The 144,179-nt window shown below is 41.7% G+C and overlaps 2 protein-coding genes, 1 long non-coding RNA gene and 1 pseudogene across 3 annotated transcripts; 1 reads left to right on the top strand and 3 right to left on the bottom strand.

The window, feature by feature from the left end:
• The first annotated feature begins 17,204 nt into the window (after positions 1 to 17,204).
• LOC106676612 (uncharacterized) lies at positions 17,205 to 18,344 on the top strand. The gene is made up of 3 exons (XR_013094527.1): positions 17,205 to 17,464; positions 17,581 to 17,648; positions 17,742 to 18,344. It is a non-coding gene; the product is annotated as an uncharacterized LOC106676612 (long non-coding RNA).
• An 18,676-nt stretch (positions 18,345 to 37,020) lies between these two features.
• bsdc1 (BSD domain containing 1) lies at positions 37,021 to 47,671 on the bottom strand. Its single transcript, XM_004566591.4, has 11 exons — positions 47,591 to 47,671; positions 47,013 to 47,067; positions 43,499 to 43,615; positions 43,235 to 43,402; positions 42,084 to 42,138; positions 41,185 to 41,300; positions 41,029 to 41,097; positions 39,475 to 39,559; positions 38,912 to 39,391; positions 38,646 to 38,749; positions 37,021 to 38,542 (listed from the first exon to the last, which is right to left on the bottom strand). The coding sequence occupies exons 1-11, from the start codon at positions 47,599 to 47,601 to the stop codon at positions 38,513 to 38,515; spliced, it is 1,290 nt and encodes a 429-aa protein (XP_004566648.3). The 5' UTR covers positions 47,602 to 47,671; the 3' UTR covers positions 37,021 to 38,512.
• A 5,867-nt stretch (positions 47,672 to 53,538) lies between these two features.
• On the bottom strand, positions 53,539 to 54,782 carry olig4 (oligodendrocyte transcription factor 4). Its single transcript, XM_004566590.2, has one exon. The coding sequence runs from the start codon at positions 54,581 to 54,583 to the stop codon at positions 53,807 to 53,809; it is 777 nt and encodes a 258-aa protein (XP_004566647.1). The 5' UTR covers positions 54,584 to 54,782; the 3' UTR covers positions 53,539 to 53,806.
• Positions 54,783 to 67,225: 12,443 nt separating this feature from the next.
• LOC101485503 (plasma membrane calcium-transporting ATPase 1-like) lies at positions 67,226 to 111,064 on the bottom strand (annotated as a pseudogene).
• Between the last annotated feature and the right edge of the window lie 33,115 nt (positions 111,065 to 144,179).

Below are 144,179 nucleotides of genomic sequence, written 5' to 3'. Positions count from 1 at the left end.
AGCCTGCAATGCACGATACACTGGCTACAGCAGCAACAATGGATGCTCTGCTTCAGTGTGTTTAGATGGAGAACAAAGCTGCTTTCAATACAAAATAGACCAGCAGAGACCAGAAAGTAACCATCCTATTAAAATATCAATAATTACACTATGTAATTAATGATAATTTACTTGTGCTTACCTAAGGAAGAATGTTTTGTTCTCAAAAGTCACCATGAAAACTGAAAATGTTTAGGCTGACTTATTAAAATGCCTTAATTTATCTGCAAATAACCACTAAATGCAACATTTATCCGAAGAACGTTTGAATTCCAAAAACATTTCCTAATCAGCTTAAACTAATTAAGGCAATCAGCAGCCTTTTTTTAAATAATTGCATTTTTTGTTTATTATAGTTAGCTAAAAATGAAGTGAAACGAGATTTTTGCCAATAATGAGAGAAGATAATGGACTGAAGTAAAAATGAATTATATTTATATAACTATACATAAAATGTCCACAGTTTTAGTGTTCATCAGTGTTGCCATATTATACTAATAAAAAAAAAAAAGAAAAAAAAAAGCTTACATTGAAACTATTGAACACTAAACTGAAACTTTATTTTTATTTAACCACAAAGATCCCAATGAGATTGAAAACCTATCTTTCACGGCAAACCTGGCCAAAATAGGCAGCAGCAAGTATCTCACAGTTACAACAACTACACAATTAAACACAGGCAACAACAACAACACACACAAAAACAACTAAAATGAAACTTCAATTAAAATGACAAGAAATCTAACAGTTGCATGTTGTGGAATTAGTCTCAAGAAGCACTTAATAAAATGAATTCTGTCATTTTCCAGTAGTTCTGCAGTCCGTTCCAAGCCAGCGGTGCTACACAGACAAAAGCACTTTTGCAAAGTTCAGTTTGTGGAAATGGAACAGAAAGCAACAGGTAACCTTGCAGATGAAGAGAATAACCACCAGCATGTTTCACTGCAAGCAGGAAACATATCTAGTAAGGCAGCAATCCGAGTATTGCCTTATATATAAAACTGTATAAATGAGAGTTCCTCTGACTGGCCAAAGCAGGCCATCCTCACAGTGGTGCGTCTGAAATTTATAGTCAGTGAGAATAATCCAGCACAGGACACTTAGCTGACACTACTGGACTCATAGGACACTGACACAAACTGGAGACTTAGCTGAAACTAAATTGTGTTTAAAACAAAAATTTAAAGCAAAAGGTTTACAGGCTAACTTCTAGGTGATGACTCCAAACATTCTTGCTATTAACTGGACATATATTCTGTCTGACATTATGGAAAAAATCATTTATAATCCACATTTCCATCTTACTCAATGTGTCATTACTTATCAGGGTCACCTATTTTTTCCCTGTCGGTCACAGACAGTAAAAAGAATGGTCATAGCTACCAGGGATTTGACAGTCACCATTTCGTGTTTTCAAACCGGGAAGTGAACGTGAGGGGAAACTGACAGTGGAACCACACTCTCATTCGCTAACGACATCAGTTATGTTATCAGCCAGCAAACATATCCTGGATTATCCCTCCTTCTTACTTAGACCAAAAACTGCAAACTGGATTTAGTGCTTTATTTAGTTGGACTTGAAGTGAGTGACTGAGCCCATACAGTCATCAGTGAAGCTTTTAGAGAGGTTACGTCGAAGGTGGTTTTCTCATAGACATCTATAGGGTCGAAAGACTTCTTGTATCACATCTATCGCCCTCTAGTGGGCATTTAAAAAATACAAGTAAAAAGTGAAGGTTTCCTCCATCTTTTATACAGAGTGTGATATCAGCCAGCACTCTTCTCAAATCAGATTTTAAGAATAATCTCTACCAAGGGCATCAACACCTTGTAGGTGTTTATCACTCCTGGATTAAGCCACCAAGTAAAAAGGAACATTTTCATAAATGCCTTTGAAATGATGAGTAGTCCGATGATAAGAATCTCAAATAAGCATCTGTATGTTGAACTTTCTCATCTACTGCTTATGAGGCGGACATGGTATTAACCTGTGATGGCATAAGGCTTATTTTAAATGGTTCATTGCTTTGTGTTCTCAGTCTGGGGTGTCAGACTGACAGATGTGTCACACAGATACACACAATCTTAAAGAGCTCCAAAGTGTGCATCAGGAGGTTAGATGGATGGCTGTGTGGCAGGTCACATGCCTGTCTGCACTTTCTGTGTGATAGGATGTCGATAAGGCGCCACAAATCTGCAGGATTTTGGTGTTTTAAATAAAAAAAGCCACTCTTGTATATACTAGCATAATATATGCATGAAACAGAGTTACAGATAATAATGATGATCCAACTCAAGACTGGATTATTTTTTGAGGAACAGTAAAAAATTCCTTCATTTTAATTTTGCATCCCTCTCTTCCCGATGTTCCTGGTGGCATCTGTTCTGTCTTCACTGACACTGTGGACACGCTCACAAGGTCACTCTCTGCTAATGTGGTGCTCAGAGCACCACAGTTGGCTTGGAGATGGTTGTAAAAGGCACTGACAGCATGACCTTCTCCTTGACTGATGATGGTCAAGGGGGGCATTAGTAGCTTATCTACTGGCTAAGGTATGTACAGCTGTGGTTAAACATGACTGCAGGTGTGTTTTTAGTCACATGTAAAAATAATCAGAATCACGAGTTGTAAAATGTGGGACAAGAAAAGGGGAAAAAATATGGTTCTAAGATTGGGAAAGATGCAGACAGAGAGGAGATGTGGAGAGATGAGAAAGCAGAAGATGTAAGGAGAAAGGGAGTAGAGGAATACAAATGAGAGGCGAGGAGGGGGGCGAAGAGGAGCGAGAATAGTGGAGGAAAGAGGGGAAGGAAAGCTAGCTGAGAAGACAAAGAGGAGAGAGAAAAAGAGACTCGGTGAAGCCGCCGTCTCAGAGACTCTGTGACCTAGATTCTCCATCTCTCCCTAGATCCCTCTCTCTCATGAATGTTTGATTACGCCTCCAACAATAGCAGTATTTACACCAAACACTTTTTAAATTACAATTCAGCTCTGGTGGAGGAGGAGAAGAAAAAAAATCAAATCCGTTCGAGGTGGAGGGAGAGGAAAAAGAGAAATTGATTTGAAAATTCTCATTTCAGTCGAGAGGCAAGATTTTTGTCCCTTAAGACCAGACAGTGCTGATTGGTGCCCAGTCAATGCTGTTTCACACATGCTGTAGAAAAAGGATTTGGGAGGCTATTAAATACAACTGATTTAAATTAATCTATCAGTCAGAAAATGAAATATAAAAAAGTTATAACTTCACAGCCACCTGATCAACCTTGGTTGGTTTAATTACCTGTATTGATTTTCTCTCCTGGACACGCTTTTTATCCCATCTCTCTTTAATCTGCTTGATAAGTGATGATGCACTGGCTCTGGTTTCATTTTCAGAACACCTTTAAGCTAGGGTATAGGCACTGAAAGCCAGAATGGAGTTAAACAACTGCACATTGTCATGGAAGATACATGAAAGGTTCGTTTTACCATGCAGAGGTTGTGATGAACCTCGTTTTTGACAGTTGTAGTCATCTCTGGCTTTGCACGTTTCTCTTATTTGTACAGCAGCTTCTAATCTTACCGCAAAATAAAAAGAGAGAAGCCCATTCAGAAATGCCTTAAAACTGCATTCTATTTAATGGCCACCAGGGGTGATACCTGTGGTTACAAAAAGATTTGCAATCCTATAGAAGTCAATGGAGAAATGGCCGTGTTATAAATTATGGTCTCAGTCACTCCTTTAAAGTCATAGTGAAAACAAAGTTGCAATTAGCTCACTGGCTAACAACTTGTGATTACTGATGCTTCTAAGTGCTTTATTGTCACCATCTAGCAGTAAAGCAGGGATTATATTTCTGCGTTTGTGACTCCAGTATGGTCCACTCTAGTCCACGCGGATGTCTCCTCGCCCCCTTTTTTTTTAATGACCACGTGGAATCATTGGTGGAGAGTTTACATCACGTGTTCCAAGCCAGTGGACTTGAAGAGCGTAAGAACAGCTGAACAGTCATTGGGTCTTACGCTGTCCATGTTCGCAATGAGTATAACCTACGCTTCAGATGTGCAGCTGATGATAAAAGATGGAAGAGCATATAATTAGACACAGGTTTTAAAAACTGATTATGTATGTTTAGCCGTTGTCTTCCTTGCAATGTTTATTTCAAACAAACATGTAAACAATATACAGGTACATTTAGTAATTTTCGGTTGTGAACAAGTCCTCTGCTACGGTCGCTGGGTTTTTTGTTTTTGAAGTTTGGCTTTGAAGTTCGGGTCCTTGTTTTGTCTTTATTTCGTGGTTCTTTTAGGTTATTATCATTCTTGCCTCTTCAGCGTGAGTTTTTTTTTTTTTTTTTTTGGTTATTTCTGTCTTCATTTGCTGTTTTTCTTACTAATAGATTGTCCTTACTTAGAGTTTTGTCTTGATTATGTTCAGCTGTGTCTTCTTCTCTTCCTGTGTCCAACCTCTGAACAAGTTTTGGAGGCTGGACACAGGTTGTTTCTCTTAAATATGAGTAACATGGTTAACTGTCACAAATCAGATGTATTTTATTCTGTTCTTTGGCCTGTCTTCACTGACTAGTGTTTTAGAAATGGTCTAAGTTTTTGTTTATTGGCCAAGTTTTTGTTTTTGTTTTTGGCCTAGCTTAGCGCTGTCACAGTCAGCGGATGCAGGCTGCGTGGAGTGGAGAATAGAGGATCCCAATGCAGACAAAACACAGTGTGGAAACAAACTTAATATTTACTCAAAGCGAGCTGTTTATTAGAGGCTGCTTTTAATTTTATAAAACAAGGGGCAAAGGTAAAACTAAACACTAACCTAAACTGGTTGAACTAAGGCTAAACACAAAAACAAAAACCCTGAATGTGAACACGAACACCTGAACGGTGAAGACTTGGCATAAGTACAGATGATTGAACAAGGAAGGAACGAAAACACAGACTAAAAGCACACAGGAGGTGATCAGGGGAAGTGGAAACACATGGGGAAACAGCTGATTAGAATGAACAGTGAACATGGGACACCAGACCTCTTCAAAATAAAACAGGAAACAACGGGACGCATGACTTGAGCAGGACAGGTTAAGACACGCAGACTCAACATGACGAACCGACAAGGGAGACTTAATTATAGGTGGTGATAACACAAAGAAGTATAACTGAGAAACGTAGGAGCTTAAGATGTCTAAATAAACTTAAACATAAACATCAAACTATATTATAATTCAAAGCGCTGGGTCAAACGGCCCAGGATTGTGACAAGCACCAGCTTGTCGCTAGTGTTGTAAAACCTCCTTTCCATGGATGTCTGAAGACTCTGCATCATTGTAACAGCTCACTGTTTGTTTCCTTTTGGGAACTTTGCACCCAGAGATAGCTAAAGCGTACTCACTGTTTACTAAAAGGGGAGAAAAATAATAATAATTAAAAAGCTGTTAAGGGAAATTCAATCCCAGCTCAGTGACTCACTGCTATATTTATTTCTAATATAAAAATTATTGCTGGGTATGTGCAGAGAGACATGGCTAACAAATTCTGCACCCTCGCAGTCGAGAGTTAATATTAGTCTCTATTTATATGTACTTGCACAGTGAATTCAGAGATGTTCCTTTGGAGATTTATTGCTGTTAAATTTAAGCACTCTTTACTCAAATTGTGATGAAATAAAAATTAAAATGTAAACATTAAAATGTATGAGGTCCTATAGGTTTGATTTTAACAGGGCAGGATTAATGTGTTTGTCAGGCACCCGGCCAGAAAAGGACAAAATAAACCACCTCCACTCACGCATGCATGTCCCTGCTGATGCTTAGAAATAAACCACACAGACCACCTTAAAACTGAGCTTTCAGTGTTTGTCCATCTTCTTCACCAAGGTGTGGCTGCCCCCCGCCTCAGCCGTTTGCTCTGACTCCACCGACTCCACCTCATCCCCTAACCACAGCAAGCCACCTCACAGTGCATCAGCCGTCGCCATGGCCACTGATAAACCTCTGTCAGTGTTGCCATGGTTACCATGCTGGGCAGTTAAGCCCGTCGCTACACGTATGACTGCCATGAGAGAGAGATGGAGGGAAGAGCCATAGACGGCACCAAACAACAAAATGGCGGCAAGATTAAACAGACGATTCTGGGCTAAGCCACATTTATCAGGCCAGACAACAAAGGATGCTGGGAAAGCACAAACACACACATGGCTGGCCTCTCTCCATGTCTCCCTTTTCTTTTTTTCACTTGCTCTCCAGCTTTGTCACACATGCACATATGTGCATGCTTGCATAAACATACAAACCTAAGGCACACACACACACACACACACACAGCAGCAGCAGCAGCAGTTAATCCCGTTCCAGTAACCAGAGAGAACTGGTTCAGAGTCAGTAATCTCCAAAAAGCCTGGTTTTTGGAAGCTGCATGACATCCGGCTCCAAGTAGAACAATCCAGACAGCCAGCTCGTTCGCCATCGCTGCCCTGTTTTTATTCGATTTGTTCAAAAAGAACGAGATTAATTTTACAGTAGCGCCAACACTTTCTGATGGCGGTACTGAAAAATGCACTTTTACTACATTGGTAGTTTCTCCTATTTAACTTCTTACAGCTGGTGTACCGGGTCCAGGCCTAGAAAAATGTCACCAGTGGAGACTTTTAGGAGAGATATGCACCACTCAAGGAATTCTGAATTTAAAATCTGTGGTTGAAATATAACTACAGCTTTTTGTAAAAACTTTAGATTTGATGGGTAATTCTGTACATGCAGTTTTTCTGTGCTGGTGACCAGTGAAAACCATTTAAGGTTATTTTGATAATGCATGAAAAAATACCCCAAAAGGTTTTTTCTGATTGATCAAAGTGGCAACACTTGCTTCTAGATGAACTGTGCAATCACTACATGACTCGAAATAGCTCTACAGTTATTTAATAGAGCCCCAGTTTAGTGAATATACTTGCTGTTTTTTGCCAGTTTTCAAGTTCTCCTAAATGTCTCTTATCCTTCGAGCCCATTTTGGCCTCACACTTTAATTTTTAATTTGGAGGTTTTTCAGCTGCATGTGTCGAACAGTAGTCTAGAGTTTAACAGGTCAGTTCTGATTTAAAATGCCCTTTGAGATTGAGATCCTCATTTTGGAAACTGCGAGTCGACAGAAATGAATTAAGTCGGTGTTGTGTATGTATTCTAACATTTAAACTGACCCCAAATCATTCCCTTATTAAACTCCTCGTCTCTATTTTTTCTCTATCATGAACCAGTAGCGCCACCCCCACCACCACAGAGGTGGTGGAGGCCTCGTCCCCTCATCACCACAGTCTGGCTCGCTCCATAGACCGAATCATTCTGTCTACCCCCTGCACCACAGTTTCCACGGAAACCGTATGTGTGTGTGTGTGAGTGTGTATGTGTGAGTGTGTGTGTTGCTGCTGGGGGATTGGTTGCTGGGGGCTAGATGCTTTCCAATCAAACCTGTTACTGGGGTGTGCCAACCCCCCTCTATGAAAAACACAGAGACAGAGAGAGTGAAGGAGGGATGGTGCCGCCTGTTGGGGCAGACTGTTATCATGATACAGTGATGTTTGGACGGCGTAGCACACAGCATGCAGGCAGACATCACATCACCTTTACTTATATTGAATATGGATATTTGGCTTTCTGTGTGTGTCTGTGTTTGTTTTGGCCACATCAGCGTGCAGCATTGAACCAGCTTGGATATTATGACACCAGTCAGGACAAAACACAGTTACAGCATTATATTTAAGGGTGTATGAGTATACCAAAATGTAAGACTCCCATGCAGATGAAACCATCACGTTTTTTCCGAGGTTTTGTCTTCTCATGTTTCACATGTTTCTTCTCTTGTTTTGTCTGCTTGGTTTTGTCAGTGTACCAAACCCTGATTTTACAGTGAACTCTTACCCGATCTCCCAAGTTGTGGATTTGAGTCCACACGAATGGTGCAAACCAATTTAAAGTTCTGCTTGTGCAGGTTAAAATAACCTAGCTCAAATTCATTTCTTACTTTCCTTTTTATTTGCTCATGTTCTGCTTTTTTAGGGATCTGCTGTAAGCCCCCTTTCCTTAGTAGAACCTTGTTGAGCCTCCAGTCATCTGTCTTCATGCCCTCAGTTGGATAAGTGGTTAAGAAAACAGATACTATAGAACTGCAGATTAACCTTCAATTCAGTGTGAAGTCTCATATTTGTTGCAGATGTTGCTGAGGCGCTAACGTCTTCCAGGTTGCATGAGAGTTTGCGCTGATTTGAAATTCAGTTGAGTTGTACTTCCACTGTTTATAAGGACTGCTTTCGGCAGTGCGTCTTGTAGCTGCTTTGATTAAACCACCAGGTGTGTTATTGTTTTGCACTGTATTTATGGTTCTCACTTAGTGCTGAAATGTTTGTTCATTTGCAGTCGGCTCTCATGTCACGTTCTTCTGTCATAAACGTCCTTTTTTCAATTCCACACAAATTAAAAAGATACGTTTTCATCTTTTTAGATTAATTAGGCACAGTACCAATTTATTTTCTACTTTATTTTAACACTGAGACCAAATGCAGACCTGCCTAAGGTAGCAGCAAACAATATAAAAAATGCTAAATATTGTAAAATACTGGATCTATAACATGGGGGCCCTCAAGAAAAACGTCCACACGCCTCCTTCACCACATTCCTTATGGTGCTTTTAATTTTAATAATACGTATAAGCACACTTAGGTCTTTCAGGAAGGTAAACCCATGTCCAGCTCCATCAGACCCACCAAAACACTTAAAAGCAATGATCTGGAAGACCATAGCTGGTAATTATTGGGATAGAAAAGGGTAGGAAGGTAAACTGGAAGTTTATCCAGTAACATTTTACAGATGAAAACATCACAGGTGTTTTCTGCAAGTGGTAAAACTCTGTGAAACTGAGGAGGTGAGGATGACCGAGCAAAAAGTTGTGTTGTGTTATTGGTGCTGTATAGTTTAACAGCCCAACTGTGTCTCAGGATGATGAAGATTCTCTGTGAGCCAGAAGGACTGTGCTGCACTGCGACTCGGTTCTCTACCTGTCCCTGTTGTCAAAGACGCACAGAACTGCGACAGAGTGACGGACGGACCCTGCAGGACGCCATGCTTCACGGGCCAGCTGGAGACAAGCTGCTCCAAACTGTGCAGGTTGAAGTATTGTGGTTTTCTAGTTTGGCTGCAGGTGGAGGAGAGAAGTCATGCTGGGAAAACTACTGCACCTGAACAAACCCAATGAGTGCTTTGTGCTGATTTGACAGCCATGTCATTCCTAACTGTAACTCATTATTTAGTCTGACAAGCATGTCACTGTAACCAGTCATTAACCAGCTGAATAAAAACAGTGATTTAAGCCGAGATGTTATTTGTATAGACTAAACCACAAACTGAGTTATGTACTGGGCTTGTTCAAGATCCTGCATTAGTGTGGTTGCATTTTAATTAGAAAATTTTCAATGAAGGCTGGAGGTTACTTTACTCAATATTTTTAAGACAACTTTACTGAAAACTGATAAGAAGTAATAACTTTACACCAACTCCAGGACTCAAGCGTCGATGTACTTGATCCAACACAGCTGATTCAAATGGCTAAATTACCTCCTCAACGTGTGTTGAAGTTCTCCAGAGGTCTGGTAAAGAACTAATCATTTGATTCAGGTGTGCTGACCCAGGGTGATATCTTAAACCTGCAGGACACAAATAACACTAATATAGGTGGGACAGGCCATCACAAACAAAGAAGAAAGTAAAAAAAAAAAAAAAAAGGCAAAGAAAAGCAAAGGAAATCGCAAACAATTCAGAAATCAAGGATGCAATTGAGACCATGACACATACCTTGAGTAGATGTAACCATTTTCTCTTTATTTTAGATGAAATGCTAACCAAGTATGGTGGATGATATAAAAGACTATTTTAACCTGATAACAACCCGTTAACCTGGATTAGTTAATCCACATCCGTGGTGGGATCCAGGATCTCATGCACCCTGACAAAAGGTGCTTCGTTCCCAAAAGTCAGATCAGATATTAAACAAATCCACAGCAACCATTTGGGGTCAGGTTTTCAGCTTTCTGCACTCTCTAAACAAGCAGCACCTTCCTCTAATCCAAACAGACTATTTCCAGAAGTCAGAACGCTCCTGAAATTATTTCCTGATGTGTTCTGCACGTGAGACCGGACAACGGCAAACTCATTGTCCTGATGTTTCCTGGAGTTCTGTTCCAAATTATTATTTTTTCCACAGTTTGTGTTTAATGGCACATTTTTCTCAATGTGTAATAAGATAAACTTGGGAAAAACAAAAAGGCTTCCAACCAGACGAAAGTAACTGATCCCCGCATGCGTTTTGTCTTTTCATATTAGCCTGCTTGATCCATACTCACTGTTGCCATCAGATTTAGTAAATTGGTGAATTAATTGCTAACTAACCAAAGATATTAGTTTGATGCTGTCATCATGAGGTCTTTCCAATCCATTTGAGACTGTAGAGTCTTTAATTTTCCGATCACCAGAGTGTCTTTAAGACTAAGAGGTCTGAATTGAGTTGCTCTGGTCTAACTTTGCTCCTGTGGTCCAACTACAAAGACCGTCTGTTTGAATCTATCGATGTGGGTGCCTGTCTCGTTTTTCGTGTCCTTCTTTCTTCTTTATCTGATCCACTTTTGCTTACTATACTAGGAGTTCTGCAGCCATCAATCTCTGCTGCTCTCTGTTTCTGTCTTTGTCCCTCATTCTCTTCTTTGTCTCTCAAGTGCTGTCTCTCCCAGGCCTGCTGCCTTTAGATACCCTATATCTTCTCTTAATCCACTTCTGAATTACAGCATAGCCAGCATCCCAAAGGAGTGTTTTAGACTGCTTGCAGAGCAGAATGGGATAAAGAGAGAAACTGAGAGAATGAGTATCAGATAAAGGGAGGAGATGCCATTTGCAACAAAAGATTTCTTAATGGGATGATTTATGTCGTACAGGAGAACAAAAAGACTATTGATTCTCCAGTTCAGTGGAGGAAAGCACACGGAATTATTAAACGACCCAAGAGCGAGAGAAGAAGAACGACAGAGGCGGGTAAATGAAATAACAGAACCGACTTTCCATTCATTCCCTTTAGAGAAGCAGCCATTGTCAAACTGATGGATGCATGATACGCAACATATGACTTACAGAGATGACGCACTGTAGGTAATTGCATTGTTTTTAGGCATGCAGTTTGTTCGCGCCGTCATAATGAGACACCCAGCGCCATCTCTCACTCTCCTGACATTCAGGAAAATTCTGTTGCTAGGAGCCACCGCAGGAGGATGGTGGGAGGTACGTGTCGTAGTGATGGTCTGACGTATCTCTGTAGCACCAAGACTTGCTATCACAGCCTGAAACATGTCTATATTTATAATACTCACCCTGGCACTCCTCTGAGTGATGATAGAATCAACAACTACTCACTGGATCGTCGTAGTAAAAACTGAGTCCAGCCCGTCCAACAGCTACTTACAGCCCAGCAGTAGCGCTTGAAATGCTTTAACAGCGAAATCTTTTTGCAGTCTCAGTGTAATGCATACAGTATACGTCTCAGAGTGGACTTTTCCCTCCAGCCCTGGGGTCAGGTGTAAAATATTCACTATGCGTGAGTCACAGTGTGTTAAACAGACACAACACTTGTTGTAGCAGGGCGCCCACGCAGATGACTGCAGCTATGGATAGCCTCAAATATTCGACAAAGTGAGAGCGGCGATAACTACAGCAGGTTTGTCACAGTGGAAGTGGCAGCGCTGATCGGCGTCAATCAAAAATGTCCCAGCGTGGCAGCAGAAGTGATCGCTGCAACCCTCAGAGAGTTGCAAAGTGTCACTATTGCTTTTCATTGTGTACTGCTGTGCCACCAAACAGATCTGATCCCGGGTGTTAACAGCACCCATCACGCTCTGCCTCACCTTTGCTTCTAAGTTGTGTCTTCTATGATTGGTCATTGTGCACAATGACCAGCTGGGCCATATGGCCCTGTGCTCTGGGCCAGGGAGTCAAGGAACAGCAAATTAATTCTACGTACTGAAGGATTAAACTGCTCAGGCTCCAAAGCCAGCGAAACTGTGTCGCTGTGTGACAGTTTCACAGGCGCACACAGCTGCCTCTGCACTACAAACACATGGACACTTCAGATACTGTGCGTACTGTACATGCAAGCAAATGCACAAATCGTTATTAAGGAAATAGATTATTGTCATCTCATTATGTTTAAAATGGTTTTGAATTTGCCACAAATAAAAACACGATTTAAACTGCTACCAATAAGTTTACAGTTACTCTGTCAAGTATGTTGATCAACTGCTGCTAAACAAAAGTGTCTCTATTAGCAACGGAAACCAGTGACTTCAGTTTTTGGCTGCAGGTTCTGGAGAAGACGAGACAAAAACCTGTTTGTACACAATATACGTGACTTACGTCATCAGAGCAGCTTCATCCTCAGGCAGTGTACACAGCAAGAGTGAAACCAGAGGTGTCTGTAAACAAAAAGGGAGGCCATGAGTGTTCACAAGAGGATCCAGTAATTGCCCTGGCTGCAGGCTTCACAATCACTCTTCTGATGGAATTAGGAGATCAAATAATGGGTTTAATATACACCAGGGACACAGTTCAACAGATTTATTGACAACAGAGGTTTTTGTACAGGAATGAATGTAAACAAACTGAACTCTTGCAGGAGACGTCCAAGCTCAGAGGTCAGTGTTTCTGAAAGAGAGAAGAGGTTGAGTGTAATGGTTGGATGACAAAAAAAAAGTCTCAAAGATGTGGGATAGTTTACTTGGAGCAGGAGACGATGGAGCTTGGATCACTGGTTTGTTCTCCAAAAGAAGTCTGAAAGTTAAAGGAGGATGGGCAGACAGGCAGGGCGAAGTGGTACATCTCCTTGAAAGAATCCTCAGCAATAAAGATTGAGAAGAAGCAACTGTCTAGCAGAAAGGTGCTAGAACATGCACAGGAGCATAGTGATAAGTACATGGGATTACAGTGAATGGCCAAGAACAAGCCTGATTACACGCTGAGATAGAAAACAATCTGGCAGAGACGTGATGTTAAATACCAGCTGTGGATGAGACCAAAGAGTCACAGGTGCCAAAGAAGAAAGAATTCAGGCTCCTCCGGCTCCCCAACCCATCTTAGACGAAATAATATAAACAATATAAATACAATTCAGTTTAATTTAACAGAAATCTGAACACCTTAAACCAGATCGTACTACGACAAGGTCAGATGTCACTGTTTTTAACATGACTTTAGGTATGGCAAGAAGTTAATCACCTAAATCTCATTCCATACTGGCAGCTTTCATAATATAATACAGAGCACAGGAATAATTTCTCTTATATGTTGAACCCATTGGTGATATAACCCACCAATAATTCTATGACTAAAACCCAGATCTACAAATAAGTAATTTACATTTGAAAAGTTAAAAATTCTCAAATCATTTACAGACTCTTTTGCCTGACAAAAAAACAAACAGAAATTGAAGAATATTTTCTTTGATACACAACAGCAGTCAGTTATCCCGAGAAAAATAGCAGTCTGGCACAGAAGGCTTTCATTGTCAGTGTCAAACATGTTGAACACTCTGGTTTAGACGCTGTTGAAGGAATGTGTCGTTTTGGCAGCAACGACTTAGTCGCTGACACAAAAACTTCATTGACACAAATTTTTATCTGAATTACAGCACTTTGCAGGTTAAATGTGGTGTTTAGTGTATTCGAGGATCCATTCATCTACCCAAACTTCATCCCTGAATAGATCTTTGTGGCTCTCCTACTGCACTTCACTTCCTTTTACTCTCAAAATTATAGTAACAGGAAGATGTTGTCAAAATGAAACTTAATAGGTGTAGTAAGGTGCTTACCATAACACCTTATATTTTCTTTTGCAATACATTTAGAAAGCAGCGAGATCCATCCTGTCCCTCTGTCCAAGAGGGACAGTGTGGATTATAAGGTCATAAACCTTTGATGTCCATTAAGAAAATAAGTCCTTTATAAGCCTCATGAACAGAGAGTAAGGTGAGATGGACTGCAAACCACTCTTGTGTGATTGGATTATGACCTTAAAGTGCCTCTTTCTGCTCATTTCCAGCTCAATGTTTGTATTCCTGGTCTCTTAGTAGAGTAACTTTGAATGATTAATAGTTCAGGATGCTCATTATCTACTTTATACTGTCCTTCATGCAACCATTGAGTTCATCCACTGATGGAAATGGGTTGTTTTTACCTTCTGTCCCTTTGAAGGGACAGAAGGTGTCTGGTCAATTCTTTCACTTCTTCACTTCTCATTAGTACACAGGGATCTGAGAGTCCCCATCAAGGCTTTCCCCAAACCGCAGCTCTGATTAAGTCATTCACTGTAAAACAGTGTAAAACACTGCCAAACCTAAAAAGAGGATGTGGGCCCAGCCATAGCTGGACTGGCCATCGGGCATACCGGGCAGTTGCCCGGTGGGCCGCTGGCGATTTTTTGTTTTTATGGGCCGATGGATTTTTTTTTTTTTTTTTAGGAAGGGTGTATATAATGAAAGGTGTTGGATTGGCCAATTGGTCATGATCGACTCTGGGCTGGACCAATTACAGCCGAGGAGGCCGAATGCACCCGCCCCCTTGTTTAGCAATCACGTGATTTTTCGCGCATTGCATGCCAGGAACTCGTGGCGAAACAATCCAAGTACCGCATCAAATGCAAGCATTTGCAGCACCACAAAACGTTCATTCTCTGGTTCCAATACCTTCTTGTTTTTTCTTTGCCGCACAAAAAAGGAATGTACAAAACAAAAGGAGAACAATGCCGGTCCGTACAAAGACAGACTCGACGAAAAGACAAAGAAAAGATACGAGGAAAAAATCAAAGGTGTGAAAGGGTCAGACCCTTACGAGCACAAAGAGTGGACAAAGGACGTTAGCATGCTGCCCAACTTTCACCACGCTCAGATTTATAATTACACGGTTCTTGGAGTGAGTGCATGCACTCATGAAGTTTAGTAACTTCAGGTCACTGCAACAAGCCCAGGTACAGTTTACCGCCGGATGGGTACAGGACCTTGAAATGCACCGAGTAGAACGAAAGACCATCGTACGAACAAAGGTAAGTTTACCAGTCTCACAAATCGTCGTCATAAATACACATTCGTTAACCGTTTATTAATAGGACCTTTGAGCTCAACGGTAATTAATTAGTAGTAGAAATAATTTCTGGTTCATTACAGAAATGTAGCAGTGACAATAATATTGTATGCTGTAATCGTACTGGACAATTAGTGATACAAAACAACTGTTTTATCCTGTGAATAAAAGTATGTTTTTGTCAATGTACCATGGTAATAACAGAAGCGAAACACAATATTGTGTCAGGACAATTTACTATTTATGCACAATAAATAAAGGGGCATAGTGCGACAATTTCTGTTCAGCGCCAGACTTGCTTGTAACCTATATCACCAATTATGTTAAGAAAAATGACGTATTAACTACAACAGAAGACTGACCTTTGTGGGAATGCTTGGAGCAGACTAACATGTGAGCTGGAGTGTTCTGGGACGTTATATTTGGTATATCCAGACCATCCGTCGGCTCTTACTTCGGAAACATGGCTTAAAAAATTTCTCTTCAACGACGTAATCCGATAAAATAAAAAAAACGATCGGCTTCCCGTGGCTGTCATGCGACCGGCTATTGCAGTTAATAATGCAACAGCTTCTTGCCATTTTTTGTGTTTCTTTTTATCGCTGTATAACTGAGTTCAATTGAAAGCCTGCGTGCGCTAGTACCTCTTGCCACAAGTTCCCAGAATCCTTTGCGGTTTTACCCCTGAATGACATCACATTTTCAATCTTTATCCTGGTGGGCCGGTCTCTAGTCAAAATGCCCCGGCCGATTTTTTGTCCCAGTCCAGCCTTGGGCCCAGCTAGTGAAAGTCTCCACTGTGTTTTACAGATGACAATTGACACTTGCTGTTGTACCTTTGTCCTGACAACTTTGTACATGCTTTTTGAAACACAAATCTCAACTTTGGATTCATCCATAAGGCCTGTTTCACTGATTTTCAGTCCAGTTCTTGCGTAATTTGGCATAAATCAGCCTTTCCCCCCTCGTTCCCTTGCTTAAGAATGGCTTCTTGGCAGCCAAACTTCCACTGAGACCATTTCTGATGATTCTTCAGTGAACAGTAGATGGATCAACTGTAGGGCCATATCTATATTTCAGGTCCTGTCAGGTCTTTGCTAGATTTCTTTCCTATTTCTTGAGGACATGACTTTCAGATACTGCTTATCTGCTGTAGATAGTTTTTTTTTTTTTTTTTTTTTTTTTTAGGCCTGAAACGTCTTCCTTTGTCCAATTTCCTGGACAACCACAGCGTGCACACCATCCCAAGATATAATCCAAGATTTTGGCTGGTAGCTCATTGAGAATCACCTTTTTGGTGATCATTTAACCTGTCAGTTTGTGTTTTTTCAGGCATGTTTTCATAACTTTAACTAAAGAAATTTAATAAATGATGTGTTTGCTAGAGGCTGCTGGTAACAAAGTGCCCAAAGATACAAGTCTGGCTCCTTGGAAGAAAAAACACGCAGCAACGAGGGGTGGCTCAAGACTTTTGCACAGCACAGTATGACAGAAAATAAGGAAAAGCATAACAGATCCATTTAAATAATATAATTTTTTACCATGTTTGAGAAGAAGAGTGTTTGCACTGCACTGGGCTTCGTAAGAATATCCAATATGGAATTAGCTCCTTTTCATCACAACCCCGATGATACCAATGTCAAAGGACGCCAGCGTTTTACAATCCAATCAGGCCCGAGCAGCTCCAGTTTGTGTAATTTGATTGAGGGAAAAAGGGCAGCTCCAAATGGCTACCTCACAGCTGTTTGAGGCTCTAAAAACATAACACGGCTCATGTGAGTCCCTCGTTTCCAGCTCAGACAGTAATTCACAGCTTGAGCCCAACATCAGAGCCCGATCACAGGGGAAGCTCTCCAGAAGGTGCAGATGGTATTTCTTCTCCTCTGGCAGCCAGAACAGGTCAAACATTTAATAACAAATTCTCAAAAATTTGGCCCTGGAGCACACACACCAGCCAATCAGTGTAATCCAAACCAGCAGACGGCTATAAGCAAGTGTTATTTGTTTCTCATTGCGTCACATATGTAGCCAAGTGAACTAATACTACGCATGGAAAGGGTTTAAAAAGAGGGAATTGTGTTTTTGACTGGTTGCCTGTCTACCGGAGGTCTGTTGTAGGGTTGTCATGGTGATGACTAGACCTCGCGTTTTGGGGGTATACTGTCCCTTTAAGAGCCGCCGTAAGCCAGAGCACGCATGCACTCAAGTTTGTGTCACACTGAGCGCTGTGAGCGGGAGCACTGGAGAGTTAGAGACTGCAAAAGATTCTGTGGCTAGCTACACACGAGGTAAATGTGCTAAAAAGTGTAGCATACTGCAAAATATTGTCACCAGTGTTGTAGTAGACTGTAATTAGCTAAGTTTCTTTAGCAATGACTCCATGTTTGTGACCATTTCTGTACAGTTCTTAACGCGCGACGGGTGCATGTTTAATGGTCACGTGCTGTGAAAGGGACTGAAGAGCGGGTTGGCGTGAGTAGTTACAGTGTCCTAACAGATTTCAAAGTTGTTAAGTTTGTACTTTTACTCACTTTGCATAACTCTGTATGTTTCTGTTTGATTCAGAGGGGAGATTACTTGCTGTGTGATTCCTGCATGTGTACTTGTCCTAGCACAGTAGCTGTGTGGAGAAACCGAAGTGAGTTCATGATGTTCTCCCATAGAAATGTATGTTTAAAAGAGAGTTTACAGTGCACTTTATTGCCAGTTGACCTGCGAAGTTGTGGGATGTAAACAATGTGTTTATTTGTTTTGTTTTCTCTTTTTTTTGTTGTATTTGTTTCTTGACAGGTCACTACTGTTGTCTATACTGTTTGGATTTAACATGTACATATGATAGTTACTGTTGTCTCAGACCCTGAAAGGCAGTTTAGGCTGAGCCAGTGGAATAGTTAAATTTTGCCGTTTCACTCAAAACTACAGAATTAAAACTGTGCTCCTCCGAGTACAGTCGGAGAATAAAAAAGCCCACAAAAGAGTATTTCCTGTGTCCTGTCTCATTCCCCATGACCGGGCCACACATAATTACCCACCTCCTCCCCAAAGAGAGCTGGAGCCAAGGCAGCTGCGAATGGGAGGATGAGAGGTAAAGATAGAGATAGATAGATGGACAGATGTTCACTTTACATTCAGTGTTTAGAGATCAGGAACCGAGGGAGCTGGGGAAAAGGACGAGGAGGAATTACTCACGGTTGATAAAGCCATCCAAGTCACCTTACGCACTCCCCATCCAACACGTTCTCACTCCCAAAGCGTAACATTTTACGCTAGGTGAGGTCAACATATTACGTTTTCGGCTACCCACCACGTTCCTAAATGACGACCTCGGAAAAAAGAGGGAATATGAGAACCGTCTGGACTCCATCTACACATGTTTGCTCTTTCTCTTCAAATCGCTTAGAAACACGCTATTTAACATCATTAAAGTCCTGGCTAAGATCAGGAATAAGGTTAGGTTTAGGGCTGGAATACAGGGCTGGAACGTCTATTACCGCAGGAGCGTCATTGCACTGGATTCCAGGCATCACCCGCCGCGTACCATAAGAACGCCGAAGGTCTCCTTTCGCGTTCCTCAGGAACGCCGCGGGACGTGACAAAACGTCGACATGTTACGCCTCGGGAGTGAGAACGGGCCCCATCCCACCCATTCGTCTCAACCATGTACAAGAGCCCACGAGCCAAGACAGAGCCGGGGTGCGGTGGGCCTTTTGAGAATACACTAATACTAACAGGATGAGGCAGTTTGGCTTATCTCTCTGACACGTTTGTTTTTTCTGTCTCACTAAAACAGTCCTGAGTAAAATCATGTTAAATAAATGCATTTAGTCTGGTGTGGGTGGATGAGCAGGGTCACTCTCATCATCTGGTTTGTAGAGCAAAAATCATGCATGCAGAGTGTTGTGGAGCCATGAATATGACTTGAGGATATCACTCAGTGCTGCTCTGCATTACTGGAAAACAAACTAAAGGTCAGTTGGAGCTAATCAGGCGCTGTATTCCAGCCATTTCGGTTCAGTAATGAGATCTTGGAGATTCCCTGCAGTTGAGGAGGAGGAGATAAAGAAGATGAAGAAGCACAGGGTCAAAGCAAGAAATACATGAACTGCTGGATAATTTCATTCAGGGAGAGGGTTATCAAGAAAGCAAAAGCGGATAAATTTCTCATGCTCTTCATCACGGTGGATCTGGATGAACAGGTGGTGACCAAAGAAACCAAGAAAGACAGAAATTAAGTCAGTGGTTGTAATGCCAAAGATGGGATTACAGGGAATTTGGTCTTTACAGTTATCCCATCATTTTTTGGTGCGGGTGTGAAAAAAATAATTTTTTCACCCCCGTCCCACATTCGATCCTGTGGCCTCGAGTGGCTCAAACCCCCAAACAGTTTTTCCCTGGATGTAAACACTTCCATATGTGTGTATGGAATGTTAAGGAGTGGACTTAATACGCAACCACAATTCTCTAAAGTGTGGACGTCCAACAAAACATCTGTGATGATTCATGATACAAGTCCTCATCATGCATGCATTGCTGTACACATGGGGATGGATAGTTTGTAAGTGAGGAGATGAGGGGTGCAGTAAAAAAAAGGGGGGGAGGGGGGAGTACTGGAATGAAAAGTGTCTTGTCAACAAAAGTGAAATATCTGAGGCTTGGCGTGGGACCAGAGTTTGGGGTGGGGCGGTTTATTGTAATCCTCTGCTTTGGAACTCCAGAGCTCGCTCTTTACTCCGGACTGTGGAGTGGTCGAGGATGGGATGCCCTGGGTACGAGGTTGTGCTGTTCACAAAAGAACACTTTGATTTGACTGGGTGTGTTGTGGCTGCAGTGTAAAATGAGGAATGTGCTATGACAGAGGGCAGAGACGTTTTAACGTGTTGCTTTGCATATTTCACCACTGAATTGAGAGACATTTACTTGTGTGATGCATTTTGATGTGGTGAAGGGTGTTCATTGGCAGGTGTGGCCGGACCCCCCCCCCCCCCCCCCCCCCACACACACACACACACACCGGCCCACCCCCTCCTGCACACCACATCAATGAGGCTGCTGCGTTAGTACATCCGAGACGTCAGGAAGGCACGTTCATTTGTCACGTACACTCACTGGCCACTTATTTGCCTACACCTTGCCTACACCTCTGATTCCCTGTTGGCTTAAAAACTGCCAGAAATTTTCAAAATTGATATGACAGCATCACACAGTGTTGCAGACGTGTCAGCTGCTCATCCATGATGTAAATGTTTTTTTCCACCACATCCCAAAGGTGCTGTATCGGATTGAGATCTGGTGACTCATCAGCCAATGACCATATGGATAAAACTACTTTCAGAAATTTGCAAATTGAACTGACTTTTTTATTCTTTTGGCTTTTGCATGTAGCTTTGATTTTCAGACCCCAGCGCTACGTCCATCTTTTATTCCATCTGAAACTAATTATCCTCCTCATAACTTTAAAGTAGACTTGTAGTCAAGACCGCCTAATCCGAGACCAAGACAAGACCGAGACCAAGTCGAGACGAGACCAAGACCGAGACAAAACAGTCTTTAAACTGCAGCCAGATGCTGCTACGTTTACGGGTGTCAGGCATATTTATGTGCTTTTGCTTTCGCACAGCCCTCCTCACCGCTGTCAACTGTCTCACTCACTTACTGAGAGGAAAGACAGATGCTCCACTTGACTGTCGCATCTCTCACCCTCTCTGTTTTTCACATAATGATATTATCCTATATCCTCGCATGTGATTGGCCACAATATAGAGGGATTGGAACATAGCTGAGCCACTGTGTGAGAGCTGAGCAGCAAAAGGAAATTAAGTGAGGGTAGAAATGACTGAAAGATTAATTGGCTCTGTTTTGAGTTTTGTTCAAAAAAGAATGACTTCATATAGGGAAAAATATATATCACATATGCAGGACACCTTAAACTAGTTTTTAATTAAGCAGCAAGGCAGAACAAAGTCGGGCTGTATCAAGACACAGGGACTAAACCCCAATTCAACCAGACCCAGAACTGATCCGGAATTAAAACAGGACTACAACAGTTCAAAATCAGGACTACTTAGGACTTAACCGAAACAGAACCAGAATCAAAACTAGATGATAGTAGCACTAAAAATCATCATAGACCTGCACTACACTTATTTTTTAATTCTACCAAAGTCCACTATTTGAGAAACGTTTATATAATTATTTAGCCTTCATAAGCCTGCATAACTTAATAAATATAGAATTTGAAAAGTAACAAATGGTATCTAAAAAGTTACACTAGACACTGGATGCATGTTCTGATGAGTTTTGGCAAACAACCATTTGACTAACATGTGTGTCTCACCTGCTCTTGTTCCATCTCTGTTCTGTCCTCATTCTCCATCTCCCTCTCTCTCCCCCTCTCTCTCCCTCTTTGTGCTGACAATCAAGCCAAACACCAACATCATCAAATATACAGTCGAAACCAGATATTTACACACTCTTCAGATAAAAACACAAACACTTTTTTTAATTGTAACATCAAATCAAACTTAAGCTCTCCTCTGTCTGCAGCAAACTCGCAGGCAGCAGCTTCTCCCCCCCTCGCTCACATGGGTGCTGCGCTCAGTCGCCCAGTGCCTGAGCTCGGATCATACCAAAATTAGGGGGAATTTACGACGGTGCGCTCTGTGCTTCGTGTGTTGTTTTTGTTTTATACAGTTGTCAGTCAGGCATCTAACTAACAAATTACACTCCAAAAGACCCCATGCTTCTGAAAAAATGACCCGGCTTAAGCCCAGTAAACCATCCCCCCGCTCCGCTGATGGTTGACTCCAAATCTCCCGAACACTATGTCGATTTGAGAACGCAAGACCGAGACAGCGAGACCAAGACCAAGACAAAAGTCCGTCGAGACCAAGACGAGACCAAAACCACGTAAAAGGCGAGACCAAGACCGGTCTCGAGACATCCAACTCTACTTTAAAGTGGGCTTTTTAAAAATAACTCAACTGTTTAAATTCTATTAAGGCTTAGATATTTTACAGAGTTAATAGGACTTACTTGTCTGCTAGTCTTAACCACTGCCAATCAAATGACTGAACTGAACCTCTTGACTGTGTTTGTGGTATGCTGGGTTTTGGAGCATTTATAAGAGCACTATTGAACAAAAAAAGTATTATTTTTGTGGGATGTGTTATGGATTCTAGTTTTCTTAGTCTGTTACTTAGAACTAATGATCCTACTTCTTTGCAATAGACCTAATGATGCACCTGCTTGCTAACCAGGTCCTGCAGTAGGCTACTTTAGTAATGCACAGAAAGTATGATGCCAGAATACAAAATATGTAGAAGTGATGGATATAAAGGCGCATGAATGTGGATTAATCTATTCTGCATGAGCTCCCTTGACAAGGACTCTTTATTAATATGCAGAAGGACAGTGTAATGCTTTTGTCAGTGTTTCTTACTCACTGCCATGTGTTGGTTATTGGAACCAGACAAAAATAATCTGAGGGAGGAAAGTATTTCAGCAGAGAAACTGGTGGATTTGATATTGATTTGGGTTTTTCTGGAGTCAGCAATCATCAGAGAATTTTCCTCCTTAAAGCACTTCTCCATTGGCTCTCGTATTGAACCTGCTGTTTGATGGGTGTGAATACAATTCCACTTCAGTTGTTTATCATTTATAAAACTCGCCAGTGAAACACTCATGCATCCACGAGGCAGGCTGAAGGAGTGGAAAAAGAAGTATGCTGTTATTTAGCAAGTGATTGATGGGTTGGTCTGTGTTTTCATGTGTCAGTGTGTGATTCTGTAGTTTCATATGTTGGGGAGAAGGAGAATTCACACATTTTTGGCTCCCTTCACTCTCCGTCTTTAACCCAAACTTCATCTTCTTCCATGAAATGTCACCACTTTGAGGATAGCATGAGCCTCTTTGAGGAAATACAATAAGTTGATGTGCACATCTGGAACCCAGGAATGCATCAAGTCTCTCTTTGCCCATGCCTCTAACGCAGCAGGAATCTAACGCCTAACTTATGACTTACTCCATCTGCGATGTAATGTGATTTAATTTTAAGCTGCCAGAAGAAGGAAGTCGATCTCACTGCTAACTCTTCACATACGGACACTTTGTCGGGACACGTTGGTGCCACAGAGTACCCATTTATTTGGTTTAACATTACAAATAGGCATATTCTAAACCTTTACAATATGGTCACTGCCTTGGTTGCATTGCACACCAGCCGTGGCATCACTACAGCCTCATCACTGCTTACAAATGGTGCTTGTAGGAGCGCCAGACTCCACCAGACTGGCAGAGTGCCGCCACTTGCAAATGTTTTCTCCAGAAAATCTTTTCAAGCTGTTCCAGCATCTCCATCTTTATATGCTGATAGTCTCTGAGATCCTATATCAATATATCATTAAAATGGCAGCAAACAGTGACACATTTCATCGGGCAAAAATCACAATGTTCATGACAAGCTGTAATGACACGAAAGAACTGCATTTTAGTTTTATTTATAATGCCCAAGTTCACAACAGTCTTTACAGTATTCAGCTGGCTGAAGACCCTACAGTATCAGAGAGAAATGCCTGGTGATCAGATAAGCAAGAACTCCTTATTTACAGGAGGGAGGCCTCTGGCAGACCCAGAATTCTGGGTGTGGGAAAGAAACACTTGGAAATAAGTCAATAGTTTCTGATAATAGTTTCTGTGATGAATGCAACTAGATTTTGTACACATGCTGCGGTCAGCTTACCTGTGCTATATGGTTGATTTCCCACTCCTAGACAGTGTAAAGCTGGTATAAAGGTGGAATTCACTGAGTCAATCTAATCAGCATCATCACATTAAATATAATGTGATATCTGCTTCCCTTGAAGTAACCTTAAACTGACTATGAAGAGCACAGCTGCTGTGCACCAGTCCAGGATATTGCATTACTGTATATTTGTCACAGTACTGCAAACAACACTGAAATGAATGAGGTTTGTCACATGTCACCGAATAAACCTTACCTCTTGTCCACTCTCTTGCTTCTTTCTCCATCTCTGAGTTATCTCACAAATATGCACAAATACACAGAAAAACTGTGTGTTTGCAGATATTTGTCAAGCTGTTTGAAATGTAGCATTTGAAATTAGCTGCCACTTACGCACTCCTTTTCAGTGGCACTTGCTAGATGCTAAAATACTGCGACCGCAGCTAATAGACATCTTGATTTGATGTCTGAAGGCACGCAGTTACGTGAACTAATAACTCCCCTCAAATGTCTTACCTTAAAGTGATGAGCCTGTTTTAAAAAGTTAAGGAGTAGAAAGTGGAGTTGTAGATATTTGTGTTAAAATTTAGGGAGTAAAAGTAAAATTTGTCAGACTGATAAATACTGACGTAAAGTGCAGATAACAAAGTATTTGTATACTATATAAAAACAGTCGGTTCACAGCACATTCCAGCGAGCACATCAGACAGGCTGGAGAGGTGTGCAGGTGGATGGAGGAAGAGTGTGACAGAAAAATGCAAAAAGAAAGGTCACATTTCACGCCTTCATCCATAATTTTTACGGTTGGGGTTGCAAACTTTGGGTTTTGCATGTTTTTGCAGTGTGGAGTGGGCGCGAGGGGCGGTAGAGGAGCCAGGCGAGCGTGTCAATGGGGGAGTGTGCACTTTTAAAGTGAACTGGTCTGACGAAAGAGGAGCCCTCGGCCTTGCAGTGGCCCCCATCATCCATCTGGTGATGTCACCTGCAAGCGTCTGTGCCTGCAGTGCGTTGAAATGTAGTCTATTAAGTGACCCTGCAGTAAGGCCTTTGGGGAGAGAGGAGGGTGGTTATGGGTTGTCAGGCTGGAAGGATGATGCTTCTCAGCTCTCCTCGGTCTAAAGCACATTTATGTGTATATGTGTGTGTGTGTTTGTTGTAAGTGTATTAAAGCTCTACGCTAAGTTGCACTTTTTTAGAGACTCCACCCATGTTCAGCTGGAACCTAAAACCTCTCAGAACATGGCAGGACGAAAGGAGGGGAAAAGAAGAAAAATACTGAAGTAGACATTTAAAGCCCCAAAGTGCCAGAGGTATCATTACCTTTCCATTTCACTTGATGAAATCCATTTGGCTGGATTAGTTTCACACTCTCAATGGGACCCTGAGGTGAAGGGAGCCTCTGAACAGGATTAGTGAGCTGCAGAGGGCTGCAGATAGCAGAGTGATGAAGAAGAAGGAGGAGGAGGAGGAGGAGGAGGAGGAGGAGGAGGAGGAGGAGGAGGAGGAGAACCTCTGTGCACTGACTTCACCTTCCTCTACAACAGGGGTTGGCAAATCCAGGCCTCGAGGGCCGGTGTCCCTGCAGGTTTTATATGTATCCTTGAACCAACACAGCTGATTTAAATGGCTAAATTAGCTCATCAACATGTAGTTGAAGTTCTCCAGAGGCCTGGTAACGAACTAATCATGTGATTCAGGTGTGTTGACCCAAGGTGAGATCTAAAACCTGCAGGACACCGGCCCTCGAGGCCTGGAATTGCCCACTCCTGCTCTACAACAAAGAGGCGCCACTTGTTTCAGTACTGGACTGGAGATGATTTATCTGAATTTCACGAGCGAGACCACACTTTCATACACGCCCCTTCCGGTTCTCTATCTATGTATGACCCCACCGGCTTTAAAGGCTGTTCGTTCTTGTTTTCATGCCCCAGCCTCTTTCCCCCTTTTCAGTTTATTCACTTCTCATTAGTTTAAGGGGATCTTTCCCCTGTGAGGCTTTCCTGAAACCGCAGCCTCAAATCGTGCTCAAGCCATCTGCCTTTACATGCTAGAAATGCGTCAAAACTAAAATGAGGATGCTCTCCCAGCTAGTGCAATGGAGACATGGCTTCATGCTTGGCAAGTGGCATACATTTGTGTACAGTGTGAGAGTATCTGCAGTGAGAGTCAGCCAAGTTTCCACTCTGAATGAGAATGACGGACGGTGATTGGAGCTGCCAAATTAGAGGGGATATTAAATCTAGGAAGCAAAAACCACTCGATAATGAGATTTTGTAGCAGCGTGTGACAGCGCAAGTATACGGCATATGCATATGTTTGTGCATAAGTATGAATGAGTGTTTGAGTGTTTGTGTTCACACCTGTGGGCTCTGTCATCTTTGCTCCTAATTATCTGCAGCATAAATCAACAGCGGGAGCGTTGCCATAGCAGCCAGACGTAGGCCGGGTGCCGATGATGGCAGTGGGAGACCGCCAGAGCTATTTCATTAATCTTTAAAGGACTTGGTATTTATTTTCGTAGCAGCACTATGAATATAAATTTGTCATTCCGAAAAGGGAAATGACCAGGTAATAAAACGTCTGAGGATCCATCTCACTTCCTCTTTCTCTCTCTCTTACTCGCATCTCTTTCTTCTCCTCTTTCCTTCACTGCCAGTTGTAAACCAGATATTCTCTATGAAAGGCAACGCTGGGGCAGTGAGTCTACTACTATAGCCCAGACTGAACTATGGCATATTACTATTGAATGGATTTTCAAAAATTCTGTACATTCATTTGTGGTATCCGCAGTAAATTTTGTACAGACTTAGTCAAAATATTTTAGCAACTACAGGCTAGGTAATGAGGAAAATTTCATACAGATATTGATTGTATAAGATCGATGAGACGCAATATTGATGAGAGAATAAATCCTCTGGACATAAACACTCTGGTGATTTCCATCTGCTGCCACATTTTTGTGAAATTTCTAACACACATCTATTTATTACTTTGATTAGTACAAAACAGTTATGCAGAAACACGTTGACACAGTATTAATCTGAATGTCAGGGACTTCTCTAGAAACGCAGTGAGCTTTCTGATAAAACTGTCAGTCTGTTGTTTAAACACACTTTAATATCGCACAAGACTTTTAATGCTTTGGCTTCTCGTGACATACCTGCAAAATGAAATACATTCATCAAAAGCGTGTTTAATCTCCACTGTCCTCCATGATAAAATATCCAAACTGAGACAAGCTGCCAGCCTCATACTGTTATGGTTCCACTGGCTTCCTGTGCTGGCTCCTTTTTTCTGTGCTCGCTCTCTCCCTCTTTCTTCACCTCCTCTCTAATGTGAGTGAGTGAACAGTGCTGGGGGGGGGGGGGGGAGGCGTGGCATCCTTCCACTGCCTGCTGTCGGTTGACTGGCACACCTGTTTCCCATCACTCATCAGACCTCCTTGTATTTAAGGATTGGGTCTACTGCCACTCATCTGCATGTCTCAGACGCCAACTTTCAGTGTACTGCACAGCTGTTTGTTACAGCTGTGCAGTAACGGTCTAGACTCGGTGCTCAAGTTTTGTTTGTTCCAAGTCAGTGTTTCCAATACTTGCCTGCCATGTTTGCTGTCTTGCATCCTGTTCACTACCTCCCCCAGTTTTACTTTATCTGGATCAGAACACCGGAGCAACTATTCCCCTGCTTGCTTGACCCCTTATCAAAAGTCTTTCCTACATAATTATTTGGATGAATCCACAGTTCTGGTACAAATATGATTACTTATATACAGTCATGTGAAAAAAGTCAGGTTTCCAAGGTTTCTGGGCAGTATTGTGAAAAAAGAAAAAAAGCACTTTAATAACTGATCATCAGCAAGTATGAGTGTCAAAACCTCTATGATAGCAGAAGTGTTGTCAGCTTGCTGTTCTTAAGCATTCAGGTGTGTGCTAATATAATGCCACAAAATTCCCAGGAGTGGACATTCCAGCAAATTCACCCCAAGGTCAGGCCATACAATACTCCGGAATGGAAATTAGTTTACGCAACAGAACAATGATCCCAAGCACAGCAACAAATCTATAACAGCATGGCTGAAAAAGAAAAGACTCAGTGTGTAGCAATGGCCCATTTAAATGCTGTGGTGGAATCTAAGAGAGCTGTGCATAAACAAATGCCCAGAAACTTCACTGAACTGGGACCCACAATTCCTTGACAACTATCCGAGAGACTGATAAAGTCATACAGAGAACAATTATTTCAAGTTACTGCTGCTGTAGGTGGTTCTATAGACTATTGAATTATGGGGTGTACCTGGTGTTTTTTACAGGACTGCACAGAGTCTTCCTTTTCCACATGACTGTACATAATTTAAATGGTAAAGAAAACCAAAGTATACTTGAAAAAAAGGCGTTGATACTTTTCTCCTGACATGCAGACATCAGTTGTTAGTTATATGTACCAGCAGTCAGAGCTGCCTATGAGATCTTTATGGTGGATTCCTTTGGACTGAACATCTGCAGCTGTGGATCGAGGCCAGTCAGCAACCGCTACACCCTGTGCTGGAAAGAAAAAGGGGAATAGTCACAGAAAACACAGGCAGGGAGACAGCAGCCCTGTAAAACACACCTGAGATTTATAACTAAATGTGCAGAAGTGAAAATGTATTATCAGAAAATATATACTGTAACACAAGCTGTAACCTATTTTCTGTGCCCTTTGCAGTGTTCTGTTATGCCTGTATTAAATTGCATGTATTAATTTGCAGTAGTGCCTCAGGGCCAACGAGGGCAACAGAGAAGGGTCCCTTTGTGTGCTGGGATCGTGGATGGTTTGGCGGCAATTGGCTGGTTAAAAGGAGCATTCTTCAGATGCCTCAGCAGTAATAGAGGCCTCTGTAAGCAGTGGTAATTCAATTGTGCCACATGATTTCTTGGTGAGTAATCTATATATGGGCACTCAGAGAAAACAGCTTGGCATCCAGACCTAAAGAGCCAGAGGTAATGTAGTGGGGAGAGGGACCGGATGAAGGGGTGTGAAAGAAGAGTAGAAATGCGATGTACAGCAAGATAAAAGTCCAGAAAAATATGAAAAGCAGAACAAAAACATCATTCATGCCCGGGGAAGAAACCACAATAATAATAATAATAACAAAAAAAACTTAGAGCATAAAACTTTTCCATTGTTTTTGTGATGTGATGCATAGCATTAGCTTTGCAAATCAGAGCGGTCTCACTCACTCACCAGGCATGAGACATTAAAAAGGATGCGTGCACTCACACTGCTTTGCATTGCATTTGCATTGCTCTGACCCCGATCGTGTGTCGAGCCGTAGGGCTCCGACTGTGAGGGTTATGGTTGTGTGGATCTGGATTGTTCCAAGGGAAGTGAAGAAAGCTCGTTCTCAGGCAGCCAAAAAGCCTCCCACAACCCTCTTTCTCCAGGCACATTCAGAGTTTGACGAGGTTGTTCATTCATACAGCAAAGAGGAAAAACACAAACGTCGGTTGTGGAATTCTTTGCAAGTGAGCTATAGCGATGGCTCTTTGGACTTCCTGCAAGGAGTCTCATAACTGGGACTGTAATACCGATTATGGAACAGGATTCTTTTTCCTACTAATTGAGGCTGGCATATCTAACAATTACAGTATATAACAACTACGGCAACACCAACAGGATTGCAGACTACAGGAGGATGGGTGGTGCTAATTTGCACCCAGTGTTAAACAAAAATGTGCGACTCCAAATGGACCAGGGGAGAGGAAAGAAAGGCACAGTTTCTATAGTAACCATTTTCAGGCAAAGTGATTGTCTTTGCTCGCTCTCAGTTGTCTCTTGATTTGTTTTCTTTTTTTCTCTCTCTCAGCTTCCATTTCTGGGGGAAATTAACCACCAACGACTTTAGCAAATAAACAGCACAAAGGTGGACTGCATTTATTAGAATTAAAAAACAGGAGACAAGAGGTTCAGGTGTGAATTTAGATACACACACACACACACACACACACACACACACACACACACACACACACACACACACACACACACAATGACACACAAAAATACTGAAAGACTGAAGTGGAGACATGAATAAAAGTGTTTTAATAGCACCATCATGGACGTGGTACAACTAAATCTAGACATGCAGCAGCACAACTATTTCTGCCCTATATTTCATATTTAATCTGCTGTGCTGGCGGATTTCTTGGCCCAGTGCACTGTGTAATCTTGTCAAAGGGCAGATGGCACTCTCACAGTGTCTGTCAGATCCCCTGGACTGGGATTGGGACAGAGGAGGAGGAAGAGGGTCCTCCAGCGGCCGCAGCACTAGGATCAGCAGGTTTGGCGGGCCAGCAGCAGCTTTGGCAGCATGCAAACCAACAGTTTCTCCTCCTTTTTTTTAAAAAAATTCCTTTTCAAGGCTAAGCCCAGACCTAGAAATGACTTTTGCCACAGGACTTGACATTGGACACAACAGCAGGCTAGGATTAGGATTATCCGAGGATGCTATATAACGGGCTTGTCGTGTTCCTTCTTACTTTACACACAAAAAGCGCATACCTCTGAGATTGTCTCTATTTCTACACATCTCTGCTATTTCCCAAGTGTTAAACTTGCATTTGGTAGCTGTTCACAGGACCTCTCAGTAGGAAGTCTAAAGTTCAAGTCAGTACAAGTGAAAAGCAGAAAACCTAAATAAAGCGCTCAGAGAGACAGAAAGCATGCATGGCTTATTGAAAGTGTTAAATTTACATTATAACATTTTTTTACAATATCAAACATAGCAAGAATTTCCTGTGCATAAATGTTTGTTTGGACCCCTCGAAACGTCTCAGGGGTTTTAACCTGAAAGACTAAATCTGAGTAAAGATAGAAGTGGTCAAATCGACAGCAACGTCCAATCTGACCAGCTCAGCAACACCACAAGGCCTGAAAGATCACAGAAGAGAACTAAGGTGCATGATGACAGATGTATTTCCATGGTTAAGCACATTCATTGTCAAGGTCCAACATCAAGAGATGTCTTCATACAGAGGTGACACAGACAAACGAGCCACAGCAGGCGAAACACAAGAGAAACTGATGACAGGCACAAGAGGGATAAGATGGAGTTGATCGGTTTGTTCTGCCTTATTCAGTTACCACACTGCACAAACATTAGTGCTGAGAAACATCACTGACAAATACACAAACTGCATAAAAACGAAAGTGCAAACTGCAGAAGAAACTGTGATCAGCATAAAGTTTCACCCACAAGCTCAGCCTACCCTCACGTTCGCTAAAACCTGATGAAATGAACAGGTTGGTGTAAATACTTCTAATCTTTTTTTTTAATCAAGTGTTACACCTCACAACTGAGAGCCAATGCAGTGTGTTTCTACAAACCAAACCTTTTAAACCTGCAGGAGGGTTTACAACAAGGTGCAAACCCCCGGTTACACACAAGAACGACCATAAAACATCTAACAGTCTGCTCGGCTGTGAAAAACATCCTCTGGACAGAAACCAAACTTGTACCAAGAGAAGGAGCAGCTCATGATCCAGAGCATACCACATAAACTGTCAAACATCGCAGAGGCAATGTTATGGCATGTGCACGTATGGCTGCTAGTGGAACCGTGCCACTGGTGTTTATTGATGATGTGACTGCTGATAGAAGCAGAAGCATGAACTGTGAAGTGTTCGGGGCTGCTTGGATTCATCCAAATCCTGCAAAAATAATTGGCCAGCGCTTCAGAGTGCAAATGGCCCAAAGCAATCTGCGAAAGGAACCCAAGAGTTTCTCGAGACAGAGAAATGGGAAATTGTTCAATGGCCACCTGACCTGAACCCAACAGAGCAGCTTTTCAAAAACTGAAGGCAGAGGCCCACAAACAAGACGCAACAAAAAGGTGGCTGCACTGAAGGCCTGGCAGAGCGTTTCCACGAGGAAACACAGCATTCGGTGATGTCCATGGTTATGGATATCAGACACTCATAATCGCAAAGGATTATTACCCGAGTATTAAAAAGAACTCTTATATTTAGGATTATTTTCGTTGGTCCAGTTACGTTTGAGTCTCTGAAAATGAAGGACTGTGTATAGAAATAGCTGTAATTCTGAAACAGTTAGATTGCAGCTGAAAGTTTGCACTTCCATCTTTATTGTTTGATTTAAAATTCACTGTACTGGCAAAATTAGAAAAACTGTTGATTATCCAAACTTAGACTTACTGTAACTGTATGTTTCCTGGTTTTGACACTTCATATGTGCTCATATGAATAGACTGACTTACAGAACACAAAAAACATGATTAACCAACCGGTTTCACCGCCTCTAAAGGCATGTTGGTTGAATCTGCAAACAGTAAAGGATAAAAAACATTAAAATCACTGTTCTGTTTATTATAAGGGTGAAGTTTCAGACCAGCAGGAGTCCTTATGAGTCCTCAGTTTGTCTTATCTCAAGAGAACACTGTGCACCAGCTTCCCTCCTGGTTTCAGCAATTTACAAGGCAGATTTATGTAACAGCCTAGCTAGCGCCGGCTTATATTCATAGAATAATGGAGACTTCCGTGAAGTTTTGACAGTCTAATTTGCATGGTGCAGACAGTCAAATTCGGCTGCGCCTCAACTCTCCTCCACCACAAAAACAATCTCACCTTCAATTACCAGACATCAGATGAGATGAGGGAGTGTGTGGTCCTGTGATTAGACCAGGGATGGTGGGAGGCAGGGAGGAAAGGAGAGAGACAGTGAGAGAAAGATGAATGGGTCCGTTGGTGTCCCGGAGCAGTGGAGAAGCCTGAGAATAAAACGGATGACTGAATGAATGGGACAGTAATGAAAAGAGGAGGAGGTGGTGGAGGGCAGAATGGAGGGGAAGGAACAGGACATTCAGAGTTGTTGGTCTGGTTGTTAAAAAGAATTGGAGAAGAGGATAAAATGAGCACAGTTGAGTCACAGGTGGAGACTTGTGGGCTATTGTGTCTGCCCGGCTCAGCGGGGAACCGATGGGTTTTAAAGGATTTTTAAAACTTTCATAAAAGTCTCACTCTGCTGTGAAATGACTCACACATTATACACTGTGCTCAGTAAGCTGTTAAACAAAGAATGTTTTTTAACTCACTGAGTAGATAACAGTGTAAGGAAAGACTCTGTGAACAGATTAGAGTGATAAGATATTACTGTGATCATTCAAGCAGGTTCACATGCCCACTCAAAGGGACACGCTAACCTCAGCTTACTTGTCACTGAGAGTTTACCTGAGGATGGAGAAGAAACAGGAGCACTGTCAGGTCTGAGAAATAAATCCTCATAGAGTGAAGCGAGAAGTAGTTTGTCTATTGGGTTTTGGTAGATTTCAGAAATTGGACATTTTCTTCTACCAAATAAAATATGCAATTTTATGTAGTAAAACAATAAAGCAGGCATGGACGTAAGAATCATTTGAGCTGTGAAAGCATTCAGCAGAGAGTCAGTGGTTCTCCAAACACTTACTTTCCTGTGCTCTGAATATTTCTGAGTCAGTCTGTCTCTATTTCTGCATCGTTTTATCATGAAAATGTCTTTATTTGAGGAAAACACACAGAAGGTAAATCAGGTTCCAGTTCAACATTTGCAGGAATATAGTGCAGCGAGGCCCACATTTAAATATTTATTCCCAACCTTGTTTGTAATCTGTGGCTTTCAGAGGCTGGATGATTGTTAACCTTAAAATTCCAAAGAGTTCATGCAGTTCCCCCAGTGTATTTCCCATTTTCCAACCTTCAAGCTACACTGAGCTAACTCACTGCTGCCTGTAGCTCAGTTTTTGGCATACAGATATGAAGATATCTGCAGCAAAACTAAGGAGCCGGTATCCTAAATATCAAACTAATATGAAATGAAAATGACCTTTAAAAGCTAAAGGTCTTTTAGAAACCTGAATCATCTTGAACTGCAGGATTATGTGTGCAGAACTGTGCAGATTCCACATTAAAAAAAAAACAAAATTATATCGAAATTTGAAGTATACTCAGGTTTCAAAGCTCCTGCTCACACAAAGTGTGCAGAATAAAACCTTTACAGGAAAACTGCTGTTAACATTCCCATACTGTGGCAGAGAGAGGGAGAGAAAGACAGCAGAGGATGTAAAGAATAGCCAGGGGGTTTGACTAAACATTTGCTTTGGCAGGCCGGGAGAAGAGGGGCGGTGCGCTGCTGGTCCCCTGACATGCATCCAGAGGAGCCCCTCTGTCTTCACCATAAATCTGAATGGAGTGGGAGTTATCATACTTTCCCCCAACTGTCCCCTCCCGGACTAAACCCTGCATTCCTCCCAGACACCGCTTTGCACAAACAAAGTAGCCAGTTCCCACCGCTCAGCATTGGGAAAGGCGATGGTTTGTCATGGAAAAATCTAGAGGCATCTCAAGAGTCCTTTAGAAGCCTTTTTTTCTCCTTCTTCTTTTCCCCCACAAGACTCAGAGATGGTGGCTGCATTTTCTCTGTTTTTGGAAGGGAGGAGACTAATGTATGTTAGACATGTAGTTTGCAGAGTTACTGTGAAAGGGAAGGTGAATCATACGTGCATCAAAGCTTATGCAACGCTAGTTTTGAACCTTAATGGATGTAGAATTTAATCAAACCTTCAAAACACGCACATCCTGCATGACAGCACAAAGATGCAGGGGTGAACGGGTGTGAATCTGGAGGCCGGACGTTATAGAAAACCCTGGTAACACATTCCATACGGCCTCCTCCCTCAAAGGGAGTCTTTTGTGCTTACTGAAAGGCAGAGGGGGTTACAGGGTTTCTCCCTTTAGGGTGTCGAGAATAATACTCGCTCTCAAGACAATGACCTCACCCTGACTCTCTATGCATTTTTCTGCTGGAGACTCGAGGTCTACGTGCGGGACCCGGTTAGTGTCTATGTGGCCGTGGATGGGAGCGAGAGAAAGTCAAAGAGCCAGAAAGAGAAGCAGGAAGAGTTTGGTGAAGGATGGATTACCGGGGGGGAGGCGCTGCAGAGATCCTCAGGAGGGGAATATTTCTTTCTCCACTCTGATTGCCTCCCCCCCACCACTCTCTCCCCCACACACTATTAAAATGATCTTTACATGACACTGTTGAAAGGCGGCGTTAATGCAAAGCACACATGCATGCAACTCCAGGCGCAGGGAGCGGTGGGCTTCGACAGGAAATTCTTTTACAGCCTTTCTGCTGACTAAGGCCTCTGAGTGGGAACAGGGTACGAAAGAATGTGATGTATATGGACTCTGTGTTATTTGAGGTCCAGTTAGGGCAGCATATGCACAACCCATTACCACAGTGCTGTGAGTCTGCTGGTTTCAGCATAAAACAGCATCATTATTCTTATTAATAATAATAATAATATAAAAGAAATAGGCAGGTAAACATGGTCAAGTCTTTTAGGTGACTCTGTCCTTGGGAGCCAGCTGTAAGCACCACAAACACACATCTAGGGTCATTCATGTATGGCCCCTCCTGCTATAAAGAGCTGAATGTGATTTGCCTAATCTTTCTTTATTATATCCATAAACACAGCCGCAGGAGACCAAGGTTCAAGGTTGTGTTTATCCATGCTTAAAATCTGAAAATCTGAAATGGAGATTCATCACCAGTCCCCCACCATGACCACACCCACCATACAGACACAGGCAGACAGTAGCCATCTTTTCAGACAGCATCCATGTTGCAGAGGCAGCACGCTGTACAGGTGTCCCTCCACTGTGACCTACATTAGCCCAGCAGATGCCGCCACAAGCACCCACCAAAGCGTTTCACTGACAGCCCCCTCGGGGCATCCGGGAAGGGGGAGGGTGTCAAATTAGATGAGACTGTGTGTGAAAAATGCAAGGAAAACTACTAATGCAACTGATGATAAAAACATCGGTGTGTGTCTGAAACGTGGCTGATCCGTGTGTGAGATGGATGCTGCAGCTGAAAGAAAAGGAGTGGCAGCTTGTGACTAAAACTGTCTAAATGGAGCAACAGCGCCATCAGGCGGCAGGGCTGGTCGTTGCAAACATATGCTCTTGCTGTAGCATATATGCCAGAACTGAAGGTTTTCCAACCCTAAAGGCTAAATATGAAATTATTTACCAGCCACATTCAAATTTGTGATCATTTTTCACCCATGTTTTCCTCCAAATTTTAGACATCTTTGAGTTCACATTCAGTCATTTGTATTCTTATTTTCACATCATAGCAGCGCTCTTCTGTAAAGTCCACAGATGGCTCCGTTATTCCTCAGAGTAAGAACACCTGCTCGAACATACCTGCAACTCTCAGGTGTTATTAGGAAGCTTTAATTATTTCTCCATACCTCTGTACGTCTTAATATTACGCATTTATTTAAATAACGGCCAAAGAACTTGGACCAAAAAAGATTAGAAAAAAGTACAATGAAAGAGGTCAAACCTATCTGCTGATGTGCTGGGATTTTCCCACACAACCAACTCTGGGGTTGGTCTGAAAACAGAGAAAATATCAAGCGGTTGCCTTGTTGATGTCAGAGGCCTTGAGCTGATAGGAAGGTAACAGTAACTCAAATAACCACTCGTTACACCCAAGGTCTGCATGCGAGTATCACTGGTTGCCAGTCCTGTCAGCTCTGAGCAGGAGAGTGATGCTAAAACTCACAGACTCACCAAAACTGGACCAGAGATTAGAAAAATGTTGCGTGGCCTGATGAGTCTCAGTTTCTGCTGTGAATTTCAGATGGTAGAGTCACAATGTGGTGTAAACGTCCATCCTGCCTGCTATTAACAACTCAGGCTTCTGATGTTGGTTTAACGCTGTGGGGACTTTGGTTCGCTTGGTACCAAACATCATTTGAACACCACAGCCTGCCTCTACCAGCAAAGTGCACCTAATTATGTAGGCAGTGAATGTATGAACAGACGTACATTTAAACCTCTAGAAGTAGTTTCACAGCTTTTCGCATCATTTTTGATTTTTTCATCTTAAATCCAAATTTGTCCTGACAAAGACACTAATATAAGTACTTTTGTAGTAGCCAAATTTTTACAAATTAAACTGCAAAATTCTAGTGGAAACTTAAAAGTATCTCCACATATTGTGCATTTTAAACGTTTTTCTTGTCGTCCTGCAGTATGCCGTTAAGCAAGACACGGAGCTCGTTAGCCATGAATCCTTTAATGACAGAGATCACCTGGAAAATAAAGTGAAATAACTGACGTTAAACAAAAAGAAGTCGACAGCTCTGATTAGTTCAACGTGTGATTCTGAAGGGAACACGCAGCCGAGAGTTATATACATGCAACACATCGTCAAAACCTGAAGAACAGCCAAAACGAAACTAAACATACAACTCAACAGTGACCATCTGCACAATGTTTTGCATAATGTTATTGCACAGACATGCAATCTAAAGCACATAATACAATAATTAAGCATTTCTTGTAGTATAAATATTACACCTCTAGGCTTATTTTTCCTCAATACGTTACAGATGATGGATAAGGAAATCGGAAAAGCGTGGAGCGTGCTCACTTCACCCTTTCTTCTACTTGGCACACTGCCTGCTGAGCCATTTTGTTCTGACGATGGACCAACGAAGACAAACAAAAAAAAAAAAAAAGAAAAAAAAAATCATAGGATTGTTGTTCTGACTGAACCTGCGAGCTTTCCTCAAATTCAAACCAAAGCATCTGGAATCACAATACCAGAACTGGTCTGAACTCTATTGGGTCAACTGTGACTGTTCTCTTAACAAACTCCCTCTACCCACATATGACAAACAGATAAACAACTTATAATTACTTGAAAATGACAGACACCAACACAAATCTTGTATATCTGAATCAATCACGCGACGAGGAGAGAGGGAATAACGACACGTCAGCTGGTTGTGTTTCAGATGGTGTCACAAAAACATTTGGATTACATCATCACACTACTGTGTGTTTTACAAAGCCGTACACCAAGCGTCGGGAGTGAGTCCAAAATGAAAAGCAATCTGAAGGAAACGAAAAAAGGCCAAAATATTTTTTACATTTTGAAGATTCACTTGCATAAAACAGATGAGAAAGAAAAGTGTCATCATTCATGATCACTCAAATAGGAAAAAAAAGAAGAAAAAGTCAGGTTTAAAGTGTTTCATCTTAGAAAGGAGACAAGCAGCATTACAGTTTATGGCTATTTCGCAGCCAGCATTTAAGTCATCGCCTGGAAATACACTCGCAACATATACAAGATGAATTTTATGTGATAAAGAAAGTAAAGAGAAACAGCTCCTCCCCGGCTGCTGCAGTGAAACCCTTCACATTCCGACTCGCCCTCGAGCTTTAAGGTCAGAATGATTACAACCTGTCCTACGCTAGTGTCATACACTCTCTAAAGTGAGAAGTTACTCCAAGAAATAGCCAAGAGTCATTTCCCTCGCTAGAGGCCTACAGCTGACAGAGCACTCTAATTCGTATTGCCTTGGTCTTCCCGTTGCGCTTTTCAACAGGTTTACCAATATGGTCCAAACCCGCCAGAAAAAAATCCCCCACTGACAATCATGACATGGTGACAGAGTGGACAAAGAGTTAAAACACATTAAGCATGGTTCGTCTGCAGAGAACTAGCTTTAATGGCGGGACGGGGTTCGTGTAGCAGAGGCACTCACTCCCAGTTCTCCCAGTCTTCATCCAGCTGGTGAGAGGAGGAGGGGAAAAAAAGTGAGCAGAATGTACACAACATGAATTATTCATATAGATCCCCCCATAAAAAAAAAATTAAAAAAAACTCCACAAACCTCTCCAGATGCTTCGATTTTAGAGAGAGCCATCTGGACCTCTTCTTCCGTCATGTCCAGGTCAAAGTCTTTCTCCCAGTCCTCGCTCACATCGGTGCTCGAGCCTGGAGATGGAGGAGAGAGACACAACAAGTTGGGACTTTATGACCTTGACTCTGCGGCTTCTTCTAAGCCTATTAAGTGGAAAACTCATAAACACATCCCTGAACCTAATCCTGTTTCGATTCAACTGGAACAGTAAGACCAACTGCCTCAGGTCATCGCACCTTTCTTGCCGTTCTTGGAGGGTGTAGACTTCCCGCTGTCAGAGTTGAGCTCAAAAACTCTCAGGTCCTGTGGTCCATCTTCTTTTGAGTTTTCCGGTTTTGAGGCCGGGGCTCGCGCTGACCCCCCGTCAGCTGTGACCTCGGGCTGGGTAACGGCCTCCACTTGAGCTTCAGGAGGTAAGTCACTGTTTCCGGGCCTCTGCTCGTCTTGCGTCTTGTTTACAACATCCTCCAAGCTGGCCTCTGTCAGTTTCTCTGTCAGTTTCTCTGCCAGTTCTGCGGTTACGGGCTCTGGCCGCACTTCTACCTGAGTTGGCAGACTGACGCTGTCGCTGCTGACCGAGTAGGTGGTTTCACGCTCTTCGCTTGGAGACAGAACGGGACTCAGCACAGCGGCCCCTGTAGGAACTGTTAGGTTGCTGCTGTCCAACGGGGGCGTGAGGTTGAGTTGAGATGACGACGTGGCACCAAGGAAGTCATCTGACAATAAACGCAGGAGCCAGTGTGAGTGAAAGTGTTTCAAAGCAAAGCTGGCAGATAACCATTAAATCTCCCGAACATACCCTCCTCCTCTTCCTCCCAGCCCAGCGTCTCTGTGTGCGCACTTTGCTCTGCTCTCTGCTTCAGCGCCAACCTCCTCGCCTCCTCCTAGATAACACAGAAAAACAAAAGCTTCTATAGTCTCAATATCTGTGAATCATAGACCCATTAAAAATTCAACAAGTCTTTATATGTCTGTCCCAAGCAGCATCCATCCATCCCAAAAAACAGAGCCAGTGTCAATTGCCACCATCTACAGTTCTTCTAATCGCCATCTGAGGCTCCAAAAGTACATTGGCCCCCAAAGCGTCTCAGCTTTAGAGCATTAAAAAGCAGCATTTAGAAGCTGGCACAAAAAATGAATGTTCCCTTCATTAAAAAAAAAAAAAGAAAAAAAAAAAAAAAAAAAAAAAAAGAGGAAAGCCACTTTGATCGACAGCTAACCCCTAACCCTTTTCAGATCTTTTTAATAGACGTATCTGATTAATCTTACGGCTGTGCAGTTCAGACCATACAAGAAGTTTGTGTTTCAGGTGCTATTTGCTAAGTTAAATTCTAGTAATTACTTAGCGCTAATTAGCCGATATATGTCTGATGTGACCATTCAGTTTATTAATGCAGCGTAGCTAACTGAGGTTGCTAGCATCAGCTGAGTTTGGGGTTGTTCAGATGAGCAGATCTCATGTTTCACCATGAGTGACAAACCCCGAGGACATTCAATCACATGAACACAGCCAAGTACCAGTTCTTTAGTTTAACCTTAAACTCAACTTTAACCTAATAAACCTCAAACAGGACTTGTACTTAGTGTAAAACTGTGACCAGCTTAAAGTTTGTATTGCTCTGATGATTTAAAACTCACATTGGCTCCAACATAATCAGACATGATTTAATTTTTAATGTACTGATTGTATTTGCCTTCCTTTTGCAAATGTCTTTAAAACAGTTTGGATGTGCAATTTTTGAGAAAACTGCAATCAACAATCTGCTCTAATGTTAGAGACTCTCATAAATAAATTATTGTGTTTGATACATAAAAGTACTCTTTACTGCCGCAGCCTTTATTTCCATAATAATGTGTTGAATAACAACTTTAATGGGAAGAGGAGAACGTCTTCTCCGTTTGGGGAAAAAAAAAAAAAACAACAACATCATAATAGAAATGCACACGGGGTAATTAGGCGTTAAAAGCATAATTCCTATTTCACACTGAGAGCAACGTGCAGAAAGAATACAAAGAGGCACCAACGGGAATGCTGCTGTTATTCAGCAAATCTCGTCTCCTGTGAGTTCGTGTCAGTGTGAAGAAATCATAATGACAAGAAAACACCACAAATATCCTCCCGCCCAAACACAGACCATGTTACTGGATTAGCTTTCACATTTGGAAAAGAAAATTTCATTCAATAGTTCTTTGTGTATGTGGCTCATTTTAAGGTTGCTGTTTGAGCACGTTGGTAAACCTCCTAGAAAAGTCCAAAAACTGGCCAGCAGGTGGCACCCAAGACAAAATATTTAAGTTGCATGAAAGATGTGTATATAGGAAAAAAGAAAATCATATGAAACGGCAGGTTTACCTGATCCAGCTGGAAGACTTTGTAGAAATATCTGTGCCAGAACTCAGAATGTGCTACGGCTGCTGGCACCTGCACAAAAGAGACAAAGTTCTTATCTTCTTTATTTATTCAAAAGGAGACGAGGAGCAAACGTTCGAAGAGAGCAACAAGTGATACCATTTTGGTATAAAGCGCTCGTATAGAGGGACTGTTGACCAAAAGCTCAGAGATTTCGCCTTTCTTATCTTCCAGGCTGAAGGTGGACAGCCAGCTCTCAAACTGTTCAGGGGGGCCTGACAAAGAAAAAACAACATTTCATTATTTAGATGATTTTAAGGAGGACTCCAGTAAATCTGATCAAAAGATTGCAATATATAGCCTAAAGATTTTATAGACCCCACAAAAGGTAAATACAGGTCTCTCAGAGGTATAAGAGAAAACAAAACACACATTCAAAGTAACCAAAACACTACATCAATACGTCTGTCAACAAATAAAACACACTCAGCAGCCAATTTGTTAGGCAAATCTGTTCAAATGCTTCTTACTACAAATATCTAATCAGCCAATGACGTGGATGGGGATCAAAGGGGATTTAAGTGACTTTAAATGTGGCATGTTTGTTGGTGCCAGATGGGCTGGTATAAATATTTCAGAATACGCTGATCTGCTGGGATTTTCCAATCCAACCATCTCTAAAGTTCACGGAGAATGGCCCAAAAAAGGAGAAAATATCCAATAAGTGTAATTTCTCTGGGAGAGAACGTCCTGTTGATGCCAGGGGTCAGAGAAGAATGGTCAGACTGCTTTGAGCTGATAACTCATTACAAAAAAATATATGCACAACAGCATCTCAGGATCACGCTGATGTGATGCTATTATGTCAATATGGACCAAAGCGTGCGAGGAATGTTTACAGCACTTGTGTGAATCTATGCTCCAAAGAGTTCTGAAGGCTAAAGAGGCTCCAACCCAATAGCAAGGTGTACCTAATGAAGTGTCGACTGTAAATGTCTGCAACAGAACACCGGTTGCAGACCTTCACAGATCAACCAGTTGATCATGATTTTTCTTACCATCTGGCTCGTTGCAGTATGTTGCTGGGTCAGCCTGCAAACTGTAGAGACGTGCCTGCAGGAAACAACAAACGCTGAATGGAGATCGTTTCGTTTCCACATGCACATCATGTGCTCACTTTTGCAGTTTGATAACACAACAGAGACTAAAACTGGAGACGGACTCTGTACTTGATAAACGCAACGTGAAGCATTTTCTTCAAAGATTTTCAGCAAAAAGGTTTTTGCTCTCTCTTCGTCTCACACAAAATTCTGTGCTCCAGCTTTAACAAGTTAATTTACCAGGTCTATCTGTATCATGCAACCTTAGTCTGTCTATATTCACCATATGTGGTAACTTCTATTTCCAAAACAGCCCTATGACAGTGGCCAAAACATTATCAGGAGCAAAACTTGTTGAAAATGGGCAAAAGGCAGAGGAGAGGGTGGAGATGTAGATACATAGCAGGAATTGGAAAATGGCAAGAAAGAGGTCAATATTCAGAGGATCTCTCCCCTCCACAATCCCTTGAAGGGAACATTATCATGATAGTGTTCCAATCAATTTACGCCACTCTATGCAGCTCCAGTAATACTTGTGCCCGGAGCATTTAAGAACAGGATTTAGGGAGTCTCTCAGTGTTAATATAATTTAGTCTGAAGGAGAACAACTCCGTCTGTTAGTGATCCTCCATCCAGCTAGAGACCAAAATTAAAAATACTAAGTTCAGTCTCAGCAAAAATGATAGTGTAAACTCAACTGCACCCAGTGCTTGTGGAGCTGGGCCTCCATAAGGATAATTAACAGCTGGGTGAGTCAGGTCAGGATGTTGTCCAAAGTCTTTCCTCTCATGTATCATGTCCTGTTCTCATTGTTAGATCTTCAAAACCTGTTGTTTTATTCTCAGAGCTAATGTCACAAAAAAGTTTCCTTTGACTGTACTGTGAGCATCAGCTTTAGGAAACAATAATGAGGCCCTGTGAAGAACTGAAACTGCAGATTTCAACCAAAATCTCAACTGTTACCAAAACCATTAAACAGCCTTTGATGCCTAGACCTAAACAAGTGAGAAAAGGTGCAAACAGCATGATGCATTCGGACCTCATGTGCGTTTAGCCATTTTTAACTAATGAATTAACAGGCGTGCTAATACAAACACTTTAATACTCACCTTTGAACTGTCATAAACTTCTGTGGTTCCTGCTGGTGTTGCCACCAGCGTGATTACATCACAGTCAATAGTTTTATCAGGAGGTGGAGCAAGCGTGTCTGATATTACGCCTAAGAAACTAGAGAGGCTCTTCTTCACTTTTTCTGTAGTCTCAGAGGAACCTTCCACCTAAAAAGCAGAATAAATACACAATCGATCTGCATGTAAGCAGGCATTTGGGAGATATTCATAAAAGACACGATGCAGTTAAAGCCTAATACTTACTGCAAGTTTGTTTCTGACGGCAGTGGCCGTAGCTGCAATTGAGCAGGCTGTATCATGCTGCACCACAGTGGAGAACTCAGTCAGGTCTCGCTTTATGAATTCTAAGGCTTCAGATGACTGTAAAGAAAAAGGACAAAGATCAAAATCCAGATTCAACCTTATCATATCTCTCAGGAAATTGCTGCTTCAGCCTATCAAAGTCATAAGCGGCGATACACCAAGACGGTGGCAAAATTCTTAAAAATATGAGTTGGTCTTTTGTTTAATTACTCTAAAGAAATCATTTATTTGGAACCATTTCATCTTTTTGTATCCGAGTTGATCTAAACTGAGTGGTGGTACAATGCTACCGAGTATGAAATTTAAAATAAAAGATCATGTTTTTTTTCTTCAGCTTTTACAGCAACATTTTTTATTAAGGAAAAAGGAGAAACTGTTGAAACTGTTGCAGTAAAGTGAGTTTTTAAACGTATACTGATATGACATTCAAATGCTGGCTGACACAACCCTGTTGCTTTATATAACTCATTTCTTCTATAAAACTGTGCCCCTGTCTTCATCTCTCCTCTCACATCCTGTCCAACAGGTAATGTTGACAACAGTTTGGTTTTTTTGTGAAGCACCATAATAAAAGTACTGCTGAGTGTCTCCTTGTCCACTTACAGTACAGGCGCTAGAAGGAGCCAAAATGGATGCTTACAGACTGAAAACATATTACATCCATTAGTGGTTCTGAAACTGTGGAGCACATAACTACAACTCGTAAAGGTGTGAACAACATCCACTCATGACAGGAATGAATGTCAAGGGAATTTGGGACTTTAATGATTTCTTTGAACTGTTCATTTTCCAGGGTGGAACGATTGTACACCATACGGCTTTAATGACTTTGAATTTATTTTGGGGCTTTCTCTAATCCGCACAGGGCCAAAAGTATCCATATAGGCTAAAAGATTTAAGTGACTGTTTGTATACATTTAAATAAATGGTGCAGAAGGTTCTATAATATCTGACAAGTCCTATGCATGTTTAACTTCATTAGTCATCATTATTGTTTCTCTTTGCCTTCATAAGGAATGTTTGGCAGATGTCACTGGAAAGGCCAATACTCAGAACAATGGGAAAGTCTAAAGAACTCAGTGAAGATCTAAGAAGAATTGTAGATTCACACAAATCAGGAAGATCTCTTGGAGACATTTCTAATCAACTGCAGACTCCAAGATCATCAGTGCAAACAACTGTACTTAAGTAAAAGTCATTCCTTTGTGTCCAGAAGACTCAAACTGTCATCTTCAGGTGAGTGAAAATTGATTAGCATATTCAAGAACAACCCAGAACCACCAAGGCTCAGATGCTCAAACCTGCCATGAACTGGGAACTGCTGGAACCTCAGTGTCACTGTCCATCGCAAAGCTAGTTTTACGTCGCCATAGACTGAGGTACCAAGAAAAGAGCCCCACCTCCAAAACCTATACCTTGAAGCGTGTCAAAACAAAGATTGAGCTGTTTGGTCACAATGACAAGAGGTACGTTTGGAGAAGTAACAATGAGGTATTCAACCGGAACAGCCTGTCAAGCGTGGTGGTAGCATTGCAGATGGAATAATAAAGACGTAGAACTAATTCCAAATTCTCCAAATCAGCAGCTTGACGGTTGAAGCTTGGACACAACTGGTTGTTCCAACAGAAAAAATGATCCAAAAACACAACAAAATAGCCTAAAACAGACTAACTTTGAGCTTCCAAAATTCCTCACCATGTTGAAAATTTGTGGACTGTTGTTAAAAGCCAGATCTACACCAAGAAACCAACCAATTTATACTAAATCCACCAAGAAGAGTGGTTAAATATCCACCTGCAATTATCAGAAGCTTGTCTGTGTGTGCCAAAAGGATCTGGTCAAGGTGTAACTTTCTAAGTGACATTTAACCAAATATTATTGGGGGGTATACTTTTGATCCCATGTGGATTAGAGAAAATCCCAAATAAATTCAACCTTGTGCATCCAACACTTGTTTGCTGTACAATCACTCCACCCTGGGAAAAAGAACAGTTTAAAGAAGTCGTTATAAGCCTAAAATTACCAAAATATTCATGATAAATGGATGGAAATTCTGACCACAACTGTCTATTCTGCTAAAAACTCAACTTTGGTTACCGTAAATGTCGGGCTATAAGCCGCTACTTTTTGCACAAGCTTTGAACCCTGCGGCTTTTAGTCAGGTGCGGCTTTTCTATGGATTGTCCGTGATTTTTGTGATATCGTAAGACGATTTGTTTTGTGTGTTCCGCTGTTGTACGGCACTACGTTGCCTGGCGGAAGGATCGGGGTTCAAGAGTGGTATGTTAGTCACATGTCCGTCCGCCAGGCAACGTAGTGCCGTACGAAGTAGCGCGAAAAACAAACTTCAAAGTAGCGCTACGCGTTCAGCGGGAGTTGTGGATGATGAGCGGCGATAAACTTGCAAGTTATGCCCAAAAAGCAAGTTATGCCCAACTCCACCGGTGGATTCTGACAGCGTGGAAAAGTGTGAAAACATCCACGATCACCAACGGATTTTGAAGGGCTGGACTGCTGCATGATGGAGAGGAGGACACCGCCACGGCCCTTCTGAGCCTGTTTGTATCCGACACTGGAGAAGAGGACTTTGGTGGTTTTAGTGCGTAGGAAGAAGAGAAAGATGGTGGTGAATGACTGACTTTTCTTCTTGTTAAAGCTGTGTCACTGCACCTGAGCCTAAAAGGTAGGCCGAATCTATTGTTCTGGTGTGCTGTAGGTTATTGTTATGTACTACATGTGCAAATATGTACCCATAACTTGTTTTTCAAAATATTAATAAAAGTGATGTCTCCAAACAGCCATCTCTTTCCTGACAATTCCCTTTGTGCATATTCTCTTACATATGATAAGTCAACATTGAAACACCTGCGGCTTTTGGTCAGGTGCGGCTAATGTATGTACAAAACAGGATTTTCCCCAGATTTTAGCTTGTGCGGCTAATATTTAGGTGCGCTTTGTAGTCCGGGAAATACGGTATTTGTTATAAAAAAAGGATTCAATCATTAAATTGTGAGGCATGAATTTGAATGGGTTTCTGGAGGAGAATATGCCAGAGAAAGTGCGAAAGCAACAGGTTTACATAATTCTTCTGAAAATTGCATTAGTGGTAAGAAACCACATTCTTTGCCCAAAATCTGGTTTAGAGCAGATGCTTGTGACATGCGTATTTCTCTGCCACACAGTTCCACATTTATACCATTGAGATTTATTTTGTGGATCAGCATCCAACCTCACAACACTTTAAAACTGTGCCCCTTGAAGGCACTAGAAAAAAACTGAGAAACAGCTGGCACTGTTACTCAGCAATGACTCTATGAAAATGTGTTGTCTGGTGTATTTTGGCTCTTCCTCTTTATTAAAACCTCAAAGTATTTCATAATATTCCTGAGCATTAACATAAACAAAGGCTTACTAACTGTCATAAAGTGGAAGTCTTTTGGTTTGACATCATTACCTTGTCTTTGACGGCCTGGAAGCTCTGCTGCAGCCAGCCTCCCCACCAGCCTTCTCTGTGACCACGCACATAAATCCAGAAAGAGAAGAGGAAATATTAACAATCAGCACCAAAGCTTTTCATTTACAGTCTGTTCGTAATCGATCAAAGGATCTGAGTTTGAGATTCTCAAGGATTCCAGAAACACACGCAGCTTTGACAGATAACGAGTAAGCTAACGTCAGCTCTGCTAGATTAAATGTTCGAATAAGTCACGAAGTGATTTTCAACGCTAAATATGATCACTGAGCGTAAAAATGATGAGTCAACACAGCCCAGAGTTTCTCACTGCGTGATTTAAAAAGATAAACAGCAAAAGCTAACTAGCATATGCTAACGCTAGCCAGGCTGTGTTTTGGTAAACAAACGCACTTCCTGAAAAGATTCCGAGAGCTTTACACGCTAGAGTTAACGCAAAGTAAACACACTATATCTGGTTAGATACACGACACAATGAGACATAAAACAAATGCATGACACCATCGCTCTTTGTAAGATTAAAGTGTAAAAGTTAAAATAATTTGCGACTTCACTCTCACCCTTCAGCCATCTTCACACGATGACATCATCAGTATTTACTGAACTCTCACCCCGACAGCGTGGCTTTAAAAAAAAAAAAAAAAAAAAAAAAAGAGTAGAAGAAAACACAGACTTTAATGACTTCTCATCTACAGCATCCCAATGTCCACATCACATTCTCAATTAAATAAACCCATTAAAAACCAATGTTTGGTTTTATAAACAACTATTTTAGTGTCTGTGTCCTGTCTACGGTGGCTGCAGAGGACCAAACAGTTCGGGAGCGCGTATGATCAGTTTCTCTTCGCATGTATTTCGGCGTACCTGCAATAATGAGGTAAAAACAATAGCACAGAATCAAATCACAAGTTGACAGAAACTGTTTAACGTAAATTACCGTTACTATAAATGTTTTAAGCCGTGTTTTTACAGTAAAAAGCATCGTGAAATGTTAATTAAACAAAATTATTATTTTCAAAAGTGGAAAGTGCTAATATTGTTGCCAGCACCACGTTTGAAAAAAAAAAAAAAAGGACTAAGCACTTAAGAGTTTGGGATTTGAGTAATACAGTTATGTTTCATAAAGTTTGCTGCATTTTTTAAATTTGATTGTTTTTATTTGCTTCTATGATTTAGTGAAGAACAATCATAACAATTTCTTAAGTAACTTCTGAAATTCTTTGTGGCATCTTGGATAGCATAGTCTGGGCCAAACCCTGATTCATTGAAATCCATTCTTGCCTCATCATTTGATATCACTTCATCACATTTTGTGAGCTACTGTCATTGCTCTGGGTGTTTCCCAGCTTTTTGTGTTTAAGTTAATTTCCTGATTATTGGTTATTCATTGTTTGGTTCTCTTGATGTTATTTGTTGTTCTGGTTTCTAGTTTAAGTCACTATCTTCCTTGTGTCACGTGTGTCATATTCTTTCAGTCTGTCTCTCAGTGTCTAGTCCGCGTCTTTGTGAATCGTGTCTTGTTTCCTGTTTTATTTTGATATTCCCAGTCCTACGTGCAGTGAGTTTCATTTTGCGTCCCCTTGTGTCGTTATGTATAATTTACCCCAGCTGTGTCTCCCTCGTGTTTCTCATTCCCTGATTGCTCCTGTGTGTATATAAGCCCTGTGTTTTCTCTTGCTTGTTACTGGTCCATCTTTGTTCCTCCATGCTCTGTTACGTCCCTGTATCACATTGTGTTATTGCCCTGAGTTTCTCTCTTTATGTCCTCCTGGGGGTTCAGGTTTCAGTTTTGTTTCTTTAGTTTTCCCAGTTTAGAGTCTTTCTTAGTTCTCTTTCTTGCTGCCCTCACTTTTGTTTGTATGTCACTCTCCATAATAAAGCTCATTCAGATCAGCAGTGCCTGCGTATTGGGTCCTTATCTTACCTCCACACAGCCTGCCACTGCAGCCGTGACAGCTTCTGCTTGTACACCTGCCTTTCTTTTTTGACAAAACTAAAAACATCATGGGTGAAAGATCAACTTCTTTCAGTTTGGTGACAATTTATGCATTATGAAACATGGTGGATCACCGTGGCACAGGGCAAAAGTAATAATTCGTGACAAGTACATTTTGAAACCATGGCCAGAAAACTTCCCTGATCTTAATCTGAATGGGAATCTATGCTCAGTCCTTTAAATGCAGGTGGGCAAGCAGAAGCCAACAAACTGATCAGCCAAGGCTCTTTTACCATGGGCCCACAATGCTTTGTATTGATGAAATATGCACTTTCCATTTATGGCAGCTCACTCAAACCTGTATGTAATGTTCAACGTTAATGTGAACAAATGCACCAAAACACCATCATGGATGCTGCTTTTAAACAGTCTTCAAGAGTTATTATTCATGATGTACATTCCGGATTTCTGCAATTTAAGTTTGCTGAGAACACAGGACAGATTTCCACTTAATTCATCTTCACTGAGCTTTGGCTTGTACAAGTCTGCTTTGTTTCTTGATCTTTTTTTTTTTTTGGCCTTTTTTTTTTTTTTTTGGCCTTTTTAATATTTTTCCAGACATGGTAAAGTGTTGATGTGCTTTTTTGGATGCTGCAAAAACTTGTATGTTCTTATTGGTGTTCCTGAGCCTGTGGAGTGATTTCCAAGTCTGGCTGTCCTTAGTTCACCACCCAAAAGCCAACGCCATTCAGTAGTGGTTTTTGCCTTGCCCCTTGCATGCAGGCAAGAGTGCTTAGCTTTCCTCACCTTTACTTCTGGAAATCTCTGCTTTTCTTGGATGGTATTTTTTTTTTAATAATAGCCTAATATCCTACTGACTAGTTTAAAGATGTTCCACCAGTTATTTTCCTAAGTATTACACAACCTTTCCATTTAAAATTTTCAGATTAAGGGAGGGTTTAATTGACCTACAAATAATTTTTTATTGACAGTTACACGGTCTCATCACTCATTTTTGGAAACAATAGTCTTGCTGTTGTGACCAAAAGCAGGCAACCAATCTTACAGCATAGTTTGGAGAAGTGCATCAGAGAGACAATGAGAAACTATAACCCAGATCTTTCATGGAGGAAAGTAATAATTTAAAAATATGCTGATTTTTCTCTTTTAATTAACACTAATTTAACCAATAAGCTGTTTATGAAACCCATCAAATCCAGACCGGTGCGTTCCTTCTTCAGACATTATGTTGACTAATCAGCATTAAGCAGTTCCAGCCTGAGTCCCCCCCATCAATCTCCCTCCTCTGTACATCTGTGTGCATACATGTGAGCGTATGTGCACACCATACTGCATATGTGTGTTGACCCCCAGCAGCTGTGCTTTCCCCTCATCAGTATTCTGAGTGAAAAGGGGTGGTGGTGGGGAGCTGGGCTTTACTAAGCATAAAATGTAAAAAGAACAGGCATCAAGCTTCTGGAAGTGTGCTCTCCCTTAATTGAAGTTCTCTTTTATCTAGAATCTGCACAATGTGTGCGTATGTCCTCCAATACAAGTCCCCCGTCCGGCCCCTCATTCCTCTTAATTGGGTCTTTCAGTCCCCTAATTAACTCTGTCAGTGCAGGTTGGCCTGAGCCAAGTTGGGATAAGTACTCCACTATTGATCAGTATCTGAAGCGGTTAACTTATCCATCTGTCTACATTTCATCTACAAAAGGTCATGGTGTAATAACATCAGTGCATCCTTTGTGCTGTTAAAAGATATTTCTGTCTTTTTTGACTCCATATGTCTTTGCCAGATTATAAACTGTGTTTATAATCAAAATTTATGTTCAGTTCAAGGCTTTCAAAATAGCTTCATGGCTAATATTATCTATCTATCTATCTATCTATCTATCTATCTATCTATCTATCTATCTATCTATCTATCTATCTATCTATCTATCTATCTATCTATCTATCTATCTATCTATCTATCTATCTATCTATCTATCTATCTATCTATCTATCTATCTATCTATCTATCTATCTATCTATCTATCTATCTATCTAAACATTCATTTGGATCAACTACACCAAATAAAATGCATTAACTGGTGTAACAGTCTACAGCTACATCAAAGGATGATGTAATACTTTTGTGTGTTTATTTGTTAAATATTTAACAGCTTCAAAATACAAATTAATATCAGTTAGAAGTCATTTAAGTGATGGCACTGAACTGAGAGGAAAAAGTGAAGAGAAATCATTTTATCTTTCTTTCAAAATAGATGATTATAATTTTTTCTTATCAGCAGTAATTATGAGTGTTGTTTTGCAAAATATATTATACAGTTTTGCATCCCTGGAGCAAATGACTTTCTATATCTTAACTTTTTATATTTCAGTCTACAAAAAGACAGCTGAGGTCAAATTAGTTGGGGTTGCGAGACTAACGGGGCTCTAATTAAACATTTAAAGGCTGTTGCTCTGAGCACCGTGCCTCGGTTAATTGTTGCTGTAACAGTAATGAAATTAGTGTTCTTGGGGTTATCCAGAGTGCATGAAAACAATGTTTTTAACCTGATAGAATAAATAAATGCATGTCAAATACCTTCCTGCCAGTACCTTTTGCTTTCAGCCTCCTAAAATTGTGTCTTTTGGACATATTTGATGCAATATTTTAAGATAGCTATCTTTAAAGTTGCTTGGAATAAACCATGCCTTGGGCAATGCACATAAATCACCAAATGTATGTAAAATGAGAATTAATCTTATATTCTCAGTTGTATTCTCAGAGGCATTCAGCAGAGCAGCTACTTTTGTTTAGGCGATATTTTAAATGCATAACTTTCACTCACTGTTGAGTATTATAAGTGCAGAAAATGGAAACATAAAGGATTTGAATACTTGTTCCACCCTTGCTAATATAGACCAGCGTGTGTAATTTTCGGAGTTAATTGTGCACAACATTGTGACTGAAACCAGTGCTGCCACTGCTGGTTAGCGTATGCTAAAGAGCACTGTGGTGACAGCAGCGGCTGACCATAATGGTGCACAGAGGACATGTCCATATTGTATGATTTAAGAGGTATATCCATTACACACCGCAGTCATCACACCCACACTTGCGCGCACTCTGCAGACCGCTGATGCCGTACTGTGGGTTAACACCATCTGGTGCCAATCAGGAAACACCAGCTTTGCACAAGTCACTGTCTCTAATTATCTACCTAGAGCAAAGGGAGGCCGATCCCCACTAATCTCTACAATGTGTTCTGCTTCCCATTCCCACCTGTGTCCCAATAAAGGGGGGTCTTGTGGGAGGACCGGGGGTCTCTGTGTCAAGGGACTGGGGACCAGGTGACGCTGCAGCGCCAGTCCCCACGACAGAAGCTTCATCGCTTGGTTTGGCTGGCAGCTGCTTCCCCCCACTGAGACATCCCACAGCTGACAATCCCCCAGTACTGACAGGGGCTCTTTACAGTGTCAATAGCCTCATATATTAGAGCTAACCGCCTTTGTGGTGAGCGAGGGTGTCAGGCCTTTTGGCCCGACAGCGCTTGTTACCATGATGAAATGTAGATTGAATGGAGGGGGTCTGTGTCCCAGGCACGAGAGCTCGGACTCCCCCGGCCTTTGTGTCCCACGCATGGCTATTGTTCGAACCTATTCAGCACTTTCAAGAGCAGAAGGAGGGGTAAAAGTGAGAGGTGGGTGAGAATGATTTACATCTCTTCATCTCTCCCCTGGTCTCCAACTCATCTGTCAGCCGTGGGAGGATAAGCATGTATTTTACACGCCTGATTTGCTGCTAAGTGAAGGCTAGTCCTTGTTGAGCTGTTTGACTAAATCATGTTCATGGCAGTGTGCGTGTGTAAAGTGAACGTATGCTTGTTCAGTTTTTTATTTTTAGAAGAAAGCTGGAACTTGATTTGATGTCGTAATGTGCTGATAGAAATATTCATCCTGTATGAATTAAAATGACCTGTTTTTTTTTAATATAGACTCCATTATGTCCTTTGCTTAAAATCTGCCCTTTGTGTTCCTATATCCATGTTCTTATGAGACAGTGACAAATGGCTGGCCTAGAGCTGAGGACATGGCTATGTCCCTTGCCTGCGTCAGACAAAAGTGACGCGCCTTCCCGGCGCCTGTGTCGTCCTTTCATCTCCTACACCCTGTTGAGGTGAAGATGGATGGTCCCCAGGCTCAAGAACACCACATTCAGCTTCTGTTCTGGTGTATTGTCTCGCCCTTCTGTCCCTTTTTAGCTCTTCAGAGGTTAGGCTGTCTGAAACTGGTTAGCAACAAATGACAACCTTTTTTCCTGAATGTCAGCTTTAGCACTTCTAAGTTTGTCCTTTAAAGCACCAATAAATGCCCTTGTAGTATTGCTGTGATATTACTGTGTATTTGTACATGTCCATAACGTTTCTCAAATAGTGACGCTGAGAAAGAAGAGACATTTTTCACAAACTAAAAATCAACTGCACATTTAAAAGAAGATGCCCAGAAGTAGTTATTATCAAAACAACATTTTAATTTAGGAAAATAGCATTTGTGCCAGTCAGACACAACAGTTCCATTTTGACAGTGTTTCATCACCACTTATTTCACATAAGCTACTCTGATGAAAAAAAATCCCCAGAACATTTAGAATACTTCTGTAAAAAAAAAAAAAAAGAAGAAAAGAAAAAGAGGCAATTAATAAAAAAATAGCAGCAGTTTGTATCCCAAAAGATAGCTATATGTGTATATACAGTATGTACAAGGTTTTGCCCCAGCCATCATTTTATAATTTTTTTTTTCATCAGTCTCCTGTTTGTGGTCCGGACAGTCTATTTTAAGAGAGACCTGCTCACTTGCTCATAGACAGGCTGTGTAATGTGGAGGTAGTGGTGGGCAGAGGCTGGCAGAGTGAGCAAGGGCACGGCATGCCGGGGAAGTGTCTGTAGGAGCTGCTCAGGTGGAGAGGGTCCTTCAGGAGGCTCTGGACTGGAGCGTGAAAGCCCAGGAAGCCGGCTGATGGAGGGGAGTGTGGAGCTGGGGCTGAGGAGGCAGAAGATGAGTGATGCTGAAGAGCTGAAGGTGTGCTGCCCACCAGAGAGTGAAGGGACTGGGCCAGAGGATGCAGAGGGAGGTGGGCGGTCGTGGCCGCAGGGGTAATGGTGGGATGGGGAGCTGTGCGGCTCTGGACGGCGGCATTGCCACCATAAACGTCCCCAACCAGTTTCTTCATCTCCTCCAAAGAGCTGGAAAGCATGAGGATGTAATTGCGAGCCAAGAGCAAGGTGGAAATCTTTGACAGCTTGCGGACCGAGGGTCCATGTGCGTATGGCATGACCTCTCTGAGGCCATCCATCGCCTGGTTCAGATCATGCATCCTCTTCCTTTCTCGACTGTTAACTTTCAGCCTCTGATCTTGCATCTCTTCCTTGCTGAGCTCAGATCTGGATTTGCTCTTACCGCCCACGCTACAGCAGTCCGTCCTGCCTTGGCCGGCCTCACTGTCTGCTCTGTTCTCGTGGCAGTACTTCTGGAACATCTTATTGGAGAAGAAGCTCCCTGCAGAGTCATCCACCACCAGGTCTGGAGACGAGGAGCGACTGCAGGTGGAGCCAGCATCGGAATCCATTTCAGCTGAGGGAGAAAATTCAGGAACAAAAACAAGGATCCAAAAAAAACCCCAAAACTCTTAAATCGTGACAGCTTGAGCTTAGGACCTGAACTGTAGGTTTCCAAACTCTCTCAGTTCCCTGCAGTTTTTGTACAGCCTCACTTTTCCCTGAGTTTGTGCTGTTCGGCCTGATGCTCAGCCTCTCCCCAGGAGTGAGTGTGTCTAAACTGTCACCCCATGGGCCTGCTGGGGTGTATTTATACCACCGACACAACAAAGGAACAATACACCGCATAATGAGACACTTATGGCCCCAGCCAATTGCAGAAGGGACACACTTTTACCCCCCTCTCTTAACAACTCCTTCCTGCGCCCCCCAGTCCACCTCCCCACAACCACATTAATTCTCCCACTTGCTGATGAACCCCCCTGCACGTTAACCAAACAGAGGTATGATCCCATGTTGTGTAAGGCTGAGTTAACCAGAGCTCTGTTAAAACTTTAATTAAAAACTGGCAGTATTTGCATATTTTTTTATGTTTCAGCACAGATTTTAAAGTAATCCTGGAACAAGGGAGAGGTGATTTAATAATAATAGAAAAAATCCAAGAAAAAAAGATGAATAAACATAAATTTATGACTTTATTATCTCAAATTTTAAAATTCTTCTCGTATTAATTTACCTCTATAATCTGCAAAAGTTTCTTCCTCAGCTGTAAAAACATGTTTACTTTACTTGAAAGTTCTCTACGCGGATGTTAAAGTGAAAGTGAGCAGGCCACCGTTTTTATTGCCCCCTTCCATAACACCAGATAGATGATGCCTTTAAGGCCTTATTTACATATGGTATCCATGAGATACTTTGGAGGAAGGTATGAGGCACCATATGAGGCTCTTAAACATGTAAAGGGCAGCGTTAATGGCAGACTAGATACAATTCAACCAGAAGCTCAAAACAAAAGGGGTCAGATAAATTTGACTTGGTTTCCCAAACAGTCTGTGAAATCACATCACTATCACTGGAAGGGGGTCTTTCAGTCCAGGGGGAGGTAGTTAAAAAGATACTAAATGAGTGGGCGCAGCATTGTCTCCCTATAATTCAACCATAAAGCTACTGGCACCTATTGTTCTTTGTTTTTTTACTTTATCTTGCTAGCTATCAGGAACACAAGGAAAACGTTCTTCCTCGTTTAAATTTATGGCATTAAAATTCCTTCCAGGCTTCGCATCCAACATATATCTGCTGCTTTAATGTTGTGGCGCTGTGACCAAGCAGAGTTCTCCACGTGGTGTTCAGAGGCTGGCTTTCACCACGCAGCTCAGGAATTTCCTGCCTTCCTTGTGCCAAGCAAAGCACCAAGTGAAGCAGTGCTGGAGGGCCGGGACTTTGAGAACATAACGCTTTTCTAAGGATGGCAAAAACAGCAGTTTTGTGAATTGATTCGTTGCATTGATTCTTGCCTGGAGCACAACAACTGAAAAGCCATCATAGAAAAGTATATTGTGTTCATTTCACAGGCATCAGGTCTGGATTTTTGTGTTCATCTGGTTGCTCGGCTAAGAAAATATTTGCCTTTCTCTGCGTTGTAAACAGCAGGATGAATCTTTTGATGAATCTAAATCTTTTACTCGCTGTAGTATGAACCTAGTGCAACATTTATGACATATATCTCATGCTCTTTGCTTTTAAATTTGTTTTTGTTCTTGCTTAATGCTCTCATGTTGAGTCTTTTGATATCCTGCTAATGCCACTGCTGATGCATATGCGAGCAAAGTTAGACTGATCTCACCAGTCCTCTGATTATCTGATGAGATGACAGACCAAAGTATGGTTTAATAAATATTTCAGCAGTCAGCAAGAGAGTGTGCGAGAGTCCCAGTGAATTGTTCCAACCATTAAATAGTCTTTTGAAAGCAGTGCAAAATCACATCTCTTCTTTTACAAGAATATTTTTAAGTCAAACTAATTACAGAGTCAACCACATTGTCCTCATCAAAAACTTCTAACTGTTCTCAGATAACTAATGTGAGGGCAGTTAAAATCCAGTTGAGGTTCTCAGAAGAGTTTTGAATAATATAAATATATTTGAATTCCAAGTCAAGTTGCTTTATTGTCATGTGCAGTGGTACAGTACACAGTGAAACGAGACAATGTGCAAGACCATGGTGATACATATAGCATATAACAGACCAGCAAACACAGGACTACATAAAGTGCAAAATGCAAAAATTGCAAAAACCCCCCAAAACTAAGACACCAGACAGAAAAGTGCAACAATGACAGCGGGTTGTGCAACAGACTGAGCATTGTGCAAAAAACAACTTGGTGTATGAAGGAGTGTGTGTGTGTTTGTGTGCGTGTGTGTATGTAAGATTGTTTTTGCATTAGTGGGGTTTTTGTATGAATAGAAAAAAGGCCCATGTAAAGGGCTGCAGCACAGCACTGCACCATCAGTATTTGATTTATTAAAGCTACATTTCCAATGTTTAATACGACTAAATACGCACGTTTTTGTGATCATGCAGCAATGCCAAGACGACCTTGTACTTTCATTTAACCTGGTTTTTCTCGTATGTTCCTCGGTGAGGGATTAGTGAGGAGGTCGTGTTCGTGTTCAAACAGATTTTCTTTGCTTTGTTTTGTGGTTGAATTGCTGCAGCATTTCAACCACAAAAAACAGTTTTCTTGATTTTTGTCTATTATTAATAATCTTAAAATTGGCCTCCCTCGGGCAGTGAACTTAACTGTGTTTGCTGCTTTTTGTGTTGGTGAGGTTTTATGGAAGCTGACTGCAAAGTGGTTTATTAAATTTTCTTTATTCTACTTATTATAGTGGATTTTTTCCCCAGAGTTGTGCATGACTCATATGCATCATTTAAAGTACCCCCCATTTGAGAATAGACCACACAAAAATGTTTGAAAGGTTTAAGCCCATCAGGCTTGAGGTAATCAGGTTAGAAATTCAGACTGTTTCTCTCTGACGATGCGGTTCTTCTGATCATCTTCCTTTATCTGATAAAGTCAGGTCCCTTATAGTAAACGGACAACGTGGAATCAGTCATTTCCAGGTAAGTGTGCTTATTAGCTTCTAATAATCTGTGCCTAAATTCTCCTTCTTCCTACAGGGGCACACTGAGGAAACACAACTTCACTTGAGCTTGAATCTAAAGAACCACTAATTTTAAAATATGTGCAGATTTTGGTAAATCTATTGTTGGTCTCCGTGTCAGTGGGCTTGTGATCCCTTACACTCACAAACCCACACAAAGTTAGAACCGAGAATCAAGAGGGCTCTCGATACCCCCCCACCACAGCTCCGTCGGGGGGCCCTGCAGGGTGCTTTGGCTCGGCCACCATTCAGTGATATTATAATTGGGGAACTTTGAGAGCCAGCATGGGCCAGATATTTGGAGCATATGGATTTTCCCATCGTTAGGCTTGGAGCCAACATGGCTGCTGGACTCTCCTTTGCTAATTGGGTCAGTTCCTAATTAACTGAGTTGAACACAATGCTCCAGATTTCATTCTTTTTTTCCAGTCTTTCAGGCCCTTCAATGGCTGGTTCTGTGCCACAGTTTTCATTGTGTTTTACACACAAGGAAAGGAGAAAGGGATTTATAGTGGGTCATCAATAGTCTTAATAAATTATCTATAAATACAGGAAAATGTGCCAAGCTACTTATTAACCATACATGAAGTTAGATTAGCGAGAATGTCACTTATATGAAACGAATGAGGAACAGCACATCAGTGGAATAGAGCTGAAACCAGGAGCTGTGTATTAGTAAAAGTACAGAATGTATATCGGGATCACCGACAGGAACTTTATCCAAGTAACAAGTGTAATCAGTCCTCCTTTTACTCCATTATTTTATGCATGAGCCCGATAAATCCCATTCTTGGCCTCAATCTTATTCTTATTCATGTGTTTACAGAGGCAACGGGCCACACAGAGAGACTTAAAGATCTCTGCATTTTACAAATGAAAGCGTAGCCACCCTTCATGTGTCCACATAATCCTTCAATTTTTAACCCTGCACTAGAGTGTTTGACTTTCTTCTCTGGGTGCCACCTTTCAGGGCCCTTCATCCAATTCTGAGCTCTGCAACAGACTTTTTTTAGCCTTTAGAGACCCCCTCACTGCTGCCCTTTCTGGTGCACTCCAGTGAAAGTGCTCAGGTGACCAGAAAATGAGGGCATTATCACAGGCATATGCTTGTAGTGACAGAGGATCAGGCAAGATTAGGGCCTATCATGGCTCAATAAAGCGCTAAGCTGGAGAGCAAACCTGCGCTGTGTACCATAAGGCTTCCTTCACTCTCTGCTGGTCATTGTTCAACAGGATCAGTGGCTTGATCTTCTGTACACACACACACACACACACACACACTGGGGTTTAATCTGCTGCTTGAGAGCCTGTAGAGGACATACAGCTGCCTTTAGTTTCCACCGTTTGTCTCAGTGTTGCTTCCACATCAGGACTGTGAGATCACAGCGGGGCGAGTGTTCAGCAGAAGCTGATATGAGGAATCGGGTTGTTTTGATTCATCTGTGGATCTAAACATTTCCCTCTCAGTACCGGTGTCTGTGCAGAGAGATATAAAGTTGTTTCATGAAGTAACTGAACAGGCAGACAAGTGTTTCTGAGAACGGGGAGTGCTGCCCTTTGTTATCTCTCACCGCTGGGACAAACTGCTCGGTGATTTATTCATTTACACTGCCTGAAACAATTGCATTATCTCGGCCGCAACACAAAGACACAAAGGCACTATGAAAATCCCCTAGGATGTTTATGAGTCACTAAAGAGTCCAATAACTTTCCCCTTCATCTTTAAGCGGCCATGAAGGATTGCATGCTGAGGAGGGCTGCAGGGCGAGAGGAGTGAGGATGGGGATTCGGGCTGAGGGAGAGGTGCTGATTATGAGCAGGATGAAAGGAGTGCAGGCCCTCTCCTCTGGAGCTGAATGGAGCTCGGTCAGCAGGCTGTCCCATACACCGACCTGCTCCATGCTGCTAGAACTTCATAAATTACCCCACTATTACCCTGGGGGGACACCGAGGGAGGACAGACAGGCGAGAGGGGGAGAGAGTGAAAGGGGACAGAGCAGAACCGGTTGCTGAGCAGACCATCGTCAGGAGTTGTAGGCATCGGGTCCAGATGTTAGCCTTCAGGTTGCTGGGACTCAAATGATGGGGACCTCCTTTGACTTTTCAGAGTAGAAACCACAAATTATTCATTTAAATTGAAAAATGCTGTTGTTTTTTTTAGTAAACAGGAGTTTGATGGCTCACAGTAGTTTTATTTTTACATTCTAGGTTATATTGCTGCCTTTATTACTCTTTTCTACTAATGTACCTGTATATTTGTGTTTAACATGATCCTAGGGTTCCTCTTGGTGCTTCCTTCTCCACAACGATATTTTGGTAGGTGACGTCTGGTGAAAGAGGAAAATAGTGAAACACATTAAAAATGCTCATAGCAGTATTTGTGGAGCATGTTGATAAACCGAGCAATGAAAGGAGAGACTGCTGCTGAGTCTTTTAAATTAAATTTGTGGTGTGTCGAGCACCTCAAGGCGCATGCCATCTGGTTCCGTTCTCTTAAAGAGAAGGCTGAATTTCTGTATTGATGTTGTGTGGCGTGGGTGTGGTCCTTGGCCAGCTGCAGAGGAGGGGTGACGCAGTGAGCTCCCGGGGCGGCGCAGGGGCGGGGTGAACAGGTGTGCTGGGATCTGACAGTGATTGTGTCTCTTTATATGTTGGCAGTGACAGACGGAGACGGAGGTGACAGCAGAGAAAGAGAGCGCGGGAGTATATGTGTCCACGTACAACCCCGAGTTTAATAAAAAGTTCTGCATTGTCAAAGTCGCTCCGGCTGGTATTTCTTGGGTCCACCGTTACATGTTGATATCTCCAAAACTGTGAAACTTGCAGTCGGGGTGTAAACACACTAGAGGAACTGCACTGTGCAAGAGCACTTTTGATCACAAAATTTCTGTTGGTTTAACTCCTATGATCACTGCATGCTGTGTGTTATTAGTTTATTTCATTTTGGGATTATAGAGTTATGAATCACCCACTCTGTTTCTAATTTTGAATATTCAGTTTCTGTTATATTCAGCCTATTTTTGCTGTATTCCCATCTTACCCAGTGACTCTTTCCTCCTGTTTGTCCTGAAATTTCATGCTGAATTTGGAAAAACTGTGCAGCCCTCGACTCGGGGAATCAGCTGTTAAATCTTAAGCAGCCGGTCTCACTGAATTTATTTAAGGTGATTTTTGGTTGTTTTTTTTGTATTTTACACTTTATCTGATATACATAGTATACTTGTTCTGTGTATTTGTACTAATCTGTGCAGCTAGTAGTGATTGTACTGTTGTCTGTCTTGGCCTAAAAACTCTTGCAAACAACATTTTATTTATTTTAAGAGTCATGAATAAAAAATAAAGTAATTGCACTGGGTTTAATGTTTTGTCTGTTTTTATTACTAAGGCTGACAGGTCTCAGGATTCGCAGTGAGGGACTTGGACATGTGTCATTAGGATTTTCTGCAAGCGTTTACATTCTATGTAATATGTGAATGTAAATATTTATGATAAATATGCCGATGTTTCTGCTGCAGAAATCAGGTCAAATGTGTATTTCTCTATTTAATAATACATTTTATTACCTGGCCAGGTGGTGCAGCAAATATAGGTGAGGCTTAATAGGCAGAAGGTATTCTTTAAGAGGGGGTGACAGCTTTCTGCAAGTCTTCCTTTTTGCACCCATTTTCACTTTAACATACATACATACATAAAACTTTCTGGTTCCCAAAAAAATGGTCCTTTACAAGGTAACTAAACAACAGATTTAACAAATAAATAAATAAATAAACTTTTTATTGTTTAAAGCAGGCAGCACGGTGGCATGGTGGTTAGCACTGTTGCCGCACAGCAAGAAGGTCCTGAGTTCAATTCCAACATCAGGCCCGGGTCTTTCTGTGTGGAGTTTGCATGTTCTCCCCGTGTTTGTGTGGGTTCACTTCGGGTACTCCGGCTTCCTCCCACTGTCCAAAGACATGCAGCTTGTGGGGATAGGTTAATTGGGTAATCCAAATTGCCATTAAGTGTCACTAGGTGTGAATGTGAGAATGAAAGTGAGTGTGAATGGTTGTCTGTCTCTGTGTGTTGGCCCTGCGACAGACTGCCGACCTGTCCAGGGTGTACCCTGCCTCTCGCACTATGACAGCTGGGATAGGCTCCCGCGACCCTGAAAAGGATAAGCGAATGGATGGATTGTTTAAAGCAGAAGGCACCTCTACGTTCCTTCTGCTTTAAAGGGTTGATCCAAAAATTATATTTATTAATTCAAATTATGATTTAGTGTCTCAGAAAACTTTTCTGCAGCAAGCCCCACAAGTGAAACTGAACCTGGGTAGCTTAATTATGTTTTCCTTTTTGTTCCTCTAAGCTTTGATAACATGTCATGGCTCAAAAGGACATAAAATTAAGTAAACGTGAGAATTGGCTTCAAGTAGTCCGAATGAGCTTAAAACATTTAAATACATTCCAATCAGTCAAAAAAGTCACACGCATGCTTACAAGCCTATACAGATGCTCACAAAGTGTATCTGTTTGCCATTGTGTTGGTCACACTTTCGAACAGTTGGCCGCTCACTGATGCATGGGGGGTGGCTTTGTGTCAGCGGTCTGCGCCCCCCCTCCCGTCCTGTCTCCTCCATCCCCCTCCATCCCCCTCATCTCTGCGTTATCCATCTTGATAAAACTGGGGACCTGCTTTCCCAATAATCTCCCTCCCCGAAGCCCAGGCACGACTCCTGCCTTTCATCAGCACCATTGTTTCAGTGCGATACCGCCGCTTGTGCTCCCTCACCACGGTAACACACTCACGCACCCCCTCTTCCTCGCCATCCCATCTGTGGATAGGCCTGCCATGTGTCTATTCATAAGGCTGCCGGCGGCAACGCCACTGTATGCGGAGAGTACATGATGCCGTCCTTTTGTGTGGGTCTCAGTCCTCAGCTACTTACCGCTGACCTCAGGGTCACTGCACACAATAACCTGAGTGTTGGTGGCCACTGGCTATCCTCATTGGCCAGTGATTGACGAGCCAATCAATGGGGTGTGAGTGTGCGTTGTGTGTCTGCGCGTGCACATGTGTGTAGTTGCTATACAGCCTCTGTAGGTCAGCTGAATGAAGCGTGTCTGTTTTGTAAGTATTGCTCTGTTGAAGGCATCAGACTAGTTAGTGACACATAATTGACTTCTTTTGGCTTTTAGCTTGATGTGGTGACATGAATAACTGCAATTTAACTCAGTGAGCACACGCCTCGTCTGGACATTAAAAACTGTGAGCCCAGTGGAGTTGTGCTGCTATAACGTTAAACATCCTTGGGTCCAGGTTTATGTGTAGAAATTGTATCTTAGACCGCTTAATATTCTGGCATATGCTCCCAGGCTATCATTTTGATCTCATCAGTCACTCTTTTTACCCCCTGCCTCTTCCCTCCTTTCACGGCACACACAGACACATTCCCTCCAGAACCCACTCAAGGGCTCAGGTGGGCGATTAGGAGCAGACATTAAACCTCAATTCACATATGGCTGGTTGTGAATGCTGATGAGGAGATCTGCTGCCGTTTCCAAAGTGGCTGAAACATGGACAGTTTCCACTCCACTGTCTGATGTGTAACTGTGTCCACATGCTGACTGGCAGACACATGATATGAAGGACTTGCGCTGCTTGGCGATGATGATCTGTGCTCTGCTGATTAAAAACCAGGCCGTGACCCTGCAGTTTATGGACCTCCTGTTTTTTAACCAGTAGCGGGATGAAAAGGGATGGCGTTGTTGACCTGTCTCGATGATCTGAGAACCGTGTCGTGCTGCTGTCGCTGAATAGAGATGTTTCATATTCTGGCGTGGATGTCATTGTCCTCGTGAAATCATGTAAATAGGTCTCAACGTTTTTTTTTCATCTATTGAAGACACAACAGGTTTTCTTTGATAAGGACTGAACAGGAGTCAGTATTGAATGAGATGCCATGAGAACCTTATTACTTTACTGCCCATCGTGAGCTATAAGATCAGGAATCTAAATAACAACATGGCTGATGAATAAACAGAGAATTGAATGAGAGGCATACAGTGAAAGTAGACGCTGGATGGTGAGAGGCTGATTACACCCCATGATTCAATAGTTTAAAGAATCACCTTTAGCAGTAAAGTTACTCTTACTTTGCTTTTTTATGCTTTAATATACAGAGCAGTACAATGTTAACTCAATGACTACAAGGTGCTCAGGTCCTGAGTCTAAATCATCAGCCCTCCACCACCATGTTGACAGCTGTGTGCCGATGTGCTGTGTTTAGTTTTCTTCACATTTGGCAAACGATGACCAAACACTTCCTCATGGTCTCATCTGTCCAAATGACATTTTGCAGCCTAAGCCATGCTGCCATGTTCTTTTTAGAGAGAGCAGGCTTCCTTCTTCCAATCCTTTTAAATAAGCCATATTTGTTCAGTCTTTTTCTGTTTTTTGCAGTTTGTCTGAGCAATGCACAATCTGACTTTGAGGTCCATTAGCTGGGATGTGTTGTGTTAACACTCACCTGAATGCTCCAGACCAGCAAACTGCCAAAACCTCTGCTTTTATAGAGCTGCTCGGGCTGATGGCTCAAGTTCATTTCGTAGCAAGCAGCAAATGGCTGCTAATTACTTTTTGAATTCCTCTGGAAACATGTGTCTTCATGTTTTGGCTTATTTTTAGGACATTTTCTCATGTGGACAGTGGACACAAATGCAGACTTTAAGATGGAGTGGCATTTTTTTAAACTAACCTTTATTTAGTGAAGGTTGAATCCAACATCAGACAAAAATAAAGTTCTTAAAGAAAGCGGGGAACAGACCGTGTGACACAAAAAAGGAAAAGAAACAGTGAGCAGTTTGGTTTAACTTCACTTTTTTTTATATATCAGTGCAACATGTCGGTGTACTATACCAGTTCCTCACAGAAAAGACACCTTGCAGCTTTAGGGCCCTATATTTATTTGAAAGGGAAAGTACACTCTCTGATTTCTCCCTCACCACTAACAGCAACACGTCTGTTTCTCAGCTGTCACGCCAGCTCGCTGTCATATGGCCGCGTCGCCTCTCAGCAGCATGAGGGTGAGTGTAGGTTTACAGCATCTTTGTTATTGATATCATTCTTTGTCTCGCTTTTCCTGTCTCAGAGAGGAACAGGCCTCTAACTTTGGCCCTGCTGAGGGCAGCATTAAATATCAATACATGTTTACGAGGGCCCGTAAATACTCGATACAGAGAAGAAGCGGTTAAAGAGGGAGAACCGAGAACAGCATTTCTCCCATGTGGATGAAGATGGGGAACAGGGGTGGAGAAGGAAAGAAGAAGAAATGGAAATGAGACATAAATGTAAAGGAATGTAAAAAGAGCCCTACAGGGTGTCAGATAGCTACCCACCTGCTGCAGCAGCTGCTGGTTGTTCCTGTCAGCTCTCGCCATGTTCAGTTTCATAATCTTTTATGCAGTCTTTGATTTTTAGCAGTCATTAATTAATGATTTTATTTATGTTTACCAAGAAAGAGCACTGAGGAGTACAAAGTAGCCTTTTAAGTCTTCACTCTGCACCACTTTCCAACTAATCTATTATTCATGATGTGTTAATTTCTAAAATGATTTAAGGATTAGAGCGCTTGAATTGCTGTAGACTTAAAGGCAGAGTACGTAGCAAGCAAACAAAAGGTCCCATAAAAGTACAGCTCTAGTGACTGCGTGGCAGTATATTTGAAGGACAGTGGGCAGGAGGGGGTGCGCCCCAGCTCCAGCCTTTAAAAGATTAACCCTGAGCCCACAAAGGCGCAGGGGGCTGTGGGGCCAGGCAGGGCATGAGTGGGCTGCTCACTGGTTAAATATTGGCCCTCTTGGATCCCCAATCATTGTCTAGTTTGGAGCTTTACCCAAGCCCCTGTTAGCAGTGCAGACACATATCTTGGCAGCCGGAGTGAGCCGATACAAAGGCCATCGGTGCCCAAAAGGCAGAAATGGAGATGTATGGGTCCGGGGTGGGGTACTCGCCACGTGGGGCCCGTGGTCGTAAAGCCCAAAGCAGGACAGATTGGACAGCGGAGCCCCCCTCGATCCTCCTCTTTCTGTGTGTTTCTGTGATGTGACAGTGATAAACGGGACACGCAGCCTTCCAGAACAACAAACAGACACTGCCTCATTTCCCCAATGTGGGCGAGGGCAGGCATAAAGGAGGTGCCATCCCATTAGAGCCTGGACTCAATGCTGCTGAGGCTGAGGCAGCGAGGGAGGGGTTTTACTAGTGCACCGGACCACTCGACCACGGGCCTCCAGCTGAGAGGAGACAGCTCTGCTTTTTTGTTTTCTCAGAAAAGTGTCATAAAAAACTCGCCTTAATTGGTGCTCTATAAAATTTGCATCTCCAAGCTGATTAGATTTCCTCTCTCCTCAGTCGCTATTGTGCCTCTGAGTGACCCCTTCCTTGCCATTCACTTTTAGTCCTTTTCACAATTTTATTGGGCATCGGAGAAAAAGGAAACCCTTGTAAGTTTGTGCCCTTTGCCCTCCACTTCTCCCCTGCCTTTTGAGTTGACCGAGTCCCTTTGGAAACAGCTGCCTTCTGCTCGGCCGCCGAAAAGTAAACTCGTAGTTATACATTAAATTTTGTTAAACTGACTGGGAAGAATGGAACCGGTGTCAGTTTGTAACTATGTATCATTTTTGGTTCAAACTGCAGGTTTTTTGCCCTCTTAGAGCCAAAGTGAGTGACTGAAAAAGCCTCTGAATAGATTAACCACACTTCCTGAATGTAGCACCATTGTGTCTTGCAAAATTTAGAGTGCAAAAAAGTTTCCCCTTCAGCAAAAACCCTGTTTATAGACATGTCAGAGCAGCACAGACTGAAATATAATCCCATTAGCTTTGAATGGCAAGTCTATTACTCTGTTGCATAATGTGTCTGGCTCGGCATGGATAATCGCCATCTCAGTGGAAATGGCGGCGAGATAAAGGGATTTGAGATGCTTTGACGTCTTTATAGATGGAGTAATACGGCTGCTGGGATCATCAGCTTGCCCAGAAAAAGTTCGGGCTGCCTTCATTTTTCCATCTAAAATATCATCTTGTGCGAGTGATTCTTGACAAAAGAGCATCGCTGTGGGCCCTAATCACTTTACGTCATTTTATTGGTTGAATATGCATTGTTTGTTGGGTTTGAAAAAAGGGCTACATTTTAAATTGCTAAACAGCAAGCAGTGCCCTTCTTATTAAAGCTTTAAAGATGTACTGAAATAAGCTTGTAGCCACAGGAAGATTAGGATAGATTATTTAATGTGTGCACACTCACAGCAAAGTGGACTTATTTCTGCCATAACTATTATCCAGTTAAGTGCTTTAAAGGGGAATTAATAGTAGTTTAGTTAGTTTTCCCCCCATTTTCTTTTAACCAAGGTCGGATATCCAAGCCAATATATAACCTGAGCAGTGGGTGGGGCACATGAAATAGTTAAAGGGTTACAATCTTATATGCATATTACGGAGAAAGTGCGGGTTAGAGAGTGGGAACGTATCCAGACATTGTGATGCAAAGGGCACAGGGGGGTTAAACCAGGTTCTACTCGGCCCCCTGACCCGACACCTCTTTGATGCTGCAGCCCTCAGGACGTGGGCCCCTGAGGGGGCTCAGCGTGGCGCAGCCCTGGGACCGGGCCGCTGCCACTGAGCCAGCGGGGTCCGGGGACAAGCTTTTGTCCCCAAAGAAAATGTACGTGGCTTTGGGTGGGGCTGGGGAAAGGTCACATACTGGGAACACGGGGAGAGAGAGGTGAGATCAAAACAAACAGACTGGGGAAACGCATCAGATCACTTTCTCAGCCGCTGGGTGGATGATACACGAACATTAACCTGCCAAAGGAGTTTGCTAGTTTATCATTAAATCCGCCTGCGTGAGACTGCAGTATGTCTACTGGCACCAGCTGACATACTTAATAACATTTTTTTTTAAAGGTGGAAACACATAAAAAGGAGAAATCACCTCCTGAAGAATATTATGTTTAATACAATATTCACTGAACTGCATCTGCAGCTCAAAGTCACTCGCTTCATCATCTCCTTCAGCACAATTCAGGGCAAATCCTGCACTGATTAAATATCACACGCTCAACACTTGAAATTGATCAGAACCATTCAGATCAATACTGGCAGCTGCGTGGAAGTGGTTACTCACAGGAGGAGAGTTCTGGGGAAAAAAAGAAACTGCCAGACCTCCATCTTATTTAGTTACTTAAAAATCTTCCTTTTTTCTTGCTTTTCTTTTTATTTGTCAGGAAATCTCCTAAAAAATTATACATGGTAGATCTTTTATAACTTGTGGGATTTTTGTGACCTGATCATTTCAGCCCCTCAGTAGAAATACTGGTCTGTTAATGAACTGGTAAACTGTTGTTTCTGAGATGTTACAGCCTGCTACAGCACCACTTTCTCTTTGCCGCACAAACATTTCAAAAGTAAAGTTGTAAAGTAAGAAGGAAGACTGCATTTTTTCCTCTCATTTAAACAATAAAGTAAATAAGTCATCAGGAGCACGTTATCTTGTTGAAAGCAGCCCTCAGAACATAGGCACCCTGTGGGATCAATACTCAGGAAGAGTGTGATATTTAAACGATGCTCAGGTGGCACAAGGAGCCCAAAGTGTGCCGGGAAAATCCCCCACACCATTTCACTGCCAACAGTTTAAACCATTGTTACCAGGCAGGTTAGTTTCATGCTTTCATGAATCATGACGCCAAATTCTGACATCTGTACATCACCATCATCAGATATTGGGGTGCCGGTGTGAATTATAACTTCAGTTTCTTACTCTTACCTCACATGAGTGGCACTCAGTGTGGTCTTCTGCTGCTGCAGCCCATTTGCTTCAAGGCTCAGAGATGCTCTTCTGCAGACCTTGGTAGTAACGTGGTTATCTGAGTATCTGCTGCATCCCCTCAGCTCAAAGCAGTCTGGATATTTTCTCCTTTTCACATCATTCTCTGTAAACCAAAGAGATGGTTGTGCGGGAAAAATCACAACCTTCCATTTAAAAGTTACTTTAAGCAACTCCTGTTATGACAGATGTCTTCTGTTCCATTTCTCCAGTGAGTCTTTTCCAATCAAAGCTACCTTATTTGATATTACAGTGAATTAGAATGCACCTTACTAACCAAACCAGCTTCCAGCAGTCCTCTGGTCTGCATTTTGCTCATGCACAAAGCAGAATAGCGGTAGTCCACAACCCAATGTGAGCGGTCACAGGGGTTTTATTTACAGTCTGTGGTTGAGGTGGACATAGAAATAATTTATAGTCACGTTTAGTAGGTGATAATCAAACGTTTGGTGCTTTGCTGTATTTGGATATCTTTGCAACAAGTTTCACAGTTAGAAGTAAAAGTCACATTAAAAATAAGAACTAACATGCAAAACAAAAGAAATTATGAAACAATAAGTTTTTTTGGCCAAAACCAGTTAATTAATACATTTTTCAGTTGTTGGAATTTAATTGCTGAGTACTTTCATAATTCTTTAAGTTGTTTTCCACATAATGAGGATAAATATGTAATTCCATGTAATAATGCCTTGTAATTTAAATAATTAACATTTATGGTTTTGTTTGTTGAATAGTTTCAGTTATAACTGTCGAGGGCATTTTATCATGTCTGCACAATAGCACAGATAAATAATAAAACAATAATCATACACTCTAATATTCCTTCAAGCTTGTACCACACTTGGATTTTCAGCGCTTACAGTGGTTATTCTGAATCCTCTGTTACATCTCTTTCGCATTTTGAATCAGCACTTTTTTTTTACCAACAGACACAAAGCACAGACTGTAGAATTTATTGGAAGCACACATCACCTATATTCTGGGCCTTCCACTGTGAATGCTGATCTCTGCATCCTGGCTGCTACACTGCTGCCTGCAGCAGGAAATTAGCATTTAGTTTAGCCATAAATTTTACGGTCATTGCTGTGTTTTGAGAACTCATAAATCCTAACTTCATAATTAAAGATTTACAGCTTCTAAGAAAACAAAACTTTAATACGTTTGAAGATATTTGTATCGGTTTGGGCAACTATTTCATTTGCTTGCAGATAAAGTCCTCAAGAAGTTTCTGATTGCTGTGATCAGTTGCAGGAGAGGAATCAGTTGACAGATAAATGAAAAAGCTACAGCCGGTATATTCTGTAATCCTTTAATAAATCAGCACACTGTGATTGTGCGATAAAGAAATCTCTGCTTTGGATGATTTTCATCCCCCCTAATCTTTCTAATTATCATCACTGTCAGTATACTCATCTCAACTTTAAGGGAACAAACTCAACATAAGCTGTTAATTTTTAATCTGATTCAGATTCTCTGTACACTAGAACTGTGCCTGTTTGGCACATTTCAGAGGCAGCAAGCGCCTAAAGGGGCAGAATTTTAAGGAATTTATGCGCCCTCTAGTGTTAATACTCAAACTGCTTGAAGCACCCTTAAGTGCTCCATACTGACATTTCATCATATGGGGCTTAAATAAGACAAGGCTCGAATATAAAGGTGTTATATCATAATGCAATGCAATATTCTTTTTCTTCATTGTACAAACAGGCCATTTTATAATAATAATAATAACACTCAATTTAAGGTTTATCAGATTCATGATTTGAACCACACACACACTCATGCGCAAACTCCCATCTCAGACGTCTCAGTGCTCCGCTGAAGGCTAAAGCAGTCATGTAGGATAGATTGAGTGCATTCACGTCACTCATTTCCACTCGCTCCATGAATATTGCAGTGGTGGAGACAGCTGATGAGGCACATTTGGTTGTCAAGCTGAGAGGCAGGCACATGGTTACATAAGAGCGCTGTGGATGAGGATGTCTGACAAGCCTGCCTTTGAAGAAAGTACTCTATCCCCATCGGCAGCTTCACCCACCGCTCGAGTTAATTGACATCCTCAGGGGGACCTGAATTCATCACCTTGGCAGAGCCCCGCTATAAAGATGATGTGCAGGTATAATGGAAAAAACAGTACGTTAAAGATCTTTCTGGGGCCCCAAGGTTTAATATTGTAAGTGTTGTAACCTGCATGCATTTTACATGTTTATTTTTTATGTAAAGTTTGTGCAGCTTTGCAACAGTTTCAGCCAACTAAAAGATCACATGGTTATTTGCAGCAGTGATTTCCAACCATGGGAGGTCCAAAGGGCTTGAGTAGCTTAGCTCAACTAATCTGAAAATAATAATAATAATAAAAATAAAGAACAGAATTTTGTTTTTCTATTTTGCTCTTTATTCTGATCTTTTCTCCTATTTTCTCTGCCTTTCTCTTTTCTCCCTGCCTGTCAGCTCTGTTATCGCTAAATTGTACATGTGCTCACGTAAATAATAATAGAAATGAATGAAGAAAGAACATTAAAGAAAAAACACTTATATAAGGAGCTACAGAGAGTTTATACGGCTCCTTGTGGAAAAGCAAAGACAGTTGGCACAACAGTGGTTGCATTCAGATGGACAAAAGAGACTAAAAATAAAAAACAACTGAATGGACCTCTGTAAGTTTCAGTAAAACGTTATTGTTAAACACATGAAGCTGTATAAAATGATAAAAACATAATGGATTGATGTGTGATGATACAAGGATGGATGAAAATGTTCAAAACCACTGATTTATGGGAAGATAAAAGTTAACATTGTTGAGATACTGGCTCTTCCTTTAATTTCTGTTTTTGCATTTACATGTCACCCTCTTTTTTCTGATATTTCTACAGCTAATATATGTGCCTTTTCTATATTTAATAGGATTGGTGTGCCCCGAGAAGTGGTCCTGACCGAGGCCGACATGTGCCTCCTTAATCATTTATGAGAGTTAATGCAGAGAGTGAGCGCGAGCAGCAAAAGCTGCTCCCCCAGGAGACCTGCGGGCACAAGGAAATTACAAATCAGCCGTACTATAAACCACGCTGCCAGCAGGGACGAACGGTGGACTGCACCGGCGTGCCTGCCTGCCTGCCTGCTTCCTCTTGTGCGTGCATTAAAGAAATGCTGTTAAACCTTGATAGGCTGAACCTCCTGTTTGTGCGCTAACAGGCCTACAGCGGGCTTTCCAGGTGCTAATGACTTGCATTTCTGATTACAGAACACCGGCTGAAAGTTCTCTGTAAACAACCCGACTTCCCCTTGGAGTTGTTTTTTTATTCCACGTCTCTCAGTGTTACTTTTATTTATGTAAGACGAGTTAAAACAGCAAATAAGTTTCAAGAAGTCCTTCAACATCATTCAGCCAAGTTCATTTTTTTCTCCATATCAGATCACAGTCACACATCCATAACATCCACCTTCACAGTGAAAGTACATCCCTGACAAAACCTGAGCCGCTCTTCCTGGTGAGAGCAGTAGTGGATAATAGGCTCACACTCATATTTAGGTGGTAAATTGTCATATTATCACCCACCATTTTCCTAAAAATCCTTAACTTTGGGGAAAACAGAGGAAGCCCCTTATTCTCCTTTCCCATCTCACATACCTCGCCTCCTGCTCTCGCTCTCTGAGAAGTAATTTAATGCTGCTGCCAGTTTATTCTGCGAATAAAAGAGACGAGGAGGAGGACAGGAAGAGCTCGAGGGGGGCTCATGATTGTGTTAACTTTGTCCTTCCTTTTTATTTTTTAAGCATCTTTTGTGCTACATTACAAAGGCCCAGAGCTATTGAGGACATCGTGATCACAGCTCCGGGTGCTGCCAAACAACAAATCCACATTACTCTTGACCTTCAGCGGCCAAAATGGAACTCATCTCAGAAACCCTTAAAAGATCCTTAAAATTACACCAAATAAAACGGACAGACAAGGACAGAGGATGTAAAACGCTCTGTATCAGTCATCACTCCCTGACCTTAGCCTGAGTCTGTCTGGGACTGTCTGAACACAGCCTGACAGAAAAGGTAAGTTACTGATTAATGATATTTCTCAGCCTCAGTGGAATATTCATCTGTGTACAATCTTGTGCTTCCATCAGCACTCTCGCCCTGGCTCAGCAATGTCCCCATGACTTTGCAGAACCCTTCCAGACTTCAGGATCATCTATTTTATGGTGCGTTTTGGCTGAGCAAACATTACACACAGTTTCATTGACCTCAAGGAAGAAGGACCAGAGGGAGGTGGAGATATTTTACTGGAGCAGCCGTAGCTTGTGTGCGTTTTTTGTGCATGTGTTTTGCGCATGTGCATGCCCGGTTTACATGCACACTCATTCCAGGCTTTTGTAGTGCAATAAAACACAAGGCTCCTGTGAAATGTCTCCCCTGTATTATCCACAGTTACTGCCAGGGGGAGCTGTGGCTCTCCAATCCAAGACAGTATGAGCAGCATGTGGTACTGTGAGCAGATCAAGCATCAGCATCAACCCTGCAGAGTTACATCCTTTTCTGTGTACTTTACATTCAAGCAACAATCAAGTATTTGATTACAGCATGGATAATTCTCATTTCTTACTGCGTTAATTGGTAGGATGACAGAGAAGTGCATGGAGAGCGAGAGAGAGGAAGCTTCCAAATCAAGTATGTCTCTGTGGGAGAGTTAAATGCCTGAAAAACACCCAGTGGTGCAGCAAAGCCACGGGGCGTCCCTAGAGACCGTTTAACCTGCAGTGTGTGTAGAAGGAAGTTGTCAACATACCTATGAGAACAAAATAAAGTGTTTCACAAATTCATCACGACATCTGTCAGAAAGTTGTTAAAAACTAACATATATATATATATATACACACATGTGTGTGTGCGTGTGTGTTTGCGTGCGTGCTTGTGTGTGTGTGTGCGCGTGTGTGTTTATTTGTAAGGCAAATAACAAGCTGGATATGTGTTTTTATACCCACATTTGGGCCGGCACACTGGACATCTCTGAGTAGTCAGAAATGAATCAGGCATAACATTCAACCACGTCTTTATCAAGAAAAAAAAACAATGTGCTTTAATTTTTTCTGTTTTTCTGTAAAGCAGTACATTTGAATATTTATGGACAACAAAATGATATTTTAGCATTAAAAATCTAATTTTAATTTTTAAAAAACATAAACATATTGATGGATTAACAATTACAGAAACAGAAAAAATCATCTTGGAAATTTATTTAGAGCAGCTGTGGCATAAACCTCACGCTAGACCGCATGGGTCGTGCTATAAAACCTTTGTAGTTTTACAAAACGATTATGAAAGAAAAAAGAAATGGGAAAATGTTACAAGGTATAATTAATTCCTTGGGGAAATTAAATTTGGGGAAAATTACCAAATAAAAGAGACAACAGATTTTGCATTTTATTTATTTATTTAATTTTTTTCCCTCTTTTCTTTCTTTCTTCTTTTTTTTCCACTACAGTATTTTGTGTACACTAACACAGGGTTGGACATGTTACCATAAAGACTTTTTCCAAATCATCTCCACTCACTAATTAACATGTGTTTTTTAGATGTCTGCATGTGTAAAGGAGACAAGTCCAGCTTTGATTGACAGCGATGTCATCTGCATGGTGGAGGCTTTTATAGCCAGACGTCTTCTGTATGGACAGCTTGTGCACAGCAAAAGACACCAGGGCTGGCTAAAGAAACGCTCCAAAGACTCGGTCAATGCCGACGTCCACTGGTGCATTATCCATCCAAAGCAGTTAGAGAAGTATCCCAGGGATAGACCATGCTGGGAACTGCAGTTCAACAAGCTACCACCCACTGTGAGACGAACCTGTGCCAAACACACCACAGTGCAGCACAGGCAGCCACACAATCACAATCACTGACTTCCAATGGTCTTACTCTTCCAGACTACGTGCTGCGAGACTGAAGCTGCAGAGCCACGTCACAGCTCACAGACAAACCATATAAATGACCGAAAGGAGAACTGCATCCATACGAATGAATAATATTGCATGGTTTTATAGGAGTCAACAGTTTTTCTACACACCCAGTGGATTTCATCAATAATGAATGAGGATGTATTTTGCTCCCTTTCTATAATTTCTTCTACTTCTTGGTTATTATTTCAGATCCTCCACTTCCTGCTCTTTTTTTGTTTCCCATCAGTGTCGTTTCTTGCTTAAGGGGTCTCACCATGAAAACATTTATACTGGATCTAATAGCATAGCAAGTCATCAAAGATGGCCAGTACCAGAGCTAGCCATGAGCGTCCCTTCGCCCCTCAGGGATGAGTTTGCCACAGTTACTGTAATCTAAGATAGGTCTCAGAGAGATTGTGTGTAAGATGAAGCTGCCTTGATTCTTTTTCTTCTTCTTTTACACCAGAAGACCAAAAATGCACAAAAACACAATGAACCAGAAACATGTGATCCTGTGCAGCTAAGAAATCGTCCTACTACTGTGTGTATTTAGTGCCGGAGCATTTTTGTATCACAAATCGAACGTTCCAGCATCTTTTCCCTTCCTGTGCGCATGACCCTGACCTTTAACTCTGCTGCCTGATGAGCAGTTCACTGAAATCTTTTGCTGCAAACACACTTTGGATTTCTGAATTTGCACCTTGTCTCTGAAATTGTGCATTTGAGTTCTCTGGATGCAGGTTGATGCCCATCTGCTGTATGGTTTTCCAGACATCAACACATGTAGTCCGTGACCACAGGTGGTTGTTACAAAGGGCAGGTGTTGACTAAGAACATCCAACATATTGAAATATGAGTCTGGAAGTACTGCTTGGGATATTAGCTCAGTTACCCATTACCCCAGATTCCTGTCTTTGTGTAATGAGTCTGTTTTCGACAGTTTGGGGTTACAGGCTTAAAAAGATTTGCAGTCCCCAAAGTAGAAACGATTCATATGAATGAGCGTAGATAAAATTATTTATAACTGTATGACACTAAAAGAAGAGTCTTATAGTTATGGGAAGAAGATAAATAAGGCCCCCTGTACACAACTTTTCCACTTTTATACAAGTTTAATGTGTCACACGGTGAGCTTTACAGAAGCTGGCAGGCAGATCAGATCTGTGTGTTTATATTTAGACAGCAACAGAGTGAATAAGCTTATTTCCCAAAATGTAAAATGAGTTTAAAACTGTACTCTCATACAGCAGAAGGACAGATGTATTGCACAGCTGTTGTGTTAGATCACATTACTTGTAGGCAGTAGGAGATTTTCTAGCCTGCACAGCTTTTGGTCAAAGCAGTGTATACGTTTATTAAAGTTTCTGTGGCTCTGAAGCGCAGCACAGATATCTCTTTGGGGATTAAACAGATTCAGCTCCCTTGGCGTGAGCTGCTTTCAGTGTCTGCAGTGGCTCTTGGCATTGATCTGTATGTTCCCCAGCTTTACACGGGGCCGCTCGCGCCTCATAAAAATCCTCCTCACGCTCTCGTAATGTAACCAGCCCACTACACTGTAGCTCTGTTTTTATGAGCCCGTTAAAGAGAGGGCTTTTACGCCTTCCCTGCACCAGCTCTTCACATTCACTGAAAGACAACAAAGAGCAGATTTTGGAGGGTAAATTGAATCACAGTTTAATGGAAGCATTTTTATTTAAGGTTGAAAACAGCAGGGCAGGAGCTGAGGGAATCAAGAGAGGGTTTGTAGATTGTCAAAAGATTAATGTATTCAAAGCCTGTTTAACATTTCATGTATCACAGATATCTAGTCAAAAATTCAATTTCATATATTCGTAAAAGCATTCTTCCGACAACAGGCATGCATGGCATTCCTGATTACAGATGTCCACAGTTATGTTGGAGATATCGGCAATGTGAGTTGTGCCTTGTTTCAATTCCACTTCCAGATATAATTATTTCCTCACTGCTCAAAATTCCAATTCACAGTATCTTTATTCACCCCAGTTCAAGATTGCATTGCCTATCTGAGACATCTTAAATGAGCTTTAAATAGTCTGAATGTTTTCGATAGCAGCTTATGGAAATTTGTTTTTGCATTTTCACCAATTGGAACATTTCTGTTACATCTGTGTATTAATGTTCAACATTACATCGTATTCACAAAGCAAAACAAACTCAGTTGTAACATTTTTGTAGGTTCCCACGCGGAGAAGAAGTCAAAAACTAAGCTCTCCTTCACCCCAAATTCCTTGATGATGAGCTTTTTCTCAATATTTTGAGGTGAAATTGGGCTATGGAGCCGTCTGCGCACAAAAGAGGGGATCCTGTCGATAACTGGATTACTCACATGTGTTCCTCTTGGTATCAGCTCTATAGTGCAGTGTGAGCAGTGGTTTCAGCAAAGACAGAAGTATACTGGGCATCTGATCTTATCGGGATTCTTTCTTTTTAGGCACCCCTGCAGCAGGCGTTGATCAACAGCTCCAAACTTCTACCAGATGTCAGGGTGACTGCGGCTCAGGATGTAGAGCAGGTCCGCTATTAATCCTCGGCATGCAGAATGGGTTTGAGCATGATACTAAACTTTGAGTTGCTCTTGATGTGTTCAGTGGAGTGTGAATGTGAGACTGTGATATACAAAGCACTTAGACATAAAAAAGTGCTTCTATGAATGTATGTATGAACGGGTGAATGATGTTTAAAGCACGAGTGCTTAAGCAGAAAAGCGCTATATAAGGCCCAGTCCATTTATGGTAAATGGTAAATGGCCTGTATTTATATAGCACTTTACTAGTCCCTAAGGACCCCAAAGCGCTTTACATATCCAGTCATCCACCCATTCACACACACATTCACACACTGGTGATGGCAAGCTACAGTGTAGCCACAGCCACCCTGGGGCGCACTGACAGAGGCGATTACCTCGTTATTACTGTGCTCAGTTGGCCAACCAACTCCTCCAACCTGAACATTGCAGATAATAAACATCCACCCCAAAATACAGATGAGCTGAAGGCCTCCATCAGTAACACCTCTGTGCCGCATTGATGCAGTGATTCATGTCAAACAAGCCCCAACAAACTACTGAGTATATAAGTAATCTGTTTTTAGAAGTGCATCTTTTTTTGAGTGATCTTAAATACTCTAATAATTTAATATACTGAATTTCTTGTTTTCATGAACTATCATAATCACAATTAAAGTAAAACAAAGGCTTGAAAATTTTCACTTCACATACACTAAAAAAAACAAACCAACTGTTCGCCCTTAAAAACAGGAAGCAATCATTTTAAAATGCAACTGGAAAAAAAATTAAAGGTTTATTTATTAAATTATTCATTATTCAAGGAAATGCTGGAAAGAAACTGATCAAATTCTATTAAATATCAAGTTTTACATTGTACTTTTGTAATAAAATTACAGGGAAAATTGACATCAAATTACTTAGATGTAAATAGTTTTTGAGTGTAGAGTAAATACAGAATATACAAATGTTTCCCTTTTGAATTATATTTTTTTAAAAAACAATTCTTCATCATATTTTATGTTTTTGAGATGCACTAACAGATGCACCAGAACTTTATGGATTTTAGGACTCATTCCTTCAATTGTGTCAGGGTCTGTGTGCGGAGAGGAGGATCCAAACACAGGACTCGAACACTGAATTGTAACTCAAATAACCTCAGCTTTATTTGCTGGCAGAAAACAAACATAAACTGAGCAATGGTACTGAACACGAAAACACTGAACACGAAAACACACAGGCATAATCCGAAGGCACGACGCGACACCGAGCACAGGAAAACACAGGGCTAATATACACAGGGTGGTAATCAGGGAATGGGCAACAGGAGGGAGACACAGCTGGGAGAAATTGGACTAACGAGACAGGGGAGCAGTAGGACTGAACACACTCACATGAGACACAGACCTTCACAATAAAACAGGAAACAAGAACCCACTAAACAAAGACGCAGACAGAGAGGCAGACAGACTATAACACATGCAACTCAAACAATTCATGAAACAACAAATCCTTAAACACGGATAAACAGAAAGATGAAACTCATCATCATCATCACCACCACCACAAGCACTACAAGAGAATAAGAAAACAATCCATAATGCAAAAACACACCAAAATAACTGAAACACAGATTCATCATAAAACCCAACAAAGCACCAGAGAAACATAAAGAACAATCCATCATTCAAAAATAAACCAAAACATAACAACTCAAATACTGGGTCAAACTGACACATGCTGTGCTAAGCTAGTATCAATTATGATATTCATGAGAAATAATTAAAAACCAATCAAGATGTTGTTTATCTGATTTTATCTGATTATGCAAACTGTTTTGACTGGTCAAAACTAGATTACAGATATATATAGATATTTAAATAGTCAAAATGATGTTATTATAAATATCCTGAATACAATCTGCGACTGGGCAGAACGTAATTACAGCTGGTGAAAAGGACATTGTTGATATCTATAATGTAAATTACAGATTGACTCATAAACGACTTGCATAAGACAGAGGAGCTGAGCCATTGTAATATTAGGTGGCGAGTTAGTGCAGCCGTGTGTGTCTTGCAGTGGCCTCGTGCCAGCCGGCCAGAAAAAGAAACAGTGAGCTCTGCTCTCATCTTCTGTTGTTATGGTTCAGTAATTCTCTGTCGTGCTCCATATGTGCTTGCAGAAGCCTTAAACTATAAATCATGGATGCCTGTACTGCAACTGTTAAAAGGAAAGTGTCTTACGTAATCCATTACAATACAGAAAAACATTTCTCTGCATTAATGTTTTCATGATAAACAGGCATGTGCTCAGATCAGACACCAGCAAATGGGCCCCAAGCTTTGAATACACTTCAGCTGCTGCGGCTCATATCACAGTCACACTCTGGGCACCTGGGTGGAGTGTAACGTATGAGGTCATCATGGCAGCTTCGGAAAAGTGTCATTTATATCAGAGTGCATGGAAAGCAGACATTAACAGCAAGATTTCTGACTTTGTTTGTCCAAAGTAGATACAGAGGGATTACTCGTGTCATTATTAAGGAATGAGCGATTTGATGAACTGGGAAATATGATAATCCCTTTGCCACCCCAAAGATAGGATAAAATGATTTCCAGCATATTTTTGTCCTCAACATGGTTACATCTATAGAAAAATACAATATGTAGATGGGATGCAGTGTAACTGTTTCAATGTGAACCGAATGAACGGTACTCAAACTGGCGTGAAATCATGAAATGAAAAATGCAGTCCTCCACCAAGGTTAATGCCTAGTCTTTGAATTTTTAAGCCAGTGACCCATGACAATTTCAAGGGGTTCTGCCTTTGACCATGCTTCATTTTTCCACCATGTTTCATGAAATTCATGAAACTAGGCATGGCAGACGGACTGCACTGAACACAAACTTGAAGGGAAGGATTTTTCCTCTGCGATTATTGATTGGAGCTATAAAACATCAGAATCCACTTTAAAACCATTTTATTTATATAACATAGTAGCTATTTCTGATGTTTAAGGGGACCTAATCCACACGAGCCACAAGCTCAGGCTTCAAAGTATTTCTCTTGGATATTTGTATAGTTATACAGAATATAGCCTTAATGTGGTCATTGAAGCCCCACCCACATGCTGTTCAAACAGTCTGTTTATAAGAGAGCAAATCAGAAAAAGCTAAAACATTTAAAAGTTGAGTCCATAATTAAAAATTTGCAGCAGGAACTTCACCAGTTTTCCTTTAGAGACCCTATGAGGGGCATTTACCCCAGACAACATACCCCAGGTTCACTAGAGCACACAAACACCCACGACAGTAAGGTGGTGATTCATGGTGATTCTAAAGTGAGGGGTTTCAGGCATGACCAACTGGGAGCAGACCTCAGGGCAGACTCGGGACATGCTGGTGTCTCTCTGCTTGCTTGGGAACACCTCAGGGTCCCACCAGAAGAGCTGGAGGAGGTGGACGGGGAGGGCAAGGTCTAGACACTTCAGCGTACGTTGTTGTACACGCAGGCAGCTCCAGTGCAGAGAACTGTGACATCTTCAGCTCTGTTTGTGTGAGAGCGAGAGAAGAAGGACAGCAGCACTTGGGGGAAGAGCTCTCGAGCTTATGAGCAAAGTGTTCCAGGAGAAAATTGCTTGTATGTGTAGACATGAGTAGCCCATACAAAATGTTGAAGTTTTGTGGGGTTAAATATTCCTCAGTAGAAGATTACTGAGGCTTAAGGAGAAATACAAGGATTTTGTAGTACAACCGTGACCTTGTGTCTTTGCTAAACGAACTGTTAAAACAGGACTTAATCATTTCAGGGTTTATTTAGAGCAGCTAGCATGCAGGAAAACCCACTTTTTATTTGTACATTACATACGTTTCCAATAAATATGAAGCCCACGGTGATGCTACAGATTTATAAGGCGGTAGTGGGTGGAGGTGAGAAAACCAATGGAAAATCAGACACAACAGAATGTCCCACAGGTGAGTGGGTTAATTGAACAAGTCTTTTGCAGGCAGCACTGCCTACCAGGATGAGAAAGAAACCTCTAAGTTCTGTTTCAGCAAAGGAGGCAACAAATCCCAGCAAGCCTCAGAGAAAGGTGTCCTTTTTCTTGTAACATTGAACAGTTTGGTTGCTGCAAATATAACAGAAACAAGTATCAAAGCTGAATATATGATCAAACAATACAACCTGCCTCTTTTAAGTTACCAGTAATAGTGGGGAGATTTCAAATGGGATGCTAATTAGGAGGTCGGTAACACTGCAAACCCATGCTCAATAATGATATAAGGCACTAATAAGGTGTGACTAAAAACACTGAACCTGGGAGCCATTCAAGGCTTTTGTCAGTGCAGGGACATATTAGGCGTTCAAAGGAATGTGAAGCAGCTAAATTACTCTATTAGGCAAAGTGATAACAGAGTGTTGTTGGTGGATTCGCTCACTGGACCAATGTCTTCGGGGAGTGAACGCCTTGCTGGGTCTCCACGGTGATGAGAGGAAGAGTTGAGGTATCCATGGGAGACGGCGGGTGTGAAGGGATCCCCGGGGAGTGCGGAGGAGGAGGAGGTGAAGGAGACCTTAATATCTATACTGCTACATTTTCAAAAACCCAAAGGAGAAAACAAAACCATGGGAAGAAAAAAAAACGTCACACCGTTTCTGTTTCACATTTTAATGGAAAGAATACAAACGAGAAATGAATGCTTTGGAGTTCTTCGCAGGCACTGAAAGTCATTAAAACTGTTGAACTTATAATACGTCATGTAAGGTGGCCGTGTCGAGACCTCTGTTGCTTCCCTGAAGCTAAACTTACACATTTGTCTTTTCTGTCAAGCTGAGAGCAACAAATTCAGCGCAAACATTGGAATTTATTTTGGTCCACCTGTAGGAGGTTCAATGAATTGTTAGATCACTCCAATAGCTTACATCATACTATGAAGTTGATATGACCGGAGACCCTGTACAGATAGCCTGGTCACTTCCATTTATTCCACAGGGTCCTCCCCGCCACTAACCTCCTGTGATCAGTGAGATGACTTTGAATGTCCCTCGCAACCGATGTTTCCAAATATTTAATCTGGAAACAAAAATGGGAAAATGCCTTGCATGCTCAGAAGTTAGCAACTTGTCAGTTACCCTAAAGCTTAACATCATTTTAATTCCTATCAGGACCACAGTTTACAAAATGAACTTCATGTTCATGATGTATGTAATCCATTTTCTTCTGCTTATCCAATTCAGGATCACCACAGGATCACAGAACTGTCACGGGCTGAGAGGTGAGGTACTTCCTTGGCAGGTCACCAGCCTGTTACAGGGCTAATGCTGAGAGACAGACAACCATTCAAACTAACATTTCACGTATGGACAGTTTAGAATCACCAATTAACTTAACATGCATGGATTTGGACAGTTTTAACCCCAAGTACCTGGAGACGACCCACACAGCCACAGGGAGAAAATGCAAACTCTACAAGGCTCCAGCTGGTGGACTCATACCCAGGGCCTTCTTGCTGTGAGGTGGCATTGCTAGTCACCACATGTCTATGCTACCCAACCTCATGCTGTACTCAAGACCATGAACTCATGGTCATAACTCAAAGGAGCCAAGGGCAATTTCCCCTTACATTACCGTTCTTTTACAAACAAAGCACTTCTATCAAACCCAAACCTGCAGTTCCTTGACTGGCCACCTGAGGCTAGTTCCACAAGCAGATCATTTCCCATAGACTCCCATGTTAACTGGCCACATTTACAGCATTAAAAACATATTTACAGGTTGGTACAAAAGTGGTTTTAACATCTGTGGATGGTTTACATGTTCGTAAAAACTTTGAGGGGGGTGAATTTTTTAACCACTCATCTACATCTACAGTATCACCAATGATAAATGAGTTAGGGCTGTGGCTCAACGATCAACAGGTATCTGGACGCAGGAAGCTGGAACTTCTGCTCATCCACATCTTCAAGTCATTAAACTGTCTCAGCTGTCCTACGTCATGCTGGCTATGCCCATGTTCTATACAGAATTGCCCCCTGCTGGCCATTAGAAAGAATCACTTCACTTTTCAGACCAGGATGTAACATCAGTGTTTTATACAGAATCTGTTGCATTAGTAAACTGTTAAAACATTGTCAACATTTTTTGTAATTTCAAATTGGATTTCATTATTTAAGCCTCATTTTGTTCATATCTGCTGTTTAGCACAGGATATGCATTGTGCAGTTTAACAAAGAGTTGTGTTTTGTTTCTAAAAAGCGCTGTCTACAACCTCTTGATGGGAGCAAAGAGAGTAAATGGTAAGGTTTTAGTTAGCTTAATAGACTGAGAGCACTGCAGAGCTTTAAATACTGTCTGTGTTTATTTACATGTTCACATTAAGCTTTATTTATCCTCTGACTCATCACAATACCATCCCTTCTTATAGCACACACACTCATCAGCGGTTTTGTCCCACTCTCCCTTGTAGTCTTGTGTGCGTTGGTAGTGGTTTGGGTATAATTGGCTGCACTGTGTGTTTGTGTGGTTTCTAATGCTCTCCGGAGCACTGAGAGGTCAGCTAAGTCAGGGTTCATTAGTGAAGCAGTGGATCCACCATATTCCCTCAAGCATCTGCAACTTCTACTACTTTGCTCTGTTTCTGTCTTTCCCAGAGTTATTATAGCGTTGTGTTTTTCTTCCACTTTAGTTTTTATTTTGTTGCATTATTTTCATTCGTTTTTTTGATTTTGTAGTTTTGCTTTCAATTGAGTTTGGTTTCATTTGAATATGTTGCCAGAAGTGGGGCTTACTTCAGCTTAGAAGTAATTAACCTTTGAATTCAATCCAGGTCTGGATCCGTGAAGCTTTGTAAGGATTCTTTATCACTGAAAGATACTATAGCACAAAATTCAATTTGAGTCATATCTTCACAAATGCAATACTGTGCAAAAAGCCTTGAGCCAACTCTCAATTCTTTATATTTTCTAGGAAAATGGGAAATAGGTGGAGCTATTCATTGAAATGTGCACATGGAAAAACAGGAAATAAGGCAACAACGGAGGTTTTGCGGTTGTAACAAGCTTGAAAGTCAATATTTGGTATGACCTTTATTGTTCAACACAGCCTGAACTCTGTTGGGCACTTTCTTGTAAAGTCGTCTTTAGGAATAGTTCTCCAGACTCCCTAAAAGATATTCAAAGCTCTTCTTGGGATTTTTCTGCTTTTTGCTTTGTTCCCTGTCAAATTGATCCGATATGAGCTGATCTATGACTGATTGTGTTTTGTTGTGTGCTTTTTTTTATCCAGGTTTGCTTGTAATGTATTGACAGTGTGTTTGGAAAATCAGTTCTCATGTAATTTGGCAAAGCTCAGCAAATTCTCACATTTCCCTTTGTTATTCCCTTTTTTACGACAGCTTATTGACAGTCATCCTTCCATTGAGAACATTTCAGATGAGTCTTCAGCGAACAGTAGATGGATCATCTGAGTTTCCTCACACTCCATAAGGTGTGGATCGAGCCTTGTTTACAGTATTGTAGATTACACACATTCAGATCCAACTGTTTGTGTCCACATTATTCTGACTGGATTCTAAAAACAGTTTCAGTTCGATGTGTGGATTCTGACCTTTTATTAAACCACTTCTGATCCCTTAAACACACCATATCTTGCTCCAGCAGGGCCAAATCAGGGTCATTGCAATTTTTTTCCCCCATCCTACTAAAAGCAGTAAATACTGCTTTCTGTGGTAATGCCCACCTATGTCCTATTACTACTTTCTCATTTTCAGAGATAAGGATGAGATGGAGAGAGTCCCAGAGGCTCCGCTCTTTTCCCACCACCTCTCTGTGATGTGCTCCGGGTGATGGATGAAGTGAGCCTCATCCAAAATCAGAGAAAATGAAGCTTTCATTAGACAACATAACCAAGCAGTTGTGAGCCCTCTCCTGAGTCCTTCTCTCCCAGCCAGCACTCAGACACATTACCTGCACCCAGACAACACAGCCTTTTAGATGAAATCAATGTGTTGTTCTCTCGCAGCCACCTCTGCACTTTCACACACTGAACCTCGACTCAATTTCCAGGACTGTCTGCAAGTGAGAAGGAAGTGACTGTTAAAGTAGCTGCTCACTGGTTTCTCCTGTGAGAGGGGCTTTGATGTCCTTCCGCTGCCTATTTTAGGAAAGAAAAAGATGGAGAGGAGAAAAGACACCAGGGAAATGAAACCTAACTGCATATATGGTCAATGATTATTGATTTATCTCTTGAGATCACTTGAATCAAGAGAAGAATGGGTTGGAGTTTACATAGAAAACAGACACAGCTGGCTGTAAATCTGAAGAGCACAAAAGGCTCAGCTTCTGTGGCTAAAATCTTCTCTCCATGCAGCAATTATGTAACCTGATTTGGAGCATTGGCACAGAAATTTCTGGGGAATCCATCCCCCTGGGCCATTTCTGTAGCTCTGTTTTAGGCACCGACGGTTCCTCTCTTTGAGTCTGAGCAGTTTGGGGTCATGTTGTACCGCCTCCTAACACGTTATAAATGAAATTTTAATGTAATTTTCTTTTGACAGACAGCCACATCGAGCCCTAGTGCGTACATGCCTGCAATCTGTAAGAGCACGGTGAGTTCAAGGTGAATGAAGGGTTGGACTGCATTCCCTAAGAAGTTGGAGGAAAGACCTACCTCTAAATATTGAGTTTACCTCTTTGACGAAGAGAAGAGAAGAAAAGAAAAGAAAAGAGGACCCTGAATTGCAGCAGAAGGAAAATTATAGCAGCTTAATTGCTACAGCTGTGATAAAATATTCAGCGTATTATAAAAAGATTGAAACTACATTTAGAGAATCTCGGTACTATTCTGTCTCGCTCGCTCCTCACTCTATCTTCTCACTGCCAGACAGCCAATAAGCCGTGCTTAAATATTGATGGAAATTTTCAGTGATTTTTCCCAGTTTAAAAAACACCTTTGATCTTCATTCATCCGCCCTTTCTTGTGTTTTTCTCTAATTTATTTTTCCTCTAGAGCCCGACATTTCCCAAGCACTCCATCGAAGATGAAGGGTGTATCTCGCTCATGCATGAAAAGCAAAGCATCTGTAGGTCATGATGACATTTTCCACACTTTCCTGTGGGCTATTCTCGTAAAATACTGCTTTGTGTACAGTAGATGTGTGTCTGCATGTGTGTGTGTGTGTTGGGTTACGTGTTAAATTACGGTGGCTGCTGCAGAAGCAATAAGGCAGTGTGGCCCTCCTGGTTCTTTATGGGTCAAGCCCATTTCAGTCAGCCATTTAATTAGTGGAGACTCACAAGCAAAAACAAATGGAGGAAAGATATCTCACGGCACACTCACTCCACACACAACCGTGGTTTACAACAGCAGGCATGCACAACTGACTCCACAGTCATAAACTTTAGTAGACGCACAGAGAGCAATGCATGCTCCAGTGTAAGGCATCGCACTTAGCAGTAATGAAATTTTAAAAAAAAACAGCCGTAATTCGTGTTTCCGTAATAACGTGTATTTTATGTTGAATTTAGGTCACCTTGTACATGTGCATATAAATGCATCCATTTCAGTAATTGCCTGAGAGAAGATGAAAAACTGGAGGCGGTAAGAAAACACAGACACAGGTGCACTGTTCAAAAAGTGGCTTTGACTGTACCAACATTTATATCAAAAAAAGGAATGAAAACAAGACATTTTAAGAGGTAAGTAGGACAATAAAACATGCCAAGAAATATTAAGAAATACTGCTCAACAGATGGGAGATGGAAAACTTAATAAACTGACCCACACAACAAGAATAACTCAGAGCAGACCATTATAAACACATAGGCAGGGAAACCACAATACAGAAAACATTCCCCCTCCTGCTGTCAGTAGATGGTTTGGTCCACCTGTTTAGTCAGGAGTTTTTTACCTAGCTCCACCCTCTGCATCCTCTTCAGTTCAACCAGGAAGGAGCATAGCAGCAAATAGGTAAGCAAAAAAGCCACAGGCATCATCATTTAGAATACATCACAGACAACAACAACACTTTAAAAATACATGAAAAGCACAGTCATTTCGTAATCATTAAAATGTGTTTTAAATGTGCAAACTGATGAGGAGTCATTTCAGAAATCATGACACACTGCTCTCCCTAATATAAGCTGCGTTTATGAGCTAGAAGTGTCGGTATCAGGGCGATAACGCTGCAATAACAACACAGAAGTGTTGCACAGGCTGATTCTGACCAGTCACCAAAGTCTGTTTCACATTGATCAATACCATTTTAAATGTGAGCAAACGCATGGTTCAGAGGTTGCTCGTGGAAAGATGAAGAAACTTTCCTTAACTTTATTTGCAACATACTGCTGTGGATGCCATATGTTGTGACACAGGGAATGACACATTTGATTATAGTGGACACCTGTGCCTTTCTCCTGCTGTTCATGAGACATTTACACCAGAAATGTCAGTAGAAGTATAAGAAAAAAGAGGGAGAACCTCATTTATCGTGAGAATCGTTAACAAATGGGTCACCTGTAATTAACAGATGTTTTTTCTTGCATTTTTATTTAGGCTTTTAACAAGTTAGTGTGAGGATGAAGTCACTTAATGCAGTCAACAGCATTTTCTGTTGAAAGCAGAAAAAAGCGAATAGATCAGAGCTGCCTGGTTTATTTTTCTCTTTGAAAGCACATAGTTTGTCCTGACATAATTTAATTAATCTAAAGCACCGTGCCTCTCGCTCTGCTGGTATGAGTCAATGGACTCACCCCACAGTCTTTCTTTCTCTCATGCCTATAATAGTCTTTGAATAAAATGGTATTTATTTAATTAAACTTTGGATCTTTGTGTTAAATCGGATGGACAGCCTACACTGGTCTTCACAATCCACAGCAAAATAATACTGAGACACTGGGTTTTTGTTTTATACAAAGCCTGTTCTTGTTTGTAACAAATAACAAGTGATAGTATCAAAAACATGAATCCAAAAATAAAAGTTCCACTGGTCCAGCCAAACTGGAAATGCTGGCTCTTCGCCTGCTAAGAAGCAGCAGGTAAACCACTGCTTGCACTTGGGGTGAAGCGTAGCAAAACCTCAGTGGTCATGTGATGTGGGTGTTTTAAAGCACACCGAACTGCCTTCCTATAAGCGTAGACTGTAAAAGATGGCGAAAGCTGCCATGAGATCACCCACTGGTTTCTAAAATCTCATCTTGAAGCCTTGAGATGACAATTTCTATTGTTAAATGAAGTTTTTCATCTACCTTTTACCTTTTCTTTTCTTAGAAGTCTTCTTAGAAGTGTTTTGAAAACCACAGCTAACTTAATTTTTCTCACACAGAAGCTATGTCCATGATGTATACTGTCTCTTGTGGCTGTAGTTGGCTATTGTCTCTGGAAGCAGGATTGATTCTGCTTGACAGTGGGCCTCTGGAAATGTGCATTGTTCTTGCTGATATGTCTGTGTCCAAAACCAACTGTGGGTTTTTTTTTTTATTAGTATTTCGAGTACCCCAGTAGACATTGGCAGTTTACCATGTCACACAGTGCTCAAGTCTTTTAAATCAGCTGTGAACTGAACTCCCATAAGATTAAAAGAAACTAAACCTGGCAAAAAAGCTTTTAATTAACAAAGAAAGTTTTATTAGTGGTTTTGTTAAAAACCTCAAAGGATGAAAAATGATACCACAATAGGAACAACTGTGCCTGTAATGGTTACTTGAGGGTGCTTCCTTAAGAAACCATTAGAGGAACTGAGTTTGAACACAGAATCCTGTGATATTATTAAGAGAGCACTTTAATCACGCTTCAGATCTGGATGAACAAAATGAAAATCTTTATTGACGTGCATGTAACGTGTTCAGAACAAATTGGCGCAACACTGTTCATCAACAATTTCAAAACTGGATTCTCTTAGGCTGATCCATTTTTGTATGGCTCAGTAGTATGTATGGCCACCTTATTGCCTGCATGCACACCCAACAAATTTCATTTTGTGGAGGGGCTGTTCCTGCCCCCGTTTTCATGGCTGACAGGGATCTGGCATATGAAGTCTTTGGGACAGTGCATCAAGTTTTGGATGGTGCTCTGAGTTTTGAATGTCTTCCTACTTTCACAGACTGACAGGCTGTCCCTGAAGGCCTTCATCACACATATCTGAGAGAGAGAGAGAGACTGTTAACTCAGATAGACCGTCATGCCCCTAGGTCTTACTTTCAACGGTGTAGATTCAGACATTCAATAGAGACATTGCAGTTAATTGTACCATATCAAGTTTTTGTTTCTGTTTTTGTTTTTTTAATGATCTTGAATATTTTCCATAATGATCAATGATGATGCTGCAGGACCATTAGATCTTCACTATATTTGATGCTGTCTAAAAGAAAATTGCCCTGTGAGGACATAAAAGTCACCTTTTCAGTTCTGACTGTGGACCGAAAAAAGCCCAAACTTAAAGGCCCCCATCACTCACCTAAAATCTGAGGCTAAGGTTTGGACCGTATGTAATATTTAAGACATCCTCACTCTGGATAATAATCCCTGTCCAAAAGGCAACTTGCACCAGTGTAGAAACTTAAAGCTTTGTAAAGTATTCTTAATGAGGTTGTTGAGGGAATTATATTTGAAAAACACGATCGCACACAGATTCATCTTGAAGTCTGAAACTACTGTAAACCTGCACCCTGACATGTCTGATGCCGTAGTACCAGAGCATCTTGCCTGTCTTTGGATCGAGGTCTCCGTGGTCAAGCACACTGTCACTATCGTCACCCTTGTAAGCAAACTTCAGCCATTTAGTGGGGACAGTTGAAACCAAAGGACAAAATTACAGCTATCAGACAACAGCAACACATCGTGTACCTCCACACATCCTTAGCTTGAAGGTGTACTGCGACCACCTGAAGGTTTGTTGTCTTTTGATGATCAGCTGTAAAGAGACCCATGTCATTATTCTTATTTTCCTCAATCAAGTATTTTGGTAGGTATTATTTTCTGATCTGCTGTTCACGGTGTTCTTTATGACTTGCCTGGTTGACTAATAAACCACCGGAAAGCGCAACAAAAGCTATATTTTAGTTTCATAATTTCATATCTCACCTGTGCCCACAGGAGGGTCCCAAAGCCCAAGAGGGTGTGGTTTTCTCTTCAACATTTAAGAGGTTACACTGATCATAAGTCATCTGTCATCTTGCCTGTCTTGAAAAAGATAAAGACTGGAGTCATTTGGCCACTGTTTTCCACTTTACATTAATGATATTGCTTATATTGATATATTCTTTAACCCCATTAATGTATTTTAACATTAGATCGATATCAGTGTAAATGGAGAAATTTATAGGCTATATAATTTATGATCATGTAATTTGTTTTCTTTTGTTGGCAAATCCTTTGAATCTACTATCGAACTCATTGCCAGACAGCAGTAATGGCAGAAACGTTGTCTTCTACTGCTTGGAAACTGTTATCCACACAGCCACAGTGCAGTACAAGACAGCCAATAGGCATAAAGTATTTGTATTAATTTGTCATTTAGAATAAACAAGCCGTACAAAATTCAGAGTGGGTAATGAACTTTACTCTGTTAAAATCCACTGCCATTTTTTGTATTTTATTAAATCCATAAGGAGAGAACTTGATAAATACAAACAGTAACACTTGTTTGTGTAATGCGTTACATATGGCAGTGTTTCCCAACCACTGTGCTGCAGCACATACGTGTGCTGTGGAAGATTATCTGGTTCCACCTGATTAGTACTCTTAGCCAGCGGTCCCCAAACCTTTCTTTCTGTTTACATGAAAACTGCACTTTAGTATGTAGCTGGTTAAATGTACAGCAGCTGTGATTTAAATTTCATACAGACAGTAGAAGCGGTTCTTACCTGGGTGATGCAGGCTCCAGTGAAGGCCACAATGACAGCGACCACGTTGACGGTGAGCTGGAACTGCAAGAATTTAGAGATGCTATCGTAGACGTTTCTGGCCCACATAACAGCCTTGACTATGCTGCTGAAATTGTCATCTGTTAGGATGATGTCAGATGCCTCTTTGGCTACATCTGTGCCTGCGATGCCCTGTACACCATCACATGTAGGTTAGCTTATGAACCTGCCATTATTCTCAGAACTTCTGATGTGCTTAAAATGTTGTAACAAAGTATAAATAATTCCTAATATGCATTTACATCTACTGCAGTTACCATAGCAAAGCCAACATCTGCTTTTTGAGGGCAGGACCATCGTTTGTACCGCGACAACCTGCCTCCACTCAAAAACTGTGCTGTCAGTGATTCCTGGATAGACACGCGATACGTGAGGACCACTAGAAGCTCTAAAATGTCTCCTAAAAGGTACAATTTTAACACCTGAATTTCCGGTGGACCTAATGTTTGGGATGCGTTCAATGTAGGGAGAACTACAACAAGGAAGGATGAGTTCAACTTTTGATGTTTGAGTTCAAAGACCTTTTATAGAACACGTCTTACTCATCCAACGATACCTTGACATCAGACCAGAGCAGCAAGGGATTAAACCACCAAACTACTGATTAGTAGATATCCTGATAATCCTGCTTCCACTCATGTCAGACAAATTAGTCACCGATATATTTGAATTGCCTTGTTGCCTTACAGCAAGAAAGTCCAGAGCAAAGCAGAGAGAAAAATGCGGTATTTACTGGTGCTTTTTAGCTCTTATATCTGAACCTGTCTGTGCTCTACTTTACCAGTGGATCCAGGAGGCAGTGATCAGATAAGTTCTGACCTGCTCTGGCAGTTCTCCAAACTAACCCTACAAATGTTCACCAAGGTCTTTGAATGAATGGCTATTTTTACAGCTCACCATAATCTTAGAGGTGTAGGCACAGTTGACCCCGATGCCCCGGACCAGCAGGTCCAGGATGTTGGCAGGGATATGGTCTGGCTCTGGCACTGCTTTGTAGTGTCTGTTTGCAATGAAGGCTTGCACCACTGTCATACGGTTCATAGTTAGTGTGCCCGTCTTATCGGAGCAGATGGTGGTGGCGCTGCCCATCGTCTCACAGGCGTCCAGATGGTGGACCAAGTTGTTGTCCTTCATCATTTTCTGATCTAAGTGAGAGCGGTGTTACCCAAGTCTTAAGATTTTATTTCATTAACCAAAAACATCAGAGCAGAAATTATGGTTGATCTAATTTTGTTTAACGAGCATCAAAATAGTCTTAGTAGTACTATTTTAGTGGGGGTCATAGTTCCAGCTTAGCAGGAACACAATAAATAAAACTGTAAAAAGCACACCCACACACACTCATGCAGTTTTAAAAATACTAAATAGTGAAAACATTCATCTGGGAGCTTTCAAACATTACACTGCCGTGTAAGTTTCATGTGAAATAAAACATTTAGTCTAACAGACTGAAGAGTTCCCGTTGTCAGACTGTAATGCCACATACAAATACACCTTGACTGAATACGCTAGGGAGATGGTGACTGCCAGAGGGAGACCTTCAGGTACAGCCACCACGAGCATCGTCACACCAATGATGAAGAAGTTGACCAGGAACTGCACATAGATGGGCACACAAGCGTAGGACCAGACAACAACCTGGATCCAGAAGGTATCAATCAGGAAGCGAATGATGAGGATGAAGACGGTGAGAGCCGACATGATCAGACCTGAAGGCAGAGAAAGAGTAGGAAATTCGTCTGTGAACCTGACTGAGGGTACAAAAGGGGTTGTGGGTTTGCTGTGATCTGCACTGGACAAGGTTTAAAACAAACTTATACAGAAGCTATAAAATCCTTCTTACTGAGTCCTATACAGTCATATCTTTGCTATTGCAGATACAGTAGGCAAGTCGAATCCGTGTGTTTGATCAGTTGGTTGGTTAGCGGCTAGTCTTTTTGACCAGTGACTGTGTTTTCACGCCAACAGTTAGGAGTTCACCTCCTAAGGGCAAAACATTTTGTCATCTTAAATAAAAAGTTTAAGAGACAAAAAGGATGAGTTGTTTAGAGAGTCCTCATCCTGCTGTGGTTTGTATATCCCAACTGTGCATCCTTGATTACAGCTCCTCCTGGAGCCTCTTTACTCTCCTCGGTCCTCCACATGAATTTCAGGAATTAAGGCAGACTTCAGCATAGCGTATTAGGTTTGAGTTTTCTCATAGGTAGGAGACAAATCAGACAAAATTACTTGTCTTGTTGTCATCATAGTCATGGTTCGACAGTTCTCTAGTTAGTGTTGCTTATGACTCTGCTGTTCCTGTTTATTTTTCTTCTTGGCCATATTAGTCTTTTTTGTGTGCAACCTTTTTATGTCTTACCTTGTTTTTCTGGTTGAATTAATTATTTAGATTTATTCTGTCCACTGCGTCTGTGTTGCTTCCTGAGTTGTTAGAGAAAGAAGCAAACACAAGAACAAGGGAAGACTGGACCGCGCTCACTCTCCCAATTTGTCCCTCATGTGTATCAGATGTAGACTTTGTGGCTGTTTCAGTTCTATAAAATTTTTAGTTTGGGGTTTTTGTGTGTTTTAAATATTCACAAGCATGATGATGTATAGATGTGTGGTCTATTTCTTAGCAGAGAGGTGGGCCCATGCTCTCATATGCTGTTGACATGTCTGACTCTCAGTCTCCATCATTTATCAAACTCTGTTTGTACCTGCTTGGCCGATGTGCACAGCCAGCCTGGTGAGCTTCCCTTGCAGGATAGATTTCTCTTTTCTCTGTACGGGTTTTTTCTTCTCTGGTTCACTCTCAGTTTCGAGTGGTTGCATCTCCACAGCGGGGCCGTCCTTGTTTTCTGCTACAGTCGACAAAAGAAATGTCAATAAGACATTCAGCTTGTTTGTTTTGTTGTTTTTGTTTTTCCGCGTTTCCTCTTATAAAGGCTCTCCCTTAATTTTTTTTTTTATCCTTGTGTGCCTAAATATACACTGATTCTTGACTTTAAAACCCTACCAGGAAGAGAGATAGGTTGTTACTCTCAGACCCTGAGTTTAACAGAAGTGTTCACTATGATGTGTGTTGACTGACTGCAACCTAAAGATTTTTTTAATCACTGTTAAAGTTTAAATAACTGGTGAGTGAGAACAGCTTGGATGTTAAAGTACTGCTCAGGCATTTTAAGCAAACGAGAATTAAATGACTTATGCTGTGCTTAAAAAAAAATGTGTACATATATATTGCATCATAAAAAACACAAAGCTGTTTTTGGAGGGTGGTGTTTTTGGCTGCTGAATTTTTTTGATGTTGTGCTTTTGCTAAACTTTCAAACATGTGTCTGTTTATCTGAACCAATCATGCTTACATGTGCAATCACTCACTTCTAAGGTCTTATGAGCCAGCCAACTGATATCATGGTTATGTTAAGCTGAGCAACTACATAAATGTTATTAATGCATAATAACATAATCTTAATGTTATTATGCATTTTCTGCATTTTCATGAAATGCAGAAAATGCACTGCACAATGCCACTATTCATTCACTCTCACATTCACACACTGGTGGAGGGAAGCTACAGTTGTAGCCACAGCTGCCCTGGGGCAGACTGACAGAAGCGAGGCTGCCATATCGCACCATCGGCCCCTCTGGCCAACACCAGTAGGCGGTAGGGTAAAGTGTCTTGCCCAAGGACACAACGACCAGGACCGACGGATCAGGAGGATTGAACCGGCGACCTTCCAGTTACAGATGCGCTTCCCAACCCCCTGAACCACGGTCGCCCCAACATGAGGTCTTTGTCAAGTTTCTTCTTGACATGATCCAACTCTCCAGTTATGGAACTCTCGTCAACCTTAAGATCATTGCCCTGACAATACACCAGACAATTACATCCACGCTCTTTGGTTCTGTCCACCAGTGCAAAAGTTTTGGCGCGAGATATGTGAAGACTTATCAAAGTGTCTGAAATGTAACATTCCAACTTCCCCCTTAGTGTGTTTACTGGGCAGCTTAGATAATGTCACTTCAGAAAAGAATATAGCCCATATGATTTTCACTGCCCTATGCATAGCCAAGAAAACAGTCCTCATGAACTGGAAAAATAAAAATAATCTTAATTCTAACCAATATAGAAATTATCTATTAGATTACATTAGTCTTGATACAGCCTCGGCCACCACATCAGATCAATTGCTCTGGACTCCTTTTATCAGCTCCATCACCTAGTGGGGGTGGGGGGTCATAATTTGGTCCCACCTTCACTGTTGTGATTGGTGTGGGGGTAGGGACAGGCTTAGGGCGTCGGGGGGTTCCCCGGAGGCATCTTCCTTGGGGGGCTCAACCCGGGGTAGCGGTCATGTCCGGTTGGGGGCTCTTTTGGCTCTCGGGTGACTGTTTCCTCGCAGCTGCGTGCCGCGGGGCTAGGGGAGGGTCTGTGCTGACGGACGTGGGTTACTGACCTGGTAGCCTGGCTGGCCCTGGGTGGGTCCGGGATGGGCGTGAGGTTCTGGGGGCGCTCCGTCTCTGGGCTGGGGCCCGGGCCGGGCCTCGGGGGCTTGGATCCTGGTTGGTGTGTTGCCGGGGTTGTGGGCGGGTGGGTGCATGGGGGCCCGGCCCTGGAGCAGGGTGCCGCCGGTGCGTCGAACCACCTGGGGGGCTCTTCAACTGGTGGGGGAGATGGTCACATCTTGCAGGAGCTTTCCTCTCTTCAGGAACTCTCTCTGCAGGAGGGGGAGATACAGGAGAGGTGGAGGAAGATCTCAGCCTGGGCGTTTACTGTCTTATGTAGTCTGGAAGATGAGTGGATGGTGGGGTGGGTGCAGTTTTCTCTGTGGTGGGGTTGGGTGGACTGTCCCGGGCTCTGTGGGGCCGGGAGGCGCTGCTGCACTGGGCCCCGGTCTGGATGGGCCTGGGCCCCCTTTCCCTGGCGGGTCGCGGAGTGTGGGAGTGCCTACTGGGGTCAGCGGGGGAGCTGGCCCCAGGGAGGGGTTACCTGCCCCTCCCTTCCTTCCCTCCCCATCTCCAGCTGCCTCTCTCTTCCCGCTCCACCACAACCACCCACACATGCAGGGCCTTGGAGTAGGGGTATGTCACCAGGGTGCAGAGGAGGCTACCCCCCCTCTCTGTCCCCTTCTGGCTGCCTCTGCCTCAATTTTATCCCACAACTTAGACATTCACATTATTCACACTCTCATTACACATACATATAGGATCTTGGGGGTGGGCACAATCACGGAGTCCAAATTACCATCAGGGTGTACACCTCACCCCTGGCGTCGTTGCCCACCTCTCAATTTTAAATACACTTAGACATTGAGGGCTATCAGGAGGGACTATGCGCTTACCTGCTGCTCCTTGGCAGGTAGCTCCATGCCCTCCTGGGTTTTAATTGCACCTTAGAACACACATGCATCAACACTACAATGAGCGGGTGGAGGGAGGTTTGGAGTCTTCTCCCACCCCCATTCTCTGCGGCCTGCTGGAGCGGGAGGGCTAGGTGGAGTTGGCCGTCCGACTGCGGTCTGGAGTGTGGGGCCTCCCTGCTGCTACGGAGTCGGGGTGGTCTGCCTCTCCCCACCGCAGGGAAAAGGGTAACACCACCTGGGTCTGGGTGCAGTTCCCCCCTCCAGGGGCAAGGGTACCTAGACCCGGTTTGTAGAGTACGCTTGGGGAGTGTGATCGTGTGTACAGCGTCTCTTTATGTCTGTCTCCACGTTGGTTGAGTGTGGAGTGAGTGCATATGAGAGCATGAGGGGGGGAATGGATGTTTGTGTCTGTGTGTGCCTGTATGTCTGTGTCTATATGTCAGGTTGGGTATCAGACGCCACCTCTCTGGGGACACCTCAGGCCCTCCAAGGTTTGGAGGCCTATCTCCACCTACCACCACTTCCCCTGCCTGTGGCGGACTCCCTCAGGTGTCGGTGCGTTGGTGGTTCTTTGTGTCTGGGGGTGGGCGCCCAGGTACACACCGGCTCACTCCTTGGCGGCCGCTTATCGGGGCCTGGAGCCTGGGGCTCGCTCGGGCCCCTTTGGAGGTGGGGTGCAACTCCCCCTGACTTCTGCTCCGCGGCTGCTGGGCGAGCCCTCATCTGGGACTCTCCTCAGCTCTTACTGGAACAGTGGCGCGGCTGCCCCTCTGTTGGTCTTCCATGGTTTCTTGTGTTCTGGGGGCCTCTGGATGTCTGGAGTTTTGATCTCCTCCATACCTGCCTCACACCCTGGAGGACGGGGCTGTGGCCCCCCCACACTCCCTAGCAGATCGTTACATGGAGAAACCTTTGGAATACAAGCGCGCTGATCCACACAGGTATGCACACGGGTGTTCACTGCTCGTAGACCCAAATTACACCTTTCTTGGCTGCTACTTCGAAGCACATCTGTCCTGCGTGCTGCACAACAACATTGAATATTTAGTATTTACTGCTGTTTACACTTAGCTAGATTAATGCGATGGTGTTGTGTTTAGTATGTTGCTTTGTTTCTTCTTTTTTTTGTCTTTTTTGCTTGTTTTCTATTCTTCTCTCAACAGGTGATCCAGGAGATTTTTTTTTTCTCCCCCCCTTTCTCACTGTCCCTCTCCCCTTCTGTTTTTCCTTTCCTTCCTCTTTCTTTCTCCCTTTCCTATCTCTCACTCATGTCTGTCCCATCTGTAACATCTGAAAATAAAATATAATAAATAATAAAAACAAAGATCGACCAAATGGACCAATACGGCAATGCCACGATGATCCATTTGGCAAAGTAAATCCATTGGGTATCCTTGTTGGTCTTCAGACAACAATTCTGATGGCTAAAGAACCAAATGGGACAGGCGGGAAAGAAAAAAAAAAAAAGATCATTGCCCTGAATCAGGACACCGTCAGCAGGGAGGAGGTCACCTGGAATGCCAACACCTAGAGGTAATAACTGTTTCGCCACGTGATTAACTTTTTGTTTGTTTGGGTTTTGGGTTTTTTTCGTTGGTGTCTTTGGCTTGTTTTTTGCCTAAAAAGTTAAAAGGTCCCCATTTGGATCCTGGAAGGAGATATAAATCCCTTCAGGGTTGCATCAGGCACTCGCAGTAAATCAAGCATGAGTTACCCAGGTGAAAACCTCTTGTGAATAAGAAAGCAGCCGAAAGTAGTTTTCTTTGCTGTCTTGCACTTTCTTACATGACATTCTGCACCAACCTAGTCTTTATGATAATGTGTAACCTTTTAGCTGTTATTAATTCAAGCATGAGCAGAATCACTCAGATTGGAGAAATTTAATATAAAGAGATAATTAAATTGCTCAACTAGCTAAGAATCAACCTTCGTCTACAGATGGATGTTAAAACTATCTTGCTGGTACAGACTGACATGTGTTCAAGTAAATAACCTGTAAAAGAGATTTTTATTCTTTCATGTCATATTTTCTGATGGGGTTTGGGGAAATCAAAGTTAATATATATTCTTTAAAGTGAAGCATTAAATAAATAACATCTCTGGTATCATTACTGATGGTCTGATAAGAGAGTGTTTGAGTGAGTGACTCGTAGAAATCATGCTTCGACAACACCAGCTGTGTGAAATCAAATTTCTTACCATATTTGACTTGTGTTATATCACCAACCATGATCTCGGACACTTTGATCTGGATCATCTGCCCCCACCCCCCAGATCACTGTGAACTTCTACGCCTATTCAATGCACTTCTGGAGGCCACAGAACTGCTTTTCCTTACTCCACTCATTGAAGGCCGTCACTAGTGCCACAACCATTACAGACAGGAGAATGGCAGCGCCTTCGATCCATTCAGCCTCTGCTTCACCTTCATTCTCCACAACGGTAGCTCAATGCCGCAGTCTGCAGGGTGTATGAATGTGAGAGTGAATGAATAGTGGTATTGTAAAGTGCTTTGGGTGCCTTGAAAAGCGCTATATAAATCCAATCCATTATTATTATTATTATTATTATTATTATTATTATTATTATTATTATTATTATTATATACACAGGCTGAAAGTTTACTTTGATGAACAGGCACTTCTGAACACCACACACACACACACACACCATGAGTGCAGTGTCACACGCCTCTTGCTAAGCCTGCTGGAAAAAACTGCTTTGTGCTTTTCTGTTCGAGACTCTGGCTTACAAAAATCTAAACTCCTTCCTTATTTTGAGTAAATTAAATATACTCACTGTGTCTTTCAGCACTGGGTGGATGGTAAAAAGAAAGGCCAAGCGAAATGATGGCTGCCATAACCAGGATAATGAGAGTGATGTCCTGCAGGGCTGCCCACACCAACTCCAAAAAGTTTTTTTGGCTTCTTAGGGGGGATAACATTTGCTCCAAACATCTCCATCCTCCTTTGTAAGTCTTCTGGGTTTCCATCCAAACCTGCAGCAGGAGTTACAAAAACATTACAACTTCTATTCACTTCTATTCTATTTTCTATCCAGGTATGCTTTTACTGCGTTGGCAGCGTGTTTGGGATCAAACATGCAGCCTGTTTTATTCTTGTCACCATGGGGTATGTTAGTATATCTGAATCAAACTTGTGCAATCTGCATACCTGCCCCCATTTCTCTATTGAAGGAAACCCATTTACCTCCTGGTGACGTGTAGATGCATCTATGGCATCAGTTTCACAATCCTAGATAACTGCCTTATTATCGCATTCACAAACCACACTGCCCACTCGCTCAGCAGGGAATAACAATACCGGAGAGGGATTAAAAAGGTCAAAGCCTCCTTTCTATTCTCATTTGGTATTTTAGTATTTCTTCATCTATTTTTTTTTTTTTTGTTTTATTGTAATTCTAAGCATTCTGTTGTTCGTATTTATTGTTGTTATACTACTCACATGTCCTGATGTGTAAGTTAAGGAGCAAAGTGCCACATATTTCAGCAACATTTAAAATATGATTGGACTGCTGAAGAATGTAACTCGTGGTTTCAAACAGCCTTTAAATACACACAGTATTTGTAAGGACCTAGTCTCTAAGACTGAGACTGTTTTAAGACAGTGACCTCACATTTTTTTAATCCCCATTAAACAATGATTAAATTAGTCATCAGGAACATCCTGAGAAGTAGACTATTATTTAGAATAAAAATATTTTACTTTCACTAGATTTAAAGAAGTGATCAGACAGATCTGTTGCTTTGTGGGGTTGAGAAATACTTTCTGTTGGTATAAAACAGAGGTGGGACCAAGTCATTGTTTTGCAAGTCTCAAGTAAGTCTCAAGTCTTTATCCTCAAGTCTCAAGTCAAGTCTCAAGTAATGTCAGGCAAGTCAGAGTCGAGTCTCAAGTCACTGGTGTAAAAGTCCGAGTCAAGTCACAAGTCTGAAACTTTGAATTTCAAGTCCTTTCGAGTCTTTAAAAAAAAAAAAACGAAAAAATAATGTTGCAGTTATATGCTAAATGTAAATATTAGACCATGTAATTTTAAAATCTGTGTTTTTCTCAACACATGACAAAATAGTGAACTTAGAAAATATACACAAATTGTGAAATTGCACCTCTTTAAAATGCAGCTCAATTAAACCTAGCTCCTAGAATAGTTTTCACCGACAGTTCTGAGATAAGCTGCATGTTATTCTTGGATGCGGTTGTAGGACCGGCTTTAAAATCGCATGACAAAAATATCATACACATTAAAAAAAACTGTATCACCAACGTAGCCTGGACAACATTTGCTAGTTAGATGAAGTCAGCTATCTCATCGTAATAATAATAATAATAATAATAATGGATACTTTATTGATCCCCATGGGGAAATTACTTGTTTTTCTCTGCATTTGACCCATTCACTCAGTGAAGCGGTGGGCAGCCCACTAAGCAGGCGCCCGGGGAGCAGTGTGTAGGGACGGTACCTTGCTCAGGGTAGCCGTTAAGTGGATTCGAACCGCCGACCTTCCGATCATGGGGCGACCACTTTACCTACTGAGCTATCCCTGCCCGTAGCATATTTATATGCATATTTATAATCATACGGTTCTTGGAGTGAGTGCATACACTCATGAAGTTTAGTAACTTCAGGTCACTGCAACAAGTCCAGGTACAGTTTACCGACGGATGGGTGCAGGACCTTGAAATGCACCGAGTAGAAAGTAAAGACCATCGTACGTATCATAAGTTTACCAGCCTCACAAATTGTCGCCATAAATACACATTCCTTAACCGTTTATTAATAGGACCTTTGAGCTCAACGGTAATTAATTAGCAGTGGAAATAATTTCTGGTACCCATCACAGAAATGTAGCAGTGACAACAATATTGTATGCTGTAATCGTACTGGGCAATTAGTGATACAAAAAACCTGTTTTATCCTGTGAATAAAAGTATATGTTTTTGTCAATGTACCATAATAACAGAAGCGAAACGCAATATTGTGTCAGGACAATTCACTATTTATGGAAAAAAAAAACAAAGGAGCATAGCGCGACCATTTCTGTTCAGCGCCAGACTTGCTTGTAACCTATATCACTAATTATGTTATGAAAATGACGTATTAACTACTAAAAAACACTGACCTTCGTGTAAATGCTTGGAGCAGACTAACCTGTGAGCTGGAGTGTTCTGGGACGTTATATTTGATCTTTGAATGGCTGCAATCCAGGCCATCCGTCGCGTCTTTGTTACTTCGGAAACATGTCTTGAACAATTTCTCTTCAACGACGTAATCCGATAACAACCGATCTCTTTACCCGTCGGCTTCCCGTGGCTGTCATGCGACCGGCTATTGCAGTTAATAATACAACGGCTTCTTGACATTTTTTGTGTTTCTTTTTATCGCTGTGTAACTGATTTTAATTGAAAGCCTGCGTGCGCTAGTACCGCTTGCCACGAGTTCCCAGAATCCTTTGCGGTTCTACCCGTGAATGACGTCACATTTTCAATCTCTATATAATATGCATGTTAAATTTTATATTTGGGGTAAAATATCAAGTCTTTTCAAGTAAACCGGTTCAAGTCCAATTCAAGTCCCAAGTCATTGGTGTAAAAGTCCAAGTCAAGTCACAAGTCTTAGAACATTTTTTCAAGTCAAGTCTAAAGTCATAAAATTAATGACTCGAGTCTGACTCGAGTCCAAGTCATGTGACTCGAGTCCACACCTCTGGTATAAAATATAAGATTACAATATTAATTTGTCTAATAAAAAATAGCAGCAACATGGCAGCAGCTAAAAACTACGGTTTCATCTGAAAACAAGTGAGTGATGGATCTGAGGCTATGCTCATCTTTTGTATGCAGCCCATAGTGGAAGTAACATACCTCTGTTAGGTGACGACTTTAGCCTGGCACACAGTACTTTACTACACTCCTGTGTAGTAAAGCCCGCACTTATGTTGTGCTGACTCTACAATACAAAAACTTAGCTGAGTTAAAATACAGCCAATGCTAGAATAAAAACTCTTAAAGCACTTCAGAAGGTCTGGAGAACTGTGGCTTAAAACCACCTGAAAAGAGTTAGGGGGGAAAACAGGTGGCTCCTTGGAACCAAAATATTTTTTAAGGAGTGGTGACTCATTTATTTTCAACCAATTTCAATTTCAATTTTATTTCTATAGCACATTTAAGAGTCACAGGTACAACAAAGTGCTTCACAGACGAGCCATATTTGCAGATTTACAACAAAAGAAAACAGTCAACAACAAAGAAATACAGTTATAGGATGGTAATATTATAACAAGCACGAACCGGGAGGAAATTATACTAAGTAGTTTGAAAGGCGAGCTTAAACAAATGGGTTTTTAACCGTGATTTGAAAGATTGAATAGTTTCCGACGCACGGACATCAACTGGCAAGCTGTTCCAAAGTTTTGGTGCAGCAAAAGCAAAGGCACGATCCCCTTTCGTCTTTAGTCGAGACATTGGTTGCATTAGGAGCCCCTGATTAGAGGATCTGAGTGCCCTTGAGGGGATATATAAATTAAGAAGGTCAATCAGATAACTAGGTGCCAGGTTATTTAAAATTTTAAAAGTGTATAAAAGGATTTTAAAAACAATATGGTATTTGACAGGAAGCCAATGGAGGTTAGCTAGAATAGGAGTGCTATGATCCTGTCTTCTAGTGCCGCTTAAAAGGCGTGCAGCGGCATTCTGGACTAATTGTAGGCGTTGGATGAGGGACAGTTGCAGGCCTAGGTAAAGAGAATTACAGTAGTCCAGCTTAGAGGTTATAAAAGCATGAATGAGCCTTTCAAGGTCCTTGTGTTGTAAGTAAGGCATTGCCTTCGAAATTTGGCGTAGTTGAAAGAAGCTGGTTTTTACTACTGCAGCCACTTGCTTATCTAATTTGAGGGAACTGTCCAGCACTACTCCAAGATTTCTTACAGTAGACGATAGGTGACTGGCATAAGAACCTAAGGTCTCCGATAGCTGTTTCAACGGCATGTGGCTACCAAAGACGATCATTTCTGTTTTATTTTCGTTGAGGGTGAGCGAATTATGCAGTAGCCAGTCTTTGACGTCACACAGGCAGTTAAGCAACGGCAATAGCGGGGATTGGAGATCCAGGTCTAGAGGGAAGTAGATTTGGATATCATCCGCATAGCAGTGGAAAGAGATATTGTGGTTCCTGAAAATTTTTCCCAGGGGTAACAGATAGAGAGAAAACAGTGTTGGACTTAACACAGACCCCTGGGGCACACCACAGCGGAGAGGTGCAGAGGAGGAAGAGTGATTTCCCATAGAGACAGAGAAAGACCTCTCAGTTAGGTATGATTTAAACCACGAGAGTACTTTGCCTCTAAGACCAACTACATGTTCAAGCCTTGAAAGGAGAATATCATGGTCGACCGTATCAAAAGCAGAGGACAAGTCTAAAAGAACTAAAACCACAGGGCGCCCTGTATCAACAGTTACGAGGAGATCATTAAAAACTCTCAGTAAGGCTGTCTCGGTACTGTGGTGGGGTTTAAAACCAGACTGGAATTTTTCATTGATTCCATTTGCCTCTAAGAAAGATTGCAATTGCTTAAGAACAATTTTCTCTAAAACTTTAGCCATAAAAGGGGAGTTTAGATATCGGCCTATAGTTTGAGAGGACATTTGGGTCAAGATTACTTTTCTTAATAATAGGTTGGATAACTGCATGTTTAAACATAGCGGGGACGCTGCCTGATAGCAGTGATGAATTCATTAAAAGTAAAATCCAGGGTCCTATAGTGTTCAGGGCATTTTTAATAATGCGAGAAGGAAGCACATCATGGCGGGAATTAGAATTTTTCGTTTGGGCTATTATTTCCTTAAGGGTCGAAAAGGAGACAGATTCAAACTGTTCTAGTACCGCCAGGGATTCGAACGTTAAGGATGTGTCTTCAATGGGTAGATATGAGGATCTTAATGCTGTGGTCTTATCTGAAAGATAGTTTAGGAATTTTTCGCATAAAGCTTGGGAGGTCTCGGTCTGGGTGGAGAGTGGATTTATTAACGAGTTAAAAATGCTAAAAAGGACCTGTGGCTTATGGCTATTAATCGCGATGATCTCTGACAGGAAGGAGGCTTTTGCAGTTTTAACAGCCTTCTGATATTTCTTCAGACAATTACGGAGAATGTCAAAGGAGATCTGAAGTTTGTCTTTCTTCCATCTCCTCTCCGCTTGGCGGCATTCACGTCTGAGGGTACGGGTATGATCATTCATCCATGGTTGGCGGGACGGTTTGGGGCGTTTGATCTTTAGGGGAGCTACAGTGTCTAAAATAGAAGTACAGGTGGCGATAAAGGAGTTAGCGAGATCGTTAACCGATGTAGCTGTATCCCAGTTAGCTTCGCAGAAGGCAGAGTCAGTCAGAGCCATAGAAAACTGAATAATAGTCTCCGAATTAATCATGCGTAGGTTTTGCACAGGACCCTCACGTTTCAGCTCCAAATTGCACACATTGACATTAAACAAAACCGGGAAATGGTCCGAAATCCCAGGATTGTAAATGTCTGTGATGCAGATGTCCAGACCGTAGGATAGTACCAGGTCAAGCGTGTGGCCTTTAATGTGGGTTGGTTTGCTGACCCACTGGGTAAGGTTAAAAGCGTCTATGAGGGCTAGAAAGTCCTTGACCAGTGGGTCCGACTCGCAACAAACATGAATATTAAAATCGCCAGTAATGAGAGTATAATCATAGTTAACCAAAAGGTTTCCTAGAAAATCAGCAAACTCGTGGATAAAATCCTTATTGACTTTTGGTGGGCGATATACTACCGCACAGAGGATCGGGGAGGGGCAGATCAGCTCAAGTAACTGCACCTCAAAGCTAGAGAATATGGCAGGGGGAAGCTGTCGCACACGAAATTTGTTTTTAAAAGCCGTGACTAGCCCTCCCCCCCTGCCCGAAGTCCTAGGAGTGCTGATGAAGGTGCATTCTGGTGGGAGAAATTCCGATAGGGGGACAGACTCACCGGGCCGGATCCAGGTTTCTGTCTGGAATAAGAAGTCCCGCTCGGAGGAACGGAAAAAATCATTCAAGATAAAAGATTTGTTCGCCAACGATCTGGTGTTCAGCACAGCCATCTGAATCGTAGTCAACTCATCGTTATTCGGAACACGTCTCAGCGGACGTAGGTTGCTGTGGTTTACGCCACCACCACGAGCCCGCATCCAGCTTCTAATTGGGGGGTGGACGACTGGTAGTTCCGGGTTAGCGAGTTGTCCGACTTGGCGGGTCCATCGATGACGAAGTAGTCTGATGGTGTGCTGATCGTGGGAAGAGAATAAAGGTTGAAAGATATCCAAGATGGTGTGATAGTTGGTTACACCATGTAGTTTCAAATAGGTTTTGATGCGAATCCGGATGCCGCTCCGTTTTCCCCGTCGTCTGGGCCGTTTCTTGGCGGGGGGGAAGAAAGGCAAGCAGCGTATGCATGTAGTCGTGTCTTTAGGAAACGGGATGTCGCTTCCCGGCTTCCAATACGGATATGCAGGTTGATGTTTCAAAGGTCGGAGATCCAGCAGCGTTTGACGATCATAAACAATTAGTGTGGTTCCATCCCGGAAGTATACAAAAAATAGAATAGCTAACAACAGAAAAAGCTCGGAGGAGCGAAGACGGCTTGCCGTACACACTGGCGCCATTTTCCTCCACATATAACCAAATCATGGTCTTTTTCAAAGCCTTTGCCAATATAGCTTTTATACTTATAACTTGTATGTATTAAAGTACATCACCAAAGACAAACTCAGAAATTAAATGTTATGAGTTCGTTTACATTTTAGGACTAATTTGGTTAACATCAGTTGCCAGTGGTAGTTTGTTTAGCTAGCTAGACAGCCTTCAAAAGTCGCTATTGGGTTGTTTTAACTGCACATTTACACTTAAGTCATTTATATTAAACCTATACTTCTGTGTGACAGCTATGTTCTCACTCACCTTAAAATGAATATAATTACTGTAAACTGAAATACTATGATTATTTCTCTGCCTCGCCAAAAAAAAACTGCATTTACAAACTATGGCAGCAACTGATAAAAGCGAAATGAGAAGCCGTTAGGGTCACAAATTGTCCTTTTTTTCATTTCTTAAAGAAAGGCATTTTTATTTAAAAAAAAAAAAGTCTTAATAAAGTCAGCAAACATAAAATCCCTCATGACACCTTTTTACGCCTGGGAGCGTTAAGGGTTTCGAAAAATGCCATAAAATTTGAACATGCATACTACACTCTTTGTGGTCATTGAACGCTGCTTTTCCTGCCTTTCGAAGAAAACTACCATGGGTAAAAACTGTAATTTTATTACATTTATTTGGTTTATATGATGTCATTTTTGTAAAATGCTCTTCAGAATCTTCCCTAATTTGACTGGACCTCTGCAGTTATTGAGCAACTAAAGATCTCTAGACTAGAACTATGTGTTGAATGACCCTTTTTTATTTAGTGATGTATACCCAGGTGATATAGGTGAGCATTTCACTCTCCTATGGTGTGGACATCATTTAACTGCAACATAAAATATTTATTTGCAGTTGTCGTAGTGCAATATGTTGCACAGCTCTTGCCTTCTTTCCCTCTGTGAACTTTTGTGTCTGTTAGACGTGCAGCAGCTGGTACAGTGTTAGACTGATGAAAGAAGGGTGACAGCAGGATGGAGGGATGGGAGATGTTACTGGAGTGGAGCGCAAGAGGGTAGGGGGGGAGGTTGTATCAAACACTAGTCTAATGAGCCATCTGTAGTGGCAGCACTGTGGAGGTTACACCTGACCTGCTAACGTCAAACAATGTCACACAAGAAGACACCCATAGGCAGTGTACCATGTTGGATGAGTACATTAAAAACAGCAGGATCAGCTAATGCGAACTTGAATACAGCTCACACATTTGTTTCTAAACAAGAAGTCCAAGCACTTTTACAGTACATTCATACAGCACACACCCCAAAGGAAGCTTGAGGCAGTTTGAGGTTCTTTATTGATATCTTTGATATTCAGCAAAACAATAGACTGATGAGATGTCCACGTGTACGCCAACTTTTGTCCTTTGGCAGCTGGGAGAAGCTTCAGCGCCACACTGCAGAAGAGGATAAATGAATGATCAGGTGTACAGATGCTTGTATGTTACTTAAAATAACGAGGTTCATCTAAACGAACTGATCTTCTTAAGGGCATTCCTCTCTTGATTATGTTTTTCCAAAAAGAAAATTATGTTCTGCATCTTTAAAACAAGCAAAAATAAATAAATAAACAAGGTGGCAGTAATGCCTAAAACAACACTGTCACCTGTAGATAAAATGACCTCCTGTTACTGAGTAATCGTTGTTTGTTATCATTATGACTGAGTGCTCGTTTGGCGAGTGTAACCAATGTTATTTTTAGTACCTGTAACTTACAAATGTCCCCTGAACGCATCACATACAGGCAAAGTTACTGTTACATAACACAGACAGCTGTACAGCACAGCAGGGATGACAGCGCATCCCCTGGTCCCCAAGGAATGGAGAAGTAAAAGCCTCGGGCTACAAACAAAACAGAAGTGTTTTTGAGGCATTTAATGGCTTTAAAATTCACAGGACAGGTATTGCGTATTTAAAGCAGCCAAATAAAACTTTAACAAACAAACTGAAATGAGCAAAACCAGCCAGGAAACTAATTGAAGCTTTGATTTGTTTTAAGTATTTTTTAATCTGTAGAACAACAAATATGACCTTGACATTTGTGACCTATTAGGTCATCACTGTGTGCAAGTTTCACTAGATTGTTACCTTACTGCAGGAGCATTCTTCTGCAGCACTTTATAAGGAAGCACTCCTTGAATAACGGCGGTTGCACACAGTTTGTTTGTCTACTTAAAATGTAGCTGTGCAGATTGTGCAGAGATCTTCTCATCCAAACAACACGACTGAGTAACATTTGGCTCAGCAAACCAAAAACAGCTAATTACTTGAAAATAAGACGATAAAGGATAGGCTAAAGGTTTGGTGATTAGTTGTGAGAATAACATTTAGGGTTAAGCATGGGAATGCATTAGTGTGGATGGAGACTCCCATTGCGATGGCCAAGAAAACATGCTTGCATATATGTTTGATTTTCCCCACACACACAGTGAAGCAGCCAGCAGTCCCTCTTGAGGAAATGTTGGCAATGGAGACCAAAAACACAAGAACCGCTCATCCAATAACTTCAAATTTGGCACTGCACTTATTTGGGTCTTGAGGAATGCATTTGCCAAGTCTGAAATAGATTGAAGAGCTGGTTTTGGAGATGGGTAGAGAACAGACGGAGGGAAATTCAGAGATTTGTTGATCTGCTAGTTGGATTAATTAGGATAATGCACTGATTTCTGTGAGTGTGGTCTCGAATGTTACAATTCTTTTGTTTCTTTGTTAAAGCAAAGCGATACATTGCATTTTGCAGTCAACATGACTTTTCTGTCTAAATTACTTTCATTATTTATCATCATCTCTTCTCCATCTTCTCACTTGGGTCTTCCTACATTATATCCATTATTGTAAACGAAGCTGGGCTGTAAATCACAGCCAAAGCATCACCCCTCCATTAAGGTCCTGCTCATAATCACGCTCCAGAGCATAAACTAACAGAACATGATATAGACGAGTTTTGGGAGTATTGGGAATTGATTCCCAATATACTTCAGGGACTCTCAGAGGTTTCTGATCACCCATAGCAGCATGATCTGCATGATGTGCATCTACATCATTAGTCCATGTGGATGAGGACAATGGGTTAATTCGAAATGGTCCAGTTTGGGCATGAATGATAGAAATACTCTAATGAATGTCCAGAGAATTGGGCAAAGGGAGAAAACCACATAACTGCATTATTTTAGCACTTCACCTCGCATTTCCCAACAAACAAAAGAGGAATCACTGGTGCATCTCCTCAAGTATCCTCTCTGTCGGCTCCACTTTCATGGAAGCATGGTTATCATCCATCCCTGCTGTGCATGTCCACGCAGGCAGAAATAAGCATCTTCTCATGGGGAGATGCAGTGAATTCTGGTAAACTGACGCTGAGGAAGCAAACGCTGGCCTCTGTGCTGATGTGGAGCTAAACACTTAATGGAATTATTGTGCTCGGTGTCCTCAAAGAGCAGCCATCTGCCACATTATCAATGCCTAGGTTAAACAATCCAGTGCTATTTTCTATCCAAAGGCTGAATGCCCCAAAGCCATGGAAATGGGGGCATAATGCGGCACCAAAGGCAGCAGAGTGTTTTCAGCTTTCATGTCGGGCCAGTAACAGAAAGAGAGGGATGAATGGGTGAGCTACAGGCTAAGGAGTCGATTTGTGAACTGGAGCACTGAATAGACGCCTCATCGATTGAAGAATTGTGATGATTACAGGGTTCGCTGCTGTGTAGTAATGCAATAGGCAAAGCCATCACAGCCTGTAGTGTTATCTGGCCAAATGATGTAGACCCTGCCTCGTTAATAGCGGCCATCCATTCTGGGCAAATGGCTGTGAATTTATCTAACGTGGCCCTGCGACGCATGAATAAACAGGAAGATGCACGCGTACACACATCCGTAGGGAAAATACACATGACGGGGGGGGGGGTGTACTCTTTTCCTGAACATCCACTGCAGAGCAGTTCAACCTCTGGGAACATATGAGAGTGAGGACAGAGATAAACAAACCTCTCACACTGTAACTCCATGATTAAGCGCACATCCATTTTTAACAGCCGTCTACAAATGAATTACGCTGGTCGTCAAACACAGTAAGTGCTCCCTGAGGAAAGATGAAGGAGAGAAAAGAGTGGAGGGTGCTCAGAAAATGCCATATTTGCCACATTACTATTCATGTTTTTTTTTTTTATCCCCCACCCATTAATTATCCTCTAGAGCGGTCCTCAAAAAATGAGCTTGTGTGAAGAGCTTCTTCATGTTTGACAAAAAAGAAAAAAAGTCCTTCTCAGGATAAAAGCATCGACTTACCATGGTCCACAAAGTAATTAAGAGTCAGATGGTAATAACTCTGGTGAGAGAGAGGAATTAATAGAAACACAGAGGATTTCTTTCCCAACTTTTAGAGTGATTATTTAAATTGTTTCATCCCAACTTCTACTTTCAATTCATCTCCCTTTCTTTGTTACTCACTTCCTCCATCATTCTGTAGAACCTTTGAGGAAAGGCCCCAGAACATGCCTGATCAATAATGTGCCAGCAGAAAAAAATAATTTATTCTGTTTTTTCTGTTTTTTGCTTTCAGTTGCTGTTCCTTTCCTCAGATCGATGGATTTCAATTCCAGCAGCAAGGCGTTGTCGTCTGGGCCTGTAACACTCCCGTGAATGGGTGGAAACATGGTGCATGGCTTCAAACGCACTGTACTGTCCAGCATTACTGCAATAAAAGATTAGCTTATAGTTTTGGCGTGAGGGTTAATGACCTAAACTCGGCATCAACACAAATGCCCCCTCATCATTACTAAAGCACCTTTATTGCTGCTGCTGTGATGAGTTTATATCTGTAATAATGCCTGTGGCAGCGCTCTGTTGTTGCTCCTAGAGAACGTGGGAGTCGGTTATTATTTTGGGGAACAGTCAGCTCAGAGTCGTCCCATAACAGGTGCCATTAGCATTCCTGTGCTGATGTTGGCAGTGATTAGAAGCAGGGCGAGAGGGTGGCCGGGGAAAGTGGAAGGGTGGCTCAAAGAGGTAATGGGTGCTGACTTACAGCCAGTGATGAAGGAACGACAACATTAGCTGACAGAAGGTCTGGGACAGAGGCCAGCTCGACCGGATCGGGAACACGCATCCCGGTTTTTGCACCAAACACATTTCTGGTTCAGATGAATCAGGCTACGTTTTAAAGAGGGAACTAATTTGACATTATTCTCATTTTAGAATTATAAAATGTATATCCACGTGACCCATACAGAGCCAGAGGGAAAGAAATGGTGTATATGTTGGGATGATGAGTAAGTGGGTCGTTCTCACTATAAAATCTTGCTACTTTATGAATACTAACGGCATCTCACAAAAATTTATAACGTGTCTTTTGGCTTGATTGCAGTGATGGACTGTCCCGCAAAATTGAGTAGACATGGACCTTCCTCATGAAGATTATATCATTGCTGCAGTTTGTTTGAATTATTACTTAAAAGTACATTTTCTAAATGATCCCTCACAGATATTGGTAGGTGCACCTTACTAGTATTGGGTTGGACCCCTTTTGTCTACAGAACTGTCCAATTTCTTTATTGCACATATTCAAACAAGGTGCTGGAGACATTCCTCCGAGACTCTGGTCCATGTTGACATGATAGCATCATACAGGTGCTGCAGATTTCTCAGCCTCAGATCCATGATGTGAATCTCCTGTTGCGTGCTCTTTTGTATTCAGATCTGCTTACTGTGGAGGCTATTTGAGTACAGGGAACTCACTGACATGTCCAAGAAACCAGTTTGAAGTGAAATAAATTTTGTGAATGAGGAGATGAGTACACTGGGATCATAACGGCATGGAAATGGCCAGCAACAATAGGTTAGTGTTTAAACAATGCTCAGTAGGTACTAAGAGGATCAAAGAGTGCCAAGAAAATATATCCCAGAAAGCTGGATGATCCATGCTGGAGTTTCAGTTTGTTGTTCTTAGCTGACACTGAGTGTCACCCAGTGTGGTCTTCGGCTGCTCCACCACATCTGCTTCAAGGTGTGTTGTGCATTCAGAGGTGCTCTTCTACATACTTTGGTAGAAATGAGTGCTTATTTGAGTTACTAATGTCTAATAATTAATCAGATTAAAGCAGACAGCTGCTGCTCATCAGATATGTTCTCTTCGTAAGGTCATTCTTTGTTAATCCTAGAAATGGTTGTGTGTGAAAATCCCAGGATACTCAGAAATACTCAGACCAGCTAGTCTGGCACCAAGTTCCGGTTCTGATGCTTGGTTTGAACTTTAGGAGGTCGTTTATGACCATTTCAAAATGTGTAAATATAATAATAATTTGGTCGGCTGATTAAATATCTGCATTATCCAGCAGTTAAAGGTGTACATAATGAAGTGGACGGATAAACAAGTGCATGAATACTGAAAGCATGATTTTTAGAGCTGATTAGAAAACATTAAAAAATAAAGCAGCGCTAAGTCACACATCAGGGAAGAGTGGAATGAACAAAAACAGATTTTCCTTTAGGAGAATCTCTGCGGGGTCTTTTCTGTTTAGTTTAAACATTTCAACAACAACTAAAGACTGCATATTGTTCAGTCAATTTAATGACTGCTGCGTGAACATCAATACTGTTTGTGGCTGATAAAGCGCTAAAGCTTCTATAATGCATATTTTTAAATGGATCAGATGACTGAAGGAGATCTTTATCCTGACAACCCTACAGAGAATTTTACTTTTCCACTGACCTTTTGTTTTATAATTCAACAGGAAGCTCATTTCAGCCGTCATTAAACAACATACTGACAAAACTAGCAGCTATGGGGTGAACATACTGCAGCATTAGCTACTAAAAGGCCAGCTACATCCCTCAGGAGTTGGAAATGCAAAACAGCCCTATGAGAACGTCGATTATGATCATTTCACTCATTAGGTCACCAGAAACATATTTCATATTTAATGATAACATTGTTCTGTGTATGCTGCGCAAATAGCCTGCTTTAAAAAGGACATCATTTGTAAGATCATTGTTTGTTTTCCATGAGTGTGAGTCACTAAAAGAATCTGTTAGTATATTAATCAGTACATTTTCAGCTCCCCTACACTTTTGAATTGGATTCATCTTCCTATTTCAAGATGATACAGTAAGTTCATCTCTGTGTTAAGAGCATAATTCAGTGAGTGGGATGACTTGCTAATAATCCCCAGCCTCTTTCCCAGGAAATCTTGCTGTGTGGGTAAACAGCTGTTCAGCTGGAAAATTGTTTTAAAATCCGTCCTTTTGGCTTGTGAGAAATGAGATTCCTGGTAGCAAAAACAGCAAAAACAAACGGTAAAAAATAGCATGAACGCTTGAGCTGAGCAACATTCCTGGTTCAGTGTATGAAAGCCTTCAGTCAGCCCACATGTGTTAAGCTGCTTTTATTCTAGACATTAAATTCTCTCAAACAAAATTAAAGCAAACATTATCTAAGAAGGTGGTGCAGTGTTCAACAGTATGCCCTCAAAGAACGTCCTGAGTTTGACTCCACCAGCCAGCTGGGACCTTTCTGTGTAGAATTTGCATATTCTCCCCATGCATGTATGGATTCACTCCATGCAGTGGATTTTCTATAGCGTGGTATCTACAACTGTAGTGAGACCGTAACCCTTTAAACCTTTGATAACACTGGCCAAGCAGTCCTAAAGTGCAGCCTCCTTTACATTCCAGCAACCGTCACACAGGCATGGAGATCGATTGATAACCACCTGGCAACCACCAGTAAAGAGTAAAAAATGAGTATTCACCACCTGGTTTTGAGTGGTTGCTCCAGTCATGCAGGCCTGGAAACCATGACCCCATGGTAATGACCAGCTGCTAAGGGGAAAAGTGTGTAACTGTGTGGTAGTGAGAGGTTGGTGAAATTGGTTGCAAAGTGGTGTATGGTGCTGCACTGAAAACCTCGTGATTGTTTTAGCTGCTAGACTATTGCTGTGTAGTTTGCAGAGAAGGCACCAACTCATCTACAAACACTCGCCTACTAAGCAGAGGACAACACAAACCAGAAAGAAGTTTGACTTTGAAAGAGAGAAGTCACCTGGTTTGGTTTACATCGCTCTTTTTCAAGTTTCATTACCGCTTTGTGGTTAATTATCAAGTGTTTGCAGACAAATCTGCATCTTCCATGCAAGCTGCAGGCAACCATCAAGCCTGTACAGATTACTCTGATAGTGAACAGTAATTAAGAGATTACAAACAGGTTTTTGATGCAGCATCCTTTTTGCAACTACCTTTACCCAGCAAACCCACACAACCAGGTCAGAGAATACACTTGTTTTTTTCCAGGGTCAGCAACCAGTCCCTTTTCCTCGGAGGTTGAAATAACGAGATACCAAAAAGACATGTCCGTGACGTTAAAGCTCAGGCTTTTTAATGCTCTAAACTCTGTTTTGACAGCTTTTTGTTTGTCTTAGATCTGTATGATGTCAGCAAGAGCTGATTAAAAACAATACCCCGCCCACCAGCTCTCCATAACTTAAACTTGTGAAGGATAGCTGATCAAGAAAAAGTGGCTTTAAGCCCTATTAGCTTAAAGCTTCACTATGTCCCATTATAAGAATTACTTATAGCTTTGTGTGATACTGTAAAACGAACAAAGCTACTCTGGTAAAGTCTGAGAAAGACTATCTGGAGGTTGAAATGATCCATGGCTGAGTTCTTAAAAAAGGACATGCCTTTGCATTTTTTTTAAACAGACATGGTTCATTACATCCAATTTGTCCAGTGCTTCACTGGTTCACAAGATTGCACCGATGATCAATTACTGCTGATTAAATCATGTAAAAATCACCGGAGACACCAAGAATACAGAAGAGTTTTGTTGGGTCTGTGTTTCCACAAGCCCCGCTAATTCTAGAGACTTATTCATCATGAAGAAAACAAGACAGTCGATCGATCGATTATTTGCGCAAGGGAGGCCTCGTCTGTGTCCACCACGAAAATGACCCCAAGATCTGACCTCCTCCTGCTACCATTTATTGAGAGACAGTTCACACAAAACACGTCAGAACAAAGCCACGCCCCCTTGGTTCTAAGACAGACAAAGCATTTTATGTATATGTGTGAACTTCTGTAAGAGTGTGTGTGTGTGTGTGTGTGTGTGTGTGTGTGTGTGTGTGTGTCAGGGTCATAAACCCAGGAAGCTTACATCAAAAGAAACAGATCTTTCAGATAGGATGTATCTACAATAAAACCTCCCCCAGCACAGAGTGGTTGGAGAGGTGGTCAGGATCAAAGGAATGGCTTTGATCCTACTGCTTGAACTAAGACTGTACAAATTTAAGAAACACAATGGCAACATTCAACAATTAGACTTAACCAGTTTAAAGAATAACAGAAACATTTTAAGCATATTAAACACTTTCCTTGAAAACAGAAGCAGTAGAGTGTTTGGTTACTGGTGAGTAGAGCTGGGCGATAGAACGATAACGATATGTATTGCGATATAACTTTTTCTCGATAGAAAAATTGAACTATTGCGATAGACCTCGCCGCTCTTGTCCTCTTAAAAAATAAAAAAAAAAAGTCAGCCAATCCAAATTAAGTAGCGCAGAGCCGAACCAATCACAGCCGCAGCGTCACGTCGCGTGACTTGTTACGTACAGCACAAGTGCCAAACCGCACATGTGTATTTGTTTGGGAAGCAGCCAGCCACCGTACCGCCCGGGTAATGGAGGAAATGAGTGTGCCGACTAGAAAAATCAACCGAGCGTGACCGAAGGTTACCGAATAGAAAACAGATGATGGTTCCAATGCCGGAGAGATTGTCGAACAGAAGAGCCACAGAAGTTCCGTAGTGTGAAGGTATTTCGGCTATTTCAAGTCTGACAAAAAACAGAGTAGCGTTCACTGTAAATTGTGCCGAAAGCAAGTCTGGAAATACAATAAACTGGTGCATGCTCAGGCTACGTCCACACGCACCCGGGTATTTTTGAAAACGCAGATTTTTCTATGTGTTTGCACCTTTCGTCCACACGTAAACAGCGTTTTTGGTCACTGAAAACGAAGATTTTTAAAAACTCCGGCCAGAGTGGATATTTTTGAAAACTCCGTATTTGCATTTACATGTGGACTAGAAAAACGGAGAAAACGCAGCGTCAAAGGTGTGCGCATTTTTTGACGTCACACTGTGCGCCACGTTATTGTTTCGGTGAAATGAATTTCTACAATACTGTTACTGTTAATTCTACTCTCTGCAGTGTTTAAATGCTTACATATACACACAGTTACTGTCCCTCCACACATACGACTCGGTTCTGCTTCTATGCCCCAGCTTTGTTTACTTTTTCCCACCGAGGCTTCTACACTTCTGATTGGCCAACATTTCTGCACGGTTAGGAATCTAGCTCCATCTGCTGCTTTGGCATGTTCATAGCAGCGTTTTCCTTCATTTCTGCCTTTATGTGTGGACGGGATTATTTTTTAAAATGAAAACGGAAAATCTCCGTTTTCAAAAATACCCGTGTACGTGTGGACGTAGCCTCAGTCTCTGACTGGAAGCGCTAATTCGTCATTCGGCTTTTGTCAGACTAAAGTAACTGTTAAAACTGTTTGAAAAGCTCAGCTATACAACAAGGAGAGATTGAGAATTTCCTTTTAGTTCTCAGTTTATTTGATATTGACAAAAGTTAGTCAGTTTTGTCTGTTCTTCTGTAAAACAAACTAAGATTTATTTTTAGAATTAATATTTTGTTTCTAAGTGGAATTGACAATTTAGTCTGTTTCGTTTGTTCTATTTTGAAACTTAAACGCTTTAGCAGCTGCCTTTTGTGTAGTTTGCAATATTTGCCTTTATCTGAAAAAGTCTCATGTTTCTTTAGTACATCTACCCTGTTGAACTTATTATGGGAAATAAATATTTAAATAAAAACAAGCTGCTGATTATTTCACATTTTACTTGTGAGCAACGGCACATTTAAATCTTACAAATATAGTTATTTGGCTTATATCGTGATAGATATCGTTATCGCCTGAAATGAAGAAAACATATCATGATATGAAAAAATCTTATATCGCCCAGCTCTACTGGTGAGTAAAGAGGCTTTTTTCTTCCTGTTTCAACTGAAATCTCACATCAACCCATCATCTAAATGTGTACAGAGAATGACAGCATTACTATTTCCACTCAGTTCCCAAAATAATGTAGCCTGCAGTATATTATGGAGGCTAAAGTGCAAAAGCCTGGTGACTCCATTATATATGAAAGTAGAGATCAGGTGGTATTGAGTACTAAAGGAGAAGGTTGAGTGGATAGCTTAGAGTGTATTGTAGTTACTTTGGGAGACGGCTCTTAAAATCATAACTTGATTAAACACACAAACTAAATGTCAAAATAATAGAAATCATAGAAAAGCAACTTAATTCTTCATGTTGCACATGTATATGTATAAGACGACTAGTACCACGTTATACCGAGAACTCAACCCACAAATAAACAACATCAAAACCCCAACGTTTTTTTGAACACGTTTACATGTTGTAAAAGAAATTGGAAATTATAACACCTCGTTAAAAATGTGACACCCACTTCAATCTTAATCTTAATCTGACACAACAGAAATGATGCAAAATGCCAACTTTTTATTTTTAATTCAAAAGTTTTCATTACTGTTGTTTTCAAAGTGTAAATATATCTGCTAAAACAGAACAATGTAAAAAGGGGAAAGCTATAAACATATAGGCCAGTGGAAAAAATTAAATTACTTGCTTTGTTTCTCTCCTCTTCCTCTTTTTTCTTCTTTCCTTTTTCACTCCCAGAAGGATTACTCTTCTTCATGTTCGCTGACTTGCCTTCGTTGTTGTCATTTGGTTTGTTTAAACAGAGGCATGAACAGCACGAGGAGGCGTGAGTGAAGTCAGACAGGAAGTCGGGTCTCTCTGTCACTGCAAACTTCGCTCATTACCGCTGCTGTAGTTTCAGATTTGTCAGCCCCTGGGGGGGTCTCACACTGGCCTGGGGCCCAAAGCAGTTGCCTGCCTTTCCTATAATATGCCCAAATGCTGAACTTGTTCTTTAAAATGAGTAAAAAACTATATCATTGTTTTGCATTCAAAAAATTAACAGTGGCAGAGACAATACAATAGCCCCACGGACAAGTTTATTACAGTGCCATTGTTCACTGTAATTAATGTCAGTTTCAGACTTATTCAGACTTTCTGAAGTAGAGGAGAAGTCATTATCTATTTACAACAGAAGTGAAATAAGGTGCACCTTGATTCAGAATAATGGGATTATAAAGTACCACCACTTGTTTGGTTGCTCATCGATTGTCACTGAACAAATGCAGTTGAATTATTTCTCACAGTAGCACCTTTGTTTATGACTTCCATCAGCAGCATTTTTTTCCTTCAGGCAGTGGCATATTGGCATTGTGTCACCACACCACAGCTTTACTCTGGACTAGGGATGGGTACCGGTATCCGGTGCCATAACGGTAGTAACCAGACCGAAAAGCAGCGCACATTTCGTTGCTTTATTTCCCCTGAGATGTCATACACTTTGAATTCTAGCCAATCATTTTACCTTTCCAAAGATAGTAGGCGGGCCCAGGTACGTACGTTCTTTTAGAGCAGAGCTACAGATTAAAAATGCCCAAGGCGAAGCGGTCAAAAGTCTGGCTGTACTTCACAGTAAAAGATGCAAACTCAGCAGCCTGCAACAAGTGCTTTAAGGTGATACTGTGATACTGTGCAAAGGAGGTAACACCTCGAATCTGATGAAACACCTGGCGACGCATAGCATTTTTTTTTAAAGCTGAGAAATTCACCGTATTTGATAGCTTGCTGCAAGACCTCACACCGAGCACATCTACTGCGGGTGTGGTGCCTGTTATCAGACCCGGAGTTTGCAACATCCCCCAAGAACCCGAAGATTAGAGTCCTGGCCCCTAGCCCTGCCAAGGTAGCAGAAATGATGACTGCGTGAGTAGCTTAACCCTTTAGAGCCGGTCGGAGCGGGCACACTCTGTTTTACGTAACTATTTTTAAATCCCGGTAGCTCTGCAACCACGTAAGCTAGCAAAATAATTTTTTTTGCATGTGAAACCGGAGGAGTTGTACTTACATCTTATGTCATCAGCTTGTCCTAGGTCACGGTTTCCTTCCACATAAAGCTTTGCAAAAACTGCATAAAAAGCGCTTGCAGGAACAAAAACATAATATTCCAGAAACACGCTTTGCCGATCCGATCAGCTGTTCATAACACTTCCTACGTTGGAATAGACGTCAGCGCGAACTTTTGCATGTCCGCCATTACCTGCCCGAAACCGGAAGTGACGTCATTTTCGCGGAAATGTAGTCTTTTTTTACCATCAGGGCCTATACTGGTCTTTTTAAAAGTTATGTTTGACTTTATGACTTTCTGTGTCGTTTCTGGGATGCTTAGGACTCATATTGCACTGCTGGAAATAGTTTATTTTGATGCACATGCTGCTTTTTTGCAAATTTGCAGTATAATATTTATTTTCGTTTTTCCTGCAGTGTATAAAAATTGGTGTATTTCAAAAATAAAACTATGAAGACACTCAAAATAAATTTCCTGTGGTAGGAAACTATTTTGTGCAACTTTTTTGTATTTACAGTTTTGAGGGATAAGCCTCTTAAATTTCTCTAACTAGAAATATATGTTAAAAAAGCAAAAACGATTTTCAATTTTTTTGTAGTTTATTGCACTTTTTTGCAATTTATGTAATTACTATGCACTTAATGAATACATATTATTAAAATCTGGGCTATAATTGTTGTACTGATGTATAGCAACTTGAAATGCTCCCAAAAATGGCTCCACACCATGTAAAAATATAATATAAGCTCTGGCGGACTTGGTTTTATGGTAGGTCTTAAAGGGTTAATGTTGTTCGTGTGTAATTTACGTTGAGTAGGCTAACTGTAGCTGTTGCTGTTCTGTGAGTCTATTGTGCAAGTGGTGTGATATGCCCATGTAGAAAGGACGGCACTGCAACGCTGGACTTGCCCTTACTCTGGGCTCCCTCTTTATTCTGGCAACTGGTACAAAGAAAACAGCACACAGTCTTCATTAACAGTGTGCAAAGCAACTGCAACATTCAGTTCTGTTAAAAATAATTAGAACAATTACAATCTCATAGAGAAGCATTAGAGCTGAGTGCAAGTCAAAAAGCACCCGACTAGCTAACGAGTATTAGCTTAGCATGCTAACTAAAAATGCTACTCGTGAATAAAGTTACTACCCATGCATCAAAATGCCTGTAACTTTCAGGATACATGCTAATACTGCTTACAATCAAAATACATGTTGACAATTACCACTATAAGAATGTTTTCCTTAATACACATATAAAATTGACAACAGTATCACTCACTAGCACCTACCACCAGCTGGGAGTTTTTTTCCTTTGCTGAGGCATGCGCTGTGCAGCAATTTGGAACCTTAACAGTTGCAGTTACTGTGTTTGTCCACCAGGTGGCTCCAACTATTCACAAAGCACATCAATTTTGAGGAAATTCATTAAGCTATTTTCTAACTCTGTTACATAACCACGTTATTACATTAATGCACGTAAGGTGAACTAGCAAACACCATTGTAGTTACATGCGGCTGTCTTCTTGTTTGATGGCAGATACTCTCTTCACCCTGGCCAAAAAGGCTAAAATGACCAAAGAAAAAGTGGGAAAAGCTAAACATGAGAGGTTTTTGGACAAAATTGGGTTTTTCCATTATTTAAGCACTGCTTCCAGCCAAGAGTGATACCATATATCCCCTATAGCTGCAGAAAAGGCTAACATTGTTATCTTTTTACAAAAAACAGCTAAACATAAGAGGTTTTTGGACAAAGTGTGTGTTCTTCATTCTTTAAGCACCGGTTCGAGCACCATTTAAGCACCGGCACCGTTTCAAAAGTACCGGTTTGGTACTGGTATCGGATAAAACCTAAATGACACCCATCCTAACTCTGGACTGCAATGAAATAAAGCTGGGCATGCCGTAGGCCTGATGACATCATCGGACCTGCTCTTCTCTAATTGCTAATGCGTCATTAGCCTCTGCCAGTTAAATGCAGCGGGCATTTCAGCTGGGGCCAGAAAGTCAGTAATGGTTAAACCTGTGAGTATGTGCAAAGCGCAAAATTAGAATTTGCTCATTCATTCACTCATGGCAGCTGATATTTATTCAGATAATGTACATAATAGCCAGCCCTGTGGGTGCCATTTGATTTGTGAAGCCGTACTTTTTCCTCGGCATCGATCCATGAGCCTGACGTGTGGAAACCATCAATAAGAAACCACCCATCAGGACTCCATCTGGCCCAGTGGCCTTTTGACTGGATGAGGAGGAGGCTCGTCTATCAGTGACAAATGTCAGGGAAGAAATGGCACATGTCACTCTTGAGCTTGGGAAACAGGTGGGCTGGTACCACGGGATTAACAAAGCTTCTCTTCTTTTACCTTGCCTGTCCTCATGTGTCAAAGAGCACGAGCGGGGAAATGGGTTGCACCTCAGGTGGACAGCTCTCTTGAGCAAATGCCACTGGAGGCAGCTTTCAGGGGAATCTGAAGCCTTCTTCTTGCTGTAGTTTTATCCATACTCACGCTGAATTTTCACCTATATCATTTTTATCTTATGTTTAAAGCCTGGCATCCTTTAAAGCACTACAATCAACTACACACCTTCCATCATCTCACTTCTATAAATATGTAGACCATCAACTAAAAACACCAAAGCTGTGAAATGAGGAAGAGAGAGACAGAGTCAGGGAGTAAATGTACAAAATTCCTTCAAAAGCATAAAACACAAATAGCTGCTCATTAGATAGATAAATGTAAATTTAATTTCTGTGTATTGTCCATCAATAGGTACAGAAAAACTGAGTCACCAGCTTTTTGATCAGGCCCCAAAAGAGCTGAACGAAACGGCAAACGCAGCCTGATGACTCTCTGTTAATGGTGATGAATGGTGGTTAACAAAATAATGACGTTCTTCCAATAAGACAACAAATCAGAGCCATATTAAAAGATATTTTTAGCTCAACAGGGAAAGCTGCAAACGCCAGCTCGTTTGTTCACCACCAGAGCCTCTTTCTAAGGGGATATTACTGAGTTCCCCGACTTCAGAGTATAACCAAATGCTAATCATCATCATCATCTCTCATAACAATTGTTGAGTCTGGCAGCAAAGCCCCTTGTTATCTTCTCCCTACACCCAATCCTACTCTCCCTGCACACCCTCTCTGTCCTTCTCCTCATCATCCTCACTGCTGCCAGCTACCGTCACAGATGTGATTGCCCCAAAAGGCACATTAGCTCATTTGGAAAATACCCAATATGTCAGCATGGCCGCTCCAGCCGAGCCTAGAACTAAACTACTGCTCATTTCTTCTCCTTTACTTTAGCAGTCACCACTCTGGCTCAGACTTTCAGTCAGTATTTTAGTATCCCAACTATCCAATGAAATATCATCACTTTTCTTCTCCTTCCAAAAGATGTGGTGAAATGTAGTGAAATGTCTCACCCGGCTCAAATGTTATCTTCCTCTCAGGATGATTTGTAATGGTGTTAGTGATATCAAAGATCTTTTCCATTAGTACAGCAGTAGGCAATCTTTACTGTCAAAAAAAAAGAATTTTGAGCAATTTTTCACCAAAGGGAGGAAAAAATCCACAAAATACTCATCTGTAACCCCTACAGCACACCTCACCGCTGTCTGCTGTCCTCACACATGTCCTGCCCCTGACATGCCTTCTCCTCTGACGCTCTCACTACATATTCCAGCCTTTTTCTTCCCATAAATCACTTTAAGAATGTGAGAAAGTCTCATCTGCATCACCAAATGATACAGTTCGTGCTGCCTCCTCCATGTAATCCCTCCGGTGAATGGGAACTCGCTAATCCGGCCATTGTGCCGCGAAATGCACGGAGAATCTTCCACATCGTCACATGGGCTGCCCTGTGCTTCTCGCCCTGCTTTTGCTTTCGGTGAAACTGCACCATGCCTCTTATTTCCACAAAGTGCTTTGAGATCTGACACTCCTTGTGGCTTCAGGGCAACTAAGCTGATACACACTTATTAGCCACAACATTAAAACGACTGATAGGTGAAGTAATTAACATTATCTCATTACAGTGCAATGTTCTGCTAAAAAATCTTTGGTGCTGGAATTCATTTCACATTTAAGCAATGTTAGCACGAATGTCTTCAAGCGTCTGTACAGGCTGGATCCACAAGACAAATCGCAGGACTAAAAGGACCCCTGCCAACCTCCCAGTGCCAGACACCCTACATGATGTTGGGCAAATGTTTTTAGTGATGTGGATTGATTCAACTGAATTTTGTATTTTAGAAAAAATGTGGCATTCACATGGATGAGTCGATTCTTCTGGAAATACCTCAGTTAATGGAGGAGAAGGATAGGATTGACAGATCCAAATAATTGTTTGGAAGGTTATCCGGTTTGTCCTTTTCATAGACTTTTCATTTGAGGCAGGTTGCAGTGACGCGCTCGCTGATCTGCAGGTCTCCTTCTCTTTAGCATTCCTGGCTACAGTGCATCATATTTCCCAAGCTCTAAAATGGTTCATTTGCAAGTGAAAAACACTTTAGGAAGCAACTTTTTGTCATTAGCACTTTGGGGGTGGGTGGCTCACCTCTCACTGGGAGCAATTGTGCTGAAAATGCACGCTTTAAAGGTTGTGTGGTGCCATATTATGATCAAACTAAAACTCTCTTCTCTGGGAAAACAGAAGCTTGAACGGAACTGCAAAACAAATGGAAGTTGCTCACGTTGCATTTGCACTAATGTGTCGACACAGACACCCAAATGCAGCTGCTTTTGAGTAAAGAGTCTTGCATTAAAAAATAAGAGTGTGGTTGTTGTTCAAGCGTTACCATCCTACTGCCAAGGTTTCACATTTTTTGAAAGGCACACCCTAAAAAAAAGTTGAAGTTTTGAAATAAGCAAAATTTTATTTTCTAAAAAGTGATTTTTAGAATACAAAACAAAATTAAGGCTTATTAAAGGGTGTGCACCAAAATCATGCTGTCACCTGGAGAACTACATTTCCCAAATATGGTCTAGGCTTTTTAGTATTTCTAGCAGTAGTGAGATATTTAAAGATTTGCTTTGTAATGTCCAACAACCTGAACAAGGCTCTTGCTGTTGTATGCATGTAAATAAGGGGAAATCAGCCAAAACAGTGATCAAGTGGATGAAGTCTGAGTGTATAATAGATAAAGTGCTTAGGCTTAGATAAAAGCATTGTTTAAAAGTGTGTGTCTGTGTGTAAGGATTCGGGGTCACCTGGTCCGGCCCTATCTATAAAACCGGGAGCTGGTTCCATCGAAGAGGGTCCTGGAAGCTGAAGGCTCTGCCTCCCGTTCTTCTTGCAAAATATCCGAGGAACCACCAGAAGTAATCCAGCAGTCTGAGAGTAAAGCACTCTACTGGGGTGATACCCACCCACTGTGCATGTTTGCTGGTCAGAGGCCGTGTGAGCTGCATATTCATATATCCAGGTGTGGCTTATTTCCAATTGGCGTGGATACACTGAGTGCATATCAAGTTGCACGTTCTGCACAGTAGTGGTATTCAGTGTGAGCTTTGTGTTGTTCTGAATCTGGTACAGTGTGTGCTGCTTGGGACTACCAGATGGAGAAAGCCCTGCACCAGTCTGCCTGCTAATGAGAGCAGAGTAGCCAGAAGACCCTGGCAGATGCTAGATGAAGGGGCGCACTTCTAAAAAAGCAGTTTGGGGTATAGACTACATTTGAACCTCCTCTCACAACAGAATAACACTCTGGAAGAAGGTATTTAAAGAGAAGAACGGTTACATAAAAATACAGCTGGTAAAATGATGAGACATTCACCGAGCTGGTGTAGATTCTGATCTGTAATGCATCACACTGTCATGGTAAAGTGTTAATATTCAGCAGACAAAGTCTGTATCTCTTTACATCAGATACTGTTCTCATCTCATTGCTCTATCTGCAATTTGCCAAACTGGCCTCTTACCTCCTGGAATGGAATTGGTGGGTTCCCCCTCCCCGTGCGGGATTAGATTTAGCCTGGCATGTTGCCCCCGCTCATAAATCATTTGCTTTATCATTTCTCCAACCCAGTAAAACTCCTCTAAATGGAAATGCACCACCATTGTCGCTGGGGCTTACTTTACGAAAATAACCATATAAATCAAGTTTGTTTAAAAATGGAGCCTCATAAAGTTCTGCAGCCTTTAGATGATCAGAGACGCACACTCACGGAGGGAGACAGCTAGTTATCCTGCTCTAACCTGACTGGCTTCCCTCTGGCATGTGTCCATACAAAAGTGAATTATCTACTGGGAGCTCAATCAGAGACGCAACACATGGCTGCAGGGAAAGTCTTACAAGTCTGAGAACATTACTGCATGTGGACAGTGTGTGTGTGTGTGTGTGGGGGGGGGGCAGGAGAAAGGAAGAACAGGAGGGACTATATTTACACCCACAGTCTGGCATGAGGTGGAGCAGGGTGTGTGTTTGATGGGGTTATATAAATGATTAATGTAGTCGATTATAACATTGAAACTATGCTGTAAGTAATATTCTTCAAGGCCACGTCTCAGTGATTTTTTTCCCTCATATTTAAAGGGAGATACATCCTGTCTGACCACAGTTTCAGAGTAACTCGTTAGTTAAGTGTCTGCTCGTTTTAGGAATCCATATTTATCTGAATCTATGTTTTAAATTGACCGTTACTTCTATCACTTCTCTTGTGCTAAATAAAAGTGACTTTCTCAGGTGATGCAGAGGAGAAAGAGCTGTCTGCAAAAAAAATGTATATTATATATATATACTGCATACATGAAATGAGAGATTGCAAGTGCACCACATGGGCCTCCGAGCACAAAGGAACCAATCAGTTAAAATGAGAGCTTAATACAGTTCTGGCATATGAGAAGAAAGACCTCCCAAAAGGGAGAAATAATTTACCACTTGACCATTTATCACAGAGCTGAATGTTAAAGTGGTCAGATCGCCTTGACCGCTAAGTCCCGTCCTCTGAGTGTGCCCAATATGGAACAAAAGAGCCACTTTCATCAGGGACAGACTTCGTTATTAGTACAAAGAGCCTATGCGCTTGTAGTTTTCTCTCATTTCCCTCTTCCCTCGCTGCCCTCCATCGTCTAGTTCATTAGGTGCTGGGTGTTGATGAAATGACTGATCTGGGCTGAGCCGAGGCTTGGCCTGAACCAGCTGCCGCCAGAGAGGCTGAGGCTTTCAGGGGTTGATTAGGCCAGTGTGGAGGTGGCATCTCCCAGGTCCTCAGAGAAGGACATGCTTCATTAGGGCGATGGAAGCAGATGGCGGAACGGTGATAGGCAGGAAGGACTCAAACGAATCCAAAGCTCCACTTTGTTAGAGGACGTGGCTGATTTGTCTAAATCAAGAGCAGCGTTTTGTTTGCTGTTGCATTTTGTAATGTGTCGGTGAGTCTTCTCTCATCACAGTGGCATGATTTAAAAACACTAACCGATCACATGTGGAGCTTTTACGAGTGAACAACAGTATTCTGTGTTTTTATGATTCAAACACTGTGTTTAGATCTAAAAATATATTTGACCTGGAAAGGCAGCGAATTTTGAAACTGATGACTTCACTTCCCGTGGACCAAACTGGACGCCCTGGTGGGTTTGCTCTGTGCCCTGGGCAACATGTTTGACAGCCCTGCTTCAGATCAAATAAGACAATCAAACCTCTACATAACAGTGGCTTTGATGAGGTTGTGAGAAAACAATGTAACCACACATCAAAAGAAGTGCTTTGTTTTGACAGATATGCTCGTTAAACTCAGCGAGGCACTCAGCCACACGATGCCACCGATCTATTGAAGTTTGGCTTTCCGGTGCTTTAAAGACAACAAAGATGAGCGGGGCGTCGACACTGGCAAGACAACGCTCTGATGTCACAAAGGCGATCATTCCTTGTTCATGATCAGCAGTGCTCAAGAACTCCTTTCGAATGTGTCCTGCACTTGGTTCAATTACAGGAGTGGTCTTTACAGTCGCCAACATTGCTCTCTTTCAGCTTCCAGAGCCAAAAAAAGGAGGTAACACGGGGCTAACCTCATTTGGCTGCCAAGTTCCACTTTGCAATTGGGTTCCTCATCATTCACACAGTAGTCAGAGTGCACCACAGTAAATTTTTACCAGTGACGTTGACAAGCTGACAGCCCGGCACAGTATTTCACCGACGTGCCTTTTAGTCCTCCTCAGTGGTTTGGAATGAATGAAAGATTGATCGCCTGCCTGATAGGTGTCATATCTGTGCTGTACGTTGTTTATGGCTCATAATGGACTAATGTGGTGAGGAACAGCCTTTGTTATCCATCACCTGCTAATGAGCACTTTATTGAGCCTGGATACATTAAATAAGATGTACCTCATATTTGCTCTGAGGAATGTGATCAAACTCAGCACTTTTTCTATTTATTTGCATATTTCTGAAGGAAATGTCTCCACATAATGGAGAAGGTGGGTGGAGATGTTTATGGCTCTTATCAACAGGGTTTAAATATATTGGTGCTGTATTTAGATTAAAGGCTGGCTGCCAAAGATAAAGTTCAATAAGTGAAATAAATTTTAGGGTGAACTGTGCTCCGTGACACCATTTAAAAGTTAAAATGTCTGCAGATATTACTTTTTTCTTCTTCCTCTCATCTCAACTTGGGCTCCATGTGTTGCTTGTCTGTGGAGAGCAAAAGGGTAAACGAGCTGAAAGCAAAAAGAAACACATTAAGATCATATCTGCACGTGTTTATTTATATATACACACAAATGCATTCGCTTGCACATGCACGTACTCATTCCAAACGTAAGAAAGTGAATTTCTGTGTTCCAGTTTATTAAAATATTTCAATTCAAGTTTGAGTATAAGTACTGTTTATCTCTTGGTCTCGTTCAGTACCTGCAACCACAGTCATGGAGAAAAATGCAGACTTTTGCCAGATGACACCTTCATCTTCACTCTGCACAAGAAAGTAGGCCGCAGAAGAAAAAGCTGGATGCTTGTGGAGTGCTGTGCAAAAGCACATTAATGGAAAGTTAACTAAAAAAGGAAAAGTGTGGTAGGAAAAGGTCCGGAGGCAACCACCATCAAGCAATTCCTGAACCATCGAAAGTATATTACGTGGAATAAGTAGAAGAAGAACTGGACTGCATGTGTTAAACTAGAGAATGAGTGGAAACACAACAGAGCCATGATTTGGGGCACAATGTCACCTGCTGGTGTTGGTGGAGGGTGGCCCGCTATATCAAGTCCACACAGCAACCTACCAGGAGATTTTAGAGCACCTCATGCTTCCATCTGTTCACCAGCTTTATTCAGATGCTGATTTCTTTTTCCAGTGGCACCAAAACTGCTAACAAATGGTCATTTTAATGTGCTTGACCTGAACCCTACAGAGAGAAAGATGTTTCAGGACGAAGATGAGAACGTCTCAAAATCCAGACAAGACGAAGGACACCGTGGAATCACTAACAGCTTTTCGGAAGTTGATGTGTAAATCTGATTTTCATGAGCTACGCACCACAGTCAGTTAAATGAAAACCAAAGGGGCTTGAACTATTTCACTTTACATGTAATGAATATAGAATATATGAAAGTTTACCTTTTAGATTCAGAGGTGAACTTTCTCAGGGAAAAAAGCATTTGATATTCAAATTTCTTTTTTGAGATTCACTAGTATGCAGATGCACTTTCCAACATGTGCGCAGAATTCATGGTTTCATAATGAGGCACATAAAAGTGATCTATTTTAATTTAAAAGGAAACACTAACAGTAAAAGCGAAACTCTCTTCCTCTCAGTAAATGCACCCAGTGACGTGATCTGCTCATCCTGGACATTTTCTTGAAGATTTTTCTATTTATCTGTAGAAAAGGAGGAACATCTCTCACATTCGAGTCAGAAATTAATGGAAGCCTTTCAGCGCTCTCTCTTTTTAGCTTTCGTATCTCTCTTATTAGTCCTTTCAGCGTTGTTCGAGTCGTTGTGTGTTCGTCATACGCAGAACTCACTTCCACTCACCTGACATCTCCGGCTCATCTTACACATTCCGCTCAGTCCTCCTTTTTGTTCGATGCTAGCTCTCATCATCAGTATGTGTCACCTCGAGAACAATTGCCATCCTCTCATTTTTCACTGTCAGCCACCGTCTGTGTGCATCTATCACTGTCTGCGGTCCCTCGTCTGCCGCTGAATGCACGGCTCTCTCCTCCTTTTGGAGAATCAAAATCTGTGTTTGTACCGTTGTCAACTTTCAATCCTTTGTTCTCCGGCCGAGCAAAGAAAATTATTTCGCTTCCATTATTTCTGTTTTTATTCTTCTACACACACACACACACACACACACACACACACACACACACACACACACACACACACACACACACACACACACACACACACACATCATGCTGCTCCAAATATAAAGAGAATTTATTTTGCAAGTGTGCATGTGTGTGCATGGCATAACGTCAGAGAGGAGAGGCTGGAGCAGAGCTCTGTGGCTCTATCAGCACAGAGCAGACAGGTTTTTGTCAGCCTCATGCTGAATAATGTCTAATAGGAATAACCTGGGGGGGCACAAAGACAATGGGAGAAAAAGAAAAGGATAGAAAGGGATGGACAAAGGGAAAGAGAGATACAAAGAGAGGATAGTTTGGCCTCACAGTGAACCGGGATGGCATAATTGCATGGCTTAGTTTTTGGGGGGTTTTTTTGGTTTTTACAAACGAGTGTTTATTATGCAATCTGAAAATGTAGTCCAAGATTACTGCCATTAAAAAGTAATCTGTTACACTGAAGTGTTACCTGCAGAGAGATGTAATGCGTTAAGAGTACTTCTGTACTTCTGCATTTAGCCTGCTGGTTATATATCCAGACACGCTGAGGGTTTTGACTTTAACTCGTTTCATACCAAGATTATATTAACAGTAACCCCTCCACCACATAACCATCAAAAAGCTTTGTACTTTTGCTCAGTGCCAGCTTTACTAATAGTTGGCTGCGTTGGTTTCAAATCGGTAGCCCTGTAATATTCTCCTGCCACAGACGGTATACAAGACAAGGAGGGCGTCTATTAAACTGAAGGGTCGTGGTTCAATGCCTGGCTGCTCCAGTCTGCATGCCAAAATATCATTGAGCAAGATACAGTACCCTGCGATGCTCCTAATCTGTTCATTGGTTAAATAGAAGACAAAGTGGAAGAGAATGGAAGGATGAAAGTTACCAAATTTGGTTGATTGTTAATTTATCAGCTAATACTAAGCTTTGTTGCCAAACCGTATCTATCCAGGTTGATTTTGTTCATCTGGACGTAGCGTTTTCAGAGGGAGAAACATTTCGTCACTCATCCTAGTGACTTCTTCAGTCTCAGCTGACTGCAGGTTTCCCCAACTTTATAAACGGTACATTTGCACAATGACTCAAACTAACACATTGAATGAATAATGGGCTGTGAGGTCAGTTCCTGGACACAGACGATCGCTGGTTTAAGGGCGGAGTCAAGGAGGCCGTTTATGTGAAATGGGAAAGACCGTCTCTGAGGAGGGGGCCTAAGGCTACATCTTTCACCATCTTACAATGCTGTGATTGCAGCCATTCCCCAACTCTGTGTGAATGGTACTCATGACCACTGATCATTGATCAGTGGTTGTTGGTCAAAGGTCATGACATTTTGTGTATTAATGATCAAGAAACTGAAACTGAAACCACCAGTTACTGGGGAAAAATGTCAATTCCAATGCATTTGGTGAGTGACTGTAGGAGGTTGCTGTTGCTAGGCGAAAGTGGGTGCAAAAAAAACCAAATGACACTGCACCAGAAACCTCCTCGTCATAGTTTTGGTCACTGGTGGAATGAAATTATCTCCGATAGTTTGCATGAACAAACACATTTGCATGGATAAACACTTACTTGTCTGCAAGCATTCAACAACTGATCGCTACATGGAAAGTCGCACCTGGTTAGTTAGTGTTCCCTGCAAACTGCAGCCGACCACTCAAATCTGCTAGTGACCAAAATAATCACAAAGGTTTTTGATGTAGCACCCTATTTTGGGACTGACAGCAACCTCCAGCAACCACTCACCAACCAGTCAGGGATTACGCAGTTTTCCTCCAGTGACTATGGCGTACCAGTGGGTCGCTGACCAGTTTCTTGTGCTGCAGGACTGGGGCGTAGGTGACCTGACTGATCCAGTTGTAGGGCTGGAGAAGGAAGCATAAAAATATTCCCTGTTCCTTTAGTTGCTCACAGTAAGGATTTCATTGTCTAAGAAAGTAACAGAGAATTACTCAAACTGCAAAGCTAACACATTACATTACGTGACACACCCGAAACTGATTTTAAACAATTTTCCGATGGCAAAGGTACGAAGAACAACAGTGATTTTAGGAAAATTAAGATTGGCTGATAAACTCTGATACTGGCAGAATGAAAGATTTGACACCATGACTAATGATTTTCTGATTGCCTATGAGTGAGTAGTCCTGAAAGTGTTTCCTGTTAATTAATATTAAAAGTAGGACATTATATTAGTCATTATGATAGATGGCAGCATGTTCTTGTCGACTAAAGAAGTTTGTGACAGACATTTTAGGCAGATACTCATTTTACATTTGCAGAAAAAGAAAGACTGAACATCCTCAAAATCCTGGAATCAGCGAGATCTTACTGGTCTTTATTCAGAGATAATCCGTGATAATCTATATGCTTAGTAACCATGAGAGTGTGCTGTGGCTCAGACTGAAATTCACCTTGCTAATTTCTCTCACTTCTCAGTCACAGTGAGATTTAGATCTGTCGTTAAATTTTAAATCCCTGAACAGCTACACTGCAAACATTTCAAACTGGTTCAGCTTATGAGTTCCACCAATATTAGCGTCACATTCATTATATTCTTTATCTGGGGAGAAACAACAATAAGATAGCTCTGTTTTTATATATGGGAAGTCTGCTGATATTAAGAGTAAAGTCAAGTTTCCGTTCATCACATTCATGGGACAGAAAAAAGTTAAAAGTTAAAGAAGTTTTTAAAATTGGTTAATTTGAAAGAGATTAATTTGATCCTGCACATGACAGTGATGGATCTGAATGACAAACTACACACACAAGATAGTGACATCCTAAAGCATAGCCCGATTTGTCTTATGTTTCACTTCAAATGGGACAATGTTTTACAAAATAAACATCATGGATGTACTAAATAAGATATAAAAAGTGTGTTTGAGACCATAAACTCAATAAAAATGTTACTGAGTGAGATATTAGTTTCATATATTATTTCCATATAATCTGACACCTTTTAAGAAGCACAGCATTCGCCCCTTCTGGCCATAAGATGCAGGCTTAAGGCACTTCCATATTTGCTTTACTTTACTGACTCATAGGATGTAACCAGATCTCTAGCTCTGCCTCCAAGTCTGAAGCCATGATTCTGAGCTGGAAAAAGGTGGAGTTCCAACTTCAAGTTGGGAACAAGTTGCTGCACCAAGAGTTTAAGTTTCAGTTTACTGGAGCGAGGTGGATTGTTGTACAGGTCTGTTATTGTGAAGAGAGCTGAACGTGAAAGCGAAGCTGTCGATTTATAGATCGATCTACGTGACTACCCTCACCTATAGACTCGAGCTCTGAGTAATAACTGAAGGGTGCCTGGACTCGCCCTCAGAGATGGGGTGAGGAGCTCAGTCATTCAGGAGGGATTCAGAGTAGAGCCACTACTCCTCCACGATGGGTGGATGGAGATCCTGTCACCTTGATCTGGGTCCCAACAAGGCTGGTGAGGCTCATTTGTGTACAAGGTGCCCCACTGCTGTGAAGAGACACTTTTTATCTCTAAAACAGGGCCGTAAACTCACAGCTTCTTTCTAAAGCAGATATGTGTTCAATGCAGTTTACAATATTTACTGTAAGAAAAGTACATTAAGAAACATTTTACTCTCATATATCTTAATTAAGGACTCCGTGGCACCTAAGTCTGCTGCTACACCTGGTACGAATCAAAGCTATATAATCAAAGATATCTTCCCAATTTGAGTTCAGTTGGATAAACAAGGTACATTTTTCTTATATATTTTCGTCTTCAATTCTGATTTGTACACGAATAGCTCATAGTACTACTACTACTACTGTGCAGCTGTGACCAATTCCAGTTCAATGAAAGATGAACAACAGGCTGTAAAAGAGAGTAGGTGTGTGAAAGTGACCTGTTACATCAGAGGATGGGCTGAGGGGGTGTTCGGAGGCAGAGAGCCTTTCGATTAGAGGCCAGCGTTCAACTCACACTTTGAAGAGAGCACCGGTGCTTTGCCCGCTGCAGCTCCCCAGTGGGATGGCTTCCTTCAGTATCCAAATGCTTCTCCCTCTCTCTGAACACAAAAGCACAAAGACAAACACATGCATGCTGGAGAAGGAAGCTGGAAAGAATGACTAAAATAGATGAGCAGTGTGAGGAAGGGAGAATAAAAGACAGAGGTGCTAATATTAAGAGACAAATTATGCTCAGTCGCTGTGAGGAAGCCATCCAAGATGTGTCATCGGACATGATTTTCATTTCAGCTTCAGCGTGCCTCAGCTCAGCTGTTCGGTTGATTTCACGCAGCTTTAAAGTCCTACTGTTGAAGCCATTGTCACAAATCTGAGTTTTCGCCATGTCCGCCTAAACTGCTCAGTGCTTACACAAGATTGGCCTTTTCTCTGCTTAGACAGCTGAGAAGAGATCAGCGCCGCAAAGGCTTGTAAGTCCGATTTGCTGTTCCGATGTGACAAAAACAAACAATCCAGCCAGCACATATACGTGCATTTGGCATGTGGCTCAGACCTCCAAGTGCACAGCCTCTTTCCTTAAAGAAAATCTCTCCCTGGAGATGAACATCGGTATTTAGTGGTCCATTTAATTGAGAGAGGTACTGAGTGACAGATGAAAAGGATGATGGGGATGCTGCTGCCATAGTACGGTAGGTTTTGTGGCTTTCCAGCACTGCGTAGATGCGCTCAATTTACAGAGCGGGCACAGCTGAAACACAGAGAGGAACGGCAAATGGATATTTAACGGCTGCTTTTCCAGATGCTTTTCTTTGTAGAGTGGCTTTTTTTTTTTTTTTCATCTGTGAGGATGTTAGCTTTCAGGGTTTCGAATCTCTGAAATGTCATCATGTAAAAACGCCACTTAAATTGCGCACTGCAAGTCTGATGAGTGATGTTAAATCTATGTTGTGCATGAAAGTTTGTGTGGAGATCAGAAGCCAGGTAATGTCAGCGTTAGACATTCGTGTGTGTGTGTGTGTGTGTGTGTGTGTGTGTGTGTGTGTGTGTGTGTGTGTGTGTGTGTGTGTGTGTGTGTGTGTGTGTGTGTGTGTGTGTGTGTGGAGGTCAAATAATGCCACCAGTGAGTGTATTAATGTCCACCATGGGAAAGAGGATGAGGTGAAGTGAAAAGGCCGTCAGAGTGAAAAGGGCGACCGGCAGAACACAGCTGCAGCAGCATCCTCATGGTGTCTTACAGCAATAGGGCACAGAGAGCAGGACACACACACACACACACACACACACACAAAGGGCGTTGCTTTAAGTTCCCAGCCAGCAGAGCAGCTCAGCAGGAAGACCAAGCATGATTGGGAAAGAGGCACTACATAATATAGCAGCCAATGTGCTGTTTCAGGAGGCAAATGAGTGCTGTGGTGTGTCAGTAATTGTGCTCCTCAAACCAGTGAGTCCGCCCCCACAAGCTCAGAGCGACTGAGCGCGGGGAGTGTGTTTCTCTTCTCATGGCAAACATCATTTGTGTTTATTCCTGCCATGTGAGCCCCTCGGCACTGCTCTGCTAATCCTCGCCTTGTAATATGTGCACATGTGAAGGTGTGGGTGTTCACACACATGTAGGGCTGGAGGGAGCTTTAAAGGAAAATATTATTTCATTATAACTCAGCTCTTATGTTTGTAGTTTAAAGAATTAGCTATTTATCTACATTTTTAAAAATCTAAAGCTATTGCTGAGCCCAAAGCCCGTTTCAGATGGACTCAACCACTTCAGCTTTGTCTTTTGTTCAGGGATTTTATAACAGGGATCCTATTATGTTCATTTCCAACCCCATATTTTCATTCTTGGACTTGAGTAGAGCAGCTTTGCATGAATAACAGTTAATAAATCATCCTTATTTATCTTTTACTTAGCCTCAATGCAGCCCATGAGCTCATCCTCTGTCTAATAAACATTTTTATCTCTGTTTAGTTTTCATTGGTTATGTTTTTGAAGTTTGGACTCTTGTTTAGTTTGTATCAATCAAGTATTGTCTGAAAGAGTGGCTCTGCCTTGTGGGGTACCTCAGGGATCTGTCTTTGATCCGATTCTCCTTTTTTTTGCTTTACATACTCCCTGTAGGCCAAATTATTAAACACTACAATAATATTTCTTATCATCGCTATGCTGATGAAATTCTGCTATTATGTTCTTTCAAAGCCTCTTAGTTATAAATTGTCTTCAATGTCTTCAAATTGCCTCCAAGAAAAAAAGGCAACTAAAGCAACTTCCTCCAGTTAAATACTGATAAAACAGAAACTTTTATTATTGTTTCCAACCATAAGATCTCAGATTCTTAGGCTCTTCTGTTCAATCAAGGCTCAGAAATTTGGGCATAATATTTGACAGTTCAATGTCACTTGAGCATCAACTGTTGTTGTTTTTATCATCGAAGAAACATTTCAGAGTACTGAGGTCAAAGGCTGAGCCTGAGATGATGCTTATTCATTGCTTACTGTTTGGATAATTGTAATTGTCTTTTTCACTTTGGGTCACCATCAGACCGTACACACCAAGATTTTTAACTGGCACCAACAGAAAATCACGTCATTCCAGTTTGGGCCCCTCTTCACTGATTTCCAGTCAATTTTAGGTTCAACTTTAGAGATTTAGCTTTAAATCCTCTCCCACTGTCTTTATGCTGCGCAGACTCCACTGACTCTTTTAAAAAGCAACTGAAGACTTCTTTAAACAGTCAATCTTTGAATGAATTTGTTGTTTTATGATTTAATGTTATTGTTTTACAATGTTCTTTCTGGTTTAATTGGGAAGCACTTTGTAGTTTTTATCTGTGAAAAGTGCTGTTTGTCAGCCAAACTCATCGATTCTTTATCTGTTCCACAGATAAAATTCAGCTGTTAGCCATATTTATAGATAACCATTTCAACTACAAACATCCCTTTTCTGTCATTTTGTTTATGTAATGTAATGGTGTCCGATTTTGATAAGGTTTTTGACTTTTATTTTGAAAGTACAATATTTTAAATATCCTCTCTCTGGTGTTTTCATCTTTTTAAGCAGGTTTGTCGAGTTGTTGTTGGGTTAGGACATCATTGTTGCACTGCAGTGCAGCGTGCAACAATTAAAATCTACACTATAGCTATTAGCAGTGGCTCATGGTCAAAGCAGCCATTCATTTTATGTGAATCCTTGAATCTCTCCCTCATCGTCTCCCACCATCTATGTTAATTGCACCTTCCTCCAGCTCTTCACCATGGCTACTGTGGAGCTATTTCTAGTTTCCCTTTCATTTTCTCTCTTAGTTTCTCAGCTTCACGTTATTGCTTTTGTTTGCTCCTTTTTATCAACAACTTCTTCACACTAATCTCTGCTCTCAAGGTGCACGAGTCCACAGGGCAAGTGGGTGAGGAGCAGGTTGCATTAAGAGCGACTGGGCAATCCGGTGTTAGTGTTGAAAATGAACGAATGGGCTGCTCTCTGTGCTTGTAGGGTCGTGCGCAGCTTACACCCTGTATAATTATTTCAACAAAGAAAAAATATACATGTATTATATATAGTCCTAAGAACTGAGGAAGAAAAAAACCTTCCCTTTTTGTGATTTCCTGTGTCTTTGGAGCTACCCAGACACATGAGATATCAATGAAAGGCCCAGGACAGCACTTAGTAGCTCGAATAACTCAAAAGATATAGAGGAGGCGTCAACTCACCAGGCAAATGCCCAGTATGTCAGATTACCAGTCAAGTCCTGACACCTAACATGTGTTGTCCCTTTTCTAATACTTATCCAGTGGCTTTAGTCAGCTGCTAACTACTCTAATGTGTTCTCCACACAGTTGTGAAATTTATTTTCTTTCTTTGAGTTTTTTTGTTTGTTTGTTTGTTTGTTTTTTAAATTAGTTGAGCTAATCTTTCCATGTATCCCCTGTCTGTTCCAAAGGTACCGCCTGAGGTGCCTTTACCCCTTGTTGGGAATCGCTGATGAGTACTGCAACATTGCACTGGTAAACTCTGTGCAACCCCAACAGGCCTGGCTGCAGCAAATCAAGTCAAACAAAGCAGAACTAATGTTACTGGTCCCAGAGTTGGAGTCACAGCAATGAAATAAGTAAATAAACTGACAACATCAGTGAAGACACAAAGCAACCCCACCACACATTTTTTTCATTATTCATGAGCTGTAAAAGAATAATAATAACAATAATTCTGTTTTAATTTCAGTTTCTTCTACAAAAAGCAGTCATCCAGTCTGCTTCATTTCATATTTTCCCTCCACACCCAACCTGCTGTGACTCTTTATCCCACAGTTTTAGTACTAGTGTAGGAGCAACTACGACTGTGCTGCTTGCTAATTTGTCCTCATAATTAATTTTTTTTAAAAACCACCATTACCATCATCTATTTAAGGAGGATAGCACTGATTTTAACTTTTCTATGTGTTTGGCCGAATTTAATTCAATTAACACACAATTTAAGCTTCTACCACACTAACATAATTTGAACGCACACCACATGGTTTCCTATCTTAGCATAGACTGCACTGATAAATTGCTCTTTTAATTAATTGTTTCTGTGTATGAAGTGCTTACAAGCTTCAACAGTTTCCTTTTAGAGCTGTTGGTTTATCTGTGCGCCAGTTTAGCCTGCTGATTTTATCTCATTTAGAATTCCAGTTAAGCTAACAAACATGTCTTTGGACTCTGGGAGGAAGACTTGAAGAGAACCCTCACAAGTACAAGGCTGCACATGCAGACACACAGAAAGGCCACAGCCAGACAGCAGATGTAAAGCCAGTACCTTCACATCTCCCTACTTGTGCACAATCTTTTCTTTTTCTCAGAAAGAAGGAGTAAATTAAAGATTTTTAATAAAATACAGTAAAACGACTTTCTTTGTGTCTTCGTGCTGGTGGGTGTGCGTGAGCATGTCAGGCGAGAGTCTGTGACGTCAGGAGATGTGACAGCATCAGTGCCGTGGAGGACGCGGTGACCTCCCTCCTGTCACAAACCACCGAGACACTTTCATCACGTCTTCCTCTTTTTTGTATACACTCACAGTCTCGCTCACACACGCACACATCTTTTGATAAAAGACAGCCATGTCCGCCCAATTCTTCGTGACATGTCTGCACTGTCTAACAACCACTACCTTCATCACTCCTCCTGCTTTATTAATATTCATTAAACGGAGGAAGATGATGTCAGCCTTTCCCCCCCCCCTGTTATTCTGCAGCCACAGTCGTTTTCCTGAGTGCTTTCTTGGAGCGGTGGAACTTCAATGACATTGCACATCAAGAGTCAGAGTGGCACAAACCAGATGCAGAAGCAGCTTAGTGGATTTCTCTCAATCAATCTTGCCCGTTTCATCTCAGATGATCTGCTCTCTCTCTCTGAGCTTTTAGAAGTGGTGGATTTTGATGCAGCTTTGATGAAGACTTTTGGGGTGATTGAATTTGCAAATGCCAATTTGTGTTTGAATGTTGGACCACAAGCAGGAGTGCTGGGTGTAAGCAGAACATGGTCTGGCTGACCAAGAAGCCCAGAAAATTAAAGGTTTTGTTCACTGAGGTAGGAACCAGCTTCCCACAGAGAATTATCTAAGCTGCCCTAATTTTCTCTGCTCAACTGATCATTAAGGCCAGCATCTATAACTTTAATTTGTGTACACGACAAAGTTTTACTTCTAAGAGTTATAAAAATCAAAATGTGCATTAAAAAAGGGGGACTCAAGCCACCTGACTGTGTTAAAGACAGTACTTTAACTCATCTGGACTTATGGTGCAGTTAAAATCAATACAAAGTTGAGCACACACCACCGCACAAAGAGAAATGGCTTACTATTCTTGTTTTTCATTCTAATGCACAACAGGCAAGTCATTTCCTTGACTTCACAAAGTAAACATTAACTCGTCCTCATTAAAGATTGCAGTCTTGATGAATAGGTACAGCACTGGAGTCGGAAAGCTTTATTCCAATGAGGCCTGTAACAGCTTCTCATAAAAAATAAAAATAAAAAAAAAACAGCTCGGCAGTTGTGCTCCGTGATGCAAAACGTGGCCAATTAAATTGACTTTTCCACCAAGGAAAGAAATGCTCTCTCTGCACTGTAACTATCCCACCAAATCAAATCACTCAGCCCGGGCTAAACTAAGAGCAGGCATCTGTGACACTCATTTCAACACAAACAGCTTCCACTACACTTTTAACGTCCACTCACAGGGTTAGTTAAAGGCAGAAGTGCTGACCGCAGTGCTGAATGCAATGGCTCCCTCGTTCGCCGGTTGATTCATTGCAGTCGTTATTTGAGGGGAGCACATGATCGCCACCATGAACATCCCTGACCCACAGACCTGCTCTAAATCTCACTGTCTCGTATAGGCAAACACTTAAAGGCTGGGAGATGGTATCAGACAGCCGTTTAAAAAAGATTACAAAACAAAAAATGTAGATTGACTGGAGGGGAAAAGCAGAAGCAGTGCAGAAAACCATTAAACATGACGAAAGGGAATAAAGGAGAGAGCTGAGCTGCAGCAAAAGCCAGGGAGATAAGACATCGTTGTGGTCATGTGGAGAGACTGAATGTCTTTAACGAGCCTGTAATTCCTCAGTCAAACACACAGAAAGTAGAGGTAGAGACAGGAAGGAGACAGACAGGAAGGGAGGTTGTAATTGGATCCCTTACTCGACTTCTTTTATCAGCTCCACAGAGAGCTGGATATGCTCTCTGCTCTCCTTAAGAGATGACTGAGGTCTGCCTCCTACCTTCAGTCATTTTCAGGCTTTCACCTTGTTCAGCCGGCATCTCCCAGAGGAGCAAATCACACAGCAAGTGCATTTACACTTTCTGTATGAAATCTATGCGATAGGGAGTCTTCTTTCAACTATAGAATATTGCAAAAAAAAGGTGATGCATGAGCCAATGCTTTTCTTTGATTTGGTATTTTCACTGTCAGCCTCGCAGAAAGCATCTTCTGGTTTCAGACCTGCTGCTCAGCTGGGGCTTTTCTCTGTGCACTTTGCATTTCCTCCCTGTACCAGTTTGGGTTTCTATTCCCCAGTTCGTTAACCCACCGAGGGGTAGTCAGTAGTCAGTAGTCTTAATTCAAATGTAAAAGACCTCAAATGCCCAAATTTGACATCTAAAAGATCTAAAGACAGTTCAGTCTGTAAAACACCTTTACACACACTTCTGAATGCATCGGCACATGGTTGTTGTTGTTTTTTCTATCATCTTTAGTATGATGTTCTCCCCTCTCATGACTACCCAGCACTGAGTGACTAAACAGACTCAACTGTACCCTGTCCTCTGGTATCGCTCCTCTGATACTTTTTTCCAATTTATTAATAATTAGTTGAGTTTGGAGCTACTCCCAGTCATTTATGCACGACTGCATGCTGCTTTGCAACCCATTTCCCCTTTGAGCTCTGGGGGCCTTGTCTGCTAAACACAGTCATTTGTACTACAATCTTCTTTTGACTCTGTGGTCCTCACTGAACCATCTGTAAAACTGATTAACACTGTGGTTCCTAAAGCAGTGATTACCAATTATAACAGCAGTTTAAAAATCAGATGAAGGGGTGCTGGGGCTCATCTCAATGTGTTAAAGGATAAATACGGTTTGTTTGAATTTTCCATTCTTGGAATTATCCTTTATTATAGCCTCATGCACACATGTGGCACAAACCACAGCTGGACAGACCTGTTTCACTAGAATATGCTATGATGAGCTACACAATTGCAGATCAGTTAAAACAGATGCTAAAATGAATAGCGTGCACACAGTGGGAATGCCACAGGTCATTATACGCGCATATAATAAATTCAGCCACAGGACTTAATGACACAACCGGAAACAGAAGACAGACTGCACTGCTTCTACTTTTCTGTAAATCCGAAGCCAACGTGCATTCCCACAGCTCAACAAAGCATGTTGACTGATAAATTGGCTTTCAGTTAATAGACTCACTAAGCCAACAAACAAGTAATTTGCTTCAGGAGACACTTTATTTCTTTGCCCGTCAGATGTGGCTTTTCTTTCCTCGACCGTTGAAATTAATTTAGTTAAATTTTCGGTCACTTTAAAAGCTTCATCGGCTGCGTTCTACCATAAGAAGCTTTGAGTTGACAGTCAGCCGCTGTCAGTTCAGATTTACCTCGTTTTCAGACGGGAGCATGTCTTCACACAAAGCTACTGATGAACTGTGAATCTGCAGCAGCGTAATGGGATTATGAGCAGGAAGTCAATCAGCTACAGCTGCAGCCGCTCCACGTGGCAGCAGAACCGATGCATTCGTCTCCCCAGACAGCGCGTGCCAATCACCACTTTTCAAACTAAGACAAAAGAGGGGTCAGGAAAGGTAGAAGCTTTTTTTTAAGCCTATTCCATGTTGGAATTATTTCCCTCTTGGAGTTAAATCGTACCTTCCCCTGCTGTCACAGCTCAGTGTTTGTATCTCCTCTCCTTGGGCTAAAGTCCCAATCCTATCAGGCTGAAACAGGAACAAAGACTGCAGTCCCTCACTTCCTGCCCCCTCTTTCCCTGCTCCCACCCCACACCAATCTCTAAAAAATCCCCTCCTGGTCCTGGTCTGCACCTCTGAGCGACCTGCCAGAGCTCATAATCCAAAATCATATTGAAAGACAGGAAAGTCACGGTAAGCTCCAGTGTCGTGTCAGAAAATATTGGTGCGTGTAAAATATTCATGGCGCGGTGTCCTGCAGTTGCTGTTTTATTCTGTGTTTAAGAAAAGAAATGCTAAATCAGGGTGTGGATTTTAGCAACTGTTTTGCCTTTTTTTAATAATCCTCCACGGCCGTAATGCCGGGTCAGATGGAATTCTTACTTCATGACTTCCAGTGATAATCACTGAGTTTCATGCCTCAGCAATTTCAAATGTATGAATTGTCTCAAACATCCGTTGACTAATGCTCCTGGTGTGCAGAATACTCAGGATTGCACATTTAATATTAACTCAAAACTTAATGAATGGACAATTATAGAAGTAATGGATTAAAATAACTTGCTGACACCAAGACATCCAAGATTTTGCCAATCTCAGCCATTCGCTCCAGCTCCTCTTTCACGGTCTTGTTGGCATTCCAGGGTCGGATATCTGAAGCTGTAAAATTTCCTTCCAATCAAAAGTGTCTCAGGCGGAGACGTAAAACTAAAATCATTCAAATAGTTACATCATTGCATTTATTTTTATCTCTTTGTGTTGAAACTTTATCATTTTCTGTAAATAACATTTTAAATTGATAAATAATGATATTCTTTCTATATGTGTTAAATTGTAAGAACCCTGGGAGACGTTACATTGATGTTTACTGAGGAGTGGAAAGATTTTAAAGCTAATGATGATGCTAAATTGTAGCAGAAATGATTATGCTTATCATTCATGAAATAATGGTATTTTTTTATTCTGGTTATTTATAGTTTTTTAAAACAACAACAACCAAAAAAAACCCAAAAAATTTAATAAATATCAGCTGAAGATGACAATGGCAGCTTTCAGTTTTATATTTTTCACCAACAGTCTTGTCTCCATATGTTTTCTTCAGTCACCGTGTGAAGTTCATGTGTATCAGTCTGGGTCTCACTGTGCGTATTAGTTACTTCCTGTTTTATTTTGATAGTCCCTTGTCTTAATTAGATTCTTTTCAGCTATGATCCCAAGTGTGTGCACTCTGCTCTAATATGGCAGATAAGGGAACCCTTGGTTAACCCACACTCTTCAAGTTTGGCAGAAGGTAATCAACATTTGTGGGATATACAAAATGTTAAGAGTTGCTTTTGACTCAGGTTTGATTCCAAACAGGCATGACTCTAACTTTAAATCATGGATAACTTATGGCCTTAAAACATTCCTCTCTCTTACTCATAGAAACATTGTGCTCAGCTTTGAGACCTTGCGAGACAAACACAACCTGATACAATACAACTTTCACAGATACCTACAGCTGAGATCATATATTGATCATGAGTGCAAATTGACTGACTACAGATGCTAAATCACATTTTTCCCACATCCTGAAAAATGCTCCAACCATGACCCCTGCTAAATCCATTTCCAAACTATACAAAGCTCTCTCTAGTGCCAGTGAGGATAACACTTTATATGTTAAAGATAAATGGGAAAGGGAATCTGGGATTGGTATTTCTGTGGGGGAGTGGGGAAATATTTGGTCCACATCCAGCTCTATGAGCTGGAGAGAACATGGCTGGAAAAATATTATTAGATACTTCAAGACGCCATATCAGGAGAGATAAAAGGTGCTCATATGTCATGCTGGAGACAATGCGGCTCGACTCTTGTTAATCATTTCCATGTCTTTTGGGATCGTCCCAGGTTAAAAGATTTCTGGTCCAGGCCTTCTTAAGCGCAGTTTTTAACACTCAAATACCTCCAGGTTTTAAGGTTCTATACATGGGTCTGGTCCCTTTTCTGGAACGTAGGAGTGAGATTAAGTTGGTTGTTACGGCCCTGGGCCAGCTGTGTACTTTTGTTGTGCTCTGTCTTTAAGACTCCACAGGTCCTTCCCGATTGGAGAGCTGACGGCGGCTGATTGGTCCCTGATCATGTGGCTCTTTTCAAAATCCCTCACCAGCAGTTGTGCCGGGGCAGCCACTGACAGCAGCAGCAGACCTGACCCTGGTCTGCTGCTGTGACATTCGTGCTTGTGATTCTCGTGCCTTACCGAGCTTGTATATAGTGTGTAAATTAGTCTTCACTTGTAAATAGCAAATTGTAAATAGACACTGAGACAAAGGGGGTTATTTACTTTTTTTTCTACTTTTTTTTCCTCCATGACAGCAGCACAGGCAACCCCGAGTTCATGTTTATAGTTCCATATAATGTGTTCTACCTTTATGTAATGTGAGTCCCCTTCTGGAGAACATGTGAAGTTTGTAGAACTTTATTTATCAGGCAGTTCTCCATTAGAGGATAATATGCCG

The sequence above is a fragment of the Maylandia zebra genome, linkage group LG19 (genome assembly GCF_041146795.1).
Source record: "Maylandia zebra isolate NMK-2024a linkage group LG19, Mzebra_GT3a, whole genome shotgun sequence".
NCBI classification, from domain to species: Eukaryota; Metazoa; Chordata; class Actinopteri; order Cichliformes; family Cichlidae; genus Maylandia; species Maylandia zebra.
Note: the sequence above shows the minus strand (reverse complement) of the source record. Positions and strands in the feature narration are given on the sequence as shown.

Excerpts from the sequence above, each read along its gene's own strand:
- bsdc1 (XM_004566591.4), bottom strand. Across the intron at positions 42,139-43,234 it reads AAGTTTATGACAGTTCAAAG|GCACGTCTCTACAGTTTGCA; the intron begins GTGAGTATTAAA and ends TGTTTCCTGCAG. Across the intron at positions 39,560-41,028 it reads AAGTCTTCCAGCTGGATCAG|GAGGAGGCGAGGAGGTTGGC; the intron begins GTAAACCTGCCG and ends TGTGTTATCTAG.
- olig4 (XM_004566590.2), bottom strand. The coding sequence starts at position 54,583 with ATGGATTCCGATGCTGGCTCCACCTGCAGTCGCTCCTCGTCTCCAGAC.